The sequence below is a fragment of the Prionailurus viverrinus genome, chromosome B4 (assembly GCF_022837055.1).
Source record: "Prionailurus viverrinus isolate Anna chromosome B4, UM_Priviv_1.0, whole genome shotgun sequence".
Classification (NCBI taxonomy): Eukaryota; Metazoa; Chordata; class Mammalia; order Carnivora; family Felidae; genus Prionailurus; species Prionailurus viverrinus.
Genome location: NC_062567.1, coordinates 135282886 through 135399704, shown reverse-complemented (window position 1 = coordinate 135399704; position 116819 = coordinate 135282886). Strand labels below are relative to the sequence as shown.

At 56.6% G+C, this 116819-nt stretch overlaps 1 protein-coding gene and 1 non-coding gene across 4 annotated transcripts; both read right to left on the bottom strand.

Annotated features, from left to right (window-relative positions):
- Window positions 1-33157: 33157 nt before the first annotated feature.
- Window positions 33158-115916, bottom strand: FBLN1 (fibulin 1). Of its 3 annotated transcripts, XM_047866511.1 has the most exons (17): window positions 115725-115915; window positions 99372-99477; window positions 93801-93936; window positions 91596-91767; window positions 87254-87313; window positions 86012-86113; window positions 85049-85186; window positions 83764-83901; window positions 79303-79446; window positions 78378-78506; window positions 77568-77693; window positions 74631-74750; window positions 73636-73767; window positions 71785-71908; window positions 56538-56680; window positions 54503-54634; window positions 33158-33956 (listed from the first exon to the last, which is right to left on the bottom strand). In XM_047866511.1, exons 1-17 carry the CDS (start codon window positions 115798-115800, stop codon window positions 33817-33819), a joined length of 2118 nt encoding a protein of 705 aa, XP_047722467.1. In that variant the 5' UTR covers window positions 115801-115915; the 3' UTR covers window positions 33158-33816. The 3 variants fall into 3 exon arrangements, with proteins under 3 accessions (XP_047722467.1, XP_047722468.1, XP_047722469.1); XM_047866513.1 differs by lacking the exons at window positions 33158-33956; window positions 54503-54634; window positions 56538-56680 and adding exons at window positions 65247-65256; window positions 68896-68899 and having other exon boundaries at window positions 71757-71908; window positions 115725-115916; XM_047866512.1 differs by lacking the exons at window positions 33158-33956; window positions 54503-54634; window positions 56538-56680 and adding an exon at window positions 64194-64638 and having other exon boundaries at window positions 115725-115916.
- On the bottom strand, window positions 85564-85648 carry TRNAG-UCC (transfer RNA glycine (anticodon UCC)). The gene has a single exon. It is a non-coding gene; the product is annotated as a tRNA-Gly (tRNA).
- Window positions 115917-116819: the final 903 nt, after the last annotated feature.

Sequence of the window (116819 nt, the reverse complement as noted above, 5' to 3'; positions counted from 1 at the left end):
TGGGAACCTCCGCAGAAAGCTTGGCAGTGTTTCCTCAGTTTACCACCCGGCCCCTCAATCCCCCATCCCCCCAGGGCCCACAGCGGTGGGTGGACGGGCCTCCGAAAACACCGGGTTCACATCCAGGGGAATTTCTGCCTTGCAAAATATGAGGACACGGATGGGAATCTGTTACTTTCGTGAACAGAACAATGGAAACACCGAATCCAAAAACAATTACCCAGGCAAAAAGCATTTCATTGAAAGGAGAGGGTGACGACACACATTTCTGTCCACATTTGGGTCTAGACGAGAACAGGCCCTTCTGGGATGGCAGGCAGAGGAGTTGATGCTGAACCCTATCGTTTGGTGGTTCGGAGAGTGTCCTGGGGACAGGTCCCCCCGGGGCCCCCAGGGAGCCGTGCAAGGGGACTTGATTCTTAATAACAACACTACTCTGGGGGGCAAAGAGGATGTGGTCTCTAGGCCCACAGCTCCAAATCCTTTGTTCCCTCAGTGCCCCACACGTGTGGTCTCCCCGCCCAAACCCAGGGGGAGCCCAACTCCATCGGCTCTGTCCCTGAGGGGCCAGCAGCTCCGGCCAGCCCTCCAGAGCCTCACAGAGCCCCTGCTGCAGGGCCCGGCACCTGCAGGGGGGCTAAAATCACACGTTCTCGGACCCCACCCCAGGTCTTCTGAGTCAGGATCCCCGTGGCCCGGTGATTCAGCCGCTCACCAAATCAGGAACCACGGAGCAGGCCTTGGTGGCTTGGTCCAGTAGCTCACGCAACCCGGCCATCGTCACACCGAGGGCTCCACGGTGACCTCTGCGAACACCCGGGACGCAGGTTGGAATCTGTTGTTTTCACGAACAGGACAGTGGCAATGTCGGATCTGAAATGGTCCCTCGGGCTGAGCTCCCTTCCGGCCCCTGATGGGTCCCTGCAGAGCCTCGGGTCCCCCCCCCACCCCGGGCTCTGCGCCCACCTCTGACCGCTGAGTGCTCCTCCCCAACGGAGAGGGGAGGAGCCTGTGTAAACCCCAGGCACCGTGCGGGTGGGGCAGAGGCTCAAGCCCGGGTCGGAGCCGGGGGTTCCAGGACCACCGTCCCTCAGGTCTGTCCCATCTGGAGTCACACAGCATGCTCTGCAGGGGGCACAGCTGGCCTGTCCGCGAGCTAAGCCAGCAGGAGCGAGACGGGCCCAGGGCATCGGAGGAGCTTGGCTCTGGGCCCACTGAGCATCTCCCTGGCCGTGCTGCTTTGGGTCTTTTGGTTAACCTCTCTGAAACCCAAGTGCTGTATCTACAAAGCAGGGAATGGGAGCCCCTCTCTGCCCCTTCTCAGGAGTGAAAGTGCTCTAACCATGCCCGCGGCGAGGGGTGGTCCTGCCCCCGCTCTCTTCGTCCTCCCCTCCCCTCCCAATTTGAGCCTGGGCAGAGCATAGACACTACTCTGGTCTTGGTCCTAAGGTCTTGGTAACGTGAATGCCTGGGAGCCCTCAAAGCTGAAAGCGGCTGCCACAAATCGCCACACGCACAAAGCCGCCAGCTGACCCCCCTGGACCACCGGCAGTTCCCTGTTCTGGAACTCTCTCCCAGGGCTGCGAGCCTTATGCCTTCGATATGAGCGGGTCTCAGAGCAGGCGTGGACATGTCCAGGAGGGGCATTCACGCACTCCTTTCGAGCAGCACCTCCACAGCCCCCTTCCTTGGGGATGCAGGGACTCTTCCCCAAGCCCCCTTGACCCCCTCGCCGGAGGCCAGGATCTGCCCCAATGATGCTGGCCGGCAGCTCGGGACAGACCCCTCCCTGGGCTGACCAGGGACCAGAAGGGCTGAGAGTGTGCATTACTGACCACCTCGGAGGCCAGGGCACTGCTGCCCCCACCTGCCCCGAGGAGAGAAAGCTCACAGCATTTCTCAGGCCCTGCCCTGGCCCCTGGGTTAAGGAGGGTGAGGACAGTTTTGCCCTCAGAGACCTTAGGACCTGACCGTGAAGTTTCCTCCTCGCTTGCCTACCCAGATCTCCAAGGACCAGGAGTATTGATGCGCAGGGGGAGGAAAGGACAAGAGAGACTCCCTCGCTCCCCCCTGCTGAGCCCGCTGTGCCCTGCTGTACAAGGACAGCCACCACCCCGCGCTCTCACACCTCCATGGCTTTCCTCCCTCAGCTCCCTGGCCTTCTGCGAGCTTCTCTTCATTCCAGACCCACCTCAAAAGCCACCTCCTCCAGGAAGCTTTCCCCGATCCCTCCCCTTGAACATGCACGAACCACCCGAGCCTCTTTGCTTCCACCTGGCATTCTGGGCACCTCTAGCTCACACATGAACTTGGCTATGGCTTTCCTGTCTCCCTTCACACAGCACCTTCCTGCGAGGACTGTGTGTATCCAATCTAGAGACATTTTTGAAGCGCCTCTCCTGGCCGGTGCTTTGCTAAGCGGGTCTCACCTTGCGGTGCAAGCTCGACCTTGGAGACTCGGCCTCTGGAGACTTCTCTCCAAATGCATGGGGTGACGGGAGACAAGGGATTCTCCTCTGTGGCCTCGAGAGAAGGGGTGGGTGGCCTGCGTGAGGCCAGCGACATCTCCTTGGTTAAAGTTCTGCAGAAGGGTCTGAAAGCACCCAGTACCTAGACCAGGGGCCAGAACGTGGATATGCTACCAACCGAGCCGCGATCCTGTTGGCCTCTGTTTCTCTGGCCGCCGAGACACCAGCGGTGTGCAGATCCATCCAGACAATGCTCTGAGCAGCCCTTCCAGGCAGGTTCCATGACCGTTCCCGGCTTATAGAGGAGGAAGCCAAGGCACAGAGAGGTTAAGCAACTTGTCTGGGTCACACAGCATGCAGAAGGTATGCTGCAGGGGTCCCCTGCTGTTGGTCAGCACTCTGGCTACCCAGGCTTGGCTGCACGGCCCAGGGCCCGACTCCAGCCTCACACTCCCTGGATGGCAATGATTGTGGATACATTTCCTTTGAGGCACCAGCCATCCTGAGAGAAGGAGGAGGCAGTCGTGAAGAAAGGGTTTCTAAAATGTTTAACGTTTATTTATTTTTGAGAGAGAGAGAGAGAGAGTTGGGGAGAGAGAAACAGGGAGACACAGACTCCGAAGCAGGCTCCAGGCTCTGAGCTGTCAGCACAGAGCCCGGTGCAGGGCTCGAACTCATGAACTGCAAGATCATGACCTGAGCTGAAGTCAGACGCTTAGCCACTGAGTCACCCAGGAGCCCCCCCCCCCTCCCCGCCGATAGGGCTTCTATGCAGGTGGTCTGGATCTATGAGGAGGGCCAGAGGCGAAGCCCAGCTGGGGCGGTTCACCTCTCCCGAACCTTGGCGGTGACCCCCAGGCCGGGTGGGCGACCGAGGAGAAAGCGGTGACTCACTCCAGCCACCTGGAAGAATAGGAAGCTGGGACACTCCCTCGGTGCAACCCCAGCCTTCTGGTGTCCTGGCCTTGCCCGGTTTGCATCACCGCACAGAGACCTTTAACCTCTCTGCCCCTGGGCAGCACCCTCCAGCTGGTGACTCACACCTCCTCCCAGCCCTGTCCGTGTGCCATGAAATGTGGACATCCTCGTGGGTCGAACAGAGGGACTTCGCCTCTACTCAAATCTGTTTGTCAAACCGAAAGGTGCTTTGTGTTTAAGTCCAAGTACCCTTAATGCATTTTCCATTCTCGACAGAAACCACAGTCGCCAATTAGAAAAAGAAAAAAAAAAAAAAAAAAAAAAGAACCGAGCCTCCAAACCACGAAGCACACGTCCCTTGCCCGGTTTACCATTTTCTTTGATCCATTAAAATCTGAGAGCCAGTCTTCCTTGGCCTCTAGAGTGAGGCAGAGAGGGAATAATTATCCATAAAGTGGCCATCCGAGTGTTTGCTTTGTGATGAAAGCAAACTTTCGAGAACTTGGAATGAAGAAGGAATATGTAAGCCTCTCCAGATCCCATCAATAATAGCACAATGAATTAATGATTTACTCACGTTTTATGTGTCTATTTGCTTTGCTATTCATAAGCATACATCGTTGCCTTAGTAACCTTGACATCAGACTGAACTTCATCTCTCTGGGAACTGAAGGGCACCTCTCAAGGAAAGGCACACAGCTTCTCGGGCTTTTTTTCTCGGTGTTTGCAAAGGAGAAAATGATGAATGGACATATTCTAAAGGAGGTATGTCTCCTCTCTCCTTTCCTTCCCATTACCACTGAAATGTGACGTTTGATACACCTACTGTATCCACAGGTAATCCCACCACCGCGTCTCTCTCAAACAATGCCTTCAGTCTTAACCAAATAACACCGCTCCCACCAATGCGTGTCATTTATTTATAGATGTCATATGCGCACACACAGGCACACGCATTTATATTACATACTCCATCGGCTTCTTACCGACAAACAAAAATGTTGATTCGATCTCTCAGTTGACTTAAACAGCGGCCGTGGCGCAGGCGTTGTCGCAAAGGGTAGGTCCGTGAGGATGGACGTTTCTGGACGTGCCGAGTAAAAGCCCACTTATCCACAACTGCCCAAATGGCAGCAAGTCAAATTTCCTCGGCGTGAGTGCTCACAGAGGAATCTGGTCAGACAGACGAACATAGAATGGGTATAGATTTGGACTCCGCACTCGCTCGGTTAACTTTTTCTTCGATCTACCACTGCCGCTGAGGGTTTTGTCGTTTGCCTTTTGGGGGACAGGTTACAAAAGCAATGGAGGAGAGGGCAAGGGGGGATCCGTTTGCTGGGGAAAGACCGAAAGGGATGGTCGATGTTTTCTAACAAGCGGAAACCCGGGCCGTCAGAACCGTTTCGCGCATCACGGAACGCCTTCTGGTGTTATGGGGTTTCTACTCTTCTGCAGTCGTGGCCCTATCTTGGGTCTGAGATGCACCGGTCGCAGTCAGGCGAGGCTTAGTGGTAAGAAGCCATCTGCCTGCACCCAAAGGAAGGCATCCCTAGGGGACAAGACACCGTCCTGGGCCCTGGAAAGCCCCTGGCCTAATTGGCTAGATATTGGGATGGCAACTAAATGGGGTGCAGTAATAGGGGAGCTCAGAGGAGTGGGGCTCCCTTGGCTTGAAAGGGTTTGGAAAGGCGTCACCTGGACACAGAGGTTGAGCAAGGCTTTGGCAGGCGTATACGAGTCAGGGGAGAAGACATTGTTTTATGGCGGGCTCCAGCTTCCAAAACGATCACTGACCTTCCCGTGTTAGCAAAACGCACCAAAAGCGAACAGCTCACCAGTGTTAACCACGCGGCTCCGTCACCCCCGTGGGCTCCCCTCCTGGTAACTATAAAAGCCAGTGAGGGGGGCGCCTGGGTGGCGCAGTCGGTGAAGCGTCCGACTTCAGCCAGGTCACGATCTCGCGGTCCGGGAGTTCGAGCCCCGCGTCGGGCTCTGGGCTGATGGCTCGGAGCCTGGAGCCTGTTTCCGATTCTGTGTCTCCCTCTCTCTCTCTGCCCCTCCCCCGTTCATGCTCTGTCTCTCTCTGTCCCAAAAATAAACAAACGTTGAAAAAAAAATTTTTTTTTTAAAAATTAAAAAAAAAAAAAAAAAAAGCCAGTGAGGATTTCGCTTCTCAGATACGTATCGGAGCATGGGGAATGTTAACCTAGGGTTAGAAGCCCCAGCTTTCACTGCTGGTTGGATTCCACGGCGGGTGGGGGTGGGGGGAGAAAGAAGAGCTAACTGAAATGGTCCGTTTCGCCGATCCCAGAAGCCCTGCTTGTCTGACACTGGCTGGGGGTCTGAAGTTTGAGGCAGAGAATGTGAGGACATTCCTGAGTGGAATCGAGCTGGCCCAGGGCCCAAACCGTGAGAAACCACTAAAAATATCCCGGTTTTTGTTTTGTTGTTGTTGTTTTTTTAAACCGAACTCGGCCCTCACTTGTCGACAACCTGACCCTGGTTTTGAGGGAGCGAGCCCAGCTTGCTCGAAGGTTGGTAGGGGGACCTGAGACCGTCCCGTCCTGCCTCCTACCCACTCAAGTTTTCCGGGAAAAACACGACCAACGCTTTTCGTAAACCGTTTCCACCACAGGTCAGCCTACCTGTAGCGAAGGTGCCTGGTGAGTGAGCCGGGAATGGGAGGTGGCTAGAGGCAGGAGGAGCTGGGCTGCCGCCATCCACCCTGGCCAAACATTACCTCCCTCTCCCCCGCCCCGGACGTTCGGCCACTAAGCAAAGAAGCGAGGCCTTGGAAGGCTGCAGAAATTCCTGGAGTCACGTCTCTGTGCTATCTCTGAAAAGAAAGGAAATAGCTCGGTTAACTTGATTGTATTCTGAAGGGTTTAGAACGAAGGGTCAAAACCAGCTGCTTAAGATCACTCGGCAAATGGAATATTCCTTGTCTCACCGCCGTCCGTCTGGTTGGGTTAAGTTCACGCAAAGAGGAGGCCTTGAACATTTCTGTACATATCGGGATGGCCACACGAGGGGTCCCCGGTCCTCTGCCATCAACCAGTGCCTTCTTGGGGCCCAGCTACAGGACTTTCCTCCGGCCGCACGGGAGTCTGGCTTGTAGATCTCTGCCCAGCTCCTGCCACCCAGGCTGAGAGCCAGCCATCCGCCTCTGGTTTTCCCTGGGAACCCTCTCTCTCTCTCTTTTTTAAAGACCCAGTTATGGGACCTTCGACTGGACGTTTCAAAAAAGAACGATCCAATGTAATCAGAGCAGGTGGTTTTAGAATATAGTCTCTTGATTAACCCCCATCCGAGAACATACGTTTCTCAAAGTATTGAGAGGCTGTACAGCATAAGGGTGAAGGACAAAGAGTCTGGCCCAGCAAATGCTGGTGCTGCCGCTGCTGACCGCTCTTTGCCTCAGTTTCCCCCGCAGCTATCTGTGTCGTAGGGTTTTGGCTTACTGCCCGGCGCTCCCCATCTCGGTGCCTGTGACCCGGTGTCCACGTGTCGGGCCAGGGTGGTCCCACTGTCAGCATCTCCGGGGGTCAGAGTCGCTGCTCCCGGGAAGCAGCAATCAGCTGGCTCCTTCTCGGGTCCGAGGCATCTATGAGCCCAGGCCCTCACGGGGTCCTCATTTCCATGACTAATATTTTCCAGGGTCGACCCTGAACTCCACGCGAAGGTCGGGGGCTTCTTGAGACAAAACAATGGCAGCACATTCTGGCCTGGGTGGTTGGAAGTTAGGTCACCATCCGGGGCTACCACCGGTGGGTTAGGAAGACAAACACTAGCGCCCCCGCCCACCCACCCCTGCCCCCAGGGAAGCCCCCCACCCCCGCAGGCCGCAAACCTGAACACAATGCCTTTCTGTTTCCAGCACTCCGGGGGATAAAGAATCACTTTCAAGATGGGGTCAGCCAGAGGAAAATTAAACAACTTGCCCCTTGACCCCTGGGGCAAAGGGCAGGCTGGGCACTTCTCTCATCTGCGGTGGTGGTGGGGGGTGGGGGCCAGGACAGTGAGCAGCTGAGGCAGGACTCTGTCTGGTCTGGTCTGGTCTGCTGGATGGAGGACACCAGATCCGGGTCTGGGGCGCACGGGCCCCTACAGGTGACGCCCACCTCCAGGAGGCTCTGGGGTCTCCCGGCGCCTGGAGCTCTGTTCTCCCCACACTTTTGTCTTCCTCTTCCTCTTCCGCCTCCCCATAGAGCACTCCGATGGATTCCTTTATTTCTCGCTCAGGATCTCTCTCTCGCTCTGGGAACCCTCCTTTTCAGCAAATTCTGTTCTTGGTTTACAAACGCGGTATCTTCACCCACCTCGCGAAGCGTCTTCCTTGGCGATTTCCGGGGGTCTTGCTTTAGCTCTTGCCTATTTCCTTACTTCTCTGTGATGCAGGGATTCTGCTTCTCCGTTTGTTTGCTTCGGTCCCCACGGCAGCGGCTGTCCTCCTAGCCAGCCTCCTCGGCCGCGTCTCCCGCTCCGCGCCGAGGCACCAGGCCGGCGGGGACCCCACGGCCCGGGGCAGGCCTGAGCGGTGGGTTTCAGGTGGGAGCAGCTCCCAGGTGTCAGACTATGGAAAGCTGGTCTTTAGGGAAGACCTTGGGAGGGGGGGGGGGGGTACAGGGAAGGTAGTGGGGCAGGTGCCTAACCACCCGGGGTTCTCAGCAAGTGGCCGGGCTTTGAGTTTATCTTGGGGAGACCCGCGCCCAAACCTGCCTCCACCACGCACAGCTTGGGTGAGTCACTAAAGCTCTTGCCGCCTGTATTTTCTTATTCGAAAGGAGACCATTCCAGGTACTGAGTCGCCGGCCCCGTGCTCCCTCTGCTCTGTGTAGCCAGGGCATTGCACGGGCCCCGTAGCCATGAAGCGCACTGTTCATCCGACCCCCGCAGATTCGGGAGAGTCCCAGCAGGTCTGCAGGTCTGCAGGACGCAGGGGCCCCGGTGCCCAGGCCCGTGTGCAGCACGCACGCAATGAGCCCTTCCTTCTTCCAGCCTTTGTCGGCTGCACAACCCCCCCACCCCCCCAGCACTTCCTCAAGGACAGACCCTCTGTGCTTCCTCCTAATTGTAATTTGCCTCATTTGCATGTGGCTTTTTCATTATAATTCCCTGAACCTGGGCTGCCGTGTTGCCAGGGCAACAGAGAGAGCTTCCCAGCGTGCTCCCTGCTGTCGGGGAGACCCCTGGCCCGGCTCCAGCTGTGCCCTGGGCCCCCCTGAGAAGGCACAGCCTGCAGCTGTCTCCTGCTTGTTGTGTCTGTCTTGCCGCAGGGTCTCCGTGACCTTTCTGCGCGCCCGGACCCCCTGGTCCTCTCCAGGCCAGCTCGGAGTCGTGCACCCCTCCTCCGACTCGGGGACCCCTGTTCCCACCAGGGCCAGCTGGGCTCTTGTGACGCCCAGCGAGGCAACGTGCATGAAGCACAGGGCACACGGGATCGCCAGGACCCGTGACAACGGTCACCTGTTGTCACGCTCCAGCGGGGCCCCCACGCCACACCAGGAACTCAACCAAGCTCTGCCGTCCCCCTTCCTGCCCAGAGCCGGCCCCCCCAGCCCCTCCGTCTGCTCTCCCTCCAGCTACCGGCTCTCAGCATCTGTGCCGGGGCGGCAGATGCTGTCCTCCCCTCTGTCCCTCCGAGTCCTCTCTTTAAAAATTTTTTTTTTCAACGTTTATTTATTTTTGGGACAGAGAGAGACAGAGCATGAATGGGGGAGGGGCAGAGAGAGAGAGGGAGACACAGAATTGGAAACAGGCTCCAGGCTCCGAGCCATCAGCCCAGAGCCCGACGCGGGGCTCGAACTCACGGACCGCGAGATCGTGACCTGGCTGAAGTCGGACGCTTAACCGACTGCGCCACCCAGGCGCCCAAAGGTCGCATTTCTAAAAGCTGAACTCATTCACACTTTTTTGGGGGGCAGGCTGGGGGTGTTAAGGAACAAAGGGACAAAAAAAAAAGAAACTCCGCCTTTTAAACCCAGCTCAGCCTCTGACCAGCTTTGTGACCTTGGTCCAGTCACTTATGTGCCCTTTCCTCACGTCTCCAGGGGTCTCAGGAAAAAGTGTGATTCGGATCCACATCCATAGTTTGAATGGAGAGAGTGTACGATAAATGACAACCACGGCCTTGATTGCTCGTGAACACGGCCAGCTCACGGGTAGGACCCGGTGCTCAGCTGGGTCCTGTTCACACCACAACCCCAGCACAAGGCGTGAGTTACTATGCCCACGTTATCCACCAGGAGGTAGACTCGGAGCCCCGAGAGGACTTGTCCAGACCCAGCAGCTGCCAGGTAAGCGTCTGCAGGTCTCTGTGCGTTTACTGTGGTAGGTTACTCGCTTGGAGCCATTTTCAAATGACATATGCTGGACCCCCCTCAAGGGATGTGGTGCATTCGACTGGATGTGCCTCTAACAGCTGTACCGGCGTCAGCAAAACCAAAAACCAAAAACAAGAAAGGAAAAACAAAAGAAAGGCATCTTTTAAGGATGGATGCAGGGTATGGGGGCGCCCGGGTGGCTCAGTCAGTTAAGCGTCCGACTTTGGCTCAGGTCACGATCTCGCGGTCCGTGGGTTCGAGCCCCGCGTTGGGCTCTGTGCGGACGGCTCGGAGCCTGGAGCCTGCTACGGATTCTGTGTCTCCCTCTCGCTCTGCCCCTCCCCTGCTCATGCTCGGTCTCTCTGTCTCTCTCTCTCTCAAAAATAAATAAATATTAAAATAAAACAAAAGGATGCAGGCTGTGTCGGAGGGCTTGCTCTGTAGCAACTGGTGCCCCCACGCGTCACGCTATTTTTATCTCCGTTTTGTGTGCTAAGTGCATCTACTGTTCCACCGTGAAGTACGATCGCTGAACTTGGGGGCAGCCACCACAGCCACTGCCACAACTCCTTTTTGCTGAAGTGAGCGACTTTGCCTTTCAATCTTTCTCCAGGGTTTCTGAGTCGTTTTCAGGTTAGCTCTGGCAGGGGGACCAAAGCAGAGCAATCCCCACCACGGCAGCCGTGCACCCGTCGTCGGGATCAGGAACCGCCCGGGTTTCTGGAGATGTTTTCCAGAAGCCAGCATGCCCCCCTGCAGCATTTTCATCGATTTCTTGGATCCCGTTTCCTTAGCGGTTTGGGGCTTTGTTTTGCTTCCTACAGTCCCAGAGAAGGAATCCAGGGTGAGACCTACCCAGATGAGCAAAGCTGCGGAGGCCACTCCCTTTGCCACGAAACGTGTGTGGCCGATGCACTTGCAGATAAGCTCGCGGTGCCAGGGGAGGGCGCGGGGTGGAAAAACACAGCGCAAACCCGGCCTCCACCCCGTCCCGCCAGGAAGCTGGCAGGAGGGGGGAAGGGGGGGCTCTGCGCATTTCAGTGTCTTCAGCAATTGCTTTCACTGCCCTCGGACGTTGTTTGCTTTTTTGTTTCGTTTGGCTTCTATTTACACCCCCTCCGCTCTGAATCAAGAGGCCCGGGCCGCGCTGGCTGAGGACGTGCGGGTGCCTGCGGTGCTGGGCTCAGTGCTGCTCAGGATGGCACAAAGGGCCGTCCGCTGGGGTGGGTGTTTCGTGGGACGTAAAAGAAAGAGGCGACAGAATCCTTACTCCGAGGAGCCCAAACCAGTTGTGAAGATGTGGTTCAATAGACACAAAATGGGGGACCCCACGGGGCACGAGGGTCCTCACCTAAACAGGGTTTGCGCTTGGCACAGGAGGCCCCTCACTCGGCGTCCTCCAGGCCCCCCCCCCCGCTGGCGTCCACACCCGCCTCCCTCGTCTGCCCTGAAAGAGGGGTGGGCGTGCCACCCCACGGCTCCTTCCTCTTTCTCACGCGCATGCTCCGTCCTGGAGCCTGGCAAAGCTCTGCCAGAGATGACTCAGGCAAACGTGTTATCCGGCTAGGATCCAGCCAGTGCGGTCACGCTGGGCAGCCGCTGCTACTCACCTGCGCGGCTCCCAGAACATTCCCCGGCTTGTCCGCACTAGAACCGGGGGGGTGCTGGGGAAGAAGAGAAGAAGCTGGCCGACCCCCTCACCCCCTTCACCCCGGGGAGAAGCGAGAGGGGAGTGTGGAGGGAGGACAGAGGGGGAGGAGGAGACTCAGTGAGCAGGAGACACAAGCAACGCCGTGCCAAGTTCTCGGCCGGAGGCTGGGAGGACGGCCAGGAACAAAACAGATGTGCCCACGCCTTTGGGGAGCTTGCGGTCTAAAAGAGGCAACACATATACATTACAAGAGGACACAAATCACAAGAAGACTCATCATGTGATGGCAAGGTATGGTAAGTTCTAGAAAGAAAAAAAGAAGGAGATGAGAAGACGGGATGGACGGTTATAAAGGGGAACGGGTTTGCGTTGGGAGAGGGGTCAGAATGGACACTTGGAAATGGGACATTTGAGGGAGATCTGTGAAGGTGGAGTGAGCCGGGTGAAGAGGCCGGGACAAGCGTGATAACTGAGGGAACAGCACAAAGGACGCCACGCTGGGAACGTGGTGACCATCGGACCATCTGACGAACGGAAAAGAGGCCACCGTACCCGGAGTGCCGTGACCAAGGGAGAGGGTGGCTTGCTGTTCTGAGCCCACATGATATACTCTCCTCCGTTTAGCAAGCCTGCCTTGGGGACTGAGAACCCGGTCCACCTTTAAAACCTTGTGCTGTTGTGACCGGCCGGGATTTGAATCCCGACTCACAAGCTGGTAGGACCTTGGCTTAATTCTGAGAAGCTGGGTCTCCTGGCTGGCACTTGGCCCAGAGGATGGGGCTCTGAGTTGGTTGGGGAAAGGTGTGGGATGTGCCCAGTGTGGTGTTAAGAGCTACGGTCCCCACTCCAAACAGCCACCTCCATCGGCAACCGGGGACCTCCGTGTCCAAAATAAAAGGGGTTTGGTGCTGCGATGGCTCTTCCCCGCTTTGCTTCTTAGCTTCTTCGGGATCTGAGTAAGGGAAGGAGGCATTATTTATTGGGACCCTTCTGGAAACTCACAGAAAAACAAAAAACAAACCCAACCACCAGGGGATGTGGGAGACTATCTGAGCCTCATTTAAAGGAGGGAATTAACAGAGAAGCTGGAAGGAAAGGTGTTTTTCTTTTCTTTCTTTCTTTTAAAAACAATTTTAATGTTTATTTTTGAGAGAGGCAGAGACAGAGCCCATTATTTTTGAGAGAGAGGGAGACAGAGACAGAGACAGAGCAGGAGCAGAGAGAGAAGGAGACACAGAATCCGAAGCAGGCTCCAGGCTCTGAGCTGTCAGCACAGAGCCCGACGCGGGGCCTGAACTCACGAATCGCGAGATCATGACCTGAGCCGAAGTCAGATGCTTAAGGGACTGAGCCACCCAGGAACCCTATGTTTTTCTTTTTTTTAAAGGACAAGTACAAATGTACTAAAACCTACATTATACTCCTGTTTTGTCAGTGCTCATACTAAAATTGGAATGATATTGGGGCACCTGGGTGGCTTGGTCGGTTAAGCGTCCGACTTTGGCTCAGGTCATGATCTCACGGTCCGTGGGTTCGAGCCCCGCGTCAGGCTCTGTGCTGACAGCTCGGAGCCTGGAGCCTGTTTCAGATTCTGTGTCTCCCTCTCTCTCTGCTCCTCCCCTGTTCATGCTCTGTCTCCCTCTGTCTCAAAAATAAATAAATGTTAAAAAAAAATTAAAAAAAAAAATTGGAATGATATGTGGAAGGTGGCATGGCCCCCAAGGGTGATATGCAGATCTGTGAAGCACTTCACAGTTTTGTCATCCAGGAGACAATGGAATAACATCGTGCACTTGCTGAAAGAAAGGGACACCTGGGTGGCTCAGTCGGTTAAGCATCCGACTTCGGCTCAGGTCACGATCTCACGGTCCGTGGGTTCGAGCCCCGCGTCGGGCTCTGTGCTGACAGCTCGGAGCCTGGAGCCCGCTTCGGGTTCTGCGTCTCCCTCTCTCTCTGCCCCTCCCCTGCACATGCTCTGTCTGTCTCTGTCTCTCAAAAATAAATAAAAACGTTAAAAAATATTAAATTGATGAAAGAAAGAAAAAAAAGCCCTGCCGATCTTTTCGAAGACGACATTTTTCAGAGATGAAGGCTAAAACAAATAGGTCTTCAAAAGCTAAGAGAATTAGTCACCAGGAAATCAACATGCGCGAAATCTCATAGGAAGTCCTTCAGGCCGAAGGAGAGAGAGCCCAGATGGAAGCACCAAGCTGCAGGAAGGAACGAAGAAAAGGGTAAATAGAGGGTAATATTAACTAATGAAAGCAATGATAAGTGGCCAAATGTGAAAACGCATGATATCCATGGCACCGGGCTGGAAAAGAGGTAAGTGGAGTCACGGACCACGTACTAAACCGGACCGTACGCTGGGCCCCAGAGCAAGTCTCAACAGATTTCAAAGGGCTGAAACCACACATTTCATTCTCTGTGCGTTCTCTGACCACAGTGCAATTAAACAAGAAATTAATAACAGAAAGATAATTGGAGAATTCCCCAGTGTTTGGAAATGAAGCAACGTACTTCTGAATAACTAACTCATAGGCCAGAGGAAACATCACGATGGAAGTTGGCAAATACTTTGAACTGAATGATAATGAAAATAAACGTACTGAAACTTGTGAGGGGCCGCTAAGGAAGCGCCTAAGTGAGCATGTTTAGTGCTAAATGCATGAGCTAGAAAATAGGGCGGCCGGGGGCGCCTGGGTGGGTTAAGCTTCTGACTCCTGGTTTCAGTTCGGGTCATGGTCTCACAGTTCATGGGCTCGAGCTCTGCGTCGGGCTCTGCGCTAACAGTGAAGAACTTCCTTGGGATTCTCTCTCTTTCCCGCTTTCTCTGCCCCTCCCCCACCCTCTCTCTCAAAACAAATAAACTAAACATTTTTTTTTATTCACAAAAAAGAAAATAAGGAGGCTGGACGTCAGTGATACAAGCTTCTGTCTCATGAAACTAGAAAAGCCCAAGAAATTAAATCTAAAAATGGAAGGACAACTATAATCAAGAGAAGAGTTGACACCAGTGAACTAGAGAAGAGAGGCACAATAACAACAACAACAATAGCAAAGCCAAAGTAGGTGTTCGAAAGATTAACAAAATCAGTAATCCCGTCAAGACTAATTAGAGGGAAAAAAAAAAAAAAAACCAGAAAAAATAACCCCAAATGTTTTTCACCTCAACATCAGAAATGAAAGAGGGCCATCACTACAGACCCTACTGACATTGTAAGTGGGATAACAGGATATTATGAAACGCTCTACGCCAACAAAAAGGACACCCTCGACGAATGGACACATTCTTTAAAAACCACAGTTCACCAAAACGAATTCAAGAAGAAATGGAAAATCCAAAGAATTCTATATATACTGTTTAAAATAATCAAATCTGAAATTAAAAACCTCCTGACAAAGCGAAATCCAGACTCATATGGCTTCACGAGTCATTTTCTAAACCTTTAAGGAAAAAATAATACCAGTGTTACACAAGCTCTTGTAGAGAACAAGGAAATAGAGAACACCTTCTAATTCATTTTATAAGGTCAGCCAAACCCTGACATTAAAAGTTGACAAGGGTATTATCATAAAAGAAATGTACAGAATTATCTCTCATGAATGTAGATGAAAATCCCAAGTAAAACATTAGTAAATCACATCCAGAGGTATTAAAAGGATAATACTTCTTGAGCATGTAGAGTTTATTCCAGAAATGCAAGGTTGGTTTCACACTTGAAAATCAATCAGTGTAATTTGTAATAGCAACATCCATCAATTAATAGTAAAAATACATATCCTTAATCTGATAAAGAGCATTTTAAAAAACTCTACTGTTAATGTAAATGAAACTACCAAGCACTTTCCTCTTGCCCACTACACCATTTCTGTTCAACATGGTACCAGAAGTCTTAGCTAGTCCAATAAGGCGAGAAAAAGAAAAAGATACAAAGAAAGTAAAACTGCTTTTATTTTCAGATGGCATACTTATGTACTAGAAAATCCCAAAGAATCTACAAACTACTAGAATCAATAAATGAATTTAGAAAGATCACTAGATAAAATGTCAACATATGAAATTTAGTTTACTTCTGCATACTAGCAGCAAATGACTAGATGATGAAATTAAAAACAATTTACAATAGGAATGAATCTTTTGAAAGATGTGCAAGATTCACACTGAAAACTACAAGACATTTCTAAAGAGAGATTAAGGAAGGACCTAAGTGGCGAGGCATACCATATTCATGGATTGCGAAGTTCAATATTATTATGATGTCAAGTCTCCCAGACTGGTCTATAGATTCAATGTCAGTTCAATCACAATCCCAGGAGTGTTTTTGTAAGGCATATTGACAAACCGCTTTATATGGAATTGCAAAGAACCTAGAATAACTGGGGCGAGTTGAAGAGAAAGAACAAAATTGGAAGACTTACTCCAGTAGATATCAAGATCTACTATGAGTAACCAAAATTAAGCGACAGCAATTAAACAGTGGGGTATTGCTGTTAGACTAGACATAGACCCATGGGATCAAATTCAGAGTTCAGAAACAGACTCACACATATGTGCCCGCTTACTTTACAATAAAAGTACGTAAGCAAGACAGTAGAGGAAAGGACGGTCTTATCAATAAATGAGTTGGATATCCATGTGGAGGAAAGTGGATCCTGACCCCTACCACGTAGCATGCACAAACATTAATTCAAGATGAATTATATTCCTAATAAGAAAGGTAAAACAATAAAGTTTCCAGAAGACAATAACATCATGACTTCCAGATAAGCACAGATTTCTTTTTGTATGTTTATATATTTATTTTGAGAGAGAGGGAGAGAGCAGGGGAGGGGCAGAGAGAGAGGGAGAGAGAATCCCAAGCAGGCTCCATGCTATCAGCACAGAGCCCGACGTGGGGCTTGAACTCACAAACTGTGAGATCATGACCTGAGCCGAAATCAAGAGTCAGATGCTTAGCCGACTGAGCCACCCAGGCGCCCCCGGATAAGCACAGATTTCTTAAACGGGACCTAAAAGCTGTTAATCATAAAAGAGCTGATTGATAAATTGGGCGCCATGGAAATTAAGAAGGTCTGTTCACTAGAAGAAAGCAGTAAGCGGGTGAGAATGTGAGCTGCGGGCCGGGAGAAGAGGTATTCAGAAAAGGACTCACGTCTGGAAGGCACACCGAATCTTTACAAATCAGTAAGAGAGAGGCCAGCAACTTGTTCAGAACCGGGCGGAAAACTGGAGGCGATCTCTCACCAAACAGGATCTCCAAATGGCAGAAAGTGGAATTAAAGGGACTCAGCGTCGTTACCCATCACACCAAAAAGTCAGGTGAAAACCACAAAACGAGCCATGGATTGGTTAAGAAAGTACTCGACGTCACAGAGCCGACTACCCTGGCTAGACTGCAAGTGCCTGACCATCCTGGGGTTTGCGAGGCTGTGGGGCGGGGGAGCCTCTCCTGCGATGCCGCACGTTGGACAACCCTTCGGCCTACATTCTGAACCCGTGATTCCCCCCCTACGTTTATACCCTTCAGAAACGGGTGCCTGTGTCCAGTAAAAGACACAGACGAGGAAGCACATGGCAACTTGTGATAAACTGTCGTTTGTTCACACAGTGGGATACCACACAATGATCAAAAAGAATGTCTGAGGCACGATACCGAATTACAAAAAGGCCAGACACGGAGGAGTGCATCCTACATCATTCCATTTATATGAAGTGCAGGAATGAGCAAAATCGTGGCAGAGGTCAGGACAGAGGTCACCTCTGGGGGCTGGGCCATGAGAGGCTTCTGGGTACTGGAGATGTTCTGTATTTTGGTGGTGATCACGTGGGTGTATACAAACATAAAGATTCTTAAGTATATATATTTTTTAGCTGTTATTTATTTTTGAGAGACAGAGAGAGAGAGACAGAGCAGGAGCAGGGGAGGGGCAGAGAGAGAGGGAGACACAGAATCCGAAGCGGGCTCTGGGCTCCGAGCTGTCAGCACAGAGCCCGACGCCGGGCTCGAACCCACCTACTGTGAGATCATGACCTGAGCCGAAGTCGGACGCTCAACCGACCGAGCCCCCCAGGCGCCCCTTTTTAAAAAACAATTTTTTTAATGTTTCAGAAATCACCGTTTTAAGAGAAATCATTGTGGTTGGGGGAAAAAAAAACCCAACTTCTGTGAGCCTGATTATCTTATTAAGCATTTTATGAGCAATCTTACGTATATTCTTGTAGGGGAACAGGTCCGTTCTGGCCCCTGCCTGCACCCGACGCGGGTCACGTGGGCGAGGCTTGAAACACAGCTGGTCTGGGTCTGGGTCTGGGTCTTAGGGTCCTCCCGGACCAGAAGAGCATGGGGAGTTCAGGGGGAGTAGCTACCAGATCCTTTCTCACGGTCCTCCCTGTCCACCCGGAAGGCTGTCCTGAGTCAGCCGGTGACACAGTGGGATAGCCAGTTTCTCACCAGCTCCCAGGTTCCGAGGAGGTATGAGGCTTTCCGCCTGGACCCCTCAGGGTGCGGGTGCAGGCTACGAAGCCACTCCGCGGCCGTCCAGCGTCGCCTCCCCCACAACTCCCGTTTATGTGGCAGTCACCTGTCTCTCCCTTTCTCTGTCTACACGAGCAACAAACTGTGTAAATCCAAAAGGCTCATTGTTCTCTGCTGCTGGTTCCGCGGGGGCCTTGGCCTCGCCTCGCCTCGCGGTTGCCAATTCTTACATATGGAAAGCGGATCGTTTACACTCTGGGCGAAAAGAAGGGGCTATAAAGGGAGCTGGTATTTACTACAAGCGAACTGTGTGCCGAACACCGCACCCGGCATCACGCGCGTAACCGAATTTCCTTGTCGCAGATTTGTCCTCGGCTACGTTGGACCGTGATGACGCTCTCTGTGTTTCTAATACTTTGTTGGCATCGTTATCACTTCTGCCCGTGTTCTGGGTGGCAGGCTGCCGTCCAGCAGAGACGAGGTTTGCAGAGCATCTGGGCCAAGCCCTTAAGAATTAGCACTGCTGATCCGCCGGGCACCAGCCGGAGCGGTTCTGAGAAGGGGACGGTGAGCTTTGTCCCTTAGAGGCGGCTGGAGGGAAGGGCGGGGACCAGCTGAGCACATGGGAGGGGGTCCGGAGTCTTGTTACCTAAACCGACAGGACTGAATTTTTCGCCACAGGCTGATGGGGAAGAGGGTGGGGGAAGGGGACTAAGTACCAAGTACCGCGCTAGGGGTGTTCATGGGTAGAATCGTGGTCCCCGCATCGATCTCAGAGAGGGTTAGCTGCGTGCCAACAGCACAGAGCTTGCCGGTGACAGAGCCAGGACTCAAATCCAGGCCATCTGCCTGCAAAGTCTGAGCCCCCCTCTGTGGTACTCTGGCTGTTGGTAGCCGGTTGCCGTGGAAACCGCATCCCTGCCCTGCCTCAGACTGCGCACCGTCACCTGCAGCTCAGGGGACAGCCCACAAGCGCCACTGGGTCGGGCAGAAACCCCGCCAGGCTTCTGAGGGCACCAGCCGACCTTCCGTCAACTGACCTTGAGGGCCCCTGCGGTCGCCAGCCAGTGCCACCGGGTCCCCGCCAAACAAAGCCTCTCTGTGGGCCCCGCCTGTCATCAGCTGCAGGTGAAGCAGCGGGCATGTGTGTCGTCCCCTCTGGTCTCCCTCCTTTCCTGCCTTTCTTCCTCAAGGCCCTGTATTCTGATGACACAGCCCTCCCCCCCCCCACCCCGTTGGGGGTGGGGGTGGGGGAATAACAAGCAAAATTGTGGATGATGATATAATACGACTAATGACGGGGAAAACGGTGTGAATACCTGCGGGCCACGGCGATGACAGTCGCCATGGGGCTGAAAGACTCCATTTACGGCGTTCCCGTCCGGGGCCGGCCGCCCTGCTCTGCCGCTCAGCAGACGCGGGTCTGCTCTGGGGACAGGGCTTTGCTCACTCATCACGTTACGTACGGCGGGATTGTGTTAGCCGCGCCAGGCGGTGGGGGTGGAGAGCCAGCCTCTGTGCTCCGAGGCCCCCTTGGAGAGTTCTAGAACACAACTAACTTCGATAGGAGGGCAGATGCGTCTGCGAGGAAGCCACTACATTATCCCTCTACTAAGAATAAAATGGCAGGGGTGCCTGGGTGGCTCAGTCAGTTAAGCGTCCAACTTCAGCTCAGGTCACGATCTCGCGGTCCGTGAGTCCGAGCCCCGCGTCGGGCTCTGGGCTGATGGCTCAGAGCCTGAAGCCTGCTTCCGATTCTGTGTCTCCCTCTCTCTCTGCCCCTCCCCCGTTCATGCTCTGTCTCCCTCTGTCTCAAAAATAAATAAACGTTAAAAAAAAAATTTAAGAATAAAATGGCAGAGACCAGCCTCGGGCATTTCTAGAAGACAGAAGTTTTGCAGGGTTCATTTGCAGGCGATTCCTTTCTTTTGTTAAGTTTTTTTAAAAAATTGTGGTAAAACCTACTCACTACCAAACTGACCACTTTTCCATCCCCGCCGTCCAGCTGCAGAACTTTCTCCTCTCCCCAAACGGGAACAGCCCCCGTTAAACAGTCCCTCATTCCGGGTGACTTCCACTCTACCTCCTGTCTCGTGAACCTGACCCCTCCGGGTCCTTCAGGTGAGTGGAGTCATACAGTCCGTGTCCTTTTGTGTCCAGCTAGTTTCACTGAGCAAAGTGTCTTCCAGGTTCATCCACGTCATAGCAGGTGTCAGAATCTCCTTCCTTTTAAAGGAATATCACCTACAATAGTCCACTGTACATACAGACCACATTTTGTCTACGTATCCATCCACCAAAGGACACTTAGGTTTCTTCTCCCTTTTGCCTCTGGCATCAGGTGATTTCTGTCGTGACGCTCTCTTCGCCTTTTACAATATAATAATTTTGTGCCCCATTTGTAGAAAGGATATGAGATGACTTCCCCTAAAGAGCACGCTCTAGAACAGTACAGAGTAAGATAAAGGAGATCAGAAATAAGGCAGGAGGTAAAATTACATTTTCAATGTCAGCTAGGGTGTTACTCAATTGGACAGTAAATTTAGATTTGAGCCTCCCGGTGGCCAAGGTGAAAAGGGATATGTTGAGCCTCAGGATTCTGACAGCATATGATGCTATTATTAGTAAAGTTAGTGGAGTTGTACTATGACGGATCCACTGGCTGGTTTTTCTGAGAATTTATTTCTCAAAATATTTGTGAAATTGAAATGCGTTTTGTCTTAAGTATCCTGGTGTATAGAGGGAAAACTAACAAAATAAAAATGACGAAAACAAAACTTGGTCCAGTAAGTTGCAACAGGTAATTAAAGAAATTGGCTTCGGGGAGCCTGAGTGGCTCAGTAGGTTAAGGGTCTGACTTTGGCTCAGGTCACGATCTCGCAGTTTGTGGGTTCGAGCCCCGCGTCGGGCTCTGTGCTGACAGCTCAGAGCCTGGAGCCCGCTTTGGATTCTGTGTCTCCCTCTTTCTCTGCCCCTCTCCTGCTCATGCTCTGTTTCTCTCTTGTCTCTCAAAAATAAATCAATGTTAATTTAAAAAAAAAAAAAAAAAGAAAGAAATTGGCTTCTTCTGGGCCTGAAAGACCCCTACACCATTATCCTCTGGCCACCGTGTGTTGTTCATTGTGTCTCTGGGCCTGGCTCTGTACCTGTGCTTTTGAAGATGTGCAATCAAGATTTGCTTAAAATTTAAAATACTAATGGCATTATTATGAAGTGACATTTACGGAGAGCCCACAAAGGTAAGTCTCCAGGAGGGAGAAAAACCAGAACAGAGATCTCCGAGCTCCTCTTCCGGGCCAGGCACTGTGCACTGTGTTTTGCATTTGCCGCCTTGCTTCCTTCTCCCCAAAGCCCCGCGAGGTAGTAATTATCAGACCCGTTGTTCAGATGAGAAAACTGACAAGTTGAAGAAAAGTCTAAGGAGGCTCTTGACCTGAGCTGGAGAAAAGCACTAGACTTGGGGTGGGTCCCCTACAGGGAGAAGGGAGGAAAGGACCCCTTTCCAGCGTGTTCAGCTCCAGACCCACCTATTCCGGAAGCCTTCACGCACCTGTCCTGGGGGAGCCTGCCCGGGTCCTGGGTCCACGGCCGTCACCTCGGCGGTTATTGTGCTGTTGTTTTTATCTGAGGCGTATTTGGGTGCGGGGATTTGCACACAACTGAACTGAACGTAGTTGGTAAGGAGGAGAGACTCGTTCTACAGTGCTCATCAGGGCTTACACGCAAGGTGGTCTCTCCTCTGTGTCTGCAGCGGAAGGAGCCTGGGAGGGCCCCAGAGGAGGAGCTGCTAGGCTTGGGGGTGGGGGGGGTGGTGCAGGTCCCTGGGCTTCTGAGGTTCAGGTTCGTCGTCTGCTGGGTGGTGATTGGTAATGACCTCCCAGTGCTGCCCGGAGATGGCGTGTGCCAAGCTGGTGATAATTCCCTAAAGAAAGCCATCCGGGTCCAGTCGGAAGCGTCTTTTCGTTTCCAGTCTCTGGTTGGAACGGACTCTGTGAGCACCAGCGGCTTCCACCTCAGTGCCCCGCGTGCCCGTCTCCTGCCGCCTCTCCCTCAGCACCGGAGGGAGCCAGGCCCCGGGTACGAACCCGCCCCACCAGGCCTCACCTCCGGCTGTACCCATCTTCCTGTCGTACGACAAAGTGCTGCGAGATCCCGATTTCTTCTTGTTTACCAGCAACACCAATGTTCTCAACACAAGCCTGCCTCGGCAGAGGCCGGAGTGGGTTCTCCTGGGACGTCAGTGCCATTAGCACGCGGGCCTGGGATGCCTGGCGCTTTCTGGGCCGTGATTTTGGTTTGGGAGGCTGTGGGGGGCTCGGGTTTCCAGGGCGATGCTGCTGGGGCGGGGGGGGGGGGGGGGCTCTGCCAGCTCCTGACAGTAAAGGCTCATCCAGGGAGACCATGTGGAGGCTGTTTCTGTGAACAAATACACACTCTTCCTGCTGGGGCAGGCAAGAATTAAGCACCCACTGCACGCACATCGGTGTAGGAGTCAGAGAGCAAACGATGCCCAGGAGGGTGCTGTCTTGGGAAACCGACGATTTCTTCTGGGATCTATCTGCCTTTGCGCACAAGGAATATGCAAAGCAGGCCTTCACCTCTTGGGAAGGATCCCAGGTCACTGGCGACTTGACAGACGGACTGGAATAATTCATCCGTGCAGGTGCAGGATCTGGGGCAGGGTGGCCGGGGCGCAGGACTCATTGCTGAGAGGGAGGGTTTCATGCAATGATACAATGTCAGGGTCAGAGCTGTCGGCTGATGTTGCCATTATAATTAGTCTGCTAACTGCTTAGATTTCCAGTTGAGGACGTTGGCCCTTGGCCACTGCCCCGAGAGGGCTGTTTCATGGCCACATTTGCTCTGTGACATTGCAATAGCTTCTGGGTCCCACCCTCCAGGTGACGCCCCTCTTCCTTGGCCCTATTCCATGCCCGGAGCTCTGCGTGCCTGTCTCCTGTCTCCCCTCCCCTCCCACCCCTGCCTATCCTTCTCCATAATAGTCTTGCCCAAAGCCAAGGCTCCGGGGCAGATTCTAGGTTCCTGTAGAGGTGTAGGGTGGGAGACAGGGGCAGGGGGACAGAGGTGCAGGCTTCCCTACAGCGTGGCTTCTGTAACGCACGCTAAGGTCACCCCAGGCTCACAGGCAAGTGGTTGCAAGCTGACCATATGCAGATACCACGTTCTTTGTTCTGGATTTCCTGCAAAGGGAGGGAGACAGAAGTCTGCGGGGCCACCCTATGACGGAATGATTGCCTCACCTCCTCTACAACAGCCCTGGGCCGTCCCCTCCACTCCCGGCTCTCCAGCACCGGCTGCCCCTGCCTTGTCCGCGGAACGGCCAAGTGGGGAGAGGCCCTTGGGAATGTGTGTCTCACAGGATGGGACACCGGAGGCCAGAATCGTGGTGACGGTGGTAGGGATGGGGGTTAAAGAACCGAGTCCGGTTTGGGAACGATTTCCCTGCCTCCAGCAGCCCATATCAGGGCCCACGGCAGCCGTGCTCCAGATGACAGGCCACTGAGGGACGGCCTGGCTCCCTGAAGGCCGAGGGCCCTGAGGGTGGGGTTGACTTGTCCCCCAGCATCAGGACTATGCCAGCACTCAAGGAACCGGCCCCGGCACAGGCACATCAGGCCCCCAGCTGTGTGGACCGTGGAGGGGGCTGCGGGGGGAAGGAAGCAGAGGCTGGCTTTCTAGAAGCATCTCAGGGAACCCAAAGGGAGAATGACCAAAGCCCCAAGGGAAACTCCTGCCTCTTCAGCCTCGCCGCACCGACCCTGGCAGGGCCAGGGAACAGCCTCAGACTTGACCCGGCGGAACAAACAGGCAGCGGCAGGGGCCCCTGGGCGCTCGGGTCCAGCCGTCCCGTGAGCAGAAGGTCCTGCAGGCTGGCGGGCGGCCCCTTCACACGGGCGCCTGGCGCAGAGGCGAGCCTGACGGCTTTCCAGGGGAGAGTGGGCGTCGGGTTCCCCGCTCCTAATAAGCACCTTCTCCCGGCGAGTTACCTGCACGCAATTAATTATGCAATTATCTAGGCTGGGTTGAGAAGAGTCACCATCAAGTTGTCAAGATAGGCCCTGGGATAAGAGTGTTTCTCTCTGCCGAGTGGAAAACATTCCTTTCTAATTTCCAAGTCCCCTGTGGCTGGCCGCAGGTAAAGCCACCTCTTGTCCTTTGGGGTTAGCCCCGCTCGGGTGTGTATTCATCACTTTTAAACCCTGAACGTGTTTCCGGAGGTATCCCACACACGCGTGCTTTTTATCATTCTTACCACTTCCCCCCCCCCCCAGGGCTGGACTATTAACACAATCCGGCAAATATGGGATTTGAAGGGGACCAGGTGGTCCTCGGTTCAGGGCAGAGGCTGGAGGTCGGAGGCCGGGGGGTGGGGCAGGCGGGGGAAGCTGACTTGGCTTCCGGTCTTTGCCAACCCTGACCCGCGAACTCACAGACGTCACTTCGGAGAGGACCATCGGTTGAGTTTTTTATGCGAAACGCGTTTTTAAATTTTTTTAACGTTTACTTACTTCTCAGAGAGAGAGAGCGACAGACAGAGCGTGAGCAGGGGAGGGGCAGAGAGAGAGGGAGACACAGAATCGGAAGCAGGCTCGGGGCTCTGAGCTGTCAGCACAGAGCTCGACGCGGGGCTCGAACTCACGGACCGTGAGATCGTGACCTGAGCCCAAGTCGGACGCTTAACCTCGAACCTTGATGTATTTATTTTTAAGTCTATTTATTTATTTTGAGACAGAGAAAGAGTGCAAGTTGGGGAGGGGCAGAGAGAGAGAGAGAGAGAGAGAGAGAGGGAGAGAGAGAGAGAGAGAGAGAGAGAGAGAGAATTCTAAGTAGGCTCTACGCCATCAGCACAGAGCCTGACTCGGGGCTCGAACTCACGAACCATGAGATCATGAACTGAGCCGAAGTCGGACACTTAACCAACGGAACCCCCAGGCACCCCTAGAAAGTCCTGAATCTTGGGAGACCAGGAAGCCCCCCAGAAGCTGCCCCTTCTTCTGCTCCCACTGCCAGCGGCTCTCATTGGTCACGGTGCGGTCATGGGTCATCACGTGGCTTGATGGGCCCGCACGTGTGAGCGTCACCTCCATTCCTGTCCGGTGGCAGTGTGTCACAGGCTTCCGTAACAGATACTGCAGACAGAGGCTTTAACATTCGTACCTCGCTGTGCTGGAGGCTGAAGTTCAAGATCTGGCTGCCGAAAAACTGGCTTCTGGTGACGCTCCCTTCTGGCTTGTAGATGGCCACCTTCGCATCGTGTATGTATGACGTTCGTATGAGATCTCTGGTGTCTTTTCTTCTTCTTCTAAGGACACGAACCCTATCTGGTCAGGGCCCCTCCCTGATGACCCTGAATCACTTCTACAAAGGCCTCGTCTCCAAAGAGTCACTCTGGAGGTTAGGGTTTCAACATACGGATTTGGGGCAGGATGGGGGCACAATTCAGTGCACAGCACAGTGGTTTTCCATTCTCCATCCAAAAAACACTTCCTGAGCTCCTATTCTGTGCCCGACACTGTGCCAGGGGACGTCAGAACAAAGATGAGCCTCTGCTCTTGGGGTACTTGCTCTCTGGGAAGGGACAGGCACACGAATAGACATTTATTTATTTTTTATAGGTTTTTTAAAAGTCTATTTATTTATTTTGAGAGAGAGACAGAGAGAGCGAGCAGGGGAGGGGCAGAGAGAGAGGGAGAGAGAGAGAATCCCAATCAGGCTCCCGATGCAGGGCTTGAACTCATGAACTGTGAGACCAGGACCTGAGCTGAAACCAAGAGTCGGATCCTTAAGTCACTGAGCCAGCCAGGTGCCCCATGAATGGACATTTAAAAAAAATTTTTTTTAATGTTTATTTTTGAGAGAAAGAGGGAGAGAGAGCGTGGGCAGGGGAGGGGCAGAGAACGAGGGAGACACAGAATCCGAAGCAGGCTCCACACTCCGAGCGGTCAGCACAGAGCCCCACACGGGGCTCGAACCCGAGATCATGACCTAGGCCAAAGTCCGACACTTAACCGACTGAGCCAGCCAGGCGCCCCGACCCATGAATGGACATTTAAAGTGTGATTCAGCAAATGCCTACCACAGGAAGACTCCAAATACACAGAGAAGGGAAGCACTGGTCACATTTGGGAAACTGAGGGAGGTGTCTCAGAGCATCTGGAATTTCTCTTTTAAAGTTTTTTTTTTTTAAATCAGGGGCACCTGGCTGGCTCAATCAATGGAGTGTGCGACTCTTGATCTCGGGGTTGTGAGTTTGAGCCCCACGCTGGGTATAGAGGTTGCTTTAAAAAAATTCTTAAGCGGTGCCTGGGTGGCTCAGTCGGTTAAACATCCAACTTTGGCTCAGGTCATGACCTCCCAGTTCGTGGGGTTGAGCCCCGTGTCAGGCTCTGTGCTGACAGCTCAGAGCCGGAAGCCTGCTTCGGCTTCTGTGTCTCCCTCTCTCTCTGCCCCTCCCCTGCTTGCACTCTGTCTCTCTTTCTCTCTCTCTCTCAAAAATAAACATTAAAAAACTTTTTTTTTAATCTTTAAAAATTATGATAAAATACGCATGGCATGGTAGTTATGGGGTCAGCCATTCATAAGTGGACACCAGTGACATCAGATACATTTACGGTATTGTTGAACATAGACCTTCCATACCTAAGAGTTTTCCATCCACCCCCAACAAAAACTCTGTGCCCATGGAACACTGACTCCCTAAGACATCTGCTCAGCCCCTGGAGACCTCTACTCTACTTTCTAGTTCGAGATTCCACCGTATGTATAGACCACATGTTGTTTATCCGTTCATCTGTTGATGGACTCTTGGGTTGTTTCCATCTCTTAGCGGTGGCGAACACTGCTCTGAACACGTATGTAAAAATATCTGTGCGAGTCCCTGCTTTCGATTCCTTTGGGTGTGTACCTAAAACCGTGGGCGTTTTAGGCTGGGTCTCGGAGGGTCAGGAGAAGTTCACCAGGCAGAGAAGGTGGAAGCATTGTTACCCCAAGTGGAAGGATCTGTGTGTGCGAACACGTTCTGTGCGTCTGGACCTCGTGTAGAGTGGGTGGGCGGTGGGGGGAAGTAAGGGTGGTGCCCCATGGGAAGGGTCCCGTAGCCGCACCGTGAGGTTGGTGTGGGAGCCTCTGAAGGATCCAGGACCAGGAGGAGCTCCTTCCGGTCTGGGTTTTGGAGGGCCAGCCCGGCAGCTGGGGGGAGACGCAGGTGAAATGACTCACCAGTGGGAGGGGGTGAAGTGAGGTGATTGACTGACTGAAGGAATGAATGAATGAATGAATGAATGAACTGAAGGGAGCGGATGGAGGGACGAGATGCAGGGTCTCACAAACAAAGCAGAGGGGCTGGCTCCGGGGTGCTTTGCTCTAAAGGAGCAAGTTACTGGGAAGGAGCGGGACCCGGAGGCCAGGGCAGTTGACGTGAGCGGGTCTAGGGTGGCTCAGCGAGGGGGCCCATCCAGGAAGAGACGTGTGCTTATTTCACGGGGCACCAAAGACACCATCCAGAAGACAGCCAGCTCATGGGGTGGTAGCTAAGTGCCCGCAGAAAACCAACAGGAACCAGCCAGGGTGACATTTATCTGCTGGGGGACCCAATGCGGGAGGTTTCAATGATTCAAAGTAATCGCTTCTCTCTGACTTGACTGCTGACCCTTTCCCGTACATAATTTCGTGCGTAATTCTAGCACCATTGCTTACTCAAATGACACCGATTCATGCAGGAGCTGCCACAGATATTAATAAAGCAGGCCGTGTTTAAAATGGATCACCTTTCTAATGCCCCGTAATGTTTAATAATTAAATTGCGGCACCTTGGGCCGCGGACACGGCGAATCGCGGTTGAATTCTCCAAATGGAATTTCGGCTGCACTTTTCCTTCTGGGCTCCTTGCTGTCGCTAGGATGCTTGGTTTCACTGCACCAGTCGTGTTGAGGTGGGCGATCCCCTGTGCCCCGTGCCCCCCCTTCTGGTAGCAAATCCCAGGGCCACAGGGGCCCCCGATGAAGCCGCTGTCCTCAAGGCTGAGACCAAAGGGACACGCGAGGTACGTGTACCCACAGTCGGGATGCCTCGTTTTTGCAAAATATGAGAAAATAGCAGTATTAATTCACTATCTATGCTCTCCAAAAAATGTATACACCAAGAGATGTATTGTTGAGCAGGAATTTGGAAAATTTACGTACACATATATGTACACACACACACACACACACACACACACACACACACACACAGAGTATCAGTTTCCCAGGTTTCCTGCTGTAACAAATCACCACAATCTTAATGGCTTAAAAAAGCAGCCATCCGCGCTCTCCCAGTTCTGGGGGGTCCGCGGCCAGAAATCAAGGTGTCGGCAAGGTTAACTCCTTCTGGAGGCTCTGAGAGACGATTCTTTCCAGGATTCTCCCAGCTTCTGGTGGCTGCAGGCAACCTTTGGCTTGTCATGGACGCAGCTGCTCTGAACACGTTTATACAAAAGTGTGTGTGAGTGACGCTAACAGCACGGGGCCTGCTTGGGATTCTCTCTCTCCCTCTCTCTCTGCCCCTCCTGCTCTCTCTCTCTCTCTCTCTCAAGATAAATAAATAAACTTAGAAAAATAAAAGCCCTTATCATTAGAAATGTATATTAACACAGTATTTAAAGTATTTAAACACGAAGCGACACGATGCCTGGGCTTTGCTTTAAAATACTCCCTGCACTCTGCCCTCAAGATGTTGGAGAGTAATCTCTCATTCCTTAAGGCTGGGCTGTGTGTAGTGACTTCCTCCCAAAGAGGACAGAACGGACAGGAGGACAGAGCGGCCTCACAGCAGAGAAGGCTGACAGACGCACCTCACCCGGATGACGAAAGTCAGCGTTGACCGTTATCAGTCATGTTGATGGCAGGTGCCCTGCTATGATGGGTTAGAAGGACACTTCCCCTCCATGGTCTTCCTCCCCCAAACCCATAACCCAGTCTAACCATCAGACAAAGCCCAGCTGAGGGGCGTCCTACAAAATGCCTGTCCAGTACTCCTCAAGACTGCCAAGGTCATTAACAACAAGGAAAGTGTGAGAAACTGTCACAGCCCAGAGGAGCTCAGGGGACATGACAATGACATGTAACGTGGTGTCCTAGATGGGGTCCTGGAACACCAAAAGGATATTAAGTACAAGGCAAGGGAACCAAACTAAAGTACGTATTTTAGTTAACAATAATGCATTAATAGGGGTTCATTGATTATAACAGACGTACGAGACTAATGGAAACTATTTACAGTGGAGAGACTGGGGGCCCGGTGTATGCGAACCGTGTGCTATCTTCACCCCTTTTCTGTGAATCTAAAACTGTGCTAAAAAAGAAAGTCTATTGAAAAAAAATACTCCTGGGAAAACAAAAGGAGTCGAGAGAAGGGAGAGACCAGGAGGAATAGTAAAAAGGTGGTTAATTGGTAATTGTTGAAGTCAGGTGATGGGTATGAAAGCTTTCATACACTCTATAATGCATTAAAAAGAGATCAAAAATAACAAGGGTTTTTTTTTTTTTTTTTTGAGTGGGGCGGGAGGCAGAGGGAGAGAGAGAGAGAGAGAGAGGGAGAGAATCTTAAGCAGGCTCCATGCTTAGTGCAGAGCCTGACTCGGGGCTCAATCCCACAATTCTGGGATCATGACATGAGCTGAAATCAAGAGTCAGATGCTCAACCAACGGAGCCACCCAGGCGTCCCAATACAAAGTTTTAAAAAGTAAAGTCACAGATCCAGTATCTTGGGGATCCTGGCATTAGGGAGACATGATGGGGGGGGGTCACAGGATGGGTGGTCACACTGTGAGTTCTGTAGTGATGGGCGCAGAGGGTCATCCAGGGGATGAGACAGGTGTCTCCTTATGAGAAGATGGCCCCGAGCTGGCCTGGCTGAGGAGCTAAGGAGGAAGTGCGTTCGCGCATGCGTGCTGGGGGACAGTTAGAGGTGTTCCTGGCACGAAACGGGAGTTGTACGAAATGGAACGTGATTATCATCGGGGTCACGGTGACGGTCACCATACTCCCTAAAGGCCACATTCTGCAAGCTCTGCTGTGCTCTGTTTCTCCCTTGAGACCTCAACAGTCACTCAAGAGTCACTTTCCATCTTATTCCACCTCCAGGAGGGTGGTGAGCAGCGCCTAGAAGCCCACCCCTTCGCTGTGAATGGCGCTGGGAAGCACGCTAGGAGAAGAATTGTTGCCGGGACCCCGATGCCACCCAGGCGAGCACAGCACAGCCAGGGAAGGGGACACAATACGCGAAGTGTCCTGGATATGAATCTGAATCGGCTCAGGGTGACGGTCCCGCTGCAGTCCAGGAAGTGGCCTCAGGACAAGCAGACTGGGTGTCCCTGACAGAGGAGGGAGCAAGGAGCCTGCTGCCGAAGCCACGTCCCACAAAACCAGTTCAGACTCCTCTGGCGTCTCTGTCTCCACTGCTCGTCCACACTAGACTCTAACAAAATGTGGCATCTAATTGGGGCACCTGGGTGGCTCAATCGGTTAAGCGTCCAACTTAGGCTCAGGTCATGATCTCGCGGTTCGTGTGTTTGAGCCCTGCACCGGGCTCTCTGCTCTCAGTGACTGCTTGGATCCTCTGTCCCCCCTCTCTCTGCCCCTCCCCTGCTCATGCTCTCTTTCTCTCTCTCTCTCTCTCTCTCTCTCTCTCTCTCTCAAAAATAAACATTAAAACCAAAGTGCAAATTGATCTTGTAAAATGTTACCAATAGAATCCCGGCACTCACTGTAAAATTTGTTCAACTTTGCTGTATGTTTGAAAATTGTCACGACAAAATACTGGGAATGAAAGAACGCAGCATGGTTTCCAGGTGTTTTCACCTGAACAAACCTGAGAACCTTGTGGGGACTTAGGAAAGCCGGCTTACCTCCTTGGGCTCCAGGTGACGGGTGGCCCTGCCCCCATCTACACCGGCCCCTCCAGGACACCAGGCGACCCAGGCACAACGCTGCCGTGCTCCTCTGAACGTTAGCATAAGTTCCCTTCATTCAAAACGGACGCAGCTTTCTGGTAGAATAGTACAGCACAAGACCTTCTGGAACCTTCCCTCCAAGTTTCTTCTCTACCAAGTCAGCAAAAATGATTCGGTCTGGTGTCGGTGTGCGTTTGCCCTCTCCTGAACTTGCTTTCCCTTTAGCGATTCCCCTCAATTATTTTGTTCTAAGGGACCCCTGTTGTCTGGGGCGCGGAGGCACTGCGGGTTCACATTAGCTGGTCCCCTGATGCAGCCGAAGCTGGGCCCCGGCAGCCATTACTTTGCAAGACCAATGGGATCCTTAGTGGTCCACCAGGTGCCCAGCCCGGAGCACGATATGCAATAGAAGTTGTGCTCTCACGGATGGTTAAGAAAATGCAGAAGCAGAAAGACGCCGTACTTGCGCAGGGAATTGGTGTGGCTTGATTGACAGTGGCCATCGCGATCCTCGCCCTCCTCGTCACCACTCTGGACGATGAGTGAATTAAGATTACACACAGGTAGGCAGCACTTTCGTGCCCTGCGTCTCCAGCCGGCGCTGCTCACTGCCGTCTAGGGCAGGGCGGCCGGGCAGCGATTATCGCCTCCGCTTTCCAGATGCAGAAACTGAGGCTGGGCAGATGCCAGTAAGTCACGCTGCTGGGCCCTCCCAAGGTGAGGAGGCCCGAGCCGGTCTCTCTGGCTCCCCGAGTCAGGCGGGACAGGCGCCCGGCTCCCTCTCCTCCCCTCCGCATCTCCACCTGGCAGCTCCTTGTCCCCTCTCTGCCTCCCCTCGGCTGGCTCCCACGCCCCAGAGCGCACTCTCGGGAAGGGCTGATTGGCCAGCTTGAGTCACGTGCTCTCCCGAGAGCCAATCGGTGGCAGGGGGCTTGGCCCTGCCCACCAATGGCAGCTCCCACTCTAACTCCTATAAAGAGAGTGGGAAGGCCCCTGTTCCAGGGGTCCTCGTTTCTCCCTTCCCATTCGGCCCTGCAGTACCTCCCCCCCAACTCCCACCCCAGGCCTCAGGGAGCAGGAGATACCTCCCCCTCTAAGGGCCTGGGCCCAGAGCTGCCTGGCTCCTGCAGACTTGCCCCCCACCCTCAACCCGCCTCCGTCCCGCCCCCAAATTCCAGGCAGGAAACCAGAACGCCAACGGCCTCTCATTTCCTCCCCTTCACCCCCAGGCTTCCATTCCCGTGATCAGACCCCAGGTTCCCCGCCCCCGCTTATCTGCCAAGACCCCAAATCACTGGTCTCCAGAGCCGCTCAGATGGCTCCCTGGATTGTCCAGTCCCACACCTGTTGTCCCCCGCCCCACCACTTCGAGACGGCCAGGCCCCAGCAGCTCTTGTGCCTGGCTGGCCCGGGCCTGACGTTCACAGACCAGTGCCCCCCAAATGAGCGACCTCAGAAACGCGGGGAGTTCCCGAAGGTGGCTAGAGACCACATTCTGCAGAACTGGGGCCACGTTGAAATCCCAACGAGGGCGAAGTCCCACGTGGGGCTGAGATCTCAACCAGTGCCAGGGTCCAGGCTGCCGAGATGAGCTGGGATATAGGAGGAGAGAGGCGCTGAGCCACAAGGGGCATCCATACCTAAGAAGATGGGATACATCTGGGCAGGGGCTGGAGGAGAGGCATGTGTGGGAGCCAGGGACCCCACTGCCACGTCCCCGCGCGTCCCAGTGCGCCTCAGGGCACAGGCTGCACCTTGGCTCCACCATCAATGCTGGCAGTAACGGGACACCCTAGAAACCCAGTCTGTCCACGATTCTTCTGACCCAGAGCTTTGCGGAGCTTGGCATCCAATAAACTGAATTTGAATCCCTTGTCCCTGAAAAGCTGTGTGACTTAGGCAATTGAGCTCTGTTCACTCATCTCGAAATTGCGTACGATCGTGCCCACCTCACTGGGCTCTGGGAGCCGTGGATGAGGCACCACGTGCCAAGTGCATGGGGGCGGCGGGGGGGGGGGGGGACTCAGTGCACACTGGTGGCCCCTCTTTCCTGCTGAAGAGAATTGTTATTTCTCCGCAGTGATTTCAAGAAGGGACCAGAATCCCTCAAGCAATTCTATCAGACGCTGGGGCTCCGTGTCTTGCCTAGCAGGCCTGGTCGTGGGGCACAGGGTGGGCTCGAGCCACACTTCTCAGAGGTGGGCGTCGTATCGGAAGGGACACGGGTGGGAAGCTGTTTCAATACGTGCTGGGCCCCACCCCCAGAACCTCCCCAGGAGGCGGGGTCTCTGAGAAGGCCTGAGGGGACATTCCCAGGCACTTGGAGAGCCCTCTTCTTGAAAGACTGTCAGGCACAGGCCATGGGGAGGCTCGCAAAACTGTTTATTTTCCCCCCCTATGATAAGAAAGGACGGATGCAGGTGCCGAGAAAGTCCAGCCATTCCCCTGGTGAACACGCACGGCTCGCACACAAACCTAACAGGCTGTGCCTCTCCCTTTTCTGTTTCAACAGAACCGTAGGGCACCTTCTGAGTGCTCCCCGGGGCATCGTGTTATGCAGCTTCTGGGCAGAACTGGTCATATCTGCTACTCTACCGCAGCCCCATCGTTGGGCGTAAAACACCCGATTGACAAAAAAAAAAAAAAAAAAAGTACCAAACGTCAAATTTCGTACAGTCAGTGCAAGAACTGGTTTTCTCTCGGCATCTGGACTGGCTGCCCCCCGAAAAACGCCCTTCCTTCCTGGGTCCTTCGCAAGGCCCAGCCCACAGGCACAGAAAGGAGCAAACGTTGACCTCTGCATGAAGAAAATAATACTAACAAGCAAGGTTTTCAACAAACAGTTGAGTAATTGGGCTCGCTATTTAAATACCGAAACACAGGAGATGAACTTGTTCATCTGGCCGCAGCTTAATACGTGCGGGCCTGACATTACAAACAAAAACTTAAGAGAGCTCGGCAGGGCGGGCACGGTGGCCGGAGCAAGGACTTGGCCCGGAGGCGTGGCGGCGCCAGGACGGGCCCTCAGAACCAGTACTCGGAGACGAAGATGTGCACGTTGACGACGTTTCGGTGGGACACCACCCCCCCGACCACGTAGTTCATCTCCAGCTTCAGGACGGCATGGAACGGGCCCACGATGGGCCGTACTTGGCGCACGACACCTGGGGAGAGAACGGAAGGCGTCTTAGACCGCGTCGAGCCCCACTCTGAGCCGGACGCTGGAGTCCCCTGCGTGGCATAGGACGGTGAGCTCACCACAGTCATTTTCCTGACGGGGGATTCGAAAGAGCCCAGAAGAGGGCCTGTCGTGGAGCGGGCGCCCAGGACACGACTGTCCCTCCCTGGACCAGGGGAGGGACCACACGAAGGCCATGACTGGAGGCCTCCTCCCCTGCGCCTGGCCACCTCCCTGTCTCCGGGCCCTGCCGGCACCTCCTCGCCTCTGCGGGACGGCCAAAGGCCCGGAGAGAACTCTCCCGCACTCTGGGACGAGACACACGAGGCTAGGGTGGGCGTTAGCCTCGCTGGGCTGCGGAAAGACTGCAGCCCTCTCTGGGCCTCCGATTCCTCAGGGAGCAAATGATACCATGTGACCCCGTGCTTCTGCACCGCGTGATCCGGGCGACCCAGCACAGCGTCTGGCCGAGATGCGCAGGGCGACCTCCCCGCCAGACCGAGGGCTCCCCTCCTCACCTCCCCACGCATTCATGCCTTCTCCCATAGGCACCAGGAGCTGTTCTCAGTGAGACAGAGAAAATAATAGAATCCTGGCTTCAAAGCCGGTGGAGGATCTAAGTAAGTGCAGGGCTGAGAGAAGTCCAGCAGGGGAGAATGGAGGAGGTGAAGTCTGGGGGAGTCAGGGAGGGCTTCTTGGAGGAGGCGTTCCTCCCGACAGACGAAGCAACGCAAGCAAAGTCTGCAGGCTCGTTGAGCCTCAGTCCCTGCAGGGGACTTTCTCCATCCCACCTGTTCTGATGCTAGGACTTGTCCAAGGTCATGTGATAAGGGGGGGGGGTGGCGGCTCCCTGGAAGTACTCTACGGCCACTTCTGTGGCTGATCTGCAGCTGAAGGCCGGGGTGGGAAGCGTGGGCTAGCACCTGCCAGTCACGTGACCCAGAGCAAGCTTGGAGCCTGAAGTTCCACAACCACATGCTGAGAATTCGCCACGGATTGTTTGCGGCATCGACTGCCGATTCCAGGCTGGTTTCTACAAACATCCCTGCCGCCGACTTAGGAAGCACGCACGAGGCAGCGCGGTGAGGCCCCTGGGGCCCACATAGAAGGCTGGAGAAGGCCTCCCGCACCAGCGCTGGCTCCCGGTCAGGAACACCAAGTTCATGCTCAGAAGGGGAATTTGGGAGTGCCATCCCCCCTTTCACTCTCTGGGCTTGTGTTTCAAAAATGAAATGCCCGGCGGCCGGCGTGGGATTCCAGGCTATTCTAAGTAAACAAGGGCTTCAGCTCTGATGGAGAGATATTCTGCAGGCTGTCAGCACCCTTTCTCTGCCCCTGCCCGGTGGTGACATTGTAGCTTTGTCCTGGGTGAACGCCCACGAACATCTTCAGCTCGCTGCTGAAGACGTGGGCTTGTCACCACCCTCCATGTGCCAGCGGCCCCTGATGACCCGGCCACTCCCACCCACCCCTCCCGGGGTACAGAGTCTGGGCCAGCTCAGTGGGGGCTCACAGGTGCTGAGTCAAGCATGCTTCCCTGTCCCCCCCCCAGGCAGTCCAGCACCCGCTGTGCCCTGATCAGTGTCACCTTCTCTTCCCTCCTGGCCTCAGCCCCACAGTGGTGCCCACCAGCCTCAGGGGCCTGGGTTACCTGCGGACGTCACCCGTCCTTGGGGCTGAGGTTAAGACTACACTCCCAGTACTCAGAGTTTCCAGATCTTCAAGGAAGAGGTGAGAGGCTGGGGGAGCCTGAGAACTTTTGTTTTTTTAATGTTCATTTATTTTTGAGAGAAAGACAGTGTGTGAGTGGGGGAGGGGCAGAGAGCGAAGGAGACAGAAAATCCAAAGCAGGCTCCAGGTTCTGAGTTGTCAGCACAGAGCCCGACGCGGGGCTCAAACCCACAAAGCATGAGATCATGACCTGAGCCGGAGTTGGTGCTTAACCGACTGAGCCACCCAGGCATCCTATATTACATAGGTATTATATAATGCCAAATATATAACTACATAATAGGAAATATGTAAATATACTTATTTAAAATATGTTAAAATCTAACATATAAATATTATGTATAAATATATAGTCATATATCTTAAATTTATATAAACTTATACATATCTGTATATCTTATGTTATGTAGATATGTTTATGAATGTTACATAAAACATATAAAATGTGCTTATTACAAATTTATATGTAAACTATAAATATTATCAAATAATGACGCACACACATTTGAACAGCATTAACAGTTCAGACCCACAGAAGTGTCCGGTGTGCCTGTGTGTGCCAAGCGCTGGGCTACGTAAATCTGGAGAGAACATGATGGGCTGTCCTGTGGCTCAGTGCGGGCACAGAGAACAGCAGTTACGGCCCCAGAAGGGTTTGTTAACTTTCCTGGGTCTTAATTTCCTCTTCTGTGAAACACGGATTAAAAATAGCAACCTTCGGGGCTGTGTGAGCGGCTCTGTCAGTTAAGCGGCTGACTCTTGGTTTGATCAGGTCACAGTCTCACAGTTTCATGGGTTTGAGCCCCGCATCGGGCACCACGCTGACGGTGCAGAGCCTGCTCGAGATTCTCTCTCTCCCTCTCTCTCAGCCCCTCCAACACTCACGCTGTCTGTCTCTCTCAAAATAAATAAATAAACTCAAACATAAAAATAGCAACCTTCAAAATCAGAAACAGAACAAGCACGAGCAAACCCTCTACCTCCTCAGAAATGACTCGCGGCGGCAAAACGCATCCCATTTCCAATTTAAATGTGATCTGATTTTCAAAGGACGGCTGAACTCTTGCAGGATGGGAAAAGAGGGCATCCATCCATCCATCCATCCATCCATCCATCCATCCACACACTCATCCATCCATCCACCCACCCATCCATCCACCCACCCACCCATCCATCCACCCATCCTCCATCCATCCATCCATCCATCCATCCATCCATCCACACACTCATCCATCCATCCACCCATCCATCCACCCATCCATCCATCCATCCATCCATCCATCCATCCACACACTCATCCATCCATCCACCCACCCATCCACCCACCCACCCACCCATCCACCCACCCATCCATCCACCCATCCTCCATCCATCCATCCATCCATCCACCCACCATCCATCCACCCATCCTCCATCCATCCATTCATCCATCCATCCATCCATCCACCCACCCATCCATCCACCCATCCTCCATCCATCCATCCATCCATCCACCCATCCATCCACCCATCCTCCATCCATCCATCCATCCATCCATCCATCCATCCACACACTCATCCATCCATCCACCCACCCATCCATCCATCCACCCACGCATCCATCCACCCATCCTCCATCCATCCATCCATCCATCCATCCATCTATCCATCCATCCACACACTCATCCATCCACCCACCATCCATCTGCTCATCCACCCAACAGAGGTCATTCTGCACAGGGCAGGTTTAAGGAAGATTCCACAGACATTACATTGGATTTTGAGAAATAATTACGAGCCTAGAAAGCACGAAGGACATGTGCAAACCCCAAAAGTATGACGGTTCAGGCCAGTTCTGGGAACAGTGTCAGTCCTGGGGAGAGACAGGCAGACGAGGCTGAGGAGGTGGTCAAGGCTGTTCCTGGGACCTCCCACCCCGTCAGTCTTGCAGAACCAGGAATCTGGGGTGCATCCATCTCCTGGCTTCCTCCCCACCACTGTTCCAGAGGAGTGTGCATTCAGAGCCACCACCAGCCCTCCTACTGCAGAGAAACCAGGGAGGGACTAGAGACACACGGTGCCCATCCGTGTCACCACTGAGATCGGAAAGCCTCCACCGGGGCTGGTTCCAGCCATCGACTTGATTCTGCAGGTATGATATTGGCATCTGTCATGTGCCAGGCCCTGGGGACCAGCTGGACTGCTTACGTCCTCTTTCATGAAGCCTCCCTAGCCCTGGGAGTACCCGGTACCCGCTCTCCCTCGGCCGTAACGCCACATCTGCCCACCGCAGTCACAGCCAGCTCCCCTTTCTGGGGCACATCTGCACTTTGTTCTTCTCTGTCCCCGCTGTCCCCAGCACAGGGCCTGGGGCAGGACAGAGCAGGAGCTCCGTCACGATTACTGAGTGGGATAAAGGCAGAGGAAGATGAGACATCAGTCCCTGAGGTCCCCCACAATCTAGCAAGGAAGACGAAACTCCATCCTGAAGGGAAGAGGGGCCACGGAAAACTCTGAGGGACAGTAGCTCATGACCACCCTGGCAGCAAAAGGCAGGCCAAAGGGAGAGGCACGTTTCCGTCTTGCCTCGTACGTCCACCTCACCTGCTGGGGTGTTTACCTCCTCAGCTTTCCAGAGCCCCAGAAAAAAAAAAAGGCCACGGTGCCGAGTTCAACTGTGTTAATCTTCCAAATCCTCGTCCTTGGCATTTCTGCTTCGGCTGTCAGACGTTGCTGGTATTCCTTGGCGTGTCTGTGCCTCCTAAAGATATAATTAAGCCTTTTTTCCCCCCTTTGAAAAATGTAGGCCCCCTCGGGCACTTCACCTTCATGTCTGGTCTCTGCTTTGTAAATTGCAGCTGATGTGCTGGGATCCAGGAGTCCGGCGACGTGAGGCACACGGGTCCGATGGGGGACCTTCGTCACCTCGTGCGGTCTGGGGTCTGCATTCCTGGCCCTTGAAGCCACCGCCCCTCAGCCTCTGCTGCTTAGTTGGCACTTGATTGTCCACCAGGTGTTGGGAAGGATGAAAACCAGCTCTCTGGGTGAGTCCTGTGTCCCTGACACGAGATGCCGGTCTATAAAGACACCTGCCGTCGGCAGCCTTGGGTTCCCCTGCTGGTTCCTCGCTGACCAGCGGCGTGACCTTGTGTAAGTCGCCATCCTTTCTGAAGCTCAGCCTTCAACCCAGAAGCCCTGGGATTCTAACTGACCGAGTGTAATCGCGTGAACAGCACGTCGAAGAGGATTTTAACAAGCAAGGTGATGAATCAAGAGGCTTCTGTGATTATCTCACGTCAGTGGAAGTTAACTGTGCTTTTTAAAAGAGATTCAGGTTAGAAAAGACAGAGGTTAAGAGTCACCTGTTGACGTAGCAAAGAGTGAGAAGCTGTCACTGCTTGAAACCACGTGATAGTCATTTGCTTGCTTGGTGACTATCGGTCTCCCCGCTGCTGTGTGAGTCTGGAGGCCAATGGCACGTCTCTCTTGGCCGTTCTCGTATCTCTGGTTTGTGGGACACTTCGGCCCACTTTGAACCTGACACATAGGTGGCGCTTAACCAACACTTGCTGGATGAATGAATGAATGAATGAATGAACGAACTGAACACCAAAGCATTAAGCACAATCTGTAAGGTTGAAAATGATCACCCAGAAAGGAGACTGTCGGGGGGAACACACAGGAAAGGGGGACAAGCGAGAGCCAGGCTTCACTGTCCGGCCTGGGCAGCTGCCACGCGGAGCCAGAAGCAGGGAGGAAGGCAGAGCGCCGGCCCGTGAGGACGAGGTGCCGGGGCCATGACCCAGGAGCTCAGAGGAGAGCCACGAGGTCTTGCCAAACACAAACGCGACGGCAACGGGGAAGGAGCACATCATCACTCGCGTCTCAGGGAAGTTTCCTTGGTGGAAATAATGATCCCCGCAGACGGGGATTAACAGCACAGACCAAGGGCAAAAAGGAAAACTCGAGAAAATGAAGATATACTGCTGGTACAGACAAAGAGAAAAAACTACCATGTGGGGCGCCTGGCCGGCTCAGTCAGTGGAGCATGAGACTCTTGATCTCAGGGTTACGAGTTCGAGTCCCCACGTTGGGTGTAGAGACAACTTGGAGAAACAAAACAAAACTAGAGCATGGATGGGCTGGGAGAGGGAACAGAGCCGGCCAAGGGGAAGGGAGATGGGGGGATCCCACATGCCCGTGGCTTCTTGGGTCCTCATCATACTGCTGTCGCGAACGGACATCACCTCCCTTCCCCAGGGGGAGGAGAGTGGGCTCTGAGAGCCCAGATGCCCCAGGTCACACGGCTCACAGGTCCGGATGCCTGCCAGCTGGGACTGACCCCAAAGCCCAGCCCTTCCCGTCCCACTGTGTCTCCTCCCCCCTCACGGTGCTGCATGATGTGGAGGAAGCTTCCGGAATGTGCTTTCCCTGGCTGAGTCACACACATAGGGCAAATCTGGCAGAAAGGAATGAACCATGAAGCAGTCACATAAGTAGTCGGCAAGGAAGGAACGGAGCTCCCGCGGCCCTGACTTCTCGCCCCGAGAAACACCCAGGCAGGTGCTTGCGAGGAAGGGGGACAGGTGTCTGGGCTCCATATTTAAAATGCCAAATGGCAGGGAGCCTGGGTGGCTCAGTTGGTTAAGCACCTGACTTCGGCGCAGGTCACGATCTCACGGTTTGTGAGTTCGAGCCCCGCGTCGGGCTCTGTGCTGACAGCTCGGAGCCTGGAGTCTGCTTCAGTTTCTGCGTCTCCCTCTCTCTCTACCCCTCCCCTGCTCACTCTCTGTCTCTCTGTCTCTCTCTCTCAAAAATAAATAAACATTGAAAAAAATTAAAATACCAAATGGCTCCCAACATGTCTCAGCAGAACTCACCGTCCGTATTTCTTGATCGTTATAAATGTGCCCCCGCCACAGGCCTCCCGTGAGCTAAGGCAGCTCCCCAGAGATCTGGAAAGAAATGCCGCTCTGCATAGACCTGCCTTCCCCCTCGATGCGGAAGCTGACGTCTCTGCAGCGCTTGCCAATGTGCTCGCGAAGCCCATTCCCATCTACCCTCTCGTCCTCCTGTGTCAGCCTCGTTCGTCCTGGAGGAGAACACGGGCTCAGCGCGGTGAAGTGAGTCAGGTCTGGGCATCGGGGAGCCAGCCCTGGGCCACCGCCCCTTCCACCGAGCTGCGTGGCCCACCGGAGGAAGAGAAGGCCTGGTGCTTTTCTGGAAGGGATTGGCCATCTGATGTACTGACTTGCACCGACTTGGCCAAAAGTGTGCCCTTGAAGGGAGGGATGGGCAATCCTTTCCTGCCCCTCCCACCTGCCTGCTGGGGTCCTGCTGCCCCAGACCCAAGCTCGCCAGCCGCTCGGATCTCCCCAGATGCCCCCCCGCCCCCAAATCCACCGGCCTCCTCCAGCCTCCAGAGAACGCGAGACTGGAGGTCAACAGGCGCCTGGCTTCCAACCCTGACGCGCCATCGCTAGGCAGGCGGACAAAGCCCATCCACGGGAGTTTCCAGACCCTCCTGTCTGCTCCAGCCGCAGCCCCACCCTACCTCAGGCCGGGCCTGACCTTCCAACACCTTCCTCCTCACCCCCAATGCACTCCCCGGCTGAGGCCACAGCCGGCCTCCTAGAACGCAAGTTCTGGGGTCGTGCGAGGCCCTGGCACACATCACATCCCACCCACCCCAGCCCCTGGCTCCCAGCGGGGGTGGAGCATACACCTTGATCAGGCCCCCACGCCCTGTCCGGCCTGATTTCTTGGCGCTCTCTGCTCCGGCCACGCCGAGCCCCTCGCAGTCCCCCCAGGATGACCAAAGGCTATGGAAGGGGCAGGGTGCACACAAGTCTTGCCGACGTGACTTAGCATTAAAGACCCGGGGACCCCAGACACAGACAAGTTCTGCCCTCCACTTTCCAGAGGGTAATACAGCACCACCCTCCTCCTTCAGAGGCAGCCAAGGCCCCGAGGAATTCGAACGCCAGCCGGGTGGGCACCTGCTGGGTACAGAACCCCAGGCCCCAGCAGCTGGCCGCGGCGCGTGCCCTCTCTTCTTTATTCCTTCGGCAAGCACGGAGCCCCGGCTCTGGGCAGGCAGCGCGCCCGGTGCCGCGGTTACGAACACCGACCGGCGCTGGTGTGGGTCCTCGCGGAGCTCCGGGCCCCCCGCCGAAGTCAGACACAGAGGGTGGGGTGGCGAGGCTGGGAAAGTAAGCAAAGAGGCTCCGGGAGAAGTGCTCACCCCAGACCGGGCCCCGGGAGCTCGTGGAAGCTTCACCCGAGGGAGTCAGTCTCGGCTGGACGTTGAAGGACCGGCCGGCCCGCCCAGAAGAGCTGGGGGTGGGGGGTGCTCAGACATGTGGAGGCAGAGGAATTTCAGGGCTGGGGCTGGACCTCAAAGAGCAGGGCTTTGCCCGGCCCGAGGTCACACAGGAAGGTCACGGCCCAGGAGCCCCACGTGGAGTCCCAACACCCCGCGTGCCCCCCTGAGTCCGTGCCTCCGTTTCCTCATCCGGAGATGCAGCAAGTCTCCTAGAGGTTCTGCAAGTAGCATCTGGAACGTGCCGGACGAGGGAGGGTCACAGCTATGGGTCTGATGGCAGCGATGACCAGGACGCCACTTGGGGGTCCCCGGTCTCGGCCACGGAGCGGACGTTCCTCGCAGGGCCCTTCTGGAAACACCCGACATCAAGGCTGCAGGCAACGCTCTTCGCGATCACGGGTGATGGGGGGGTGTCTGCGTCCTGTGCGTATTTATGGCTGTCAGCCGAGGCTTCGGAAGATGCGGGTCGTCCCCACACTTTCCTTCGGACGTCGCACAACATGCCTCTGTGGCTGTTTGGCTTCGTTCTTGCTTTTGCTTTAAAACGGGGAATATTTACGAACACGCCCGGTGATATCAAAGACTTCCCCCCCCAAAGGCGCACGGCGGCAGCGGGAGGAGAGAGTCGCAAGTCATCCTGGCTGGACACAGACGGTCCCCGGGAGAACCTCGGGGGACACGAAGGGGCGGCTCTGGGCTCGCTCTAACCCCGTGGTGACGCTGGAAGCGGGCAGGTCTGTGTGGTCCTGCAGCCTGCCGGGCCCGGGGGGCCTCCTCGCGCATGCGGGGGTGTGCGCATGTGCGCGTGTGATGGAGCGGGCCTTGCACAGATGAGCCCCTGCCTCGTGGAGTTCACGTCCAGCCAGGCGAGAACCCACGAGGCCATGACCGCCGCGTGCCCGCCGCAAGCACGGGCACTTCTCTGCTCCCATTCACAGCAGACGATCTTCTAGATTTTCTAGAAGGAGCCTCCGGCGCTCCTGCCCCGAGTGTCTCCCTTCCACTGTGTCCACGGGGAGGGCGTGGCCGAGGTCACCAGGGGCCTGGGTGTAACCAAATCCAGTGGGTGCACCCGTCCTTCTGCAAACGCCCTTCCCTCTCCCGGGACATCAGGGCTCCAGGCTCGCCTGCCATCCCCCACCTTGAGCGTGAGGGCTGTGGCGCCCCGTCCTGGCGGCTTCTGTGTCCACACTCGCTCCCACGGCGAGCTCGCAGGGTCTCGGGGCTCCGGCCACCATCCACACGCTAACGTCTCCCAGGCTCATCGATTACCACTTCTCACTGCCTCGGGGCTGTGGCGCCTCGATCCCCAGGTTCTGAGCGAACTCCTGGCCTCCTCCAAGCTGCCACGTCACGGCCTTCCCGTCTCGGCAGACGGCAACACCGATCTCCTCTCTTCGGGGCCAAAATCTGTGGGGTTATCCACCCACACCCAACGGGTGAGCAAAACGTGGCACTCCCTTCCAATTTCGCCCCGAATCTGTCTCCCTCTCACGCCTTCTGCTGGACCCACGTGGCCGAAGCCACTGCTGCCTCAGTCCAGGCTGCTGTGAGAGTCCCGGCTCCACACCCAGAGGGAGACTTTAAGGCGTTAGGTCACCTCACTCTTCACCTTGAGACCCTCACGTGGCTCCCAGCTCACCCAGTGCAAAAGCCAGAGGCCTCACAACAGCCTCAAGACCCTGCCCCACCAGCCACCAGCTCCTGCCTTGGCTCAGCCACACTGGTCTCCTTGCTGTGGCTCAAACACACCAGGCTCACCTCTGCCCCAGGGACTTTGCACGTGCTGTTCCCTCCGCCTCAGGGACTTTGCATATGCTCTCTTCCTCACATCTCTGTGTGGCTCTTTGCCTCAGCTCCTTGGGGTGTTAGACGACTGTCTCCACCAGATTTAAAGTGGCTCCTCCCCTCCACACCCCACCCGCCCCTCCTCCCCTCCAGAACCTCTGTGTAGCCCTCACCACCCGCTGACTGTGAACGTATTCTGCTTGTTTCTCTCTGCGCCTCCCCTCTGGAATAAAATGAGTTTCTCGCAAGGATTCACGTCTGTCCGTCTGTCTTGGTCACTGCCGTGTCCCCTGGACTAGGACCTACCCCCACAGGACACAGACATTATTTGCTGGAAGAAGGGATATGAGAACAGTCCCAAAGGGCCCATCCAGGGTGCTGTGGGGGTGCGGGGCGGAGTAGCTCAGTACTCTGCCTGCAGGGGTGCGGAGGGCGTGCAAGAGGCGATGACCCTGCCCTGGGCTCTGAGGGATGGGTAGGAGTTTACCCAGAGGAGAAACAGCTGAACGTCATGGCTGAAGTCTGGAAGAAGGGAGAGGCCACGGAGTGTCTGGGGTCTGAGGCCTGGGCTGGTGTGGCTTGCGCACAGTGGAGGGAGGGGAAGGGAGGGGAAGGGACAAGAGTGCTGAGCGCCGAGGAGGACAAGGACAGGCCTAGACTGAGGACGTCTCTCCAGCCGGGGAGGAGGGGTTTAAAAGCCGGCAGTCCCAGCCACAACTGGCCGTGGGCGTCCCTGGCTCCCGGCTTTCAGAGCCAAGTGGTTAGAGCACCTTTTGCTTAGAGAAGAGGACACTTGACCAGGCTCAGCGGGTGCCCGTGGGACCGTGCAGCCAGGTACAGGTGGAGGCCGTCTGTCACAAGCAGCCCCATGTGACACACGGTCCAGGTGCGGGTGGGGTCGTGAGGCCGGACGAGGCTCGCGAGGACAGCATCTCGGGGTCCCGGGACCCACAGCTGGCCTTCTCAGGAAGTCACAAGGGGGTCCTCCGTCCCCACACTGTCCCTGCCCTCAGTCCACCAGCCCCAGTCCTGGCCGATCGCTGGAATCCCGCCCTGCACCAGGCGCCGGGCTGGGCCCTCTGGGTGACCCGGGGTTCACGGACGAACGTACTTCCCACCTCTCGCCCCTCTCTGCACCCTCTGTGACACCGTGACACCGCTGTGACCCTGCTGCCTTCCACCTGCTCTGCGTGTCTGGACAGCAGTGACCTGAGGCCTTGGTCCGTGGGGACCAAGCAGGCGCGGGGGCGGGAACTCACAGACGCCCCCAGGCCGGCGAGTCTCCGGGCACCTTGGCCCACCAGCAGGGCCAGTGTCTTGAGTTTTGTCTCCTTCCACCCTCCTGCCGGGGCCGGGACAGTCCCACCCACGGCGGCCCCACCGCGCAGGAACACAGAGCTGTCCGGCCCACCAAGCTCTCAAGCCGCATCACCAGCTGAGACCCACCACGAAGCCTGTCCGGGGGCTCAGACGCGAGGCTCCGTGTGGCTTCTCTTGTGTCGTCCTCTCCACCACGCTGTCCCCTCCCTCCCCGAGGTGGCCGCGGAGGGGGCCGCTCGTGTGGGCGGCAACCTTTGACTTTCCCCGGCCGAGTCCTGGGCTGCTGGCTTGGGTTTGGTCCAGAAAGCTGAGCTGGGGGGTGGAATGGGGAGGTCCCTCCTGGGGCGGAGGCCCTGAGTGCAGGACAAATGCCCAGCATGCCACTTGGGGCCACTGAGGCAGCCCGGGCAGGAACAGGGCGGTGTCCTGCTGTTCCCCGTGGCCCCTGCGTGCCTCGCTCGGGTGGACTAAAAGCGCTGAGCCCCAGTGAGCCCTCTGGGGGCCCGGCGTGAGCCTGGGGGAGCTCCGGGGGGCATCATCAGCTGTGTGATGGGGCGCCTCTGAGAGTCTGTGCCTGTGAAATTGGGGGTTGAGAGCCCCCAATCCAGCTGCCCTTTCATATGGTTACGCGGTCAGGCATAGCGCTGGGCCCGGTGCCTTCACCCCATCTCTGCTCCACAGGATCCCAGCACAGGGGACACAAGAAATGTCTGTGCCTCTCAACTCCATCCAGTCCCCTCCGAGGGACCCCCTCCCCTCCACCTCCTACTTCCCTCAGTGAGGCCTCCAGCCTCAGGGTGAAGTCAGGCCGCAGCCCATCCCGGGCCCAGAGGCGGCTGGGCCATCACCCTGGGAAACAAGCTGGCTGCTAGCCAGGGTGTGGCCCTGGGGTGACGGGCGGGCTGTGCCTCCGGGAGAAGAGAGAGCGCCTAATCCCTGGGATTTGCCGTGAAAGCCGGGACCCGGCCAATCACTCGTCACCCGGCAGGGACAGCCTCGCTGTTGTTTTCAGATGGAATTTCTGAATCTGCTCCGTAATGTGTACTGATCCCGGGCCAAGCGTTCTGAATCAGGCGGCTGGACGGGGTCAGCAGCACATGTTTAACCCCTTAGGGGGTAATGATTTTAACGAGGTGATCTGGGCCCTTGCTGGCTGGGACAAGAGATGGTGACCTGAAGCCAGATGGCTGGGTAAGCAAGCGCTTTGCTCTGAGAGAGGCCCGGCCTGGCGGTGGGGGGTTGGGGGAAGGGAGGGCAGGGGTGCCATGAGGTTGGTATCTTTGCTCACAAGCTCTTATATCAGGGCAGCTGATGTCGTGCACTGCACACGAAAGAGGCTGCAAACGGTACCCCCGTAGGGTTTTGCAGTGCGCAACACATTCAGCTGGACGTGGCAGCCGGGCCACACCCCATTTCTGTCTCCCTCTGAGACAATAACAGGTACGGAGCCTACAGGAGCTCAGACGGCAGGATGCTAGGGAAGCTAAGGGACAGCTTCATGAAAGCAGGCTCTGTAGCTTGGGTGCAAATTTGTAGCACAGCACCCAGCCCAGGGCCCGGCCCAGGATGTTGTGCTGAACGAGCAAGATGATTGAGGGGTGACAGAACCCGGAAGGCATGGCCTCCACCATCCTGCTCCTGGCGGGCCTGCCTCGCCCGCGGAGGCCACCACGCGTGCTGATTCCATAAGCCCCGGGCAGCCGGAGCTGCTGTGGGGTGAACAGTCTTCGCCCTGTCCCAAGTGCCTCCCTCTGGACTGTCGTCCCGTCGGGGGGCACAAGCTCTCTCCTGCTCCAGCTCTAGGTGGCTGCCTCGCAGGGGCTCATTTATCCCCTAACAGCCCACCCCGCTGTGTTCAACTCCGCTCCTACAAGGCGGTCGCTGACCCGGCCACGAAAGTGTTGTGGCAATGTCGCCGAGATGCAAACTGAGGCTCAGAGAGGTTCTGTGACCTGCCTGAGGTCGCACAGCTGTAAAGAGAGAACCGAGAAGCAAGCCCAGAATGACTTACCCCAAGCTCAGTGCTCCGACTGTGCTCACAGAGCCTCAATCCTGTCTTGCCCCCAAAAGGGCCACCCCAGCTACTGGTATTTTTCAAATGGCAAACTTGAGGGGCGCCTGGGGGGCTCAGTCGGTTCAGTGTCTGACTTGGGCTCAGGTCACGATCTCGCGGTTCATGAGTTCGGGCCCCGCGTCCGGCTCTGTGCTGACAGCTCGGAGCCCGGAGCCTGCTTCAGATTCTGTGTCTCCCTCTCTCTGCCCCTCCCCTGCTTACGCTCTGTCTCTCTGTCTGTCTGTCTCTCTCTCTCTCTCAAAAATAAACATAAAAAACATTCAAATGGTAAACTTGAAATAAGAGTAATAATCCTTATACACTCACAAATGAAATTTAGAATGCTATTTCAGAATGAAAATGTTCTTAGTTTCCTTTAAGAGGGGTACCGTAGGAGGGTGTCGGCACCCCCGTCAACGCACATCACGCTTCAGCACAGACAACGTAGGAAGCGGGGACTGTCAACTCCTTTCCACGGAGAGGGATCCGCTGCCATTGGGATGGGCTTTCTGCACACCCATTGTGCACCAGGCACTGCTGGGGGCTTTCACATAATTGTCTGATCTGATTGCATTAATGGGCGTCTATAATTAGGGCACATCCCTTCCAAACCTGACTTAGGTAACCATCTCTAGGGTGAGTGGGACCGTCACGTGACCCTCCATTCATTCAGATTTTACCAAGCAGCGGCGGTGCCAGGAGCCGGAACAGGAACGCGTTTCAGTTTCTCGGGGGCCCCAGGGGTGCCAGAGCCTCCCACGGGGCTCGGGGGCTCGGGGCAAACCAAGAACAGAGCTGGCACCTTGCGGACCTGCTCACCAGCTGCGGCTCTGACTGGCTGGCTACAGGACCCCGGGGCGGCCTTCTGTCATTTCTTCTCTGAACAGTGATGCCCACCTGGGGGGGGGGGCGTCCCACGAGGCGGCACAGGGAGCGTTCTCGAGTGAGGAGGACGCTCAAGGGCGTGGAGCTTGTAAAAGGGCTCCGTGCCCCCCGCCCCCAGCCTCGCTTCTCGCCCTGGCTGTGCATCCTCGATGCTCTGGGAGCACCAAGCTCAGAGTGGTGGCTTCCCACCCCGCCTCCTGTCATGCTGCCCCCGGGGCCAAGAACGCCTCTCTGCCTGGCTTGCTCCTACTCAGCTGTCAAGACCCGACACTTATGTTACCTCTTCCAGGAAGCTTCCCTTGACTGCTCCGTGAGGCCAGTGGGTTTGGCCTCTCCTCTGTGTGCCCAGCACGTTCCACACAGCCCCGGGAGGGTCCAGTTTGGTGTCCGTCCCCCTCTCCGGGCTGGGAGCTCCCAGAGAGCGCAGGAAGAGCACCTCTCAACTATCTTAGCCTCCAAGAGCCGACCCAGGGTCTGGCCGCAGGAGGCCTCCGCATGTTTCTGGAACCACGGGGAAGGTGAGGTGATGGGGCCACGGAGTGTAGGCAGGACCTCCAGACACACAGCACTCAGTAGGAAGCATGTGATGCATGTGCGTGCGGTTACTGGAGCCCAAACCTGCGCTTGGTGCCGTGTGGTGGCAGGTCCCTGGGTCAGTGAAGAGTGTCGTTATTCCAAACCCCGGAACTCAGGGAGGTAACCGTTGAGAGTTGCCGCCCTGTAGGCAAGTTAGGGCGAAGGGCTGAGCGACGCTTGGGCGGAGACACTCCAGGATTCGTGTAGTGCTTGTCTTGAAGCCTCAAGGCCACCCTTCATGAGTAAAGACCGCCCCCCCCCCCTTCAAACTTAGGTGGTCAAGATGTCCACGGGGCACCTGGGTGGCTCAGTAGGTTAAGCATCCGACTCGACTTCAGCTTGGGTCATGATCGCACGGTTCGTGGGTTGGAGCCCCGCGTCCCTGGGCTGACAGTGCAGAGCCTGCTTGGGATTCTCTCTCTCTCTCTCTCTCTCTCTCTCTCTCTCTCTCTCTCTCTGTCTCTCTCTGCCCCCCCGCCCTGCTCTCTCTCTCAAAAGAAATAAACATTAAAAAAAAAAAAAAAGGTTCGAAACACCAGCATGCTGAGTAAGGGAACGGGGCCTGGGCTACCCTTCTCGTGTTTCTCACCCGGTCACGGCCAAGCCCACCCCAGGCACCACCTCCTCCCGGCAGCATGGGCTGATGTGCCCAGGCAGGGGGACTGGGCTCTGCACCCACAGCACCTCCCACCGTGCTCTCCTGTCGCTCTCTGGGGAGTCAGCCTCCCTAGAGGCAGACACTGCATGTTCCCCGCTCAGCGCATAGTAGGTGCTCAAGAAGCATGGCAGAGCGGGCAAGCCGGTTAACTGAGCGGTCCTGGTGCCCTCCACGCCCACGGGCCTCCCCAAGCCCGGCCAGCGGGGAGCGAAGTGACGGCGACCAACATTAGATTCCTGCAGATCTCCACCATTTAACCATGGGAGCGGCCTGCATCTGAAGCGACAGTTCATACCTGCGTGAAACTGATCTGAGACGTAGTTTATGGCCAGGGTCTCTGAGGCCATAACACAGGGGCGGTCACAGTTCGAGCCAAAAGGTTCGTGGAAATCTCATGAGGCCCAACGCCATGGGTACCGCGGGCACTGATTTGTTCTGTGTCCGTGCTCGTTTTAGTAAAATTATAGCCTTCCCGTTAATTACGCACAGACTGAAAAACAAAACTCTCTACTCCATCGGGGAAGGACAGTTAGCAAACCCGCCTCTTGTATTTCAGTTTATTTTGGGGGGGGGGTTGGAGCTAACTACCCAGTAGTTTTAGGGCTGTTCTTATTTTAATTAACATTATTAATTATAAAGGGTGCCCACGAATGCAGTCAAATTTTAGGAATCCCACCTCACACACCAGGGGCCAGTGTAGAGGACCCCATTAAAATCAGGAAACGTGAGGGGCGCCTGGGTGGTTCAGTGGGTTAAGCATCTGACTTGATTTAGGCTCAGGTCACGATCTCACGGTTAATGGGTTCAAGCCCCGTGTCAGGCTCTGTACTGACAGCGTGGAACCTGCTTGGGAACCTCTCTCCCTCTCTCTCTGCCCCAGCCCTACTCTCTCTCCCTCAAAATAAACTTAAAAAAAAAAAAAGCCGCCAGGAAACGTGAGATGTACCACCCAAAGTGGACTGTGTGGAATCACACCTCCACCACAGGCTGGGGGCCCTTTCTTGCCAGGGAGGGGTGAGGGTTTCAGGAAGCTGTTTCCCCGTGGAGCCTGTGTGTGAGCTGGGGTGGTCTTCTCAGCGTGGCCTCGGGTAAATACGTGATCACCCACTGTATGTCACTGCCTGGTGGGGAACCCTCAAGTCCACGAAACGGCTATGTGGCAGCAAAAAGCTGCCAAGACCCCGTCAGTTTACCCACTGGCCAAGGATCAGGCCAGCTGCACGCAAAATTAAAAGGCAGCTCTAAAAGGCAACTCAAGGGGCGCCTGGGTGGCTCGGGCAGTTAAGCTTCCGACTTCGGCTCAGGTCATGATCTCGCGGTCCGTGGGTTCGAGCCCCGCGTCGGGCTCTGCGCTGACAGCTCGGAGCCCGGAGCCTGCTTCCGATCCTGTGTCTCCCTCTCTCTCTGACCCTCCCCTGTTCGTGCTCTGTCTCTCTCTCTGTCTCTCTCTCTCTCTCTCTCAAAAATAAATTTAAAAAAAACATTTAAAAATGTTTAAAAAGCAACTCCAGCCTAGTGCTGTCTATAGCTCCCCCTTGGCTCTGGGGAGGCTTCCATGAGTCCCTCCCCCCATCATAGCCCCCATTCCGGAGCCGTCGCCTGAAGGACCCCTTCCCCACGCAGCCCCCGACTGCAGCCAGTAGCCTGCACGGCGAACCATGAACCCGGGGCCGGATGAGGAAGGCTTTTGTAGTGGCCCGAGAATACCTCAGGCATTAATAGGGCATTTTTGCACAGGCAGAAAATGCATTTTTCATTTTTCACTGACAGCTGGTTAAGGAGGAATGCCACAGGACGGCTGCTTGGGCTTCCACAGACAGCAGGAGCCGCCTTTATCCCCGCTAAGAACGGGCTTTTAAGGGATACGTTAGGGGAAGGCCTGGCCCTTTTAGGTTCTGGGTGGACTCAGGGCACTTTCTTCTGTTATTCGGGGGAAGAATGACTCAGTGGCTTCAGCGTCCTGGCGGTCTGTACCCTTGTTATTTCTCTGGGACCCAAATTCTCAGTCACTTTGCCCAAGTCAGCCCGGGCCATCAGTGGGCTCCAGCTCCGGGTGTTCAGGGAGCACCGGGCTCCAGGCCCGCTCTGCCTCCAGCGCCCCTCACCCATGAATGGCGACAGTCCCGCCAGGTCACGGGGCTGTGGCCGGGGAGGAAACACCTGCCCCTGGGACTCGCTGTAAGCCACTCCTTCAAGTGTGTGGAGACTCAGCTCAGACCACACCTCCTCCAGGAAGCCTTCCTGACCCCGGTGTCCAGTATCCGCAAAGCGCATGGCCTAAAGCGGGGAGGGGTTCAGCCAACACCTGTGAGTAGGTAGGGGTCCTTTCCCGGGTACGACAGGCAGCGGGGGGCTGCACAGTGGTTCACACTGGGCCCAGAGCCCCCGGATCCTGCTGCGCACGGCAGACAGGAGGCTCGCGTGCCTCTGGAAAACACTTTCCTCCTTTCCCAAGGGCATCAAGGGTTTCTGCCTAAGACATTGCTTGAAAAGAGAACAGCACCACTAAAAACAAGTTTGCAAACCCCGCCCCCCACCTCCCCGGGCCCCGAGGTGTTTCTGAGGCCGGGTCCCAGGTGCTTACTTAACTCAGCTCCCTCCTTTGCCCCCAGGGAGACAGTCACACCCGTCCCTGAAGGTATTTGTGAGAACCGAGCCCGGGACGGACGCCGGTGAACACGTGGCTTGCAGGCTGCTCACACCTGGGCTCAGGGCCAGCAGCGAACCATCCAGTGCAGGTGGACACGCCTGGAGCTGCCGTGCTGTGCCCATGCCCAGGGCCAGCATGTGCCAGCACGGCTACCCCAAGAGGCCCAGAGGCCCCCGGGGTGCACAGGAGTTATTTGGGACAGAGGCAGGGTTAAGGAAGTCCAGGGAAGAGACCCTAAGCAGAGAAATAAGGCAGCAACGATCGGGTAGGTATACAGACGAGAGGCCAACCCAAAACACAGCCCGGGTCCCGCCTCAGCGAGACCTTGCCATCCAGATTCCTCTGGCCTCAGTCCTCTACCCGGGAGAGGACGCTGGCACAGGCAAACTCCAGGACCCCGGCCAGATGGGCCTCCTGCAGTCACACCGAGGAGTGGAGGTGGCCGGGCCCACCCGGAAGCGGAACGCATTCCCCGGGGCCAGCCCATCCCTCCTCCACGAAGCACCAGCCTGGATTCCAAAGACCAGGGCACGCGTGACCAAGTGCAGGGAGGGACAGCCGCTCTTGTCTTTGTGGCCTTATCCACATTCCATTCCCAGGGGCTCCGTTCTGTTCCCCGCTCTGCCCCGGGGCGCCGTGAGAAGGACAGCACGCCCTCTCGCCTCTCTGGGCCTCGGTTTCCCCCTCTACAAAGAGGAATCGGGAGAGATGGTCTCCAGGAGCCTCCGGGCTCCGACACGCCAAGATTTTCTGCCCCAGTGGATGGGAAGCCGAGAAACGGAGACTCCCAGGTTGATTCTGTCCGGAGGACAGATGCGGCTAGAAAAACGCACCGGTGGGCACTGGATCGGGGCCCAGCCGCTGCCCAACCCCCTGGCTGGGGTCACCCAGGAGGGATTTAGCGGGGAACCGAAGGGGCCACCCCCCGAGAGCCCTCGCAGGCCACAGAGGCTTATCAGTGTCTTCAGTGTCAGATTTTCACGATGGGTTTGTGGGGCCGTCTGTCTCCCCGGCTGGAATGCAAAACATTCACCTGTGGACCCACACTGCCCGGCCTCGGGCCTGGCACAGACGGGGGCTCGGGGAAAAGAGCAGGAATGGAAAGAATGAACGAGTAAATCCGAAGGTTCCAGTCCTGCTCGTTCGGTTCCAAGGCTGTGATTTACCCCGAGTGGAAGCCACGCCCACAGGGGTGGCAGGAGGGGGCCTCCCGGGCACCGCTGTTGCAGGTGAGGCACCACCACCCCACCCGAGCGGAGCAAACCCTGACCCTGCCTCCTCCTGCCTGCCTTCAGCCCCAGGCCCCGGGGGTCCCGGAAGGGCCTGTTCATCTAACATGGGGGAAACTGAGGCCCAGGGTGTGCAGAAGGTTTCACGACGGCTCACAGCCAAGCTGCATATGCCCTCCCCTTGGAATCCCAGGGAGGACTAATGTACCATTAATTGTAATTAACTAATTATTCCTGCTGCGAAGTAGCGGAGGAGGCGGCTGGGGGTGGGGAGCCCCTAAATGACTCAGTCATGTTTACAACATGCAAACCCATTTAAGAGCTTGTAAAGTCGCTATAAATGGCTCTTTGGCAACAGGGGAATAACGATTCCCTGTCTCCAGCTGCCAGTTTAACAACGGTCGGCGGCGCCCGGGGGCGCGGGGAACAGGGTTCTAAGATCCAACAGCGCCACCTAGAGACCTCCTTCCAGAACGTTCTGCTCCAGGGCCGACCACTCTGCCGCTTCTCCCGGTGGACGGACACCTCACAGAATCCAGGGCCTAGGAGACCACGAAGCCCAGTCCCTCCGGCCCCCGTTCGCCGTGGAGAAACTGAGGCCTACGTGAGCAAAGGGCCCGGACCCCGGGGGCTCAGCTGCTCGGAAAACCCTGGGTCTACATCTAAGTCCAGAATGGTAGACGGGATTGTTTTCACTCCCCGAGAACTTAAGGTCTATAAAAACGTGACCGTTCAGGAGAGGTTTATGAACCACTTACCCAGACTCACCTGCTTCCCCGCCTGGGCCTCTGATGGAGCCCTTCCCCTCCCTCTCTGCCCCAGCGGAAGGGCCCCAGCCCTGCTCTGCGCTCCCAGGGCGGGGCGGTGCCCAGGACCTGCCAGGAGGGACAACATCTGGACACACCACAAGGCCAGCCGTCTGGGGCCGAGACCAGAGCTCAGGCTCTGACTCCTTACTTGCTTTCCTTCCATTGCACCACCAGAATAAAAATCCTAACAGGTCCCACTGACCTGGGGATTGGGTCCTGAGACAAACACCTTGCCCGGGAGGTATGCCCAGAAGCTCCTGGTTGTGAGACACGGAGACCCAGTTGATGCACCCATTCGCGGGTGGGAGAATGGCCCAGCCGGGAGCGGACCCCACTCCAAGCCCGCGGTTGCCCTGGGGGTCCCCAGCTGGCCCTGCAGGACAAGGAAGGCTCTAGGAGGGGGGCTCGGACGGCAGCTGGGTGGTCCAGAGAGGTCGTCCCAGCAGACCGGCACAGCGGGCCTCTGCCAGGCCGCTGGCCGGGAGGACAAGGAGGCGTCTGGACAGACCTGAACGCCTCCGGCAACTCACCCACAGTCATGCCGTCCATGTAGCGCTTGATGATATCGAAGGAGTCTCGCAGGTTCCCTTCCGTGATGTCGAAGATGATGTCGGCGTGGTTGGCGGGATACATGGGCACGATGGCCCGGAGAAAGATGATCTCTGCGAGAAGGAAGCACAGCATGGAGAGCCCAGAGATGCACCCCTGGGTCACGGGCACCCGGTGCCCGGGAGCCCTGCACGGAGAAGGCGGAGGGGTCCCGAGGGCTCACGGGTCACGGCCTGTCCCCCCTGTTATCAGCGGGGAAACTGAGGCCTGGAGGAGAAACCTTGGATCTTCTCTGAGGTCATAGAGTAATCAGCAGTGCCAGAGCTGAGGAGCAATTAGTAATTAGTCATAAATCTTCCCGAAGCTGGAAGAAGGGGAAGGGAGGTGGATGAGAGGCGAAGGGAGGGGGGTCAACAAGGGCAAGACAGTGGGTGGTCGCTTGCCCACGGTGATGTGGGTCAGCAAAGCTGCCTCTCCGGGAGCGCCGGGCAGATCGGTGGCTGTGTCTACCTCCGCGGCCTTCTGATACGAAGTGGGGCAGACTACCCCGGGCTGGGGGCGCGAGGCCCCGATTCTACCCTGGCTCTGGATGATCTGGAGGCGTCCTCCCTCCGGGCCTCGGTTTCCTCGCCTTTGGAGTGAAGGAGGCTGACTGGTGGTGCCCACTAAGGGTCCTTTCAGCGTTAAAGGTCAAGGTCTGTTGGGCCCGTGACGCCAACAGGCGTCTCCAGCCACGCTCCACTCCCTGCAGAATCAACTCAGAGACCGGCGCTGCCCGAGAGGCCACAAAACCGGCCGTTAGCGGTTTGGGAAGGATTTGTATGTGGTTGGCTGGAACGTGTCATTTTGCACGCGGCAGACCCCAGTCGGCGATTTTCTCCGAGTCCGTGCCTCCCCGCGGAGATCCTGTGCCGCGCCTTTGCCAGAGGAACGAGCTCCGTCAGGCGACCACGTCCCTGGGGAGCCTCTCCTGCCCTCGCCACCCCTCTCTCCCCCCTTCCCCCCTTTTATGTTCTGCCATGTGCTCTCGCGGGACCCCGTCGCAGGGTAAACACGGGGTGTGGTCACGCTGGCTCAGCTATACATCTGCCCTCGGAGGCTCACAGTGTTCTTCCTATCGCTGTGCCCCAGAGCCCGGCCTTGAGCCTGGCACCCGGGAGGCCCAGTGAACGTTTACTGCGGGAATCAATCACGGTGGAGCTCCTCCCAAGGCCAGAGACGAAACCCGTCCCCTCCCGGAGGAAGCGGGGGCAGGAGATCACGGCAGCCCCGCATGGGGGATGTACACCCAGCAGCAAAAGGCGTGCAGAACAGCACCCACACACAGCCTCCCACCAGGTGCCGGCAGCAGGGGTGGGGGTTGGAACACTGTTCTACTCCCGGGCTCCCTGGATCCGATCCAGCCCCTCTGTGGTCAGCATCGGGTGCAGCCCCGTAATGGCTCCCAAAAGCCTCGGACTAGAAGCCCCAACCCCACCCACGTTAAGGCTTATCCTTTCCAGCCTGTCTCTTGCCAAGCCTCTACCCCTCCCAACCAGGAAACCTGGGCTTAGTTCCTCAAATGCCCGCTGTCCCCCAGGCTTACCTCCAGACCTTTCCAGAGGAGTTCTGCTCCGCTTGGCACCCCCCTCTGTCCCTGCTCCCCACTTTCACTACGAACCACCCACTTAGACCCCGGTGGGGAAGTCACTTCCTCCCAGAGGCCCTCCCTGACTCCCCAGCGCTCGGCAGAGAGCCAACACCCAAAAAGATATTTGCCGGACAGCTGTGACCCAGAAGAAGCACGCCCTCCTGAGCCGAGAGCCCGGAATGGGCCGGCACGGTGCTGTGCACTCGGGGACACAGAGGAGATGCGGAGGCAAATCTGCATCTTACCAAGGAGAAGCTCCTTGGGGCCAAGCTCTCGGCTCAAGCACTGGGAGGCCCCTGAGGGGGCTGCCTCGCAGGGACGTCTCTCTTGCGGGGACCTGCCTTGGGGCCCCCATGCCGATTCCATCCGTGGGAGTCGCCACTCACCTTCAGGGCGGGTGAACTCTCGGAAGGTGGGCAGCGAGACAACAGTATGCGAGATGGTGTGCACAGGATCCAACACGCAGGTGACGTCGTTGGGACGGCAGGACTTGATGCAGCGGACGGTGTCTGTCTTCTCTTGGCGGAGCCTGGGGGGAACCACAGCACAAGAGGCGGATGGGAATGTCGCAACCGCCACTCCCACAGACACCCAGGATCCAGGAGGACCAGCAGGTGGCCAGGTGGGGAGCGCCCGTCCAGAGGCGGCTCCCGCGGAGAACCGCAGTGGCCTCCGCGGCCCGGCTGCTCGGCGGGGATGCCTCGTGGCCCTTCCTGCGACCTGGACCGGGACCCACACTCCCGTTTTCACCGGCCCTGGCTGCGGGTGAGCGAAGCTGGGCTATTTGCCAATGCCGTTTCTACAACTGCAGACACATTTGTTCATCCGCTCACTCAACAGGTGTGTTTTCAGGGCCTGCTGGGTGCCGGGCACCAAGGATGCCCAAGCAAACGTGGGAGACACGGTCCCGCCTTCCCGGAGCCCTGGGTCAGGTGGGTCACAGGGGTGGCAAGTGAGAGAATGCGCACGCGGTGCCCAGCTCGGCGCCCGGCACAGAGAAGTCAAACCCACGGTGTCCTGCGACAGATCGGGAGGAGGGAGAAGAGGCGGGGGCTTGTTTCAAGTGCGAGTTTAAAATATGTGGGCTAGAAACATTTTAAATCCTCTTTATTGTAAAATAAAACATAAATGCAACACCTACCCGGAACAAAGATGCAGTTTAATAAGTTTTCAGGACCATGAACTAGCTCTCTCTCATCGTCCAGAGGTTACCCGTTGATTTTTTCAAGTATCGGTATGAACTCATGGATGTGAACTGTTTGATGGGTTTCAACCCACTGCAATGATTATCCTTTGCTGGAGCTCAAGTTTTCCCATCTTTGCCCAGAGGGAAGATCAGAGTGGCTCCTGTGTCCTTTCGACTTGGCCCCAGTAATGTCCAGTAGCTCTCTTGCTCTCTGGCGTGACGGGGCGGTCCAGCCTTATTTTGTACTTCTACTGCCCCAGCTACATCTCCGAGAAGTCTTTGGTTTGCTTTGGTTTTGGTTTTTTAGCGGTAAACGGTATCGCAAGACCACAATCTAGACACCGGATATGTTTGGTGCTACTGGGTTGGCCATTTCTCCCGGGCCTCTTCAGTGGACATTTTTAAAGGTAAAATATATCATGAGTTCCTACTGATATTTCTGATTCAAAACGAGAACCACACAGACTTTTAATCTCTTCCGTATTACAGAGGAATCTCTTTTCTTCCGTATCAGAATCCTGGTTCTTAAGAACACAGGAGATGATAGAAGATCCCATAATTATTTATTTAGTTATTCTATATTCTGACACAGTAGTCTCAGAAGAGCAAGACTAAAATTACCACCACTACCACCACCACGAACACAATTACTTAAAATAATATATGTATTTTTGGATACATCCTCCCTATTCTTCCTGCAGGTTTTATAGACGTGCTATATCTACATTGTTTGGACAGACAGCAATTCATATTTATCTACATTGTTTGGACATATAGCAATTCATTCTATATGCTGTCCTTACAATACAATACTCACTTAGTTGTGGTTGGATAAGCAACTATGCTTAACGCTTGTAGGCTGATACTTTTACATGTTGATAATGGCTTGTGTCCTTTGTACACATGAGTCTGTTTCATTGGGCATATAATCCTTGGCTTATGTTTTCTTGAGAATCCTAAGTATTCATCTTCTTCCAGCATAAGTGTTGCTGTGAAAAAGTCTGATGACAACATACTTTTTCCCCTTATAAGTCATTGCTGTTTTTGTCTAGATGCCCACTGTTTGTCTTCTCTTTCCTTTCATTTTTTTTTAATGTTTGTTTATTTTTGAGAGACAGAGAGAGACAGAGCACAAGTGGGGAAGGAGCAGAGAGAGAGGGAGACACAGAATCCGAAGCAGGCTGAGTTGTCAGCACAGAGCCTGATGTGGGGCTCAAGCCCATGGACTGCGAGATCATGACCTGAGCCAAAGTCGGTGCTTAACTGACTGAGCCACCCAGGTGCCCCTGTCTTCTCTTTCCTTTAAAGTCCGATAATTTGAGGCCCCCAGGTGGCTTACTAAGTTGAGCATCCGACTCTTGATATCTGCTCAGGTCATGATCCCAGGGCTGTGAGATCGAGCCTCACGTGGGGCTTCACTGAGCGTGGAGCCTGCTTAAGATTCTCGCTTTCCCTCTGCCCCCTCTCCTGCTCACACTCTCTCTAAAATTAAAAAAAAAAATAACAAAGTCCGATAATTTTGCTAGACTATGTCTTGATATTTGCTGTTCTGAGTAGATATGTTTAGGCATGCTGCGTTCTTTCAATGTGGATTTTCAAATCTTTTTTTTTTTTTTAAGTTTCTGGAAACTTGCTTGAGTTACCATTTTTAATACTTATCTCTTTCCTTTGTTTTGGGTTAGTGCTTCAGAGATTTCTATTATCTGTATGGTGGGTCTCTGTGTGTGTCTTCTATGTCCGTCACTTTCTCTTCGAGCCTTTTCATCTCTTCTACTTCTTTTTTGACTTATAAAATTTGTCTTCTCTTTGGTCGCTCTTTCTCTGAAATATTTCTGAAATTGTTTTTTGCTTTAGTTTTAAATTATTTCCTGGGTTCTGTCACTTCATGTCTCAGTTTTTCTTAATTCTGACCCACAGTTTTCTTACATTTTTGATCATTTTCTTAGTGCTCTTACTCTGTTTTGATATAGGTTACAGTTTTGATCTAGACTGTGAACATCTGTTACTGATGTATTTTCATTATCTGGAGGGATGCCATTCTGTTCCTTATTATCTCCTTTCTTACAATAATTTTTGTAGGAGACTCAACCTTGCTACTTTTTGGTTGATCATTTTCAAGTGGAATTAGTTTTCCTGAAATTTTAGAAAAAGGCGCATTCACAGTTTTTCTGACTTCACAGAACTCCCTTATCTGTCATTTGGGGCAGCTGGCCTTCTGATATTCCTCTACATTTACCTGGACCTTCTTTATCCAGTCTGTTGTCTCTTTCCTACTCAACTCTGCATTTCCCACCCAGCAATTTCTCCATAGTGTGAGATCCTGACATTAAGGGAAGCCCCGCTGGCTCAGTTTTAGGGGTTCCTAGGGGCTAGATGGCTCCGTTCCCTCAACGCTTCCATGAGCTCCTTGCACGCACTGGAATGGACTGAGTAAATGTCTCCCAGTCTCAGCCGATGCTCCATAATTTGTTCTCTGTATTTTCTAGGGAATATCTGTTGACTATTCTGGAGTCTCCCACTGCTTTCTTCTGCACAGGTGCCGATACCATGCCGATGGACATACACTGTATTTGGGGGTTCGTAGGGATATCCTGTCACCTCATTTAGTTGTGCATATTTTCTGTAGATTTAAATTTTTTTTGTTGTTGTTGTTTGTGTGTTTTGGGTTGGAATCCAGAGAGCTTCAAACACTATGCTGCTGCATCTTTCCAGATTCTCTGTGCTAGAGGGTTTGCACACATTATCTCACTTAGTCTTTTGGTTTATTTATTTTTGGTCAGTACATCATGGACTCTATTTACTTAATGAAAACAGTGATGCTATGTGAGGATAAGGTTACTACCAAATGACCATGTAATATAATAAAATTTTAAGTTTCTCTACCCAAAATCTCATAGCTGAAATGGCTTTTTTTTTTAATTGTCAAGTTAGCTAACATACAGTGTAGTCTTGGCTTCAGAAATAGATACCCGTGATTCATCACTTCTACAACACCCAGTGCTCATCCCAACCAGTGCCCTCAATGCCCATCACCCATTTTCCCCAGCGCCCAAACTTCCACCACCATCAACCTTCAGTTTTTTCTGTGTATTTAAGAGTCTCTTGTGGTTTGCTTCCCTCTCTGTTTGTACCTTATTTTTCCTTCCCTTCCCCTAGGGTCTTCTGTTAAGTTTCTCAAATTCTACACATGAGTGAAATCATTTGACATCTGTCTTTTTCTGACTTATTTCACTTAGCATCGTACCCTCCAGTTCCATCCACGTTGTTGAAAATGGCCAGATTTCATTCTTTTCGTCACTATATCTCACTTAGTCTTTACAGCTCTTCCCTCTACACTACACTGCTTCCTTTATACTTGGAAATCAGAGAATAGGGCTTGTATCCAGTGATTTCAGAGATGAGGCCAGAGTAACAATCCAACCGGCACTGACTGATCCCAGCAATCCTATCTGCTTCACAGCATTCAAGACAGCAGGGGACAGGGTTTCGGAGGACAGGAGGCAGAGCCAGGCTGCCTGGGTGTGAATCCCAGCTCCACCTGAGACCAGCTGTGGGGCTCTGGGCAAGTTACTTATCTGCTCTATGCCTCCATGTCTCCAATGTGAAATGGGGATCATAACCGTATTTTCCTCACAAGGCTGTTGTGAGAGTTCAATTTAATGCTTGGAGCAGTACCTGGCCCTCGGCAAGCAGTACATGTGTTAGCTATCATAGTCATGATTATTATCATTACAATAATGATAGCCATGATTATTATCACTTGCCCTGGGGAGCTTGGGTTAGGACAGTGATGGAGTCAGAAGTGCAGAGTCCTAGGAGTCCGAGGTGATGGCAGTGACCTTAGACACATCCAGACGCTCTGAGCCTTCATTCCCCATTGAACTCAAGATCCAAATGGACACTCACATTCCCTCCGATGAATGAAAAAACCAACACTTATTGACTGCCGACTATATATACCAGATAGGGCCTCATCTGCAATTACATGTAATTTTCAACATAATCCATGACGGGGGCCTTGAAGCTCTGAAAGGCAAATGACTTCTCCAAGGTCACAGAACTAGTAAGTGGCCAGGAGGACATTCAAACTCTTGGTTATTATTTTTGTTCTGCACTGTATGATCTCAGCAGCACGATGTAGGACTATGACCGTACAGCCCCAAGGAACTGCAGGGCAGAGAGAAGCCTCCAGGTAGTGCAGATATCAGCCCCACATATGCACTCAGGCGCACACACAGAGACAGCAGAGGCGTCCTGAAATGGAATGGGCCACCTTAAGATGTAGGGACTTCTACAAACAAGGGAGAGCGCAAGCTAAGCTGGATGGTCAGTTGGTGGGAATGTCGTACAGGGGACTCTGGCAAACTCCGTAAGGTCACTGCAGGGCCTCTAAAGCCCCTGAGCATTTCCCCCCAACTCAACACTCCTAGACATGAAGGAAAAGGGCTTCTTCCAACCTGGATAATCTGGAGCATGGGGAAGGAATACTTGAAGACGATAACCGGATCCCTGCTGTGCCTTGCTAACTTCACAGAAGAGGGGATATTTGAACTTAGCCTTGAAAATACCATCCATCGATCATTCATCCATCCATCCATCCATCCATCCATCCATCATCTATCCATCCATCCATCTACCCATCCATCCATTCATCCACCTGCCCATCATCCATTCATCATCCATCCATTCATCCATCTGTCCATCCATCTATTTATTCAGTTGTTTACTGAACTCTTTCTATAGGCCAAACACTGCAGGTGTCGAGAATACAGACATAATCCGTGTCCTCCGAAAGGTCCCAGTGCAGTAGGGATAATAAAAAGTAATAATCACAAGATAACAGGGAAAAATGTGCAGATGTTCAGGGCTACTGGAGCTCAGGTTAAGGAAAGGCTTCACTGAGGAGCTGACTTTTGAGTTAAGCCTTCAAGAAACATAGCAGTTTGTAGGAGGGTGGCAGGGCACACGCTAAAGCCAAGAGAAGGCACATTCAGGGGAGGACAGGCACCCCTGCAGGACTAGAACGAGGGGATGAGTTAGGATAGAGCTGAAAATGTGGGCAGAGGCTAGATCGAGCATGGCCTTGGATACCATTCCAAGAGAGCTGGACTTGACCCGCTGGTAAATGAATCACAGAAGGTCCTAACGAGACCAGGCTGGTCCTTCAGAGGGGTCCTCTGGCTGCAGCTTGGAGAATGCTCTAGAAGATGGGAGACTGGGAGCCGGTACAGACCAGACATGCTCAGAGAGAGCTATGGGAGACAGCGTGGAAGGCTTGAGGTGACTGGCTTCCACGGTAGTTCAACTGCCACTCTGTCAACAGGCACAAGGCATCTGTCTTCCCTGCCAGATGGCAAGGCCAGCGCACCCTCCCCCCACCAACTTACACGGAACTATAGGAAGGATCTTAGGACCCCGCAATATCCTGGTTCCCCTGTGATGTTCTGCCTTCCCCTCGGGTTTCTGCTGGGAAACAGCATCGGCAGTCACAGAAATGCTAGAGACATAAGCCAGTGTTGGTAGAAAGTTATCCGTTCCCTCAACGGGCACGGACAGAGCATCTCCTGTGTGTTAGGCACCTCGCCAGGAGCTAGGGACACATCGCTGAAGGGGACAGAGCTGGTCTCTGCCGGCCCAGAGCCCTCCGGGTGGTGAAGACAGACAGATAAATGGGAAATGCAAACCGTGATAAGCATAACAAAGGAAGCGCGAGGTAGCAGAAAGACTGACAGAGGAGCTGAGCCAAGAGGAAGGCCTCACTGAGAAAGGAGCACTTAAGCTGAGCTTTAGCCAGCATCGGAGCCAAGGGAGCAAAGCGTGTGCAAAGGGCCTGAGGCAGCAAAGAACTCAGCGGTGTGGCTCAAGGGAAGGGAGCAAGGGGGGAGCAATTTGTAGTCGGGCTGGGGGCGCGTGCAAGGACAAAATCATACAGGGCCTCGAAGGGCACTCTGGGGACTGGTGACCACGGTTTGGCTGGAATCATGGTGGAGGGAATGGAGAGAGGCGGGTGGCTCGAGGCCCATGCTGAAGGTGTTGTGAGAATGGAATAGTTGGGGTTATGGAGTCAGCAAGCTAGGGTTCAAACACCAGCTGTGCGAGCCTGGGCAAATCACTTGCTGTCTCTGGGTCTCCACGGGGATGAGACACCTGCCTTGCGGCACTGGGGCCATGCACACGAAGGACCCGAAGCACCAGTGGCACATCTATCGTCTTATCCTCTGCCTCCTCCTCCCGGCAGGGGGGGCAGGATCCCCGGCCGAGGCAACTAACCGTATTCAGGCAAGAGCGGCAGCCAAGATTCTGCAACTGTGTTCTGGGTCTTTCTCCCACCAGTTCGGGCTTGTCATCAAGACAAACAGAACGAGAGGCTCAGGATCGAGTTTTCTGGACTCCGTTAAAGGGTCAGCTCCACGCAACACAGCCAGGACACCAAGCGCAGCCAAAGACTTGGTCCCGTGGCCCGGCTCTGCTACAAATAGGCCACAAAACCCTGGCCGAGCCTTGCCCCTTCTCTGGGCCTCAGTCTCCACATCTAGAGAACGAGAGCGGAAGGAGCCCGATACCCTCTTTTCAATGACGGCCTCAGCCTTCGGGCTCAACACAAGATGGAGGAGAGCTCACTCCTCTGAGGCGATACACGCGCGCCTCCTTAACCCCGTCCCCGGGCCCCCTGGCGGTGTAGACGGTGACCTCCGGCAACAGGGACTCCCAGATGCACACGAGCATATGAAAACCACTCCTCCGTCACCGCGCGGGAGCACCAGGCCGTGGCAGGTGCCTGCTTCGCCCCAGGGTGACGAACAGCACGGCCTCCCGCCCGGGCGAAATAAAACCAAGGCACGTGAGGCATGCTGGGTCGGATCGCCTGCTGAAACTTTATTAAGATCCCGGAGGGGAGGGCGAGGAAAGCAACAAGAGGGAGCCCCCGGCAGCCCAAAGCAAGTGCTCAGAGCTCTGCGGACACAAAGATGAAAAGCTTGGCCACAAAGGAGCTGACGGTGCCATGGCGATAGAGGTCCATCTTGACGGTCAGGAGCAAGTCCCTGGGCTCAGGGACGGGCTTGGTGAGGGCCACCACCCCGCTGTGGTGGCTCACCTTCCGGGTGCTGAAAAAGCCCTCCTCGTTGCCGCTGGTGATAGCCAGCTGCATGCTGTCCCCGGGGACGGCACTGGAGGGGCCCATGCGGAAAACCACGGCGGGCACTTGGATGTTGGTGGGGAAAGAGAGGTGGTAGTAGGTTATTCTCAGAGGCAGCTTGGGGCACTCCTGATTCTCATGGCAAGGCAAGCGCTCGCAGCGGCTGCAAGAAAAGTGGACAGAGAGACAAGAAGAGGATTAGAGCAAATTCAGCAAGCGGAGGCACAACAGAGCGCGAGGGAAAGCGGGGGCTCGCCGGGCAGGGACCCCCGCCACCCCTCTGGCCGATTCGGCTAAAGGAAGAGCACCCCTCACTCACCTGCGGGAGGTGCCGTGGACCTCCGGGCCGCTGGCTCAGGCACTAGCCTCTTCCAACACCCTCAGGGGGCGCTGGGTGGCCGGGGTCTAGGGCCGTGCCGGGAGTGAGGTGTGTCCCCTCTCGCCGGCAGAGCACCCCCCGCCGGGCCACACTCCCCGGGCGCACCCCTGCCCTCTGAGTGTCGTCCGGGCGCCCGGCCCCTCACCCAGGCCGTGGTCACGGCTACACGGGGCTCTTGGCGGGGCACGGAGATGACCCCGGGGGCGGTCATCTCCACCGCTAGCGGTCACGGCCGCTGCCACCTATCAAGCGCTCGGCCACTCGTCACCAAGCGTTCTCTAGCGCGAGCACCGTAACTGCACCGTGAGAGTGGCCCGAGTGCCATTCGTCAGATGCGGAAACTGAGCCTGGAAGAGTCGGGAGGCCTTCCCAAGGTCACGGAGTGAGGAAGCCAGATGTGTGCTCAGGCAGTGAGGTCTGATCCCCACCCGCCTCGCTGGGTCTTGTGCTCCAGGCCCAGTTTCCTGTGTGTCCACAGGGACAGCCAGGGCCTGGAATGGAGATGGGGATGGGTTCTAACTTCCTGTAACAGGAGGACGGTAGCCCCTAATTTCCTGTGACAGCATGGAAAGAGGTTCTAAGTTCCTGTGACAGAACGGGGAGAGCGCCCCACTTCCTATGACGGAACGGTGATAGTTCCTAACTTCCTGTGGCCGGATGGAAAGAGGTTCTAACTTCCTGTGACCGGATGGAAAGAGGTTCTAACTTCCTGTGACCGGATGGAAAGAGGTTCTAACTTCCTATGACATTCTCTGACTTCCTGTGACAGGATGGTGATAGTTCCTAACTTCCTGTGACAGGATGTAAAGAGGTTCTAACTTCCTGTTATAGGTTCTAACTTCCTGTGACAGGATGGTGATAGCCCCTAATTTCCTGTGACAGCATGGAAAGAGGTTCTAAGTTCCTGTGACAGAAGGGGGAGAGCGCCCCACTTCCTATGACAGAACGGTGATAGTTCCTAACTTCCTGTGGCAGGATGGAAAGAGGTTCCAAGTTCCTGTTACAGGTTCTAATTTCCAATGGCAGGATGGTGATAGCTCCAAACTTCCAAGACAGGATGGAATGAAGTTCTGACTTCCTGTGACAGAATGGTGATAGCTCCTAACTTCCAGCCACAGGATGGAAAGAGGTTCTAACTTCCTGTTATAGGTTCTAACTTCCTGTGACAGGATGGTGATCGCTCCTAACTTCCTGTGACAGGATGGGAAGAAGTTCTGACTTCCTGTGGCACACTCTAACTTCCTGTGACAGGACGGTGACAGCTCCTAACTTCCTATAACAGGATGGAAAGAAGTTCTGACTTCCTGTAACAGAATGGTGAGAGTTCCTAACTTCCTGTGACAGGATGCTGAGAGCTCCTAATTCCTGAGACAGAACGGAAAGGGGTTCTAACTTCCTGTGATAGGTTGGTGATAGCTCCCGATTCCTGTGATAGGATTAGAGAGAGCTCCTAACGTCCTGTGACAGGATGGAAAGAGGTTCCGACTTCCTGCTACAGGCTCCAACTTTCTGTGACAGGATGGTGAGAGCTCCTCACTTCCCCTGATGGAGACGGAGACAGGTTCTAACTTCCTGTGAGAGGTTGGGGACAGGGACGATCTTCTGCCTCCTGAACACCAGGCCATCACACTCTGATGGCAGCTGCCTTTGGAAGTGGAGCCCAAGTGCAGAGCCCCATGGGAGCTGGCAGAGCATGCCCCAGGAAGTTCTGCCATGTTGACAGTGTTTGGATTCTCTGGCCAGGAGCAAGTCCCGTCCTAGCCTTCCATCACGTCTCCCTTTCAGCTCTTTACGTTTCTGTGCCTTGTGTTGGGTTACTCGGACTTATTTCACATTTGGCGTTTATTGTGAGCGGGGTCTCTTTTTTCCATCCGATTTCCGGCTCTTTATCGGGATGAGGGGAATCATCTCATTTATTTGGCCGTTTACCATTCTGAGCAGGCTTCGCTAGGCCAGCCCTGGAGGCGAGCTCCAGGGTACTCCCTGGGGATGATCCTCCACGGTAGGTGAGGACCAGGAGCACTGCGGGGGAGTCATGCATGGGAGGGGCCCAGAGGCAGAGGGGACAGATAGGAGAGAAGGAAAGCAGAAGAAGGGGGCTGCTGAGGGGCGGCCTACCCCCCGAGACACCTAGCTCCAGGCCAAACGATAAGGTTCCGGGGGGTTCGGGAGACCCTGAGGGAAGGTGCCTGGCCGCGTGCTGGGTGAATCAGGGTTTCTCCTTCCATTAGCTCATTTCGTCGTCCCACACTGTTCTCCCGCTCTACTGACGGGAAAATCAAAGCTCAGTGAGGACACGTAACTTGTCTGTGACGCCACAGTCTGTATCAAGTGGCAGAAACAAAGTTGGCCTGTCTCACTTCAAAGCCTTCATCCACACGTGCGCATACACACACACACACACACGCACACGCGCACGTGTGCGCGCACACACGCACCAGCTGCTTCAGGAAAGGCCTGGTGGTCTGGCCAGCAGGTGGCACTAGAGTCGCCTTCATGTGACTTAAGCTTGTCCCACTTCTGTGTGGCCTGTACCCGGTCCAAGGACGGGGTTTTGATTTGTCAGATGGACGCATTAACCCAGCACGTGTGGCCAGAGGGGACGTGACGTGTGCGTGACGTTCGAGCTCCCGCAGCCACCACACCGGAGAACCGGACGCTCCCTCCTCCATGGTCCCCACACCCCCACCACGAACCCCGAAGAGGCATTAACCGCAGAGCCGCGGGCATTTCTCACACGAGGCATTTCTCGGCCTGGCTCTGTGTGGACCATTCACTTCCCAAGGGCCGGGCGATGGCTCCCCGGCTTCATCTCCAGGACCCGGCGTGAACTTGACACATGCTATGCACCCCAGTAAATGTGCACAAACACGTACGGCCCCGGTTTTCCCGGTCAGCTCCAACTTCAACGCTCCTGTCCTGCTCTACCCTGAGCTTATGGAAACATCACAGAAACCTCAACTACCGCATCCGGCAAACTGCCCGCCACCCTGGGCACCCACACAAAAGTCTTTGTTCGCCAGCATGTCTGGAGGGCTGTCGTCGCACAGAGAAGGGCCAGGTCCCTGGGACCACACGCCTCGGTTTCCATCTCGTCATGTACAAGAGAACAACGCGCCCCAATTTTTCAGTGCAACGGATTTGATCGGAACACTCTATTTTCTGTGAAAATGCAATGCTGGAAGTCGCCACACACTAGAGAGAGAAGGTCCCCCAGGCCCAGTCCCTTCTCCTGGGAGGCACGGCCATTCTGGCCACCCCCCAGGCTGTCTCACGCTTATAGCCTTCCCTGCCGGCACCTCCCTGGCTTTCACGCTCTTGTCATTCTGGACAGAAGCCCTGGGAACAGGCCAAGGCAGGGCTCCACTCCCCTCACCCCTGTCCACCCGCACTGTACCCTCAGGCCCAGAGCTGTGCCAACCGAGGCTGTGCGGCCTTCCTCTGGCTTCTAAGACCGCATGTCTCAGGGGTCCGTCCTGCTGAGGGGATAAAGAGGATGTTTTCAGTCCCATCCCAGGCTCTGGAACGCTTTGACATTCCTCCTGTGGGTAGGAGGGAATCGTGTGGTCAGGATCTTAACAGCCTGGACGATCCATGAGGCCCAGCCCTGTGGTTTGTGGCCCAGCCTGCTGGGTCATGCTCCAGTTACCGCCCCTTGGCCGCCAGGGACACTGCCCAGAAGGAGACTGTGTGGACAGAAAGAGAAGGCTGAGGCCCAGAGAGAGACAGAGAGGCAGAGAGAGGGCACACACCTTAAATCTTCCCTATCAAGACTCCCTAAATGTTACCTACAGAAATGCTGGCTAGTGGGTCTTTCCTGATACAGCTCTTTTAAATTTTGTAAATTGCTTTCTGCAGGTCAGATAATAAATTCTTTAAGAGGATTTTGGAGGATGAGGAAAAGAAGCTACAAAACAAGAAAACTCCAGCCTGAGGCGCTAACAGTGCCGAAAAGACGGGCCACTCCTCGCTTGGAGCTCCGGCCTGTATCCTGCCTGCGTCGGTCTACCATTTGTCAGAGGCTTGTCACTATGCTGACACTAAGCTCCGAGCCCCCGTGGTCCTACGGTAACTCCTCTCTCTAGGAGGGGACAACCAGGATACAAGCCTCCAATGGCCACTCAACTTGGGGTTCCAGCCCCAACCCCCCTTCCTACACCGGGCTCCCGGCTAGCCCGTGATTCCATAGCATGATGGCCCCAACCACACAGCCCCTCAGATGCCCGTGTCTCGTCTCCCATCGGAGGGCCGGGAGCTCAACCAGTCACACGGGCGGCAAGCAGCAGGCGGGGAACAGCAGAGGTGCCCCGAGGGAGAGAAACGGGATGGCTGGTCATCACCGTCCTCACTCCCTACCACTCTTGTCCCAGCACCGGGCTGGCTGCCTGGAGCTCGTTACCACTAATCCCTGCTAATCCCCAAGGCCTTGCCAAGCAGGTGTTGCAGACACAGAAAGGGCCCCCGGGTGGCCAAGAGACTGACCTGAGGCCACAGCCCCAAGGAACAGGAGAGCGAGTCTGGAAGTCTGGAAGTCTGGAAGTCTGGAATCCCGGCCCTGGCTCTTCCCCTTTCTTTTCAGGCCCTGCCCTGGACACCAGGGAGCACCCCCCTAAAAACTGGCAGTGAGACAGACCTTTGGGGCACCTACCCACTCCCCCATGGGGGCTGAACCCAGCATGAGCTTTATGAGGGGGCCCTGCTCCACCATCAAGGCTCACCCCGCAGGAACCTGGCAGGGTGGCCTCACCACCCACTTCACAGCTGAGGGTATAGAGGCTCCAAGGAGCCCAAGCGACCTGGAAAGGAGTAACTCCAAGCTGGCACCTTTCTGGAATGCCACAGCTTCCCCAAGAAGCTGGAGAACTCAGTCCTGGAGGGCTTGGCCTGGCCACTACCCCCAGTTTCTTTCTCCTCCCCCTCTGTGCCCGCCACTGGGGGGGGGGGGGCACTGGCGAGCAGGCATGGGTGTTAATCTGGGCCGTCCTCCCCGGAGGGGCAGCTTGGAGCCCCATCTTCCCTCTCTTGCTTGTACTGTGGGTGGGGCCCTGCTCCCTCTTCCTACTCACAGAAAATGACAAGCCCCCTCTTTATCAGCCCCCGGTACATGCTGATGAAGCCGTGGGATGGGACAGACCGAGCCCTGAAGCATCAACCCCCACAGTGAGCAGAATGCCAGCCCAGGCTCCCCACTGAGCACCCCATTTCATGGCCGGACGCCCTTCGACCCCCTGTCCCCAGCCCTACTCCAGTCCTGCCCGCCACGCCCTCCCTCTTTGCCTAACTCGGTGTCCCCCTCCCCATTCATTCCACCAACGCCTACTCCAGGCACCCCCCACCCAAGCCACATGGGGACTCTGCTGCACTCTGTGGCCACTGCTGCTCTGGAATGTGCTCTCAGTAGGCACGGTGCTGGGCACGGGGGCCTTTGTGGGCCCACTGTCTGCCCGGGTGCCTGCACACAGTATGCCCGCGGTCCCCAAACAAGTAAATGACTTTCTCCAGCACCGAGGCATGGCCAAGGCTTCCACAGCAAACGCCAACACGCATGAAGGGGCCGGGTCTGCTGATTTCAGTCACAACCTCAGCTCACGGCGCCCACCTGTCCACCCTTGGGCTCGGGAAGCACGCAGACCCCCACAGGGAGGCTGCCTCCGGTCTGGGCTTCGTGGCTGCCTGCGTTAGAATTCCATGCCCAGCGCCAGCCAGTCTTCCAGAGTCCTCGAGCCCAGACACAGACAAAGAACTGGGGGAGCAGGAACTTAATACCACAAATAGCAGCCCAGCCTCAAATTGAGGAAACGGAACTTTCTTAGGGGTCCGAGGTACGCCCTCGCTGCCCTCCAGGGCTCAGTTCTGGGGTGCCTCTTCCCTAACCGGGGCACAGGGAGGACACGAGCTATCGGGTCTCCAGGCGGACGAACCTACGTGGGCTGGGGGAACAGAGCAAGCCCGCGGAGGTGGCGAGGCCGGAGGACGAGCACCTGGGAAGAGCCCAGAGTGCCGCTGGGGAGACGGAGGTCTGAGCATCTGGCATTCAGCAAGCCGGAGGCCAGGCCAGAACCGCAAGCCAGGGCAGCCGCCCTTTGGGCTTGAGCGAGTGGACACTGGGGCCGGGTGCACCAGCCAAGGAGGCCCTGACCCTCCAGCGGGAGGAGCAGGCTCACGGTCAAAAGGCCGAGTTGCGGTCAGCCTAGCTGTGCACTGGCTTTGAGCGTTTCCGGGGGTTGGAAGGAGGGGTCACGCACCCGTGCTCCCGAATCTGGCCCCACTAAAGAGCTCCTCCTGAAATTACTGACAGTGGCATGAAACGAACCTCGCTGAATAAAATTAGGGGTAGGGTGGTATGCAGTGAGGCCAGAGGTCCTCCCTACGCCCTGAGGAAGGGGGTTTCTGGACATCCCAGCAGACACCCTAGTGGCCTGGGAAGGACGGAGCTTCCAATAACATAGGAACATACAGCCTCAAGTTTGGGACACAGAAAATTCCGTGCCGTTCCCACGCAGTCACCGGGCTGAATGGAATCTGGCTTTCAGGAGGGGGGGGTCGCCTAATGACGATGCCCCAGCAACCACATCCGCTCACCCAGAAGCATCACTACCTTCGTCTGGGTCAGAGTATGTTCTGACCTCTGCATCTCGCAGATGACGAAGCTGGGGCCCGGCAAGCTGCCTCGGGCCCAAGGTCTCAGGCCTGGTGTTTCTGTCTGGCTCCTCGCACAGGCTCCCTGAGGCCAGGCCTGCCCTCCTTGAAGTCACTACCTAGGCTCTCTGCAACCAGCCTCCTGGCGTTTAGGGGCTTGAGAATCAGGATCCTCAAGTTTCCCAGGGCCCCGGTGGGAGGGCACAGTTCATGAGCCGCCCACCCAGGCCGGGAGCCAGGCCCCCAGGAAGGCCGACGCAGACAGACAATGGCGGGGCCCGAGGGACTTACGTGTCTGCGGAGCGGCGGTAGTTCTTGGGGCACTCGAAGGCCAGGCAGCGGAAGCCACCCTGGATGTTGAAGCAGGTCTCGTTGATGGAGCAGTTGTGGATGCCGGTCACACACTCATCGATGTCTGTGAGAGACCCCAAGGCAGCCCGGTGAAGGCTGAGGCCGCCCGAGCCGACCCCATCTCCAGATGGTGGCGCTGGGGCCTCCCACCAGGCAGGACTGAGGGGGGAGATGGGGCCACCCTTGCCCTCCCCTGGCTGCTCCCCTGCTCCCCTCCCTCCCCTGCGCTCTGTGGCAGTGCCCTTGCCAGCTTTCTTACTTAGAGGATAATCGGTATTTATGGAGGTTTTACTCATCGTTCACAGTTCTGGGATGAGCTTTGGAGAGTTCCGTTCTCCCGACGGCTCACTGGGCAAGAACTGTTATTATCCTCAGTGTAGGCAGGAGCTCGCACAGGCTCCGGGGCTCACCCAAGGCCGCACATTTTGCGCGCGGCAGAGTTGAGCTTTGAACCCACACGGGCCAGAGCCAAGGTTCTAAGCAGCCAGCACCTGTCCGAGGCTCCTGAGGGTCAGTACCGTCACCTCACGGGGGACTCGTGACATGCCAGAAGGAAATGGCAGAAGCTAGCAGCTGCATGTGACGGATGAGGACACCAAGGCTTCAAGGAGTTCTACGTTGTGCCCAGGGCCCGGGGTCGGTGAGGCCTGGGGCACTGTCCTGAGAGGTCCCCGGACACGGGGAGCTGTCCTCTTTCCCACAGGTCTCAGGAGCAGCAGAATGGTGGGGTCTGGCGAGCCTGAGAGGCGTCTGTGAGAGGTGCCAAATGCCTGATCTCGGCGGTAAAAACAACACTCCTAATCTCAAAGGCCGAGGCTCAGGAATGTGTTTTGCTGTGTCTGGCAGGACCCCAGGTTGCGGCAAGGGAGGCCGGCCAGGAGCAAGAAAGTCATCTGCTCCGCCGGAGAGGCGAAAACAAAGTGACTTCCACCCAGAGCTGCGGACGCGCCGAGTGGGTGCCTCCCAGGAAAGGCCACCGCTCCTGCCCGCCTTTGATCAAAGTCCTTCCTCACGACCAGAAATCACGTGTGCAGAACCCGGGGCCTCTGAGCCTCTGGGTCGACAGTCCTGTGTGGGGGCTCACGAGGAAGGGGCCGGACAGACCCGACCTCTGTGGCTCAGCTTCTTGGGGCCGTCCCTCGATCCACTCGGGGATTGTTCGTTCACAAATATCTCCTTGGCACCCCTCTCTCGGTCACCAAATGGCTCAGTTACGGGGCTCATGGTGACTCCTAGGGTGTTCTTAGATATGGGAGCTGAGTGCAGATGGGGGCCATCGGACCCCCTCATTTAGTCCATGCGGGAGCTGACCCCTTGGCCCCAACGGGACACCCTCATGAATACAGAGACCTCGGGGCTGTCCCACTGCGGACCACGCCCGCCCTCAGCAGGGCAGTCATCGGCACCTTGGGACAGAGGCCTCCCCCACCTGCTCACTGCTCTGCCCGTAACTCTCGGCAGGGCCTAGCTTACATCAAGGGCCTGTCGAATCAGTGGATGAAAGGCTGACCGAGTAGCCCCCCTGCTGTGGGATGGGGTCCCACTTCCTAAAGGCTGTCAGCCCCTGTTCTGGCCCCCTCGGAGCTGCTGAGGGCAGGGTGGGAGGGTCAGAACCCCCTGGAGACAGCGTGCCAGGAGTGAGAGACCAGGGTGCGTGTGGACCCCGAGACACTCCGTGGATGCAGAGGCCTCCCCTCCCCTTCCCAGATGCACCCCCCCCAGTGGGTCAGGGAAGCTGCCTGGCCTCAGCTCCCCGGTACCACAGAGCCCCAGGCCGTCCCCAGCGCTCACCTTGGCAGTTGCGGCCGTTGGGGGCCAGCCTGTATCCGGACGGAGGGCAGGTGCACTGGAAGCTTCCAGGGATGTTGATGCAGCGATAGGAGCAGATGTGGCCCCCGGTGGGCAGGGCGCACTCGTCAATGTCTGTGACGGCAAAGCCCACCCTCAGCATCCCGTGGCCAAGCTCCATTCCCAACAGTGGGCCAGGAAGGGGCCTGGGAGGACGGCCACATGGGGCCATCTGGACACAGGAAGCCGCAAAGTACTGGGGTGGGGCTCAGGAACCTTTACATCAGAGGGGAACGTGAGGCCCAGAGAGGGGAAGAGCTTAGCCCAGCGTCACACAGCAAGTCCACGGTGCAAAGTACGTACACGTGGAGGAAGGAGGCAGTACGGGGGCCAAGTGGAGGGGGAAAGGCCAAGGGCTTCAGAACAGTACGTAGCACAGATGGCCCGCGGGCTGCAGGCACACCCTGACGCTAACGGTTATCCACGTGCTAATAAGAAACACGCCTTCCGTGGAAACGGTAGGAATCCCAACAGCACCTTTCAGCACCTATGGTGCGCCAGGCACTGTACTAAGCGCTTCTGGGTCATCTTCAACCCTCTGACAGCCCGGTGGGGCTGGGGTCGGCCCTCAGGCTGCAGGTGATGGATGGTCCCCCACCAGGGAGAGGCAGAGCTTCGAATCGGGCATGCGGGGGGGCCCCCTGAGGCCCCTCCTCGCCCCAGGGTCGCACACTGCCAAGCCCTGGCACCTGCGGTCCCCGCCACGTGTGGTCCAAGGCCCCCACACGACGTGGCGCTCACCAGCTACGCATTTCGGAAAGAAAAATCCGGGGAGTGGGTGTGCTGCTTTCTAAACCTCACTCTCGAGGACTCATTTGTATCCAAACAAGCCTCAGCTGCAGGGAGAAAAAACCTACACCGGCCGCCAGCCTGCAAGGGCGTTCGGGAGAAAGGGGCGGGGGTGCTCTCCCCTCAGCCGGGCGGGGCGCCCCCCTCACCTTCGCAGGTGACGCCGTCCACATCGCTGAGCTGGTGGCCTCGCCGACAGTAACACTGGTAGGAGCCGTACACGTTGGCGCATTCCTGGCTGCAGGGACTGCTGTTACACTCGTTCACGTCTGAAAGAGAGGGTCCCCGGAGGTCACCCCGCTTGGAGCCACCCCGCACACCCCTGGTCCCCCTCAAGGGAACACATATGGAGGGCCCGAAGTCCCGCCGTCTGCCGCCTGGGGTCGCCCCGAGGGACAGAGATTCCCTCCGGAATCTCTCATCAGGACGACATAAAGCCTCCGGTCTCGGCTCCGTCCGGTGGGTCCCGCCTCAGGCTCCCAGGGTCAGTTCTAGTCCTCAACTGGAGCCGTGATCACAGCCCTCCCCAGTTCACCTCCAAGACGATGCCCTCTGCAGAGACGGAGGCCCGAGCGAACCGTTGATGTGCCCACATCCCGGATACCCCAGTGCGTAAAGCTCACCACCAGCCCGCTCAGCAACTCTGAGCTCCCGCTCGTCTGTTCCCTTCGCTGAGAGCAGGGATCAGCGCAATTCTGGCCCACCACTTGCTTTTGTAAAGGAAGCTCTATTGGCACACAGCCACGCTCACTCATTTACCCTGGCGTAGGGCCGCCTTTGCCCTGCAAAGAAGTGGGTACCCGCAACATAGATTGTGGCGGGCAGAGCCTAAAATATTTACTACGCGGCTTTTAGGAAAAGATTTGTGCCAACCTCTGGCCTAGAAGTCCCTCCTCACATTTATTTACTGCTAATTCCTAGCAGGGCAGACGGGGTGAGCAGCTAAGAATGTCCATTAGCCTCTCGGCCCGTGTTTCGTCCCTGCAGCACCCCCAACACCCTGCCTGGCCGTCCCTGCTGCCCAGTGTGGTTTCTCATCAAATCCTAGGGACACTCCTCGAAGGCAGGAACCACGTTCTTGCTACGCACCTTATCGGGGTTGCTTTACAAATGCATAGCGGAAGGATAGGGCAAAGCGGGCCATGCCCCGGTTTTGTGTCCCCAGTGTTGCTACTCACGTAGACGCGACTACCTCCTTTCCAGTCACTGGGGACTGATGAAGAACAGCGTAAGCCATGAGTGCTAACAGCAGTGACACCCACGGTCCCCATAGCTGGCACTTGGTCTCACACAGGACACTGGGATGCGCTCTCCACGTGCATCATCCTCACGGCCCCCGGTAAGGTGGGTCCTGCTCCCCCCACTTTTGTAGATGAGGACAATGGGGCCCGGAAGTGCCGAGTTACTTCTTCAAGGCCATAACATGGTCAAGCTGGGATTTGAACCCAAGCTCGAGGGACCCCTGTGCATCAATCTTTTTTTCCTTGCCAAAACACGTGCATTGAGTCTGGTTCCTGGGGACAGATCCTAGAATCTTGGGGGGACCCGAGGGCCCAGGATCCCGTCACACCGTCCACCCTCCAGTGGGAGACCTGTGCGTACTGGGTGCGTCTGGGCATATGTGACTTTTGTGATCGTCCTGCCGAGCGTCCAGACGCTGTACCCAGGCGCCGCGCTGCACAGAACAGGGCTTGCCGGGCGACGGGAGGGGAGCGCCGAGGGCTGTAAGAGCTCTGGACTTTGCTGATGTCAGAACCTAGTCCTCAGAGAAGATGTGACGTCTGCTGAGCGCCTACGGGGTGCCAGGCCCTGTGCTGAACACACTTCACGCCATCTCGGTCCAGCCCCAGAGGAGGTGGATGTTATCTGAGAACCGACAGGCTCAGCACTAACAACTCCCTCCAGCCTCCACCCGGCAGACTAAGGGCCCTGAGCACACTTTAGCACGGCTTCCACCGGCCCAAGACGGGGTGCCCAGGATAATGACCCCAGACCCTTAAAGTGCCTGCCTGAGAAAGCTCAGAGCAGCCCAAAGAAGATACTCGGTCCTGACCTCCCTTTTTCTTAGAAGTGTTGACTTTAGCAAACTTGCAAATGTCAATCCTTGCTCTGTCCCTTTGAGATGTACCCCCTACAACCCAGGACCTGCAAACCACGCCTTTGAAGTGCGATCACTGGGAAGGGCAGGTCCCGGCCCCCCACCTCCGCCCCTGCCCTCCCAGTCTCTGTGGGAGGGCAGGAGCCAGTTAGCAGGTGCAGCCAGCCTAAACACGCTGATCCCCCACTTAACGTCCTGAAGCACTTGTCTTTAGCACACCCCAGCATTTAAAAAGACTTCTGCCCTTTGGGCCACTTGGGTGGCTCAGTCAGTTAAGCGTCCAGCGTCGGCTCAGGTCACGATCTCACGGTTTGTGGGTTCGAGCCCCACATCGGGCTCTGTGCTGACAGCTCGGAGCCTGGAGCCTGCTTCGGATTCTGTATGTGTGTGTGTGTGTCTCTCTCTCTCTGCCCCTTCCCCCCCGCTCACACTCTGTGTCTCTCTCTCAAAAATAAATAAAACATTTTTTAAAATGTTTTAATAAAGAAAAATTTAAAAAGCCTCCTGCCTTCTGCTTTTCCCAAACTGAGATCGTTTTACACCCAAGCCCCTCTCCGCGGATGCAACAGTCTGGGTAAACTCTGTCTTACCCGTTTCCTCGAAAATCTGACCTACCAAGCCCTGTCTCCTGGTAGGACACTGAGGCAGGCGAGGCCAGCCACTCCCGGAGGTCACGTGAACACAGGGTGGGTGGGACGCCTCCCCATCCCGCACTCTTAGCCACGTCCCTTGTTCCTAAACCGGCTTATCCGTTCCCCACGTGCGTGGCCCTGGGCAGATGCCACTGGGCGCTCCGGGACCCAGGAGGCCCAGGCATCTCTGACACGTCACCTGTCACAGGCGTTTCCCCCACTGATGCCTCACTTAATCTGCGCTTGGGAAACAAACTCGAGTCTGTCCCAACGGACGGACGGCGTCTGCGGGTGGAGCCGTGGCTTCTCCGAGAGAAGGGAGTCGATCAGCCTGCCCGGCGCCCAGGCCACCTCACCTTCACACGAGCGGCCGTCGGCAGAGAGCCGGAAGCCCACGGAGCAGCTGCAGTAGTAGGAGCCCAGCGTGTTCTCGCACTTGTGGCCGCACAGGCGCCCGGGATAGCGCCGACACTCGTTGATGTCTGAAACGGAGCAGGTGGGCCCTCTCAGTGCCACCCAAGCCTCTGCTGGCGACCCCACCTCCCGCAGCCCCTCTGCTCAGACGAGAGGCGCAAAGTGACTCATCCCACGAGTCAAACCCACGGCACGAGCGGGCGAGGGAGCCGGGGCCACGCCCGCCCATCTGCTCACTGGGCCAGTCGCGTGTCCCTTCTGTGACGCACACCTGAGGACGTGCCCACCCATCAGTTCCCCACCCCAGAGCCCTGAACGAGGGTCCACTGGGGTCTGACCAGGGGCCAGCCTCCCCCGAGCACCCTGGTCTGCGGACGGCAGGCGCTCGGCCAGCGGGGTCTGTCCCCGCTCCCGGCGCTGAGGCCACCGTGCCTCGGGCACGCAGCCCCGCAGCCCTGCACGAGGGCAGCGACTCTGGGAGAAAATCACGAATGCTCTCGGGCATTTGCAGAGTGGGCTGGGGTCTCATAGACCCCTGGAGGTCTTGAGTCAAGCAGAACGCCTGTTCTGCGGGCGGGTGACACCCGGGAGTGCAGCACCAGGGCTGGGACCGGACGGGGGTCTCTTGACTCAGGGTCTCTTCTCGGGGACTGCTGCACTAGGGCTCTCCGAGGTGAGGCGTAGACTGTGGCCACGCCAGGGTGCCACCTGGCCGGGCCCCCCCGCCCAGGCCTTCAGGGATACCCACGTACCCACGCACGTCCTGCTGATGCCGTCGAAATAGTACCCGGCTTTGCACTCACAGCGGAAACTTCCAGGCGAGTTGACACACAGGTGCCCCGGCCCACAGGGCTCAGAGGGCGCCGCGCACTCATCCACATCTTGCAAAAGAGAAGGACACGTTGAAAAACGTTAAGCGGGGGCTCTTCCCTGAGATGGTCAGAAAGGAAGCCGGGAGAGCAGCAAACTAAACTGTACGTTCACAAAGCAGGATCATTGGCTCTTCAACACGATGTCCCAGAGCACCTGCTACGTGCTGGGCCCCATGCTGGGGACACAGCGGACCCAGATGCAGCCCCTACCCTCGGGGCCTCCTGCTCTGGCCAGCCAACAATGACCCTAGCTGAGGCGGAAAGGGCCCAGTGACCCGGGGAGACGTTAAGGAAGTATTCTGGGAGTTGTAGAGAGCTTCTCTCTGGCTGGCAGGGGTCTGGATCCAAAGGAACGTAGCAGCGGGTCGCAGAGGGAATAACGTAAGAGCAAAATACTACACAGAGAGGCAAGGGCAGGGCTTCTTTAGGGAGCTGCAAGGCCTAGTTCATCTGAATTATAAAGCTCGTGAAGGTGGGGCCACCTCAGGAGGACTCGGTTGTAAGCAGGGGCATCTGTCCTTGTCTGTCACCAACGGGGGCTGTGAGCAGGGAGGAATGAGAGCGCTTCCAGCTCAAGAGACCCTGGACAGACTGAAAGGGGTAAAACTGGGGGCAGTGGTAGGCTGGCAGGCTACTGCCACGGTCCAGGCAATAGATGACGAAGGTCTAAGCTTGGAAATGAGCAACGGGATGGATGGACAGGTTCACTTGGGGGATCTCCTCCTCCCCTTCCAGAGAAGGGAGGGGGGCGCCAGGCACAGACAGAAAAGTGGATTTCAGATTGGTTCTCTTTTCCGATACCAACCAATACAGCGGGTTCCCTCCTCATTGAGATGGTAGCCACGGCCACAATTGGGCACGTTCTTCAGGCATGTGTAGGAGCCCTCCGTGTTGATGCATGTCTGCCCAACAGGGCATGGGGCACTGATACTTAAACATTCATTGATATCTGCAGCAGGAAAGACGGAGACAGCGAGGTTAAACGTGGAGGGCTTCCCAAAACCCAACAGCTAGGTCTCCGAGACCACCCCCCACTTCCCTCCGTATTGCAAAACCACAAACAGAAGTACTACGATGCCCTCACCCTGGACCACGCGGCAGGCTTCCAGCCGGCTCCCGGGTTTTGCCAACACATGCCACCTGAAATACCACCTCCGTGGCATCTCCCTGCCCCTAGAGCTTCAAGCCCGCCATCCTTCCCTGCACCGAATCTGAAGCCGCGTGCCTGGCTCCCAGGTCTGCCCACGGTCACGTGGCTATGTCCCTTCTGAATCCTACAGGACTCGCAGTCCCCACCACGGGGCTGGCAATTCAGGGGCCATCTCGTGTTCACTCGCTCCACACGGGGTGCGGGGCTAAGTGCCCTCGGCGCCGAAACTCTTGCCCCCGCGAGGCTCTGGGCTCCCCCGATGATGGGCCCGGCCCGCCTGGCCTCGGCCTCACTCTGGCCAGCGGCCCCCGCGACCAGGCTTGAGCCCTTACAGCACACTGATGGCTCCTGGACAGGCCGCTTGGGTCCCACCTCTGTGCCTTTATTCACACAGCCCCTGGCTGGGAAATCACCTCCCCTGTCTGCCTGGGAAACACTTTCACAGCTTGCGTGTCACCTCCTGGAGGCCCCTTCCTGTCCGGCCCCCACCTGGGCTCCTCAGGCCCGAGCTGACTTGCGCCCAGCGGGGAGGGGCTGCTGGCTCCAAGTTCACCGCACTGTGGTCTCCCTCCTTGACTGCACGTGCCTGCGTGGGGCCTTCACCTCTGCACACACGCCTGGCAAGCGCGAACCAGTGATGGGACAAGGAGGACCCTTCATTCCCCCAGCTCGAATTTGGTGTAAAACCACAGAGGCTAAACTTCTTACTAGGGGGAGACTTCACCAGGCACCTAGGTTTTCAAGAATACCCTTGTTCAGACACTTGCAAAGCACCCAGGGGACAGAGAGAAGGGAGTTATGGTAGAAGGCCCCTGAGCCAAAGTCAAAAAGAGGGATCAGCTGTCGTTCTCCCCTCCCGGCCAAGCCTCACGCTCCTTGAACCGTCAGGGGCCAGGACAGTCAGGGGTAGGACCCGGGGCCGCCCCCGGAGTCAGCCTTCACACAGCACTTAACAGTTTACAAAAGCTAGCCGGCTCTAGAAGCAGGGTGTCCTGCCTCCCAGCCCGAAAATCAGGGTTGACAGGCTAGAGTCCGCCAGTCAAATCAGCTCACTGCCTGTTTTTGTCAATAAAGCTTTATTGGAACACCCGAGCTGCAACATAGACCCTATAGCACACGAAGCTGGTACTTACTAGGCAGCCCTTTACAGAAAGAAATTTGTCCCCTGCCCCGTATCAAGAAGAAATACAACGTCTAGCAACGATATCGCTGCCTCCCCCGGAGGTTTTGTGCTCGCCAAGCAGATCTACAGTTCCCAAACTGTGTTCCGTGGAACACGAGTACCCCTTGAGATATGGTGTGCTCCCCGGGCAGGGGAGTCCCCCCACCTGTGAGCACCACAAGGTAAGGAAGGACCAGGCAATCAATGCATGAATGGGACACCGGGAAAAATAAAGAACAAATAAATAGAAAAAGGTCCAAGCCGTTTGGGAACGCGTCATACGACCTCTGTCTCTTACGGGCTCACACGGGAAAAGCCCGGACGATCCCGGCTGAAAAGCACCTCGCTAACTTTAACCCAATGACGACGGGACCCTTGATTGCCCCGATGGAACACCTCGGAACACCCCAAGATGCAGTGCGCGGGAAGCCCTGCTCTGGCCCATTCCGTCATCCTCACTGAAGCCAAAAGGTAGACGGTGAGAACCCCGACAGGGAATCAGAGGAAGCAGGAAAAAGAAAACCAACAAAGACAGGATTGTCTCGGGGCTCCTGGGGGGCTCCGTTGGCAGAGCGTCCACTCTTGATTTCAGTTCAGGTCATGGTCTCACGGGTTGTGGGATCGAGCCCCACAGCGGGCTCTGTGCTAACAGTGTGGCATCGACTTGGGATTCTCTCTCTCTCTGCCCCCTGCTTTTCCCCTCTCTCTCTCTCTCTCTCTGTCTCGCACTCTCTTCCTCCCTCTATCCCCACGCTCACTCTCTCAAACTGAATAAAGTAAAAAATATATATTAAAGAAAAAACATTTTAAAGAAAGGATCCTGAGTTTCTTTAGGAGCACTAAAGAGCACTGTGGGCATGAGAAGGGGCACCTGCCCGAGCCCGAGTTGCGGGACGCCTCGTGGCTGCTCTGTAGACCCTCCAAACACCCAGGGACTGGCGGGTGGGGCTCCTTCGGGGCTTCGCTCTGCTCACCCAGGCTCTCCCTGCATCTAGGGAAGGATGCAGAGGGGACTGTCCCCACCCCTACTCTCACACCTTGTCCCCTACACACTTTGCACCCCACAGAGGGGTAACGGGGCTACACAGACTCGCAAATCCTTCTTCCGTGTGGAAATCGGGGCTGATTTTGTCATGAGTCAGGGTTTCCACCCCAAACAGATGCCAGCCTCCTCTGCGGAGCCCCCTCCAAGCGCCCTGCAAGTCTGGGCAGGACCCTCCTCCCTGCTGGCCCTGGGAGAGCCGTCAGCCCCCTGCTCACAGGCCCCCTGTGCTGGGTGATGACAGCCCGGCTGGCGGGAGGCTGGCGGGGGGCCAACCCCAGCCAAGCGGAGGCCCCCACGGCTCCGATGCCTCCCCACCCTCCCCGCACCGGATGACTGGGGAGCTTTAAAAGCAGAAGTCTGGGGTAGGGTTCCAAGGAGGCCTCTGTCCCAGGGGGTTACTGGTCTATTTGTCTTTAAATACTCTGGGATGGTTTAAAAAAAAAAAGGCGAGAGAGCTTTCTGTCCAAACTGCCATTTCAAATCAAAGATCAATACAGATTTATCTGAGAGAGGGCGAGGCAAACCTAAGACAGAAACCAGCTTCCAGAAGCGCCCTTTAAGGAGGGAAACGGGACAGCCTCAGTGAAGGAGGGTTCTAATTGGTGGTGTTTGCAGCTCTCCGGCAGGGGTGGGGGGGGGGGGAGTGTTCCCGTCCTCAAAGGCAGGACCCAGAAGCTTCTGCTGGGCAGAGACCAAGGCCAGGGCGGCAGATCTGGACACAAATGCCAACAGCAAACACCGGCCGAGCCAAGTGGTTATAGCCTGGGTGACTCCGGGAGAAAGGGGTGTCACCTTCGTTTGCAGAGCTCGTGACTCGTCCCTCAGCTCCCTGCCCCCTCCCCAGGCTGCTTCTCCATCCCGAGAGTGTGACCATTCACACGGGATTTCCTGTAATTCCACAGCAGTCTTGCTCTGACGTCAGGCAATACAGTAGATTTGTTTTGCGGTGAAATGGATGTGACATAAAATTTGCCATTTTAACGATCTTTAAGCGTATAGACAGGTGGCATTAAATACGTTCACAGGGCCGTGCAGCCATCACCGCCTTCCATCTACACAACTTTTTAATTTGCCCCAACTGAAACTCTGCGGGGTAGACGCTAACTCCCCACATTCCCGCCCCAGGTCCCTGGCACCCCCATTCTCCCTTCCATCTCGATGAAATCCACTGATATAAAGTATTTTCTACAACTAAACTTTAACACACAAGGCATTTCCCAATCATCTTGTTCCATCCTTGCCTCAAGCCACCAAACCAGGTAATAGGATTATTCCCATTTTTTTTTTAATTTTTTTTTTCAACATTTATTTATTTTTGGGACAGAGAGAGACAGAGCATGAACGGGGGAGGGGCAGAGAGAGAGGGAGACACAGAATCGGAAACAGGCTCCAGGCTCCGAGCCGTCAGCCCAGAGCCCGACGCGGGGCTCGAACCCACGGACCGCGAGATCGTGACCTGGCTGAAGTCGGACGCTCAACCGACTGCGCCACCCAGGCGCCCCGTATTATTCCCATTTTCTAGAGGACGAAATTCAGAGCCAAAGGAGGGACATAAACCACCTTAACGCATTCATTCTAAACCACGTGTCTCGAACTCCAAAACTGCAGCCGAACCAGGGGTCGGTCAACTACAGCCCTGCGGCCACACCCGGCCCGCACCTGTTTTTGCCAATCAAGTTTTACGGGGACACGGTACCGTGCGTTTGTTCACAAATCTGTGGCTGCTCCCTAGCTTGGTCCACAGAGCCGAGTTTTTGCAACGGAGACCGGATGGCTAACGTATTGGCTTCCCAGCCCTTCTGAGGATGTGCTTGCCGACCTCTGCTCGGCAGGCCCAGCGCGCTCTAGAGCTGTGGCCCACCGCTCGAGCGCTCGCCCTGCCTGGGGGACCCTGGCGGCAATGTCTTACCAATACAGTTGCCTAGAGCATCTTGTATAAAGCCACTCTTGCATTGTAGCTTGGGTCTGCAGCGGAAGGATCCCAGAGTATTCTGACAGATAAAATCGGGGAGGCAGTTATGAATACCACTCTCACACTCGTCAATATCTGGTACATCATAAAAAAAGGAAATTGTTAGCAAGAGTCCTGCCAGGGGCATCTTACAACATTCACAAAAAAATCACAAGAAAGTTTTTTTTCCTAATGCTCATTACTCAGGCTACAACCCGAAACATTCCAATCGAGAAGTCACATAAAAAAAAGAGCCTTAGTTAGCCAAATAGTGCTCGCGTTGCTAAAGATTTAAAGTTCTTTTTTTTTTCTACTCCCCCCCCCCCAAGGCTCTTATGAGGCAAACTTTCTGTTATATACTAAATAACCCAGGCATTTTCCTGGCAGTATGTGGGATTTTTTGTTTTTTTTTACCTCTAGGCTAAGTGTACGTTTGGTTTAGACAATAAAGCAATGATCTTAGTGGCAATAAAAACTGTGCCTACAAACTCATTCATTCTGACGTTGTCACAATATTCCAAATACGAACAGTGGTGATTGCCACGATCGGACATTTTGGCTGCCCTTCCTTTGAAGTTCGTGGCTGTCAAATGTTCAAAAGTGTATACTCAGCTGGCTGGGCCCCTGGGATCTCAGGGTCCAAACCGCCCAGCGAGGCTGCGAGGATAGACTGAACAGAGCTCTGCCCAAAGGCCCTGCGACGTCAGGAGGGTGTGCCTGGCTTTTGAGTTACCCTCGTAACTCGACCAAAACTTTTATACAAGTGGTGCTTTTCGTTCTGAAGGGCTGGAAACCCTCAGAAGAAAACTATGTTCTCATAGATCCTCATCAAAGCCTTATCTGCCAAATAACATCTATGGCTTGGCGGGGAAAAGCCAGCAGCCAGAAATGTCGTGTTTTTAGGCAGCGGAAGAGAATAAGCTTTGAACTTCAAGGAAGTCTGGAATCAGATGGAAGGCAGCTGTTGTACAGATTTTTTTTTTTTTTTTGTAGAAGGCACATGTGAGCACCTGAGGTTCATTCACTTCTCATCTTGGTTTGAAATGATCCTGCTCTGAGCCTTTTCAGAAGTCCAAACTCACCATTGTCATTAACTCAGCATTAAGATAAGAAGGTAAATCTTTACTAACAACACAACGGGTCGGTGCCCCGGGCAGTCACAGGTGGGGTCCAGTGCTGCCTTTACTATCTCATTCTATCTATTCCTGGAGAGCTGAGGTGTGTAGACTGGAGAGTGTTATACCTTTGCAATCATTGTCCTCTGTGAGCTCATAGCCAGTCCCACAGCTGCTGTCTCTCTGGCAGCGGAAAGAGCCCACTGTATTGACACAGGACTCCCCAAGGCGGCAATTGTGGCTGCCCGTGATGCATTCGTTGATATCTAGGACAGACGGAGGTAACGAGGGAGTAACCAGCAAGAACAAAGGACCCCGGCGCTTCACCACAAGGAATGTACCGGAAGGCACCGTAAATGGGTTCCCAGCATCTCTCCAGTCCCCCACCCGTGTGTATTCGGGCTGTGCACCTGAAGGGGTCTCGGGCACTCACCACCCAATCAAAAGCAATGGTTTCCTTCCCCGGCTAAGTTTCAGAGCGACTGCTCGGTTTTTTTTTTTTGTTTTTTTTTTTTGTTTTTTTTTAATGTGTTCTTGATTTTCGAAAGAGAGAGAGAGAGAGAAAATGAGCAGGGGAGGGGCAGAGACAGAGTGGGAGACACAGAATCCGAAGCAGGCTCCAGGCTCCGAGCTGTCGGCACAGAGCCCGACGCGGGGCTCGAACTCACGAACCGCGAGATCGCGCCCTGAGCGGAAATCAGACGCTCAACCGACTGAGCCACCCAGGCGCCCCCTACCGCTCATTTTGAGAACACACTAAGCAGCAGACTGCACTGGAGTCACATGACCCTTAGGACCCCTCTCAGAGGCTGTCACTGTCCTCTATCTCCCCCACCCCAAATGGGAGGGGAGAGAGAGGCTGAGGGATGTGCCCAGGGCCACTCAGATCCTGGATTCAGAGCCCGGTCAGACGCCAAACCCAGCCCCGTTTCCCAGCACGGTGTGTAAATGCCCCGGGAGGAGAGCCGTGGCCGGGCGCCGTGGACTCCACCTGCCTACGAACGGGGCCCCGACGTGTGCAGAGCGTCAAGCAGAGACGGGGGCAGAGGCCCCCCGCCGCCCTGCTGTGGCCGGAGCTCCGTGACGGTTACCTTCACAGGAGACGCTGTCGGGCAGCAGCTGGTAGCCCACGAAGCAGGAGCAGACGACCCCCTCCCCCGTGTCTCGGCACTGCTGTTTGCAGGGGCCGCCACCTGGAATCAGAGCAAATCAGGGCAACCGGGGGCCAAACACCCACCACAAGCCTCTGGCGTTTCCGGCTCCCTGTGGGCCAGGCAAACGCCCTCAGGGTGGACGACACACGGGACACAGCCTCCCCAGGTTGGAGCCCACCCTCTCCAGCGTGGCACCCCTCCCTTCCCGAGGGAGACCCCCGGGATCTGGCCCCTGCACGACCCCGGGACCTCCCCTCCAACCAGCTGTCCTGCAGGGCAGCCGACGGGTGCTCAGAGAGCCAATCTCACGGGGACAGACCTCTACCAGCTGGCTAAACGTTCTGTCACAGTTCTGGCCGCTCCCCAGGCCCTGCGAGCCCCCTGCCTGCTTCTCCAGCCTCTCCCTCTAGCCCCGGGCCCACCCCTCCCCGTGAGCTGCGCGATTCTGCGTGTCCCAACACCGAACGCCGCGTGCCCAGTGTTACTTCCTTGGCCAGCCCCCCCTCACCCGCTGCAAACCAGCCTTTCCCTGCCCCAGGAAGGCCTCCCACACCCCCCCGAGAGCTTTCTGGGCTCTGTGCCCTCCCCACCCCACCCCCACCTCCCACCCCACCTCTGTGCGGCCTGTCACTGTACCCGGGCCACATCATTCTGTGATTTCGCTGGCTCCCAATTAACGCCCCGACCACAGGGCAAGCTTCCTAATGAACCTCTGGAGCAGACTTGCCCGTCTAGACATGCGGAACGGTCCACGAAAGACAAATCTAGTTTTATCATGTGAAAAACAAGCCTGCCAGGCCCTAGTCACTTTAAATTTGCGAATGATGCCACCAGTGGCACAGCTGGGGCTCCGGGACACAAGGCAAGTAACACTCGGCCCTCCCTCCGGTGGCGTTCACCCTTCACAGAGCCTGTGTTGGTGGGGAGTGGGGGGCGCCGTGCTGGGAGCTTTTAAGGGCCCACACGGCCCCTTCCTGTGAGCTCACCCTGTCTCCCCCTGGCCCATCAGGCCCCAGCCTGCAGGGAAGGAGGAAGGGGGCCCAGGAGTCCAGGGAGGACAGAGCGACTTCAGCTGACTCAGCCCAAGCGCTCTTCCCAGGACGTCAGACTCCCAAGGACATGAGCGCGGACTCCCCCACAGGCTGGATTCACGGCCCGCTGGAGGGAGCAGGGCCTCACCTCTGCAGCGGTCGTTCAGGTATGGGTCCTCCTGCTCCTCCTCAATCTCCGAAATCTTGGCTGTGGGAGAAAGAGAGGCAAATTGGACATTTATCCAAACACAGCGTCCCGTCTTATCTCAGCAGCAACTCTGAATTCTCTACCTCCCTATAAGCATCGGGCAATCGCGCCCGTTTCATTAGCTCAGCGTTTCAACCGAGTGCTGTGGGTGCTGAGGCCATCCGAAGCACTTGCCCTATGTCAGCAAACGCAGTCACGGCCCCCAAACGGTGCACCTGGGGAAGGCTTCTTGTTAGGGCGTGAATTGTGTCTCCCCACCACTCACCTCGCCCAGAAGATATTATAGCTCTAACCTCCAGTACCTGTGAACGTGACCTTACTTTAGAGGAGAGTCTTTGCAGAGGATCGAGTTAAGGTGGATTAGGGTGGTCTGTGTCCTTATAAAAAGAGGAACCTGGACACAGAGACAGACACGCACCGAGGAAAAAGGATGTGAAGACACAGGCAGGAGAGAGCCATCTGTGCACTGGCCAAGGAGCACCGGGGCGGCCGGGAGAGAGGCCCGCCCTGGAGCAGATTCTGCCCCGAAGCCTCAGAAGGAAGGAGCCCTCCGCCAACACCCTGCTCTGGGGCGTCTCGACTCAGTTTGCCGCCGGTCATCCATAGCCACTCACTGGGTTCATTCCGCAGACGGGTCTGAGCATCTGTGCTGTTGAGCACTCGGCTTAGACAAGGCCCCTGCACTCAACAGAAAATTCAGCACGGCCACGGGAGACGGCGGGGTACCCTAATTTAATCGAATGGGGTGGTTTTCCACTGGTAGTTGTGGGGTAAGAGAAGAAAGTTGTGGGGTTAGTCCTTTCAGCTTGCGTACAGCCAAGGGCGGGGAGGATCCCTAAAAATCCTCGAAAACCAAGGCCTCCGAAGTCGAGGACACTTCCTCAAGACCGGGTGACAGGGAACCCAACTCAATCACAAGTCGACAGCATTATGTTACAGCGCTGGGCGGGGAGCAAAAATCAAAGCGCATCCATGTGAGAGATGATGTTTTTGGGGTGATAGTGGGGTGTGGGTCCGGAGCCGACGACCAAGAAGGAATTCTTGAAGACGTCCTTGGTGCAAAAGGCGATTTTATCAAAGCCCGGGGACAGGACCCGTGGGCAGAAAGAGCTGTCCGGGGACCATGAGGAGAGAGGCTGGTTATATACTGTGGGGTCGGGGGAGGTAAAGTCCGGGGGAAGTTTCCAGGGACGTTTTCACGTGCTAAAGACTCCCAGGGCACCGGAGGCCTAGCTCTTGTCAAGCCAGGATGGTTTTTCCCTCCAGCAAAGCATCAGGGCTGAGACAGCAGGGAATCCCGCAGAAACGTGTTACTCTGCTGCCCCAGTATCTGCCAAGGGGCTGCAGCCTAGAAGGAAATTGAGGTCTATCTGCCATTTCCCTCTGCCTTTGTTCCCACATCAAGAGACACCGAAAGAGACCGCAGAAAAAACCAGGAAAGGAAACGGACCTAATGGAAACTGCATTTCCCTCTATGTCAATTTCCTCTTTCTTCTGCTTTCTGTGTCTTCTAAACCGCCCCCAGTGAGTGCGTAATCCACGCACGGCAGAAAAATAAACATCATTACGACCAAACGGTTTAGTAATTCCGCTACGAAATCCAATACGGCATAACTTACCTACACTAACTGTACAAAGGCGGTCTTTTCTCGGCGCTGTTAAAATACGGTAAGGGTCCCTAAGCAACCTTTTTGCTCGGCGAGGAACTGCGCAAAAGACCTCGCGAGTGCGAATCATCTCTTCTAGGTTAGGGGGCTGGGAACCTCTGCAATCTGGGGGCCTCTCTGCTCACGGGGGGCATTCAGTCCAGGCCAAGGCACAGGCCGGGACGTCTGCTGGGAGGACCCGTGAAGAGCGATTTCTTCACCGTCAAGGTCTGCGTGGTGTTCTGTGGGAACAAGCCCGGCCCTAACGGACCACCATTTCTGCCCCTAAACGAATCCAGAACCCGGGCGTCGCCAGCCTCAATCTCCCAGTCTGTAGAACGGGGATAATCAATATATGTCCTAGTAGTGTTCCACCCAAACCCTCCGTGGTAAAGGGACAGGGCTCTTTCCTTTGTTTTGAGCCAATCCTTTGATAACATGGAATATAAACGCATTGCCAGAAAGAACTCAAGAATACAGACATAGAAGCCCCCATTTAGAAATTAAATGGACATAAGTGACGCTATCAAATGCTTTAAAGTTTCTAAAAGCTTCCTCTCAACTTCTGTACTTATTTTTGTTAGAGGCCGACAGTGGTCTGTGGGCCCTGTGTGTGGCCCCATGACAGGACACAGTAGGCCCGCGATCAGCGTTAGTGGACGGGAGGAAGGTACGTCTGTGTCCGCGAGGAGGAAGGGCAGGGAGTCCTCACAGAGACTCTGGGGAAAGTCTGGGGCAAGGTTGGAAGTGGATAAAAGACAGGAGAGAAAACATCTGGAGCAGCAGAAAAGCCCAGAGAGCGTGATGGAAACAAGACGTAAATCGACAAAAATCCTTCCCAGAGACAGGGGAGAAATGCTCCGCCAGCACGAATAGCTTGGGTCTGTTTAAAGTGAAAATGTCATCTCTGGTTCCAAGAGTCACGGAGGGAGCCAGAATGGGGTTCCAACCCTCCTTTACGAGAATCTGAAATCAGCCCCAGGGCATCCATGAGCAATCACAAAGAGAGACTGGGCCATCTGACGCAGGAGCATGAAGCCACCAAGGTCACACGGCCACGGGACGGGCAGCCTAAGGGACCACAGGTACAGGTGTGCGAGCTCCTCTCACCGAAGGCCTTCCCGCCCCTCACCCGCCACAGTGGGGAGGGGGTAGGGCATCCGAGTCAGGAAGAAAGGAGCCCAAAGTCAGACAGCAAGCCTGGGGCCCAGCAGACTCCTGAAAGTTTCTAGGCTTATTTCCATTATGGCCCAAGAAGCCCTGCATCAGTGGAAGAGATTATTAGATAAACAAGAAGTTTCCTGAACCGTGTAACTGAGCCGTGCCCCAAGGCTTGGATTCATCCGGCCTGGGACAAACGGAGGGTGGCGAATGAATAGCCGGGAGCTCCCTGGAAGCTGCTTTGGGGGCGGGGGGTCACTCGCCTCTTTGCTGAAAAAGTATCTATTAGCCGAAAGAACCCAGGCAGGCAGCCGTGAGTGGTACCCCTGCCCGCCTCTTGTCTGCACATCACTGGCACCAGATGGAGAGAGAAAGGGCACTGGCCGGGGCGCGGGAGGCCGGCGTTCTCCCTCCCCTGTGTGTCGGCCTTGTGGCCTTGAGCATCAGGCCCTCGTCTGTGAACTGAGAGCAAGCCACCCGCCATGCTGCCTGGGCTGTTAGAAACGCAGGGAAGAACCGTGGCGGTAAACGTTTGTGGAGCCAGGTCCCACACCACACACCTCGTCCTCCCAGACACCACAATTGTCCCCATGGCACCGATGAGCGAACTGAGGTCTGGATAAATCAGTTTACCTAAAATACACGTTAGGACAGGGACGTGAACCCAGACTTGTCAGATCCCAGATCCCACGCCTTCGGTCCCAACTCCAGGGCAGTGGCCTCTCAGAGGAGGTAACAAACGCCAACAGTGCTCTGACAGTCAGTCTGTGCTGAGTTCAGGCGACAGCAAACGTGTGTGCTTACTCTGCCTGTGATTGTTAATTTTCTGTGTTAACTCGGTTGGGCCACGGTACCCAGAGATTTGGTCCAACACGGGTCTCTATTTGCTGTGACAGTATCATTTAGAGGAGATTACCATTTACATCAACGGACTTTGAGTAAAACAGATCGCCCTCTGTAACGTGGGTGGGCCTCGTCTAATCAGGTGAAGACTGACCTCCTCCAAGCGAGAAGGAATTCTGCAGACGGCATTTGGACTGAAGCTGCAATATAAACTCTCCCTTGGGTCTCTGGCCTGCTGGCCCACCCTGCGGATTTCAGACCCGAGTGAGCCAATTCCTCAAAATACATTTCTTGGGGCGCCTGGGTGGCTCAGTTGGTTAAGCGTCTGACTTCAGCTCAGGTCACCATCTCGCGGTCTGTGAGTTCGAGCCCCGCGTCGGGCTCTGAACTGATGGCTCAGAGCCTGGAACCTGCTTTGGGTTCTGTGTCTCCCTCTCTCTCTGCCCCTCCCCTGTCCATGCTCTGTCTCTCTCTGTCTCAAAAATAAATAAACCTTAAAAAAAAAAAAATCTTTAAAAAAAAAAATACATTTCTTTCTCTGCATACGCATGCACGCATATTCTGTTGGCTTTATTTCTTCGGATGACCCTGACTGGTGCGCCGCCCGAAAGGGAAAAGACGGAGGAAATTACCTGCTTCTTGGAGGTCCCCAAGGTCCCCGGGGGCAAAGTCTGCGGTCTCCTGGCCCTTGACACAGCATGCCCGGAAGACCAGCCCACACTGGTAGCCGACCATGAGGGTGTACTCGCAGCTCTGGCCCTGGGCCTGGGCCGCCCTCCCCAGCAGGCAGCAATGGCAGCACCTCTGCAAACACAGAGACTCCAGGTGGAGAAGCCACACAACAGAGCAGGACCCCCGGCCTCGCTGATCCCCGTGTCCCCAGGCGGTGAGGACGCCGGCTGACGTAGCTGTCTCCTCTAAACGCTGGCACTGTGTAGAGCTCAGCAAGCCAAGCCCGGAGCACGTTGCCAACCCAACCTCACAGGTCCTGGCTCTGAAAGCAGCCTTAAAGGGGTTGCACCCAGCACGTGTCCCCCAGCACCAGATGTCCCCCCTCCTGCCCGGCTCCTACACCTCCGGGAGGAATTAGCGAGGACAGGGATCCGCTAAGGGTCACACAAGGGCGCCCTGAGGCTCCACTCCTCGTGTGCGGTCGAAGGTTTCTCTGTGATGCCCAGGAAAATGCATCTGCACGCGTCTCTTCCCTCCAGAGCCCGGCAGGAAGCACGCTGTGCATTCGAGAAGCACGGGCACCTGAAGACAAGTCGTCAAGTGAGGGACAGAGTCACTGCCTGTCACCCGGACCGCGGTGTTCCTGAAAGTCACACCTGAATCCAGGGGGTTCGTTCGGCCCTTGATGTACAAAGAGCCCCGTTCCAGGCCTTATTATCCTCAGAAAGGCACAGAACTTTCCAACAGGTCCACAGCAGGAGCCCGGAGGTGGGGCTTGGCTCGAGTTTCTGCGGAGGTTGATGGGGCGTTTCTACAACGCCCCCGCCCCCCGCCAGAAAGAGGGAGGCTTCGGCTACCCCCTCCACCTTCCAGGGCATGACGAATCCTCCCCGGAAACACAAATCACTCGTCTGCCAAAGTGGCCTGTTCCCACTCCCGTTAGGATGTTCTGTGGCTTTTCCACACACACCCCCCCCCGCCTTCTCTCCAGTCTGGGGACAAGGGCAGAGCTGTCTGCTGAGCAGACGGTGTCTGCAGAGCCCCTGCCCTGCCTCGGGAGGCGGTCACTGGACGCCCGAGCTCCTGGCTCCTGGGACCCCTCGACCAGACCGCCCCACCCTCACCCCTCCCAGCTCCCTCGCGCCAGAAGCTTCCGCCATGAAGGCCCACGAAGGCTGAGGGTGGGCGGAGGGGCTCTGGAGCTCCCAACTACTCCACGCCCCAATCTGTGTGAAGACAGAACCCTCAGAAAGGAGCCCCCACCCTCCCGCCCAGAATCCAGATTCTGTTCCGATTCACGCTCCTCAGAGTTACTTCCTGGCCTTCCTGACTGGGAATGGGAACCCTTTCCTCCTGGGGCTGTCCCCCGACCAGGACCCAGGACCCCGCTGACCGGGTCCAAAGCTCCCTGTGGTTGTTTTTCTCTCTCAGTGCGCGGTGAGGGAGGGACAGCCTAGTTCATTTACAGTTTCCAGGCCCGACCAGAAAGCTCTCAGGAACTGCCCCACCCCCGTGCGAAGAGGCAGATCTTTCACAGGGACAGAGGCCCTCAGGGACTGGGCCCGACCTGGGTGAAGTCACCTGCTCAGAACTCAGCCCCCCCTAGAGCCCAGTGGACCCCACGCCCCATTCCACCTCCACAGACTCCTCCCCTGCCAGGCCACTTTGGGGTGTGGGCCACTCTGAACCTCACTTTCCTCTTCTAGGGCAGTTAGGGATGTCATGTGTTTTCAGAGACCCCGGGGTCCCGTTCTGAGCTCTAAGCTCTACTTCCCTGGTGGGCAGGAAAGCTTGAGGGGGCGTCCTGGGCAGGGTGGGGGGCCTGCCGTGAGCTGCAAAGAGGGCTCTGAAGGCCCTGAGCCCAGGCAGCCTCTGCTCTGATCTCTGCACTCCTGACAGAGGCCCTGGGATGGGAGGTCCTCAGGGCAAGCCTGGGTCCCTTCATCCCGGTCTCCTCAGTGTTGTCCAGGGTTCAGGACTAAACTGAAGGGGGTGGGGGATGGGGGAGGGCCCTGAGAGGCCCCTCCCCCCTCCTGGGCTCCTCCCTCCTCCCACCCTGCCGCTCGCGAGGGCGGGAGGCCTGGGCAGATGCCGCAGGCAGGAGAGCACCCAGGCCTCCGGCTGGGGGGACAGCGGCTGCTGGCCGGCGGGGGACGGGTCCTCACCTTCACGAACGTAGCCTCGAGGCTGGCGTTGTCGCTGTGCTGCATGGCGCAGCTGTCCTGCTCGTTGGCCAGGTTGATGCCTGTGGCACAGTGGAGCTCCTCCAGCTGGCTGTGACAGCACTGTTCCCGGACCATCCTGCGGGCAGAGGCCAGGGCTCGGTGGGAGAGGGGCCCGCCGGGGGGTCCACAGGGCCTGGGAGCAGCAGCCCCTCGGGGACGGGAGCTCTGTCACCTTCGGGTGCCTCCCGTTTCCCAACCCAGCCCCACCCACCCGCACACACACACGCACACACACACGCACACTAGCCAGCAGACGGCCGGTGCTCACTAAGTGCAGAATGAGACAGGCTGGATGCAGGGTGGGGTCTGGGGGCGGCGGCAGGAGACCCCCATGTGCCGCTGGAGTCCCGGTTCATCTCCCGGCTCCGAGCCTCGCCCTGCAAAAAGCTCCCACCTAGTGACAACACCCAAACACGGGCACCCTTATCCTTCACCAGACCCCAGCCCTCGTCCCCGTTTTCCAGGCTCAGAGGAGACAGCTCCAGACAGGTGCAGTAGCTGGCCGCAGGCCACAGAGGGAGGACGATGGCAACAGCGACACCACGCTGCGGCGTCCCCGTCTCCCGTCCCCGCGGGGGGCCCCAGGAAGAAGATGGAAGATGCCCCGCATAAAAGGCTTGGGTGGGCAGAAGAACCCTCACCTGCCACAATGGGCTCAGGGCAGTGGGGCCTGGCCCGGAGGCGGGTAAGTGAGCAGGAGGTGTGTGTGAGTCACAGGTACGGCTCCCACCAGACCCGAAATAACCCCGGCTTCAGCCAACGCCAGCGAGGACAGGAGGAGCCACCCACCCTGCGCGTGTCCAGAGAGAATGGGCCCAGCCCGGCCTCCTCCTGCGGCCGGCCAGCCGGGCTTCCTCTGCCCATGAGCGGCAGCCCCCCGCCCGCCCTTCCCCCCACCTCCACCTGCAGGGCTGGGGCTCCGCACCCGGCTTCCCATGTGCTTCCAGAACCATCTGGGGCTCCAGGAGGGGTTTGTCTAAGCTGGCGATACTACATGTTTCATTCGTGCTTTGGGTGAGTTTACAAATACTGGGCATTTCACTAAATTGTCAGGAACAGCAACCAGACAGGCACCCGTCCGTCCATTCACTCAAAGATACTGGCTGGACAGAAAACAGCCTGAGAGCCTCAGGATGAGGACTGGAGGCCTCGGGGACTGTGGGGGGGGGGGGGGGGGTGTCAAAGCTGCTGTACAAAGCGGGAGGGTAGTTCCTCGAAAAATTAAAAACAGGACTCTCCCGTGATCCAGCAGGATACACCCCTCCCAAAATTGAAAGCAGGCACTCAGAGAGATGTTTGCACAGTCACGTCCACGACAGCATCATTCACAACAGTCCAAAGAAGGAAGCAGCCCGAGCGTCCGCCGAGGGACGGGTGAACGAAACGTGGCCCATCCGCACAGCGACACGGGATTCCGCCCCAACGGGGAAGGAGATCCTGTCCCCTGCTATGACACGGACGGGCCTCGGGGACAGGATCCTCGGGGAAATGAGCCAGGCACAAGAGGACAAATACTGTTTGTTCCCACTTCTACGAAGAACCTGGAGTCGTCAAAAATCAGACAGAAAATACACCAGGCGCGGGGACGGAGTTTCGATCTGGAAAGACGAGAACATTCGGGGATGGCGAGTACGTGGAGCCAGGCACCTAAAATTCGTTAAGACGGTCAAAGGGGGCACCCAGGCGGCGCGCTCCGTTAAGCGTCCGACTCTTGATTTCAGGTCAGGTCACGATCTCGCAGCTCGTGGGTTCGAGCCCCGTGTCGGGCTCTGTGCTGACGGCGTGGAGCCTGCTTGGGATTCTCTCTCTCCCTCTCTCTCTGCCCCTCCCTCACTCGTGCTCTCTCTCTCTCCCTCAAAATAAATAAAATAAAACTTAAAAAAAAAAGACGGTAAAAGTTATGCTACGTGTATGTCACCGCAAGTAAAAGAAATCTGGCTGCGTCCCTACTGTGTGCCAGGACCATGCCGAGGCTTCAGGGACGCAGGGAGGGGTGGCCTGGCGGACTAGAACAGCCTTCCGCACCGAAAAGGCTCCCGCGGCCACGGTTACAAAGCTCTGCCCTGGTGGGGCCCGGAGCTGGGCGTCTGGAGACCCGCGTCCAGATCCCCCCGATCCCCGCCCTGCACTCTCCCTGCCCTAGACTTGGACCAGCAATCTGACATCCCGCCCGGCTTGCTCACTTCCCTCCGTCAAGCCCCGGCTCAAACATCCCGTTACAACATCCCACCTCATTCTGAGCTCAGAGCAGCAGTGAGGGGCAACGAGGAGGCGCTGGATGAATGAAAACTGAGGATTTTCCTTAAAACCGGAAAGGTCGAATGCCACTCCCGAAGAAGAAAAATGATACGAGGCCTAAGTTACCAAGTGGCCGGTGATCTTGGGTTCCTGCATCCTTTAACTATTACTAACAAGAAGAACCTCTTAGACCAGATTTGATTTATGACCTGCTCTCTCCCCCTCCCCTGCCTTCGCCGTCAGTGATAATATTGAGTTTGTGAGAAAATCCCTGCTATCAGGCCTCGATGGGCTGCTGGTCAGGCCTGGCACTCAGAGCCCATGCCCGTCCCAGCACCGAACACCTGACTTTGGGCTCACAATTATCTGTCGTCTGCTGTCCTCGCCCCCTGGAACAGAAAGCATGGAGGGCTGGGGAGGGGAGGGGTCGCGTTCTCCTGAGTATCCCTCACAGTGGCACTCAATGCCTGCTTCTTTTTTAAAAAAAAGTTTTTCATGTTAATTTATTTTTGAGAGAGAGACAGAGAGTGAGCAGGGGAGAGGCAGAGGGGGGTGGGGGGGACAGAGGATCCAAAGCACAGAGTTATCAGCACAGAGCCCGACGCGGGGCTCAAACCCAGGACCGTGAGATCATGACCTGAGCAGAAGTTGGACGCTTTAATCGACGGAGCCACCCAGGCTCCCCTCAGTGCCTGCTTCTTGAATAAAAACCCAATTGTGTTCTTAGATGAGCGACATCTCTCTTTGAGCCACCAGCCCAGGCTCAGCCTCTGATCTCCGCAGACTACGTGGGGTTTGAACCCCAAAGGTAACTGAGCAAAGCGGAAAACGTTCAGGAGAGGCTTGGAGGGACGGCGGACAGTGACGCGGTCAGAACCGGTCAGCTCGACAGCTAAGTACTCTCCAAGAGGCTATGGACACACACACAGCCCGGCCCGTGAGTTCACTGGGACAAGCCAATTAGCCTCCTGGAGCTTCCGTGCAACCGGCCGTGACCGGTAAGCGGTGGCCGGGGAGGACGTCGTAATCTGCGAATGCTTGCCACCCGGCCGGAATTTCCGTAGGCCCCTGTGATACGAAGTGAGTGCCACCAGCAGGCAGTCGGGGGTCAAGGGAGCCCAGACGTGTAGCCACATTCCCCACAGAGAGAAGAAACTCCCGCTCGGCCATTCAGGTGACATTCTCTGCATTTTAGGATTATCTCTACATGCACGTTCGAAATTTACCCTTGACCAAGATGTCACAGAACAAACGCATGCTGCATAGCGAAGAAGGTACTTTCCACGTAGTCTGGGGATTAAAGATAACTCCAGAACTTATTAAACACTTTGGTGGCTAGAAGTCACTCATAAATGGAGCAGTGACTGAGATCCAAATTCACAAGTAGGGGCCCCCAGCTTCTGAGTTTCTCTGACCTCAGTCTCTCCATCTGTACACAGAGAGGTTCGGCTGATGCCCTACTTTAACGTCTGTGATTTCAGTAAGTATTGATAATAGAGGCTCCCTGTTACGAGCGGAACTGTGTCCCCCCAAATTCCACAATGACGTCCTCACCCCCAGTATCTCAAACGTGACTGTATTTGGAGACAGGGCCTTTACGGAGGTGAGAAAGATAAAGTTAGGTGATCCGGGTGGCCCTGATCCACTATGACTTAGGTCCTGCTAAGAAGGGGAGGTTAGGACGCCGACACGCACAGAGGGACGACCGTGTGGGGACGCAGAGGAGGACAGCCGTCTGCAAGCCCACGAGAGAGGCCTCGGGAGGAGACCGCCCCGCCCACGCCGTGATCCCGGCCTTCCGCCTCCGGAGCTGTGAGACCATAAATGTGGGTTGTTCAATCCCCACAGCGTGTGGTGTTCGTCACGGTGGCCCGGGCAGACTGCAACACTCACACTGCCTGGCTTTGTGGGGCTGGCGTCTTCCCTCCTCCTCCTGTCATCGTCCCAGCCCCAAAAGCATGGTGTCACAACCCTCCTTTTGCACTTGGGGAAACCGAGGCTCTGCGCTGGCTCAGGTTACACAGCCAGAAATCCAGCCCAGTCCACCCAGCTTCCCAGGGCCAGGCTGCTCCTCGCTGGCTCGGTCCCCAAACACAGAGCTCGGTGCTGACCGCCCGGCTCTGCCTCGGCCCCTCCGAGCCACACTCGGGAGCCAAACTCCCAGCTCTCGCCCATCAGACGCCCCGCAAATCCTGAGTGCGTGGCCTCCAGCCTCCCCGTCAATTCAAACAACCGACCGTCCTGTTTTCTCTCCCTCTGTTCGGTCCACAGTGCTCTGGACCTTTCAAGCATTTTCCCAAATCGAGATTTACGTCGCCCGGGGACGCTGGCCGATCGCGTTATGCCCGCTGCCAGCTGAGATGCAGAAGTCCAGAACGAGGGAAGGAAACTTCACTGCACCCTCCTTGGCCGCTCTCCACCCAGCCCCCCACGGCTCCGAGGGCCGCACGGAGGAAACGCACGGCTGTCACAAGGAGGGAACGCTCTCGGGGCCTCGCCTCCCTGACATCTGCTCCCCGGGCGAGCCGATCGGGGTTCGAATCCCAACGCCGTCACCCACCGGCTGTGCGCAGGGGGCAGAGCTCAGGTTCCTGGGCTGTAAGCCGGGATTAACAGCGGGGTTACATGAGGAAAACGTTCATCGCACACAGCAGGGAGCAGCTCTGTACAGGCTGGCCCCGACTCTTACTGTTACCTTTCCGGTGACGATCGACATTCCAGACCTTCATGGTTTACTCGACGCTTAACGCCTGCCAAACCTTCGAGGGAGCTTGGGTTAATTTAGGGAAAAAAAGCACAGTTCGTCCAGGTTTTGGCTACTGCGTAGGGGAACAACCGTCTGCGGGAACGCTCCGCTCTGGACCGGCTCACGCGCGCTGTCGGGGTCTGAAGGCAGGCCACGCTGTGACTCGCCAGTCACGTGATCTCATCCGACCGCCCCTCCCCCCCCAAACAGACCCCTTTTTGTTAGGAGGAGACTGACTTGGCCACAGTGCCCGGCGGTGGCAGAGAGAACAGCCACCCCAGCGAAGCTCTCTTTGCTCTGCAGCCCAGCGAAGGAGAGAGACGCCCAGGCCGCCCCAGGAAGGGGGAGCCCCGTCCCGTGGGGGGACGTGGGAGCACAGAGGAAGGAGGCGGGGGTCATCCACCACGCCCCCCATAGCCTGGGCGGATCTGGGCCTGCACGCCAGACTCTGCCAGGGGTCCCGGCATACCCGGCTTCCTGCTAGAGGAACACCGTTCTGGCAAAACGGCCGTCACTGGCAAACGTACCTGCATTCCTTGGATTCCGAGGCATAAGGCAGTGAGCAGTCCCTGTGCTGTGTGGCCATTTGATGTCCGTCTGCACAGCAAGCCTCCATGAGGGTGTCTGCGGCCACTGTGCGGGAAGAGAGCAGGGCGCCTGGTGAGGGGGCCGGCTCACCACTCACCCACGCGAGGTCCCCTTGGACAGGCGCCCCCTACCCCACTTCCTCAGGCATCCACGGCAGGTGAGGCCGGACCGGACGGGCCCGCACACATCCTCGGACGCTCCACAGCGTGAACTTTGAACCCACTGGGTCCTGGGCTGGAATCCACGCCGGCTCCTTCCTGGGAAAGCCTAACGCCTTAACCAGTACCTTAACCGGTACCTTCCGCATCCAGTTCTGATGGGGCTGCGGCTCAGCACCCGGGATCCACGCCCACTGGGGCTGAATCCCTGCTCCGGCCACACAACAGAAACTCGGATGGGGACCCTGCCCAGACGGGTCGGGAGGGCAACCAAGGCAGGGACGCGAGCACGCGCCGTGCAGCCCGGCAGAGAGGGTGTCCAGGCACCGGAAACCGGACTCTTAGAGGGTCAGAAATGGGGGCGGCCTGGGGGCTCCCGGCAGCGCTGATGAGGCAACCCAGGGAGCCTCCCCTGCTGAGCGGAGGGCAGACTCCAGGGAGGACTGTGGCATATACAGACCCGGAGGGCAGAACAGAAACAGGGGGCCCCCCACGCCACGAGCCCTCCCGGGCCAGCTTCTGGGAGCCACGTCCGGGCGCTCTCGGTTAATTTCTGCAGCAACTTGTTGGCGGGGTGGCAGTCCTCGTGATACAGCGGCTGACCGCTCCTGCCCTTGATCTGCACGAGACGGGCGTCTCCGCTCACCCGAAGGACAGGAGGAGGGCTCCCCAAGGACAGAAGGTTCAGCAGCCGGCCCACGCGTGCCCCCACAACTGGACGACGGCCCTCCGGTCCCCAGCCTGGCTCTCGGCCTCACCCCAGACGGCTGCCCCAGTGAGCCTCGTGCCTCGGGGGAAGGAGAGCCCCCCCCTCCCCAAGGCAGGAGCAGCTTGGTACCGAGATGCCCTCAGCCTAGAGGACTCGCGTGGCCGGGAGCATTAGCACCAAAAGCCTCTGCGGCCCGAGTGCAGGATCACGCTGTGCAGGACGTTGCGAAACTGGCTTTACGAAACCCCACGTTTTCTCACTGATGGCTTTCCAGCACCCAATGGGGTAAATCCCACCAAGCCTGGCAGCGTTTCGAGGCGCCAGCAGCCATGGGTGTCCTGTTGGAGTTCATTATTCTTCCAAGGCCGGGCCCTCGGGGCGGCCCCAGAAGGGAGGCTCACTCTTGGGCTTCGCACGAGGCCGAGAGTTCCTAAAACACCAGCTTTGACAACCGGCCGTCAACCAGCACAAACACCTGTGCAGTCAGACCGGGCGGGGCACACGCTGCCCTTGAAGGCCCTCCAGGCCGGCAGAGAAACTGCCGTCGAGCACCAAGAGTAGTCCAGAAAGATCCCGGGAGAGTTAGTGCACGGCCGGCCCTTTCCCGTGGCCAGGAGGACGAGGGGTGTCGCCTGGAACCGAGTCAGGGCTACCCCTCCGCCGGGGCTTCCGGGGACCCCTGGGCTGCTCTCCGCAATGAGGGAGGTACCCCGTCCCGGCCCCACCCCCACGGGGCCGCGGGGCGGGGGGAGTCCAAGGTGGTTTGGGTGAGAGTGACAATCCACCCAGCCTGGCCTGGGTGCCCCCCTGCTCACAGCCCACCCCCTGTCCGGGGAGCACACCTCACTGTTCCAACATTTCCAATGGCCTTGCCCTCCCAGCCGCAGAGGTCTTACAAGCTGGGCCATCCCTTTTCCTCACGTTCCTCGGCACAAAGCTGGCAAGCAGCAGCTACAGGGCCGAGCGGAAAAAGCATGCGCTCTGGGGTCACAGCTCCAATCCCGGCTCCAGCGCTTTCGTGCTCTGCGACCCCAGGCAGGTGGCCTCCCCTCTCTGAGCCAAAGCTCCAACGGTGAAAACGGGGCTCGAAATAACCTTTGCAGAGATGCTGAGCGAGTGCGCTTATAAAGGTCCGAGCACACAGTGAGCTCTCAGAAAACAGCGCTTGATTATGTGTTTTCATTTTTTTTAACATTTATTTTTGAGAGAGAGAGAGAGAGAGAGAGAGAGAGCACGAGTCGGGGAGGGGCAGAGAGAGACAGAATCCAAAGCAGGCTCCAGGCCCTGAGCTGTCAGCACAGAGCCTGACATGGGGCTCGAATCCATAAGCTGTGAGATCATGACCTGAACCGAAGTCAGAAACTTAACCGACCGAGCCACCCAGACGCCGCTTGAGTATGTGTTAAAGAAACAAAGGGGGTATGCTTGCCATGGCCCATGAAAAATGGGGCACCACGGCCCTGTGTGGGTGTGTGGAAGCCCCCAGGGATGAGCAGTGGCCCCAAGGCCTCCCTGGGACTCTGAGAAAGGCACAGCCAGCTCAGCAGGGCGAGAACTTTGTGTCCGGGGCTGTGGAAACATTTGGAAATGATTCTCCCTGGGGAACCTGAGCACTTTGAACCTTATTCTCAGCAGGACAATAAAATGTTAAGTCCTCCGCTCAGTTCAGAAATCTGGAATGTCCCTGGAATGCTTGAAGCAGCCACAAGGCTGGGACTTGTGCAAAGCAGAGCCGTCTGGGGGCTGGGTCCCGGGTTTGGGGGGTGGGGAATGAGCAGGCAGCCAGGTGGGAGCCCCACGGCCATCTGGGGTCAGCTCATCCCCCTTGGGCGTGAGGCACCCCATCAGCCTCCCGCACGGCCCCATCAGATTAGCCGTGGAGAGCCCGCCAGGGTCCACAGCCAGCCGGACAGTGATGAGGCAGAGGCACGGGGAACAGACCAGGGCAGGGCATCACGGCCCCCATCGTAATAACCAGCCTGACACCAAGTAAGCCTCTTTGCATTCAGCATCTCTCTCCCCCTCGACCCCTCAAGCCCTCTTTCTATGCCATCATGCAGGCCACACGGCATCACGCTGTAGAGCAGAAAAGGCAACTTTCCCAACCCCGTTCCCCCTCTCTTCACTTCCGGTATTTTACACTCAGGAACGAACAGCTCTGGGTTGAACATCTTTGTTCATAAACGTTCATTCCTCAAGTCCTGAGCATTGGCGTAGGCCAGAACAGCCAAAGGAGAGGAGCTGGACCAGGGGGAAGGCATTCTTGGGCAATCACAGCGGGTTGCCGTCCCAAGAAACACCCAGCCCCACCAACCATGTGGCTGGAGCACGGTGACCAGGGACATGTTTGCAGCCAGCACCTGTGGCCGATGGGTGGCCTGTAGAGCTGAGCCAACTGGCCAAAGTTCATGGGCTTCTGGTGAAGGCTGAGGTAGTGAGCTGGGGATGAGCTGAGAGCTGCAGCTTAAAGTCGGAGGGACCTGAGGAAGAATGCCGGTCGCTGTATTTATCATGCTCCTTTGGGGTGGGGCAGTGCAGAGGGAAGGAAGGGTTCAGCATCAGGCAGAGCTGGGTTTGAGCCCCGGGCCTCACTCTGCAGCTCACCATCCCTGGGCAAATTCTTGAAGCCATCTGCACCCAGGTCTGTGTCCCAAACTGTGAAATGGGGCACGGACCACTGAATCACAGGGTTCTTGTGGGCGCCTGGCGACGGAAGGCAGCCAGGGAATTCCCTACTTCTGTTCCTCAACCATCCCCATTCACCACTGTCTTTAAACCGTTTGCCGTGGGTACTCTGCCACCGAACTGTCACATCAGCGGCTGCAGGTATGGAACACAGATTCCAAACATAATTACACACGGAAGGAGCCAAATGGAGTTAGGTCACCTAACAGTGACGTGGACATAAATGCTAAGGTGTCCTCGTCCCCACCTGGAACACACCTCACTCTCCCAACACCAGTGGGTGGCCAGCTCTGCACTTTGAATGAGTGTCATTCAAAATCCCTGATGTCTCCCTGCCAACCTCTCATTTCACTGCTCCTTGGTCTGGGCTCTGACCCCTCTAGGCTCTGGCCCTTCTCTGTTTCGCCCTGTCACCTGCTCGCCTCCAGACATCACCCAGTCCTGTTGGGATGTCCCTCAACACCGTGCCCCCTCCCCCATCACTGCCATTACCACTGGTGCCGCACACTCACTGGGCACCTACTATGTGCCAGGTACAACACGGGCGCTTCCTTGATTCCCCCAAGGACCCAGGGAGGCCAGTTCATTAGGGTCCCCGTTTTGCAGATCAGAAAATTCCAGCTCAGAGAGGTCAAGTGACCAGCTCGAGGCCACACAGCCAGACGGACCAAGTCAGGCACCAGATTTGGTTTTGACAGCCTCCAAAGCTAGGCTCGTCTGCCTCCTGGTGAATTAAAAACTCCTCTGGGGCAAGGATCGCATTCTTCTCCTCTCAGTGAACCTGAACCACCCGCCCATGGTGAGCACAAACAGCGAGCGAGGCTCAGGAAGTTGAGCAGGACGCAATGGCCACAGGCATCTTCACCGGGGGCCTGATGGGCAAGACGACCTTGAAGTATAGGGTTTGCTGCAAACATGCCTCTTCAGGGGGAGGGAATGATCCCAAAGGACAACGCTTGATTGGAGCCGACTTCCGCAAAGTGCCAGGCTGCTGAGAATTTAAGCAAGAGCCCGGGACCTGCTGGGGCATCGGTCTGAGACTCAGAACTGCCACTCTCTTGGCCTTAGAGACGGTTACCCCCAACCCGTCAGAGGAAAGCGGAGCTGCGGGAAAAGGAGGTGGAGCGAGGGGGACACCCTGAAGAATGTTCCGGCGTCACGGCTCAAGATGTCAACAAAGATACCGTCTGCAGTAGGTCTGTCTCTAAAAGACAGGTGTATCCTGTCCAAGAAAAGGTCTGTTGTGAACTTATGTTCTGAAACAAATAAAGCCTCCTGGCTCCTCCCAAGCATCTCCTTTCGATGGGGCAGGGCCAGGCTCTCCAAAGCACAAAAGCCAATACCACTCCCACCCCCGGACACACGTCTTCCAAGAAACGTCCCAACTGGAAAGGGACGCACGGTCTTTGCTGTTTTCATACGTGTCCCCTTTGTAGTGAACAAACGTTACTCTGGTGGTGAAAAATCACTTTGGGTCAGAAAGAGAGGCGGCCCAGGGAAAGAGTACCAGGCAGGGAGCCCGGGCTGGTGTCCCTGCTTTGTCCCTGGTGTTCACGAGGGGAATTACAGTCACTACAAATGTTTGCCGTAACCCGGACAGAGAGTACGGAAAACCATTGCCTATGGTGCTTCCATCCTAAAGACCCCAACGTGCTGTTCCACTAAAACCATGTGGAATAGGACAGTCTGGACCATCACTCACTCTCCCTCATTGCCTTTTTTTTTTTAATGTTTATTTATTTATTTTTGAGAGAGAGAGAGAGCTTGAGCGGGGAGGGGCAGAGAGAGAGGGAGACAGAGAATCCAAAGCAGGCTCCTCACTGACAGTGGAGAGCTCAACACGGGGCTCGAACTCACGAACCATGAGATCATGACCTGAGCCAAAGTCAGACGCTTAACCACAGAACCACCCGGGCGCCCCCCAACCTTGCCCTTCCTCGTTCCTATAGAACAATGGCCGTGCATGCATCCTTGGGTTAAAATGAACTCGAACACCCCGTACGACTGTTGTCTTTTAAAAAAAAAAGCTGACCATCTAAGAGTGAACTAAACGCTTCATTGAAAACGCTGTGGTCGAAGACGACATCCTCAGTGAAACAACCCAGTCGCAAAAGGATAAATAAACGCTGCCTCATTTCACTTAAGAGGTCCCGAGGGGAGCCGCATTCACACAGACGGAAAGTAGGTGGGGAGTTCGTGCTTCTCGGGGACAGGGCCTCGGTTTGGGGAAAGGAAAGAGCTCTGGAGATAGCTGGTGGCACAACAGGGTGAAGGTTCTTAACTCCCGACTGTGCACTTAGAAACGGTTCCAGTGAAGCGCCGGGGCGCCTGGGTGGCGCAGTCGGTTAAGCGTCCGACCTCAGCCAGGTCACGATCTCGCGGTCCGCGAGTTCGAGCCCCGCGTCGGGCTCTGGGCTGATGGCTCAGAGCCTGGAGCCTGTTTCCGATGCTGTGTCTCCCTCTCTCTCTGCCCCTCCCCCGTTCATGCTCTGTCTCTCTCTGTCCCAAAAATAAATAAACGTTGAAAAAAAAAATTAAAAAAAAAAAAAAAAGAAACGGTTCAAGTGGTTAACATTACGTGTATTTCATCACAATGGAAAAAACACATTAAAAAAAACTGAGTGGGGGGGGGTGCCTGGGGGGGCTCAGTAGGTTAAGCCTCCAACTTCGGCTCAGGTCCTGATCTCACGGTTCTTGAGTTCGAGCCCCACATCGGGCTCCCTGCTGTCAGCGTGGAGCCTGCTCCGCACCCTCTGTGTCTGTCTGTCTGTCTCTCTCTCTGCCCTTTCCCCACTCAGGCACACACACTCTCTCTCTCAAAAATAAATAAACATTAAAAAAAATTTTAATTGAGTGTTTGTGTGGCATTTTGTATCACCCTTCAACAGAAGAGGAGTTGGGTGTTCTGCTGATTAACTCACTTGCCTCTTTCAATTGATGTTGTGGTTTGGTTTTTTTTAGTGTTTATTTACTTTAGAGAGAGAGAGAGAGGGAGACAGAGTAGGAGCGGGGGAGGGGCAGAGAGAGAGGGGGCGGCCACAGAATCCGAAGACAGGCTCCAGGCTCCGAGCGGTCAGCACAGAGCCCGACGCGGGGCTCGAACCCACGAACCGCGAGATCGTGACCGCAGCCCAAGTCGGACGCTCAACCGACTCAGCCACCCAGGCACCCCTAATGTTTATTTTTGAGAGAGAGAGAGACAGCATGAGTGGGGAGGGGCAGAGAGAGAGGAAGACAGAGGATCCAAAGTGGGCTCTGCGCTGACAGCAGCGAGCCCGACGCGGGGCTCGAACCCACGAACTGCGAGATCGTGACCGCAGCCCAAGTCGGACGCTCAACCGACTCAGCCACCCAGATGCCCCCAACAATCAGTGTTGTTTTACTGCATGAATGTGTAAACCGTAGCAAGGATTAATTCGGTAAACCGTGTCTTAGAACATCCTCTCATAGCAGGCAGCAAGCCAGGTGACCTCCAACGGAACAAGTGAAATGTTAAGTAACGAAGGAGGGTGGCACTCACTCCCCGGCCCAGGCAAGGGCCAAGGGAAGGCTTCTGGAGGTGACAAGGAGGCCGTCCTTCCATCATCGCTTCCCCAACCACACAGGGAAGAATTCAGCATCGTCAGTGGAGGGGGCGTCAGTGGATCCCCAGCTCCGAGCTGACACAGGACGCACAGCTGGGCATCAGGTCACAGAAATCCCACGTGGAGACCCCACCACGCCCGAACGGCCCTCAGCAACCTGGAGCAAACGAGGACACTTCTGCCTTCCATCCCTAACTTCTGGGAGCGATGCCAGTTATCAATGCCCGCCCATGCCCGCTGCCCGGCTGGAGGGGCTCTTAGGAGAGAAGCGGGGCCTCGGGCAGCCTGCAGTCTTCTCGCTCCGATCGCTTCCCTCCCTTCGGAGAGGAAGCTTCGATAGAGCACAGTTAACCTCCGGTTCCTGTACTCTGACTGCGTGAAGTGGATCCACAAAGCGTAACATAAACCAAGCAAAACCTCTCTTGCAAAATCTTCTTGGCTTTGGACTCGGGCATCCCAGGGGAAGGCGAGAGACGTTGTGGGTTAAAACCGCCCAGCCCCGGGGGCGCCCGGGGAGGCTCGGTCGATTAGGTGCCCGCTCTCGGTTTGGGCTCAGGCCCTGATCTCACGGTTTTGCGAGCTCGACCCCACGTCGGGCTCTGCGCTGGCGGTGTCTGGGATTCCCTCTGCCCCCCGCCCTGCTGGCTCTCTGGCTCTCAAAACTAAACCGCCTGGCCCCAAATCTGCCCTCCACCTCACTGAGCCCCCTTATCTCCAGGGCTGGGAAGAACAATGCGCTAATTCGGGCAAAATGCTTACGTCGGTGCCCGTCCACAGAAAGAACCCTCCCAATCGGGCAGCCACAGAAGGCACCGCACCGCTAGGGAGAGGGCATCCTTCTTGACGGGAATCACACACTCCCCCAGACTGACACGTCACCAGAGGACCGCCACCCCGCCCCCTGCCCTCGGGAAAGAGACACCCCCGCCGGAAGTCCCTGGTGAGCAGGTGGACAGAGACCGCCTGGCTCACGGGCAGCGGATGCCATCTGTCCGCGGAGACAGCCGCTAAAACCAAACCCCTTCCAGGCGAATTACGCCTTCGTGAAGGCTGCAGTGTGGACTGTGAAACGTGGCGGTTCTGAACCCGTGGTCCAGAGGAGTACGCGTTCTTGTCGAGGGGTAGAGAGACAGACACACGTTCTCTCCAACACGGCAGATGCCAGCCGGCAGTCAGAGGGGTTCCGGGGTGCTCCTTGGATAGAAGCTTCCAGAATGTCAGCCTGCCACCTGTCATCCTCGCAGGGGCTCCGGCCGATGCCTGACTGGCCTGTGAGCTGTCCGAAGCCCCGCACACATTCAAAAGAGCCCCTCTGTGGCCCACTCAGTCGGCGGACCGTGCGACGCTCGACGTGGGCTGGGAGCCCGAGCCCCACGCTGGGGGTAGAGAGGACTTAAAAAAAAAATCGTGTTTAAAAAGCCCCTCTCATGACCCTTCCACGTGCAGGCTTCTGGCTTGGGGCAGGGGATTCCGGAGGTGAAAAGACAGGACCCCGTCCTCAAGGGGGTGGCCCAGGGAGGCACCAGGCAATTGTCACTGGGGTCTGGTGTACAGACCCTTGCAGGTCTGGGATAGGGACAGAACCATCCCCCCTTCAAGGGCACCCGGCCTCCCAGGAGGAAGCAGGGCGTGCCCGGGTCTGCTTTCAGGGCTCCACACAAGAGCCGCCCGTGCCTCAACCTCCCCCCCCCCACCCCAACCCTCCACCAGCACCTGCCACGAAGCATCTCCCAGATCTCTCCCTCCGGGCAGGAGCCTCCTCCCGCCAAGGCCAGCAGACACGTGGGCTAGCCTCACCTCCCGACATCTCTGCAGCATCCCACCCTGCAGGGACCCCTCTCTCCCGCTTCTGCTCTGAACTCTCCGGCCACCTGTCATGTGTCGTCTGCACCTGGCCTTTGGAAGCTGGAAGCCGGGTGGTGCCGGGCGCACTCCCTTCCGACAGCCAGTTCATCCACACCCACGCCAGTCCAGAGGCCCTTTCCTCCAGAAGTCTTCCGTCACTGACCCCCTCCACACACACACACACACACACACACACACACACACGCACGCACGCACACGCACACAGCAGTTCCACAGCCTCTTTGCACCCTGAGCTTCCCGGCGCTTTGCACAAATAATTAACTGCACTGTGTACTTAGTGTCATGAGGGCTGGGTCCCTGCCCCTTGCCCCACGCGGCCTCAGAGCACTCAATACATTCCGGTGAAAGAATGATCTCATGTGATCCTGGCCACTCTAGGAAGCAGGGGGTCAGGGAGAGATTAAGCAAGTGGCCCGAGGCCACAGAGCAAACACGGAGGTGGCCTTGGAGCCTGGCTCGGACTCTAAAGCTGACCCCCCCCCCCCACCCCATAACACGCTGAAGGAAACTGGCTTCCTCCCAAAGCCGGACTTAGCAAAATCCAGACTTCTCAGCCAGAAAGATACATGAGGGGGTTCCACGTCCCGCTTACGAACGCGAGTTGAGGGCCGTGCTCCCAGGTTTCAATCCTGGTGGGGCCGCTGTGTGCCCGCAGGCGCGCTGCTTGACCTCTCTGAGCCTTGGTGGCCTCACCCGCACTCACGGAGAATGGGGGATAAAAACAGGAGTGGTTGCAGAGAGAAGTCTGATGTCAAAACAGGAGGCGTATGTAGGCAGCAAAGCTCCTGGTACGTTTTACTCCAGCAGGCGACACGATCCAAAAGGAAAAACAGGTTCAAGAAAAATACCGGCTCGGGGCGTCTGGGTGGCTCAGTCGGTTAAGCGTCCGACTCTTGATTTCAGCTCAGGTCATGATCTCATGGTTTGTGGGGATCGAGCCCCGAGCTCAGAGCTTGCTTGGGATTCTCTCTCTCCCTCTCTCTCTGCCCCTCCCCTGCTCACGCTCTCTCTCCTCTCTCTCTCTATATAAATAAACAAATAAATAAATAGAAAGAAAATACTGGCTCACCCCATTAGCATAAAAATGCTCCCATCTCAAAACCGGTCCTGGCAAGATCTCAGCCACCACCCAGGTTTCTGGAAGCCCCCAAGCAGGTACACTCCCCCCTCAACGTGCCGGGCAGAGCTCAGTCCCGTGACCCCTCGCGCCCCCGCCCCGGCCATCCCCCTGGGCGGTCAGTCTCCTGTCGCCTCATCCTATGGGCCGAGACCCCCACATGTCTGCCTGTAGCCTGATCTCGCCCCCAAACCCAGGCTCCCCCAGATGTCAGACGGGACGCTTAGAGTGTCCACACAGAACTTGCACTCTTCCCCACCCCGTCCGGCCCCCCATCCGTCCAGCTGCTCGTGCCACGATAACGGGGTCAGCCTGAATCATCCCTTGTCCCTCACCCTCTACCTCCCGTCGCATGGCAAGTCCTGTCCACTCCAGCTCTACCTCTATCCACTTCCCAGCGGCCCCCCGACTGCCACTCTGCCCAGGGTACCTCTAGCCCTGGACCCTGCACAAGCCTCCACACTGGCTCGTGCCGCCTCTCCCCAGATGTCACGCAGCAGTCCAGAGTGACTTCTGGAAACCTGAGCCAAATAACCTCACTCCTCTGCTTAAAGTCCTCTGGCGGCTTCCCAGTGAACTTTGGATAAAACCCAGTCCGCGCCCCGATTTTTAAAGCCCTCCCGTCTCAGCTGCCCTCTGCCTCTTCCCCAGAGGCACACACTCCCTTCTTGTCCCTCCAATATACCTGGTCCCACCTGGGGCCTGGGACCAGCTGTTCCTTTTACCCAAAACTCTCCCCAGATCTTTCCACAGACGGCTCCTCGCCACTCACGCCTCAGCTAGGTATCCCCTCCCCTCTCCGCCCACTTGAGAGCCACCCGGGGCTGCTGTCACCATCACGACACGTCATGGTCACTATGGCACTGATTCCTACCGACACATCTTTGTCAGGGCACCTATTCCTGTGTTTGCTGTTAGCAGGTGCAGTGGCCCCCGAAAAGATACATCCACGTCCTGACCCTGGAATGCGACCTTATTTGGAATCAGGGTCTTTGCAGGTGCAATTAAGGATCTCAAGGTGAGATCCTCTCGGATCACCCAGGTGAGCTCTAAATCCCAAGACAAGTGTCCTTGGAAGAGAAACACAGAAGGAAAAGGCAGTGTGAAGACAGAGGCAGCCACGAGCCCAGGAGCACCAAGAGCCCCCGGGAGCTGGGAGACGCAAGGGTGCACTCTTTCCCAGAGCCTCTGAGGGGACTGAAGTTCTATAGACCCCGCGATACCTGACTTCTGGCCGCCAGGACGGTGCGAGGACACATCTCTGTTGTCTGAAGCTGCTCAGTTTGCAGCAATTTGGTCCCGGGCCGCAGAAGACTCCTAGGGCACACAGCTCCGCGTCCCCAGAGCCTCATGCTTACTGAGTACGTGACAAACTGACAAATGATGGGCTCGTGACAAATAGCTCCTCAGGGCTCCGGCCAGGCCCATAAGGGATGCTTGGGAAACGTTTGCTCAACAGAACTGAGAAGCAGCCTGTGAATGACCCTTTCCACCTGCTTCCTCTCTCTGGGCCTCAGTTTCCCCCACCTATACAAAGAGCGGGCCAGCTGATCTGTGGTTTCCGTGTCCTGACAGACAAACCACTCCTTCCCAAATTCTCAAGTGCCCATCATAAAACCTGGGCCCCATCGGACCCCAGGTGTAGGGATCCTGGAGGGCCCGGACCCCCATCCGTGTGGCGTCGGTGCAGCTAAGAACACACATCACAGACCCTCCACTTGGAGAAAGAAAGGCTCTGGGGCCCCCGCGCTCAGGAGCAGTAGGGGAGGGGGGCTTGGTGGTTGGGTCCCCCAGGAAGCCAGCAACAGGGTGGGCAGGAATCCAGTGTCCCCGCTCCCAGCGTTGGCCACGTCAGCACGGCCCTCTGGCAGGATCACTTGGCAAGGCTGGGGGCAGATTAAGCAGGGACATGACCTAAACAATTTCCAGGGCCGTCTTCTCCAGATGCCGGGCCCGCCCTGTTGTGTCTGGAACCCAGGTCCAGCCAAGGACATTTTCCTTTATAAAGGTGCCAGGAAAGGGGCGACTTCATACCCTGTGGACAGTTCTAGACCTCACCCAGGGTCCTGTGGTCAGAGGCATCTGCCCCTGCGTGCACCGTCTCCCCCCCACCCCCACAGCACTGCCTACGGCAGGTTCCTTGAGGGGTCCCTGAACCCCACCCCCAGATGGCAGCAGGGAGGGCCTGACTTGGGCCACACCCAAGCGAGAGGCAGGGCCAAGGCCAGGCCCTGGGCTGGGTATCCGAGCAAACAGCCCTCCGGCACCACGGCCATGGCCTCCCCAGTACACGACAGGCCTGTCCACGGATCTGAAACAAGACAGATGCCATCACCTTGGGGATCAGTTCCTGCCAAGCCAGCCACGAGCCCCTCGAGGGCCCTGTGGTCCCCCATGCATGCCAAACGCATGTTCCTCCTCAGGACACGCGTGCAGTAATTGTTAATGGGACTCGAGCGCTGTCCCACCTGCTCTTCCCCTCGTTAAATCTAAGGCGAGACAGCCGAGCGGTCAGGAGCATGTTGTGCTGTGACCTGGCCTTCTGTTTACTGCTGTGCTTACCAGGCAAGTTACTTAATTGCTCTGGGCCTTGGTATATATGTCTGTAAAATGAAAACAATCCTAGTACCCTCTTCATAGGGCTGTTGAGAGGATTAAATTAGTGGCTAAATGTAAACTATGCCACTTATAATTTCCTAGAGCAGAGCGTGTACTCTTTCCAGACTTACGGAAACAGATTTACAGAGGGCATGGGGTTGGTCACTTTCAGAATCGGGACCGGTCTCCCAACCTCCTTCGAGCGCTGGCTCCCACCACGTAGGACCTCGTGATAACACCCAGGCACCTGGCTCCCTCCTGACCCAGAGTCAGGTGAGGACCAGCCTGAGGGCCAAGGGGGCAGGCCCAGCGGGCACCGACCCAGCCCCTGGTCCTGCCTTCCCAAGGCTCCCAGCCACACCCTCTCATCTCCAAGCTCCCTCCAGGCTGAAGCGTCTCCGATCCCAGGCAAGCTGACATAATGGCTGTCCCCGTTTGGTTATGTGGTCACATCTGGGATCATTACAAGGAGACTGGAACCATGCAGCGCCTGCAAAGGCATTTATTAGTCAAACTGTTATAATAGGATGTTTTGCAAAGTAGGGTCTTTTATTACAGATAAAATACACCGGCGGGGGGATTGTGCGCGCCATTAGCACTGGCTCCGTAAAGCTTCGTCTGCACGGCTGCCCCACCCGACGCACCCACGGCTCAGGGCCCTGCCATCAAAGGAACTTAACTGGAGGGAAGAGGGGACGCGTCCACGTCCTCTCTCGCCTCCCGGGCCTCTGCCCATGCTGCTCCCTCTGCCTGAACACCACCCTCCCCGACCTTTCCAGAAACCCAGCCAGCTCCTCCCACACCCCACCTTGCATGCTGCGTCCTCGGGTCGGTGGGGCGGGGGGGGGGGGGGGTCCTCCCTGACTCTCTGCCTGTCGGGGTTGGTTTGAAATGGACTGTTGGCTCTTCTGGCTCTCCTGGGGGGTGGGGACCCCATGGGCAGAAAGGCCAGGCCTCTCTTCTCCCTCACCATGTCGCCAAGATTCAGAACAGCGTCTGGCAGAGAGCCGACACCTAGTGCCCCGACGACTGGTTGCCCGGGGAGCTCAGCTGACGCCGCTCTGCCTGACCTTCCCCGACACGGCTCTGGCCCTCGACAGCTGCCGGTTCAGAGGCCCTTCTGGGAAAATGAGTAGGACTTTCAGAGCATTCTTGGGGACAAGGACACCGGCTTACCCTGGGGAGGGGGCAACACAAACGATAGGTCATAGTGATCCAGCTACCTTGGCAGGCCTCGCCCCCCCGTCTGTCCCTCAGTCCTCAAGACAACCTAAGAAGTGGGTTTCTGTTCTGTTTTACAGATGAGAAAACCACCAACCTTCGCATGGACTTTTCCAGCAGGATACGGGCAACCTCGTTTCCCGTCCCACCAAAGCTCGCGGTGCCCTTCCCCCCGCCCCCTGCCAGCCTGGGAAAGTTCCAGCAGCGGTGCGGGCCACGTGTTGCCAAGCCAAGCCCTCTCCCGTCTTTGTTCTCCCTCCCAGCGACTTGCTCTGTAATCAGTCGGAAACACTGCCCTGCCAGAGCCAGCCGGAGGCCAAGAAAGTCTTGGAGAAAACACAGTTGTCTTTCCCAAATGCCCTCCTCCTCTCCACTCCCTCCCTCCTGCCCCGCTCTCAGGAAAGCCCAACAGGGCAGACGGACACAGGACAGAGTGTGGCTCAGCTCTGTCCCTTGGCAGGGGAGATCAGCGCCTTTCTGCACCGCAGTGGCCGGGCCGAGTTTCAGCAGCTCGGCTAAAGGGCTCCCCACTCCATGGCCTTTTCCATGATCACTTTTCAGTTAGGTTTCCCCGTGGACCCCGCAGGCCTGCAGCGTGGGGCCGTGTCACTTCGGGGAACCTTCGGGCTTCCAAGCTCGCAGCCGCGGAAAGAAACCGGGGAAGAAAACCCAAACTGAATGGAAGTCGCCGCAACTCGAAAGAGGGGCCGCCCCCAAAGACACGGAAGGCCACGCCGGAAGGCCACGCCACCGTGCGCGATGAGCGGGTTTGCTCTATCACGCGCCCCTGAAGTCCGGGCCTTCTCCGTAAAGACGACGTGCGCCCCTCCAGCCTGACCGAGTCTCCGTGTTTTTTCGGAGTCAGATGGCAGGGCAGCTTCCTCACACACGAGGCAGAACAGAACAGTGGAGGAGGACCAGGCACTCAGCCTCGGAAGAGTTCGCCTGGGCCTGTCACAGTTGCCTTGTCTGCACAGTACACGGGGGCCCTGGGGTCCTTTCTGTTTGAACAGGAGCCTCGGGTGGCCTCCGATCAGGGCCCCCCTCTGGGCTTGCTCTCATCTTCCGATGAATGCCCTTCTTCCCTCTGCCCACCTGGCCAGCTCCCGCCCAGGCACCATCCCCTCCAAGCCTCTGATCCCCGGGGCGGGGAGGGGCGAGGGGGGGGGGGGCGGCTCTTGCTGCCAACCCTGAGCCCTGCGCCTCCCATGACCTATCCCCCACCCTGCACATGCTGGATACCCCCCCCCAGCACACACCCAGGACACAGCCGGAGCTCCGGGATCTGCTGCAGCCAGTGAGTGAGCCCGGGACCCTCTGCAGAGCTCTGCCCCCCGCCCCCAACCTCCCAGGGGCGACCTTTTGATCAAGACGGAGGGTGGTCACGGGAGAGGTGAAACCAAGCTAAGCCGGAGATAAAGGATCTAGGATTCCAAGGGTGGTCCAGGCCCCAGGAAGAACAAAGCCTCTGGGCAGGCAGGCCTGTCTAATGACTGATGAGTCACGGGTCAGCGGCGAGGTCAGAGGCCGCGGCTCTGCTCACCCGCCGCTGCACTTAATCCTCAGGGCCTGGTGGTCGCCTCCCAGGAGCTAGGCCTTGAGGGTGAGGGGAGAAACAGGAGCCATCCCAGGGCTGTCCGTCCTGGGCCGAGGGGGCCTGGCCAGAGGTCTACCGGGGGAGACTCAGCCCCCTGGCCGCCACAGGGTGGGTGGGTTTGGAAGTGGCCTGATCCCAGCCCCGGCTGAGCATGTAGCCTGGCAGGACCTCCCTCGGGGCCCTCTATGTCCCAGGAGGGCAGAGGTTTCCCGACGCTCGGCTATCCCCAGACTGCTCCCTTCCTTTCTGCTCTCCCACGTCCACCCCTAACCCACGACTGGCTTGGTCTCCTGGGCAAAGTACTGTCCCGTCTCAGTCTTCTCCCCAACAGGCTGGGTACGACAGCCCCTACCAAGAGGTGGAGGCGGGGGCAGTGAGAACCGATTCGCCAGGGCCTCTGGAGGCAGAGCGCGGCCCGAGGGGCGCCGCGAGCGTCGGCTGGGGCTTCCTGCCCGCCTCCCAACCTTGGCCGCGGTGGGAAGACGGGTGGGCGCGAGCGTGGGCAGCGCGGGAAGGCGGGCGGGGGTGCGGGTGGGGGTGGGGAGGAGGACCTACGGTCTTTGAAACAAGTGCCCCAGGTCACCGAGATGATTCGGCCGGGGGGCCAGGAGTGGGGTGCGGGGAGGGCACTGTCAGGAGCGCCGCGGGGGCGCAGCGCCGAGACGCCGACGGCTGCTGCAGCTCCGGGACTTCCCGGAGGTGCGGGGCCGGGAGGGGAGCCCCTAGAGCGGGGGCCGTGGACTCGGGGCGCCCCTACCTCGGGCGGCCAGCAGCGAGAGGCCGCCGAGCAGCAGCAGCGGCAGCGGGACCCTCCTCGGCGCGGCGCGCTCCATGGGGCCGGCGGGCGGCGGGCGGCGGGCGGACAAAGGCGCGGGGCGCGGGGCGCGGCTCCTGGGCTCCACGCTCCGGCCGAGCCTCCGCAGCCAACGCTGGGCCCCGGCGGCGCGGTTCAATTATCCCGCCCCGGAGGAGGGCGCGGCGGAGGCGGGGCCGCAGGGCGCACGGGGCCCTCCCTCCCGGGCCGCCCCCCGCCCGGGGCGCGCGCACTCCGGCCCCGAGGGGCGGGAGCGGGGGCCTCCCCCCCAAACGTCTCCCCGGCGGGGGGGCCGAGGAGGGGGCGCCTCCGGGCGGGACGCACCCCCTCCGCTGCCGCCCTCCCCCTCCCCCCCGTGCGCCGGAGAAACCCGATCCCTTCCCCACCCGCCGACCCGAGGGGCGGGCCGGGTAGCAAAGGTTAGCTCCGCCCGACTCCGCAGAAAGTGCGGGGGGGACGGGGACCGCGGGAGCGAGGGGTCCCAGAGGGTCGGAGGCGCTTTCGGGGGGGGGGGGTGGAAGGGCGGTGTCCCTTCGAGGCGGGGGCTCCCCGCGGGACGTGGCCCGCGGGTCTGCTCGTTTCCCGCCGCCCGGCACTCACGGATCATCCCGGGGCCTGCAAGTCCGTCGCGTCCTGGGACCCGGCTCTGCCCTCAGGGGACTGCCGCTCAGGCGAGACGAATTCAAGCGACATTCCCAACACCAGTGGCATGTGACGAACCCAGGGTCCCGGAGCGCAGAGGAAAAGATTCGGTTTGCGGGAGAGGAAGCAGCCTTGGAACGCTGGGCCTGCGCCAGCTACTTCCCCGTGCAGAATTCACGGCTGCAAGCAGGCCAGTGGTCACTGAGGGTAAATTAGTCTGTCGGAGCCATAAGTAAATTTGTTTTGTGTTTTAATGTTTTGTTTCTCTTGAGACAGAGACAGAGAGCATGAGCGGAGGAGAGCAGAGAGAGAGGGAGACACAGAATCTGAAGCGGGCTCCAGGCTCCGAGCTGTCAGCACAGAGCCCAATGGCGGCTCGAACTCACAAACCCTGAG

Bases quoted from the DNA above. Each gene is read 5' to 3' on its own strand.
- FBLN1 (XM_047866511.1), bottom strand. From the start codon at position 115,800: ATGGAGCGCGCCGCGCCGAGGAGGGTCCCGCTGCCGCTGCTGCTGCTC. The intron at 79,447-83,763 runs GTAAGACATTGC...TTCCTGCTGCAG, and splicing joins TGCTCTAGGCAACTGTATTG to ATATCAATGAATGTTTAAGT. The intron at 74,751-77,567 runs GTGAGGTGGCCT...CCTCTCTTTCAG, and splicing joins CGACGGCCGCTCGTGTGAAG to ACGTGAACGAGTGTAACAGC.